We start from the raw sequence: 135,573 nt of genomic DNA on the forward strand, positions 1-135,573 counted from the left end.
AGACTGATCATTATACCGTCAACTGGTCATGGTTGATATAGTAGACTGATCATTATACCGTCAAGTGGTCATGGCTGATTAGTTACAGCTGATACAGTTGACTGATCACAGTTCATAAAGTTAACTGGTCATGGCCGACTGGTCAGGATAAACACAGTTGACTTGTCACGGTCTTGTTCATACAGTTGACTGATCACAGTTTATAAAGTTAACTGGTCATGGCCGACTGGTCAGGATAGACACAGTTGACTTGTCACGGTCTTGTTCATACAGTTGACTGATCACAGTTTATAAAGTTAACTGGTCATGGCCGACTGGCCAGGATAGACACAGTTGACTTGTCATGGTCTTGTTCATACAGTTGACTGATCACAGTTTATAAAGTTAACTGGTCACGGTCAACTGGTCAGGATCGAAACAGTTGACTCATCACAGTTTATACAGTCGAAAATTTATCTTAACTCGCCCCTAAACTAAACCTCATGAAAACATAGAATGTATGGGTTACTAAATGTCAGCAGTGTTTATACCACTGTCCAAAATAAGGTATTAGTAAGTATAGTATCAGTGTCAGATTTCTGGTCATTTCATTGTCAGATTTAGATATCTGTGTCAGAAGGTATGTTTCAGGTAGTGTATTGCTCATTTCACTGGCATTGTGATGAATGCTCATCATTTTTTATTCCATTGTTCCATCCCCACTCTAAGGTGCATGTAGAAAAACAAAATCATTTTTCATTTATTTACAAAATTCTTCTGGTGCAATTATATTTTTTTTTCTATTTTTCTACCTTTTATAACCTAGCTTTATGTCAATAGCATTTTCAAAATAAGTCTTGGTGCATTTGTTCGGCAAATTGTAGACTTTCCAATACAAATACGTTAACAGAAAGGGTCCACCAACTGACTCTAGATAATTGAGGAGAAACATGGGATCTTACAATCAGTAGGTAATCATTAGTGATAGCTCCTAGTAACTGCACTATAAGTGTAGTCAATCAGGTAGACCACTACCTTCCACTTGAAACCCTACCATCTGTAGGTAAATAGAATTTCCTGTAATGTTAGTGCAATCAGCAAAACACATGATTGGTCAATACCTAACTTAACATCAGACATCCTAATAAAATGTATGATTGGTAACAGACATATAACAAAATACTATAACAAAGCATATGATTGGTCAATACCAGACAACTCATAAACAGATTATAACAAGGCATATGATTGGTCAATACCAGAAAATTCATAAACAGATTATGACAAGGCAATAATGTGATAGGTCACTTCCAGAAAACTCCTAAAAATGTAAAGCAAAGCACTTGATTGGTGAGTAACTTACAACTCATCAACAGGCTTATCTGAATATTCCGCTTTTGTAAAGCTTGAATTTTTCTATTCATATTGCATGTGTGAATAGGGCACTCTTTTAAGGCTTCCTTCTCCTATTGCATGTGTGAATAGGGCACTCTTTTAAGGCTTCCTTCTCCTAATACATGTGTGAATAGGGCACTCTTTTAAGGCTTCCTTCTCCTAATACATGTGTGAATAGGGCACTCTTTTAAGGCTTCCTTCTCCTAATGCATTTGTGAAAACAACACTGTGGTATCCATTCCATTAGCTGTCTGTTTGCAGGTTGTTACAATATTTTGATTAAGAAAATAAGGTAATGAAGTGGTTTTACATGAATACCGGTTATAGCATGTTAGAGTGATCATCTGATAATAAGCTGTGTTTATTCGTTTGGTCACCTAATAATCAGCTGTGTTTGTTGTGAATTCAAACATATTAAGGAGTATGCTACCTTACCAAAATAAATCTCCTTGTCAGAAAAGATGTTCATAACCTGGTCAATTATTATTTAATCGTATTTTACAGACTGGTATGCATCATTGATTGCATTGGTTACACTTCTGAATTTTCAGATACAGTTAATGATAAGGGAGATAACTCTAACACAAAACGCAGGTAAAGTTTGTGAGGTAGCATATTTCCTTAGGTGTAATCGTACTAGTTGCATTAATTGTGTGGATGTGATTTTTATAGTTATACAGATATTCTTATCAGTAGTATCTATTGTTATTTTGTGCCGTATAATATTAAGTTTGTAAGTTCTATTTAATTTCTGTAAATATGTACATATGTTGTATACTCTTGTGACTTTATATATAAATATATATATACACCGAGTCCTTTACCAATCAGAAGCACATTGTAGTTTTAGTATCTATCTGTATATATTGGAGGTGTTTAACAAAATCCTTCTGATTGGAAATATGATTTAACTATTTCATGTTGGGCCTATTCCAGATAGAAATAAAGGAAAGGGACAGAGAGCCACATTTCGGTAACCCACCACCATGCACAGTAGTGTATTTCCTGGGGCTCACTAACAGTGATATTAGTGCCCCCCGTCCCACCCCAATCTTACCCCACCATTCAAATATTTATATCTGGATCAGCCTTTAGTGAATATCTTATGTGTGAGTCTGTGTTTATGCATAATTCGGTTTATGAAGTTAGTAAATTTCTGATCTCTGTGGGAGAGTGTGATCAACGTGTCAGTATGGCTGTGAACCTGAGGAATGTTTGAGGTCGTTAAGTAAGACTTGTGATTCTCTTTTAACTGTTACAATCTGTGTGGGAGAGTGTGATTAACGTGTCAGTATGGCTGTGAACATGAGGAATTTTTGATGTCGTTCAGTAAGACTTGTGATTCTCTTATAACTATTACAATCTCTGTGGGAGAGTGTGATTAACGTGTCAGTATGGCTGTGAACATGAGGAATTTTTGATGTCGTTCAGTAAGACTTGTGATTATCTTATAACTGTTACAATCTCTGTGGGAGAGTGGGATCAACGTGTCAGTATGGCTGTGAACCTGAGGAATCTTTGATGTCGTTAAGTAAAACTTGTGATTCTCTTTTAACTGTTACCAACTCTGTGGGAGAGTGTGATCAACGTGTCAGTATAGCTGTGAACATGAGGAATGTTTGATGTCGTTAAGTAAGACTGGTGATTCTCTTTTAACTGTTACAATCTGTGTGGGAGAGTGTGATTAACGTGTCAGTATGGCTGTGAACATGAGGAATTTTTGATGTCGTTCAGTAAGACTTGTGATTCTCTTATAACTGTTACAATCTCTGTGGGAGAGTATGATCAACGTGTCAGTATGGCTGTGAAACTGAGGAATGTTTGATGTCGTTAAGTAAGACTTGGGATTCTCTTTTAACTGTAACAATCTCTGTGGGAGAGGGTGATCAACGTGTCAGTATGGCTGTGAACCTGAGGAGTGTTTGATGTCGTTCAGTAAGACTTGTGATTCTCTTATAACTATTACAATCTCTGTGGGAGAGTGTGATTAACGTGTCAGTATGGCTGTGAACATGAGGAATTTTTGATGTCGTTCAGTAAGACTTGTGATTCACTTTTAACTGTTACAATCTCTGTGGGAGAGTGTCATCAACGTGTCAGTATGGCTGTGAAACTGAGGAATGTTTGATGTCGTTAAGTAAGACTTGTGATTCTCTGTTAACTGTTACAATCTCTGTGGGAGAGTGTGATTAACGTGTCAGTATGGCTGTGAACCTGAGGAGTGTTTGATGTCGTTCAGTAAGACTTGTGATTCACTTTTAACTGTTACAATCTCTGTGGGAGAGTGTGATTAACGTGTCAGTATGGCTGTGAACCTGAGGAATGTTTGATGTCGTTAAGTAAGACTGGTGATTCTCTTTTAACTGTTACAATCTGTGTGGGAGAGTGTGATTAACGTGTCAGTATGGCTGTGAACCTGAGGAATGTTTGATGTCGTTATGTAAGACTTGTGATTCTCTTTTAACTGTTACCAACTCTGTGGGAGAGTGTGATCAACGTGTCAGTATAGCTGTGAACATGAGGAATGTTTGATGTTGTTAAGTAAGACTTGTGATTCTCTTTTAACTGTAACAATCTCTAGTATATCTGTGTTTTATTGTGCTACAGTTGTTTTCTATATAAACCGTACACATGACAGTCACCGTGGTTCGGTTCCCTTCATTTGTTTTATCGTTTGTTGAAGTCGAGCTGTGTAATATGTTAAGGGGAGTCTAAGTCACAAGGGGGGATTTTTATCTATGTATTAATTTGCCAAACAAAAGCTGAAATATCTTTAAAAAAGATTTGTTTCTGAACGTAATTGTATAATTGATTGTTCACTATAGAAGTCTAAAAATAACTTTTTAGAACTTGCATTATAGACGATGAACATGACCTGACCTTTTTATTCTTGTCTTTTTATTTTTCCAATCTTAAAAAAAAGTACAGGAAAAAAGGTAACTACTTTCACCATCAAACAAATGCCTGCTTAGTTTCATTTGCAAAAAAAAAAAGTATGAAATAGATAACTGCTTTTCTGGGGTTCATTTTTTTCACAGATAATACTTTTTAGCTGTGTAATTATTTTTTACATAACAATGATGTACTTTTTGTACCAATCTGTAGGTCTAATATTTTAAGAACTTCCTATATGACTGTACAGGTTAAACGTAAGGGGTTCTCTAATAGAGATGTGTTCAGCACCATTTCTATTTTTGTCCTATTTACAATAGGACAAAAACCATGACCATGTACAAGAGGGGAAAAATTCAGCATGACTTAATTTATCATTTTAACATGCTTTTTACTTAGGAAAACGTAACGGTATATACAGAAGAGGACAGTTATATTGTGAAAGAAATAAGGGAGAAAAGTTAGTATATAAAATGTGATATTTAACTTAAGACCACCTTTACAAATGAAATTATGAAATTAAAAAAAAAAAAAGGTTGTCCAGATAAATGATTTACGAACACAATTTCATACAAAACCATACATATGTGATCAATTTGTGATAAAATACTACCATGACAATTATTACCTCATTCACCCCTGAAATTTCAAAATGAACTATTCCAACCTCTGAAATGGAAGAGTTCAATTGTGTCTTCAGTGGTGAATGAGTTAAAAAAAGTTTACTGATGCAGAATGTCAGAACGAAAAAGGGGAAAAATCTAGATACTGTACAATAATAAAACATATCACAGTGTGTTATTAACCACAAGTAAGACACGATTAAAGGTAACAAATAGTCATGTTTCCCTATTACAAGGACAAAATAGAACAATATTGGAATGGTAAAGAGCATCAGGGTGTTTTACCAAAAAGATATAAGAGAACTTGTTGGATAAAATGCAAGATGCTCCAAGAAGGATATTGACCAGGGAAAATTAATCCGAGAGAATCATTGTTCATTTAAGTCTCCACATCATATTTAGTGAAAAAGAACACTTTGATTTTAGATGAAGTCCCATCAAATATCAAGGTCATTATTACTAAACAATGATTTAACTAAACAAATAGTCTGTCTGGATGATAACTTCAGGATGAGTAATCGCACAAAGCTCTAATGTAGGATGTGGGTGCCCTAACTTCAGGATGAGTAATCGCACAAAGCTCTAATGTAGGATGTGGGTGCCCTAACTTCAGGATGAGTAATCGCACAAAGCTCTAATGTAGGATGTGGGTGCCCTAACTTCAGGATGAGTAATCGCACAAAGCTCTAATGTAGGATGTGGGTGCCCTAACTTCAGGATGAGTAATCGCACAAAGCTCTAATGTAGGATGTGGGTGCCCTAAGACACAGGCAGAACCATATGTTGATGATGGGCATGATTTGTCAAAGGTCAAGGTCACTAACGAAAGTAGAATTTCACGTAAGTAATAACCTGTATGGATGATAATTTTAAAACAAATCAATACACAAAGCTCAGACTTGGTATGTGGATCGTTGTAGGGAAGAGAAAGGACTCTGATTTAGGCGGGCTTCTCTAAAGGTCAAGGTCACATAGAATATGTTTGTCCAGATTCTACCTTCAAATCAAATGATCATATGAAGCTCTGACTTGGTCCGTATGTTGATCACCAAGGGAAGAGAAAAAATCCATTGATTCTGGCCATCGGCAACCAAAGGTCAAGGTCACTTTAAAATAGAAATTGGCCTATCCTAACTTAAGAACAAATAACTTAAACCCACAGCTTCCTCCCTAATGAAAATCATTCATGTATCAATATCAAATATTGCTCAGAGTTATTTTAATTTTTCGGGGGGGGGGGGGGGGGGGGGGTCCTTCTGCCCTTGCAGCTATCATGTTAAATCTTAGGAACTAATTTAATTTCAAGCCAGTTCTAGTCATACAAATCTTAATTGACGTACTACAACCATGTAAGGCATGGTTTATTTCAAAATTTTGATATAATATGAAATCAAGGAAAAAGGCTATCAGTATTTTTCAGCTCTTTGAATTTACTGTTGACTTATTTTTCTGTCTTTGGACAGATATTCTGAGGTAATTTATTTTGAATATGAATATCTAAGTGCAGAAATGTAGTACACAGAAAAAAGCCTTTGTTATTTAACTTATATTTACATATTATTGATATTAAAATCTATTGTAATTCTATTATATACTGCTCTGTATCTCAGTTAAGAATTGGATGCATTTTGGGAATAAATCATGTTGTAAACAGAAAGGGAGACAACTCTAATACCCACCAAATATATGTTAGTATTATTTCTAGTATTATTTCTGTGTTAAGATCACGTCTTGTATTTTGTACTAATTTTCAGCTGGTCTTTTCTTTTCTTCAACAGTCAAGTGATGATCTGAGCTCTTACAGAAAGGTTATATGTTACAAACTTAAGGTACTAATCGTTATGATGCATTTTAGAAGGTTTTTATGAAGGATCAATTTCTTGAAATTGGTTGACAGCAATCTAATTACAATCAAATCTCTCATTACACTACATTATAGAGTCCATAACGCAGTGTAATGAGAGATCTGATTGTAATTAGATTGGGTTGACAGAAGTCTATTTGTTAACAAGTACTTGATTTACAGACTTGAACATGTGGGTATAAGACAGTTACCCCCCGGGGGTATAAGACAGTTCCCCCCGGTGGGTATAAGACAGTTCCCCCCGTTTGGTATAAGACAGTTACCCCCCGTTTGGTATAAGACAGTTACCCCCCGTTTGGTATAAGACAGTTACCCCCGGGGATACAGAGTTATGTTTTTGATTTACAGACTTGAACATGTGGGTATAAGACAGTTCCCCCCGGTGGGTATAAGACAGTTATCCCCCGTTGGGTATAAGACAGTTACCCCCCGTTTGGTATAAGACAGTTACCCCCCGTTTGGTATAAGACAGTTACCCCCGGGGGTACAGAGTTAAGTTTTTGATTTACAGACTTGAACATGTGGGTATAAGACAGTTACCCCCCGTTGGGTATAAGACAGTAACCCCCGGGGATACAGAGTTAAGTTTTTGATTTACAGACTTAAACATGTGGGTATAAGACAGTTACCCCCCGGTGGGTATAAGACAGTTACCCCCTGTTTGGTATAAGACAGTTGACCCCCGGGGGTACAGAGTTATGTTTTTGATTTACAGACTTAAACATGTGGGTATAAGACAGTTACCCCCTGTTGGGTATAAGACAGTTACCCCACAGTGGGTATAAGACAGTTACCCCCCGGGGGTACAGAGTTATGTTTTTGTTTGTGTACTGTTTTAGATGTGCACGTTATCTACCTCAGAGGTCCCAACTGTACAGTAGAACATCAGTGTATTACACCGTTTACATAGCGAGATTCCAACTTAATACCAAGATTGGGCAGGCCCATCATATGTTCCCTCTCTTTGTGATGGAACATAGTTGGTGATCATTGTGATTTTAGGACAAACGATAGCCAGGTTTCTATGATAAGGGCATTGATAAGTTAATGTCACAATAGGATGATCAGCTGTTAACAGATATTCACTATGGAACAAGTTTAACTCATTCACCCCTGTAGACACATTTGAACTCCTCTAATTCAAAGGGTTGAATAGTTCATTATAAAATTTCAGGGGTCAATGAGTTAAATAATGAGACCAGAAATACGTCATATATATATATATATAAAATCTGAAGTGTGGAATCATTTATTATGATGTCTTGTGATTTTAATTTTTGAGAATTTGTTTTTTTGCCTCAGTGTATAAAGTACTAGGTGATTTGGTGTACCAGGCGTAGACTAATGGTACCTAACTAGAGACTGTGATACGTGTGTTCCCTTATATATACCCACTCATGGCTATACCACCGTCTATAGTGCTGAACAGGCACCATTCCTATCTATGTGAATAAATTCTTATAACACTATCGCTCATGTCTTCTCTTCTTATTGTCTAGCGCTGCTAAACCTTGTGTTATACATGCATCAGTGAAGTTGTGCAGGTAACATTTTGAATTGAAAATTACATAAATATAGGATCTTACATGAGTTTCCATTTCATATGAAATTTATGAAACAAGTCTTAGAATTTTTCAATTTAGCAAGCCTCTGGTGAGCTAAAATGAAAAATTTGTGACAGGTTTCATAAATTTCATATGAAATGAAAATGAGTTTAAGATCTTTTTTATCACATAATCAAGACTTGTGGCATTTATTCGTGTAAAACGACAATTTTCATGCAACCTTGAAATGTAAAAAGCCGCCATTTAGACTCCAGTGCACAAGTCTGTGAAGTCATGTACTTGTCCTAGGCTTGACGTCACAATTGAAACATATGAAACTTACAACCAATCACAGGACTGATGGGTCATATTACATGGGTTAATACACAAAAAAATATGACATGGGTATATTCACTGGATTATAACACAGTACATTATGTGATAAATATGGTTCTAGTACTTTGGGTATTAATTTACATCATAATGGTAATGGTTTCTGAATTTGACCCAAGATGAAATGCAGACTAAAAATGTTCCTGTAATCCGTGCATGCCGATCAACATTGCCAGTAATGAATTTTTGAGAAAGATGGTGCAACGACATTTGAACGCGAGAAGTGCATGTCGATATTAATAGATTACCAGGGTATACTAGCCTCATCTAACACATAAAGCAAGTGTATTAATGATCTGTCCATTCAGAGAAGACACTCTTCAGATAATAATTCTATATAATTTAGGAGATAACAATTTCTTAAGGTAACTTTCTTACAAATTGAGTTTATAAAGAACTGTTTCAGCCTCAAAATATTACATGGAAATTTGGTTAAAAAAAAATAATCATAACAGAACACTCTATATATTTGTTATGTTCAAGGGTTGATGAATGTTATTCATTACCCCATGAACACAATGACACATTCAACTCATGATTTACATCTTTCAAAAGATCATAGAATATCTATTTGGTAATTTCATGGTATGAACTAATATTATGCCACGTAATCACAACAAATACGACTTTCATGTCTTTCACAGAATTTTTTCTCCCCAATGGAGAATTCGAATTGTGCGTTTAGTTTAAAGAAAACCTAATTTTCTTCAACATGTAATATGGATTATGGATATAAGCACATTTCTATCTCATGACAATTGTTAATGATTTCCTTGGTTTGGTTTGTTTGTGTTTCATGTCCTATTAACAGCTTTGGTCATTTAAGGATTTGGTAGTGAAGGAAAGCCGGAGTTCCCATAGAACGAGGCCCAATGGGCCCGCATCGCTCACCTGGTATTAATCTCACACTTGTAATCTTAAAAGTGGACTAAAATACAGCTACAGGCAAAATATCAGTGTTTCATTCATAAGAACCTATTTAAAGATTTAAATATATGACACCTGTGACCTTGAATGTCGAACAAGGACATTATAATATTAGGTTGAACAGAGTTGATAGTCTTCCAACCCAGCATGCTTCTGGAAAAATATCATTACCCTGGACCTTTTGGTTATACAAAACAAATCATTTAAAGATTTAAACATATATTGACCACTGTGACCTTGAATATGGGTGAAGGTCATTCACTTGGTAGTCCTTCATCCAAGCATGTTCCTGGCATTATCCTAGGCCTCTTGGTTATTCAGAAGAAGTTGTTTAAAGGTTTAGAACATATTTGACCATGTGACCTTGAAAAAAGATGAAGGTCATTCATTTAAACAAACTTTATAGCCCTTCATCCCAGCATGCTACTAGCCAAATATCATCACCCTAGGCCTATTCGTTATTTAGAAGAAGTTGTTTAAATGTTTAAAACATATTTGCCTTCTGTGACCTTGGATATAAGTCAAGTTCATTTCTTTGAACAAACTTGGTAGGCCCTTCATCCCAGCATGTTACTGGCCAAATATTATCACCCTAGGCCTCTTGGTTATTCAGAAGAAGTTGTTTAAAAGATTTTAACATATTTGACCCCTGTGACCTTGAAAATTGATGAAGGTCATTCATTTGAACAAACTTGGTAGCCCTTCATCCAAGCATGCTTCTAGCCAAATATCATCACCCTAGGCCTTTTGGTTACTGAGAAGAAGTTGTTTAAAGTAAAAAGTTGACGCCGGATGGATGCCGGCCGCCGCACCATGCCATTAGCTCACTTGGCCCTTCGGGCCAGGTGAGCTAAAAACCACCGACTTAGGGTCAGTACCTGGCGACTGCCCCATGTCGGTCTTGAACCAGCAACCCAGTGGTGGAGGGCCAGTGGTAGCAGAATGTCAGACGCCTTAACCACTTGGCCACCGGGGCCCTCTTAATGATTTATATGCTATCTTAGAAATTTTCTTAGTTACAACATATTTTCTGATGCCTGTAAATTCTGTATCTGTATAATACTGGAAGAGAACTCGATATCAAGTATATTTCTCGGGCTGGAGGAGTGTACTTCGGATTTAATTTGTTGGCAGTAAAATTTTAAAAGTTCTTATGTCAGTTGTTTTGACCAGATCTTCTGGGAGGTTTGTTCCAGTCAGTGATTGTACATGTAAAGAATAAGATTATACTTCAAAATAAACTCACTCTATCGGATATCATTTATAAGATTGTCACTGGTTAGATATCCTCTAAAAATGTTGATATAAATTTCAATGAAGATGGACATGGTAATACGGCATCTCACCATCAGTTTTCTGTTGTGAGGATGGAGATAACGAGCACGACATGAGACCAGTCAGGGATTTGTTTTGTTTGTGATACCTTGTTCATTACAGGTTGTTTTCTGTTGTGAGGATGGAGATACTGAGCACGACATGAGACCAGTCAGGGATTTGTTTTGTTTGTGATACCTTGTTCATTACAGGTTGTTTTCTGTTGTGAGGATGGAGATACTGAGCACGACATGAGACCAGTCAGGGATTTGTTTTGTTTGTGATACCTTGTTCATTACAGGTTGTTTTCTGTTGTGAGGATGGAGATACTGAGCACGACATGAGACCAGTCAGGGATTTGTTTTGTTTGTGATACCTTGTTCATTACAGGTTGTTTTCTGTTGTGAGGATGGAGATACTGAGCACGACATGAGACCAGTCAGGGATTTGTTTTGTTTGTGATACCTTGTTCATTACAGGTTGTTTTCTGTTGTGAGGATGGAGATACTAGCACGACATGAGACCAGTCAGGGATTTGTTTTGTTTGTGATACCTTGTTCATTACAGGTTGTTTTCTGTTGTGAGGATGGAGATACTAGCACGACATGAGACCAGTCAGGGATTTGTTTTGTTTGTGATACCTTGTTCATTACAGGTTGTTTTCTGTTGTGAGGATGGAGATACTAGCACGACATGAGACCAGTCAGGGATTTGTTTTGTTTGTGATACCTTGTTCATTACAGGTTGTTTTCTGTTGTGAGGATGGAGATACTAGCACGACATGAGACCAGTCAGGGATTTGTTTTGTTTGTGATACCTTGTTCATTACAGGTTGTTTTCTGTTGTGAGGATGGAGATACTAGCACGACATTAGACCAGTCAGGGATTTGTTTTGTTTGTGATACCTTGTTCATTACAGGTCGTTTTCTGTTGTGAGGATGGAGATACTGAGCACGACATGAGACCAGTCCGGGATTTGTTTTGTTTGTGATACCTTGTTCATTACAGGTCGTTTTCTTTTGGCTGCCTTAAATTTAACCCCTATTTTGCCCCGTATCGGCTTATGGATCCATAAAGGCGTCCAGTCCCTTTATTCCATAGCAAATCCATATCGGTATCACCTAGGAATATTTCCTGCCACACTAAGATATAAATGACCTATTGCTTTTGGAAAAAAGGTCGTTGAAAAAAAGTTTACAGATGAATTGCAATTGATTGCAAAAGCTGTGTTTGGTCCAGGTCAGCAAGGTTTAGAAGAACAAGGCAGAGTATTGCAAGGCAATCCAGTCCCCCACCGGTAATGATTTCTATATCTAACAAACAGCACACCTATGTCAGGAAGCTTAGGTCACAGTGAGGATATAGTGACCTACTTATTGCACTCCGTCATTCTATGATGTCCTTGTACACCTAATCTGGTTACTCCAGGTGAAATAGTACAGAAGATATGCCCCAGACAAACTTTTTCAAAACGTCGGACGGAATGACGGACGGACGGAGTGCAAACCTATAATCTCCCCCCCCCCCCCCCCCGGGTACAGTACAGGTAGGGGACTAACAAAGCAACAGAGTATGAAATATGAAATTGAACCAGAACAACAATACAGTATGGTATTAAAATGTACGAGAACAACAATGCAATATGGTATTAAAATGTATTTATTTGGTACTCACAGTAATCACTTTCACCTGGTACTTTACAAACAACTTTTCACATTTACTAATATATATATTATATACAAATGGATTTATCAAGTAACAATTTCTCTATGTACATAGCACTATTAACATCTACCATGTACAAAGATCACTAGCTTGCCAATTGCACTTGACTATTTTGTTAAATAGAATGCATTCTAATAAATCATTCAATATTTACAAATAGATTAAATCAACACATACCAATAAAAATTCTGAACACATTCAGCAAATATAAAAAAGCGCTTAACATAAGTGAAAAACAGAGAAGCAATTGATTTTCTTTCACAAATAGGTGAGAACTTCTTTTTATTATACAAACCACAAAATCTGGCCTGTGTGAGTAGGGTCACTAGATAATGGGGGAAATCGAGGTGTAGAAGGTCATCACCGAGACCAGAGGTCACCAACCTGTGCGAGTAGGGTCACTAGATAATGGGGGAATCGAGGTGTAGAAGGTCATCACAGAGACCAGAGGTCACTAGATAATGCGGGAATCGAGGTGTAGAAGGTCATCACCGAGACCAGAGGTCACCAACCTGTCTGAGTAAGGTCACTAGATAATGGGGGAATCGAGGTGTAGAAGGTCATCGCCGAGACCAGAGGTCACCAACCTGTCTGAGGAATCCTGACATTAGACAAAAATCCTGGCCTAAGTGGAGACACCAGAATGAAGCTTCATTAAATATGTTTCAAGACATGAAATTGACCAAAGCAAGACTCAATCCTTAATTAATCAAACAATCTACATTGGGTCAACAGTTGGAGGAATCACTACATATATGTATCAATTGGTATATTAACCAATACTGTATACACAAATTTACTTCTTATCTGGTGTGGTAATGTGAAGGTCAATTTCATTGACAATTTAAGAAGGTGTGTTATGTTAATATTCAAATTTATGATCATGATTAACCAGATTTCTATTAAAAAGCAAGTATTACTGTCTAAACTAGTATGAAATAAATTCCTACACAAAGCAAAAGAGTTTCAGCACATCTACATTATTACGTAAACAAATCTGTCCCAACTTCCTCTATTTCTTTAAATAGAACATTAGTGTTGGTTAACGTTGATGTTGGTTAAGGTGTAATACCCCAATGCTTGGTGTTGTATCTCCCACACAGAAGAGTTCTAAATTATTCACACTTGGAGGTGCTTGCCAATATAGTAAGGCAAAATGAGTACTATATGTTCATTAGTATATATATAATTTCTTTTTTTCACAGAAACGTTTTCAATCTCTTCGGAGGTTTGGAATACCTGACCTGATAACATAGAAAGGTGCTTAACGAATGTGCTACCCTTCTGAGGTTTGGAATACCTGACCTGATAACATAGGTGTCTCTCCTGACCTGATAACATAGAAAGGTACCTAACGAATGTGTTACCCTTCACCATGTTAGTTACTTTCGTGATTTTTCTTCAATACAGAACATTATCACTCTCATGCAGGACATCTGAAACATAACTGTGGATAATTTCAAAATGTTTTAACTCCCTAAAAAGGCCTCCAACCAGAAACTTGGGTAGTCGGATAGCAGGGCGGACAGCTCACATGCCTTTCACAAAGACAGTTGGGATACAATTGCCCGATAGGATGTGGAAAGGTAAGAGATCACCTGTCTGACCACGCAAGTTTTCCCCATTCAGGTCAACCAGTGAGTGATTATTGATATAACTTGCTTCTTAATTGTTGTAAAATAAAGTTGATATAACTTGCTTCTTAATTGTTGTAAAATAAAGTTTATTTCACTTTGTGTTCACGCGTTTATCTCTAAAAGCACAATAACAAGCATTTCTGTGACACAGTTGAGCCCTAGTTACAAACATTTTCATGACAGAGTAGAGCCTTGGTTACAAACATTTTCATGACAGAGGAAAGCCCTGGTTACAAACATTTCCATGACAGAGTAGAGCCTTGGTTACAAATATTTCCATGACAGAGGAAAGCCCTGGTTACAAACATTTCCATGACAGAGTAGAGCCTTGGTTACAAACATTTCCATGACAGTAAAGCCCTGGTTACAAACATTTCCATGACAGAGTAGAGCCTTGGTTACAAACAATTCCATGACACATACCCAAATTACAAACACACCAATGACAGGGTTGACCTTACATTCCACACTCCATCAAACTTAATGAGCATTTACATATCAAAATCAAGAAAATAAAGAAGCACTACTATCTACAGTATTAATACTGTAGATAGTATTTACATCAAAATCACAATAACAAAACACTTCAGGTAAAAACCTCTTTGACATCAAACGTTAACATATTAGAACAAAATTTGATTTGTAGATGACATGGATTTCATATTCAACGCACAATCTGGTAGTAAGTTATGTATTCTCTTGTTGTAATTATACATTAGTATCCGTAACTTGATTAGAACACTTAAGCTTGGACCTTTTTATTGATGCAGCTGCAAAGCTACACTTCCTCTGTGCATTAAGGTAAAAAAAAGAAGAGGATTGGAGTTTCAGAAGAGAAACAACGAACTAACTTGTTTTGGTCTGTATCAGTATTTCCTTCATGTTTTTTAATTCGTCATAAAAAATATGTGAACAGATAACCTCATAAAACATGCTTATGTCATGTTACTCTTTCGTTGGATGATGAAGATTAGGAATAAATTTTGAAGGTTACAATAGTTCAAACTATACAGGGTTTTTTTATGATACGGAAATAGCACTAAGCTGTACTCATTATTATGCAACTATTGACAGCAAAATCATGAACTATACACACACACATACCCCCCTCTCTAACAACATTCGAGTGGAAAGAAAAATCTGATAGACATATGGTTCACATATAATCAGATGAAATGCAAAAACTGGCGTATATTTCTTACAGATACATGAACATATAAAATCTGCAGTCCAGCTGCTCCCTGAATGTTGAAGCCTGTCACCAGACCTGTTACCCTGTTGGTAACTTGAAGCCTGTCACCAGACCAGTTACCCTGTTGGTAACACTTGAGTTTATCTGGTACGACAACAATGGCTGTTGTGAGATCGTAGTTGAGTATAAGTCTATCAGGAAGGTCAACAATATCTGAAGGATATAGCACTTTTAATTATGTCAAGGTCATAAAACCTATAATTAAACATTCTGTAAAAAGAACTCAAGATCTTCTAACCCATGCAACTTCTTCCGTATTCTTCTGCATTTTGAAATAACTTCTTGAATAATTTAATGTCTCATTTATTATCATGCAGATTTTCTAATTTATAAATTGATTTTTTGAAGTACAATTGTTAATCAACCTCCAGACCTATTCGACACAGTATGGTTTGTAATGTCAGAGTGTAGGCTATTGTCTTTTCTATACATATTTGCATTGTCGTTTCAACTCATGTACAACAACCATGGTTACTCCTGACTTACATATCCCCTTGAAGTCTTCCTGAAAATATATATCCCCTCAACAAAATCTGCAAGGGAGTAGTTGCTATTACATTTGAAAAGGTCATCCTTTAGGACTAAGTATTACCAGGTAGATGCCGGTCTTGTAATGCACAACTGACTGACACACCTCTTCTTATGCATATTGACCTTTTGGTAACCTTTGGCAACAATTCTGGCGAATCATATTAACCTTTTCACCCCTATGTAACTTGAGTAAACTCTACCATGCATTGACTGGACAAGTCCATTACGGTCTTTGTGGTGATCCATGTTAAACTTTCTAGCGATCCATTGTGATGTATCCAGTGCCCCATGCAGACCTTCCTGGTGACAGGTGTTGACTTTTATTGCTGATCTTTGATGACAGTTCTGGTATCATGTTGACGTCTCTCATGATTACTGGGAAACCTCCTAATGACACATTGATTATTTTGATAATCTTCGATGACAATTCTGTTTACTTCTGTATACCTTGCTATAACCCATGGCGACATTTCTGTCCATCCTAGCTTGCTCACCTATTTGATTCAGAATATTTTTAACCCCCCTCAATTGAGCGTACCGCGACAAGACGACGCCCCACATAGACACGGAATCTTTTCATCCTCAATGGGGAATTTGTAGTCATATGTTATTTCCTCATTAACATCAATGTCTCTCTTGGAATAGATTACAATTTTCTTATGACTCTCCACTGTGATCACCTTAGCGTAACAGTTTGGCTACAAAAACAAAAGCATTAGGTAATCAGGGATGGATAATTGTTGGTTTTATTATCACCTCAATTTTATTTCTGTGCGTGAATGAAAGGTTGAACTAAAAATTTCAGTACGTTGTTTGTCAGCTTTGACATCACAAATCTGCTTAAAGATTATATCATTGCAATGTTACGTGAACATGATTCCTTTTTATATTTAAGGATTTTACTGTGACTAAAAGGATCATACCAAACAGTGAATTGAGAACACTATTCAGTTTTATCTGTACTAACATCTCAGTCACTAACAGGGGTACCTCAGCCACTATACTTACATTACAACAGTGGTTAATAAAGCGAGCCAGATTGCCACACTTCGTGGCGTCGATGATAGTTTCAGCGTCCACCCTGAACATGTAGCTACTGCCGATACCGTCAGCCTCGTACTTCTTCTCACGGAGGTCTGCTACTGACTGACGCACACCCTGCCCTACGTACTCTATCACCATCTCATCTGCCGCAATCGGCTCCAGTGCAAACAGGCCCCAGTCGTGGATATCTGAGCGGGCAAACCTCAGCTGCTTCTTACGGTACTGCGGTGGAAGGGGACAGTGTTACAACAACATTCTTAATGTGAACATAGTACATTAGTACTTTGAAAACTTGAGTTTAAAATATGATTTGGTTTATAAGAATTACCAATTCTAGTATAAATTGGTTTATAATCAAAAATCTAATATTAATTGGTTCATAATCCATTCTAGTATAAATTGGTTTATAATCATAAATCTAATATTAACTGGTTTATAAATACCAATTCTAGCATTAACTGATTTAAAAAAAAAAATATGACCTTTAAAAAGGTAAATACCTTGAGCTGATTGAAGCGCAGCAGGTCACCCACATCAAGGTCAGCAAATGTTGTTTGGAGTCTCCTGTTTTCATGTCGAGCTTCTCTGGAGGTGTGTGCTTTCTTTTTAAATAATAATCGAAAATTATCTCATTACCAAGAATCAATTAAAATATGTAAATTAATTCCATATATTTAAACAGTTGTGTGGCAAAAACACTAAGATCATTTGAATTTATTTAGTCATTCAAAATAATGCAATGCAATAAATCCTTGACAAGGGAGGTAACCCACATTAATCCACAAGATGTAGAGTTTGGCTGGGACATCTATTTTACGTTCTGGAAGGATGATTTATAATTATAATTTAAATGAACCTGTAAAAATGTTTACATTTGATCCCATTAATGATTCATCAAAGTTATCAACATAGATTTGGAATCTTGATTTAATCACAATCTTTGTTTGGTCTATACTCTATGAGCCAATTTGAAACAATGTGTACATTATGCATGGCACTCATTTTCATTACTGTATACCAGGAAATTTTAGCTGCAGTTGAATTTTTGCCTTTTTCGACATCCGTAATGAGGGCAAATTCATTATTACAGCGAACATTGGTAAACAACATAGTAAACATTGTAATTAAATGTGAAGGGCGATCTAATATAGGGTGAAAATGGATTTTACTGTTGAAGGGTGATCTAATATAGGGTGAAAATGGATTTTACTGTTGAAGGGCGATCTAATATAGGGTGAAAATGGATTTTACTGTTGAAGGGTGATCTAATATAGGGTGAAAATGGATTTTACTGTTGAAGGGCGATCTAATATAGGGTGAAAATGGATTTTACTGTTGAAGGGCGATCTAATATAGGGTGAAAATGGATTTTACTGTTGAAGGGCGATCTAATATAGGGTGAAAATGGATTTTACTGTTGAAGGGCGATCTAATATAGGGTGAAAATGGATTTTACTGTTGAAGGGCGATCTAATATAGGGTGAAAATGGATTTTACTGTTGAAGGGCGATCTAATATAGGGTGAAAATGGATTTTACTGTTGAAGGGCGATCTAATATAAGGTGAAAATGGATTTTACTGTTGAAGGGCGATCTAATATAAGGTGAAAATGGATTTTACTGTTGAAGGGCGATCTAATATAAGGTGAAAATGGATTTTACTGTTGAAGGGCGATCTAATATAAGGTGAAAATGGATTTTACTGTTGAAGGGCGATCTAATATAAGGTGAAAATGGATTTTACTGTTGAAGGGCGATCTAATATAAGGTGAAAATGGATTTTACTGTTGAAGGGCGATCTAATATAAGGTGAAAATGGATTTTACTGTTGAAGGGCGATCTAATATAAGGTGAAAATGGATTTTACTGTTGAAGGGCGATCTAATATAGGGTGAAAATGGATTTTACTGTTGAAGGGTGATCTTATATAGGGTGAAAATGGATTTTACTGTTGAAGGGCAATCTAATATAAGGTGAAAATAGATTTTACTGTTGAAGGGTGATCTAATATAGGGTGAAAATGGATTTTACTGTTGATGGGCGATCTAATATAGGGTGAAAATGGATTTTACTGTTGAAGGGCGATCTAAAATAGGGCGAAAATGGATTTTACTGTTGAAGGGCAAACATTTAACTGGCGAATTTTCCCTGTATACAATATCACAGAAAAGTAAAACAAATAGGAGACTAAATATGGCTCTGATATAAACTTCAGTTCATCACATCACTTTTACGGGTCAGATATTGTTTGTTGAGTAAAGCTGCTGTTAAAGGTTTATTATCCAGTATACTTACCAGTCTTGTGTCAGAATCCATGCCAGCCTTGAAGGCATCAAGTTTGTTTCCAGTCTTGTCTTTCACACTCAGCTTGTAGAAACCTTCTGTTCTGGCACTCCCTACAACATACACCATAGAAATAAAGTAAGTGTAAGCTTACCTATAGCTAGCTATACATGTTTACCTGTACTCCGGCTCAACATAAAAATTAACACCTCCAAAGACAAGAGATCCCAGAGGGATCCTGGCGCCCACCATTGTACCATCTTCATTAATATTAGTTCTTTGTCAGTTCGATCTTTTCTCTTCTTTTCTCTGATCTGTTTGATCGAGTCATGTTAACTGTAAATGCACCTTGAGGTTACTTTTGATCTTAACTTAATACTGCTGTGTATAAAAGACAACCTTCAAAGTGAGTTTGTCTTTTCACATATTTACTAGCACAGTATAACATACTTAATGTGAAAGGATTGGATCGATCATTGCAATATGAGAAAGATCTGTTTAGTTCCTCCTTAAGCCATTTTGTTTTTATGCTCAGTCTCAAAATATAACATGCACAATGAGGGATCTAGGGTAACCCACATATCAAATTTGAGAAAGATCCCTCAAGTTATTCTTGAGAATAACTTGAGGGATATACTAACAAATCCACTATGTCAAAATTCGAAGCCTGTCTGTCATTTTGTGTATATGATCAGTCTCAAAAGTAAATATGCACAACTAGGGACCTAGGGGAACCTACATGTAAGATTTGAGAAAGATCCACTACTTATTGAGAAACAGCGATAACAAACATTCATTTTCAAAATCCAAGATGGCTGCCTGTCGACCATTTTGTTTATCTGATCAGTACCAAAAGTTAACCTGCACAACAATTAAAAAAATCAAGGACCAAGGGGAACCTCCATATAAAATTTGAGAAAGATCCCTCTGGTACTTCCTGAGAAATAGCCATAACAAACCTTCACTGTCAAAATCAATGATGGCTGCCTGTCATCCATGTTGTTTATCCAATCAGTCTCAAAAGTTGCCCTGCACAACTAGGGACCAAGGCGAACCTACATATAAAATTTGAGGAAGACCCATCTCGTACTTCCTGAGAACATCTAGGTACTTTCTAAGAAATAGTGATAACAAACCTTCACTATCAAAATCCAAGATGGCTGCCTCTCGGCCATGTTGTTTATCATATCAGTCTCAATAGTTGCCCAGCACAACTAAGGACCAAGGGGAACCTACATATAAAATTTGAGAAAGATCCCTCTCGTACTTCCTGAGAAATAGTGATAACAAACCTTCACTATCAAAATCCAAGATGGCTGCCTGTCGGCCATGTTGTTTATCATATCAGTCTCAAAAGCTGCCCTGCACAATTAAGGATCAATTGCAAGCTGGGGGAACCTACTTATAAAATTTTAGAACGATCCCTCTGGTACTTTCTGAGAAATAGCGATAACAAGAATTGTTTAAGGACGGACCACGTCACCACGGACAACGGATGCAGGGCGATTTGAATAGCCCACCATCAGATGGTCATGATGATATATATGGTGGGCTAATATAATAAATATAACCTGATGTGTAGACGTAACACACTGTGCATCTATAGAAAACTGATAAATAATTGCATTACCCCTTAATTCTGTGACCGTTACTGTACAGCCTTGTGTATGAAACAGAACACACTATCTTCCAGGGGTCAGAAAGGCTGCACCATATGATAGACAATTTTCCTGTTTCTCTACTAGTTCTATATTAGCCATATACTCATGCGTGACCAATGTGTCTTTATTAAATTCTCTAATCTAAATGGAGCATTTTAAAGTTAACTGCATGAACCCAGCCTTTTCACTGGTATTAGTCTATAATTGAGGGAGGTTTTAACAGGACTATTTAGTGGTTCAACAGAAACCTTTTTTGTCATAAATTGATGAGAAAAAAAGAATTTTGTTGAATAACAAGAACAAATCTTACTCTAAGAGAAATTAAATTTCTTTGGAACTTGTATGCAGTATCTGGAACTCATTTTCAAAGACCATATTACTTTACCAATTACCAATTACATCTGCTTAAATTAACGGGAGGATTCTATTATTAAAATTAACCATATGATGTGTGATGTCTTGACCAAAAACACCATCCTAGATAAGTTGAATAATTTGATATAGTGGGTCTATATAACTTGTAATACCTTGGTTCTATGCAGTCTAGAAAGAGTTGAAATAATTTACATCCTGGATAAACACCTGAAAACATTAAGGATAAAATGAACAGCTCCACTAGAGCAGCACACTTGGACGATGACTACAAACCTGTTGAATGTATCTTTGGCAAGTCTTCTAGTTTCCGTCTCTTTCTGGGAGGAACAGGGTCGGGTATATTTGTAACCGGATGGTCCACCCACAGAATGTCATTAATCCAGTAACACGAGGGATCCTCAGATTGAAGTTGGTTCTCGTATGTCCTTTTAAGGAACATAATATCCTCGTTATCAAGACCACTTGTGTACATATCAAAGAAAACTTTCCGCTCATCGTCCAAATTCCTGGGATCAAACTTTGAAATAGGTTTGATGGGTTCAAGAAGATTTGCCAACTCTCTACTTCCTCGTTGTTTATTTAAATGAACTGTCTCTTCTGTAATGTCTGTTAATGTTGGTTGTTTCTGTTTTCTCGGCTTTCTCTTTGCCGGTGATTTTTTGTTTTCCTGAGGTACCTCGGTTTTCACTTCCTTGGGTTTAACTTCCTTCACAGGTTCTGGTTTCAGTTCCTCCACTGGCATTTCCAGTTTGGGAGGTATTTTAGGAGGAAGACAGTAATTGTGGTCCATGAACACTTCCACAGGCGACGTTTCCTCATCAGCTGACATGGTCCCATCGGAATCAATTTCATCAGCCTCTTTTTGTTCTGGAGGTAATACTGGTGGAGCAAAGTAATCATGCTCCGCGAGGAATCCAAACCTTTCCTCCTTGTCAGGCTCAGACTCCACAACATCTATAACCTCCTCCTTCACTTTCTCCTTCACTTTCTCCTTCACTTTATCTGTCTCTTTCAGAATGGATGGCTTTTGTACGAGTTCTCGTAAACTAAGAATTTCAGATGCATCTAGTAACGTCTGAAAGTTGGATTTAGTTAAATGTTTGGCTAATTCAAGATTTGCATCTAAGGAAGACCGTGTATTATTGATATTCACACTTTCACTCTCTGTTTGTGTGTCTTCCTTCTCAGCATTGTCTTTATCACAGATTTCTTCCTTTGTGGGCAACACCCGATCAGAGGGTTGGGGCGACTCGGGCTTCTCCTCCCTGTAAAATGCATGAAAAACATGAAAATAACAAGTCTTCAAATATTGTATCCCTGACATATAACAATTTCTCATATTTCAATTTTCATATTTCCTTTTTAAGACAATTAAATCCTCTTTACAACAATTTCATTATTCCTTCACAAAAAATGGGATTTTAATTAAACACCGTCTTACAACAATTAAGAAACATTTTTTTTCAATTAGTGTTGGTTGGGGTGGTAGTATTCAGAGGGTTTTGATGTGATAGGAGAATGGAACCAACATTATTAGAGAGGTGACGCCTACCTTTTCAACCATCAACTTGAGAATAAAATCCCTGTTGTCTCGGTGAAAGGTAAGTGCCAAGCACCAACCTATCATTTGGATGATCAGCTCTATGTATATATAGTTTCACTGTTACATTAACAAACTACCTAAAGTGCTTTCTATTTCTATCAAAATCAAACATCATGAACAAATTTGATTCTAGTTTTAAATCAAAAGTTGCTGGGCTTCAGTTTTAAGAGACGTTCTCTGCCAAAAACTCACTTTTCTTCAGTCTCTGAGAGAGACATATCAATTTCCTCATCTTCTTCATCTTCTTTGTCATCCTCCTCCTCCTCCTCTTCGTCCTCCTCCTCTTTCTCTACCTTAGCTGGCTCACCAACTGACAACTCCTCATCTTCATCCTCTCTGTAAAACCAAACAATCTCACTTAATGATTTGCTGTGTATAAAGAAAGGTGTAGCTATAAACCTAGAATTACAAAACAGTCTTCGAATTTCATGTTGATACTGTAATAATGCTCTTAGATATCAACCCCAATTATTGGAGTGAAATTATACATACAAACAACATGGTCCTATATCTCATTCTGATATGGCAATGAAACCCCAGGCAACACTTGCCTTAGTGTGTTCCAACTTTCTCGATCCAGCTGGAGCTTGATCTCTGTCTGATTTCAACTTTAAACCGTGGACAAATGTTTACTGGTCTATCCTTTTCCTATTTCTTACGATCTATCATGTGAAGATGTTATTACTGTCAAATTTTTACTATCCATGATGTGAAGACAGTTTACTGTTAGACAACAAAATAGTGAAGATATCTGTAAGTTAGCAATACAAGAGCAACTGTTAGCACTAATGAGGAGGTTGTGTTAGCACTAATGAGGGGGTTGTGTTAGCACTAATGAGGGGGTTGTGTTAGCACTAATGAGGAGGTTGTGTCGTTATCTACAAACCTATCATCTTTAGATATCACATCTATGATGGGATCCTCTTCATCTTCATCATCCTTCCCTTCTACATCTACTGTTGCGTCCTCTTCATCCTCCTCCTCTTCCTCATCATCCGAATCTGATGCTGATGCTTCGCTCTCATCTTCTTCTTCACTCTCTTCCTCACTACTCTCTGCGCTGGCCTCTTCATCTGTTGATATGAATAATTGTGTTGATTAATGAATGTGCTAATTGAATGAATTATATATCTGTGTACTGTAAAGTGCTTTAGAGTGGCTTATTCTAGCTAGATAGGGCGCTATATCAAATGTTGTATATTTCATTTCATTGTATATCTATGTACTGTAAAGCGCTTTAGAGTGGCTTATTCTAGCTAGATAGGGCGCTATATCAAATGTTGTATATTTTATTTTCTTATTTATTTATAATGAACAGAGACACAAGATCTACCAGAAATTAAACACTTGCATTAACTGGCTTTGTCACTATAATGTCACTGCCTGATTGTTGTTGATTTTCATTATGAGATGCAGCCAGAAAATGTGAAATATTCATATGCTCCAGCTGCCGTTTTGATGAAAATGGAGCTAAATGCAAAGTCTAACCAAAGTCAGTGAAGTGGAAAACATAGGTCAAAGTGACCTACATTTGAAATATTGGTGTTGTACTAATGAAGATATATGTACATGTGGAGTTTGAGGACAGGGACGTGAAGAATCAGTGAAATGGAGCTAATCACAGTTTAACCAAACTCAGTGAGTGGTGTAACTTGGGCCAAAATTGTGTACCCATTACAGCCTCAATAAATGATTTAATGCGCTAATTTTTTTCACAAAACATCTGCCGTAATGTTAGAAATACATAAGGAGAGCTGTGAAAACAAACTGCCAAATCTCGTAGATGGCTGCTTTGTTGGAACACAGATTACACTTCACAACTAAATAAAGTAGATCTATTACTTGCAAAACAAAATGCATTAATCAATCAAACATTTTCACAGATAAATTTAAGTATACCATCATCTTCATCTTCATCCTCATCTTCATCATCATCGTCATCATCACTGCTATCACTGACAACAGCCTTCCTCGACGCTCTCGTGGATGTGACTTCATCATCTAGAAAAGATTTGTTAAATCAAACTGAAAAATGTTTCTACGCGAATAGCAGTTCAGGTTTCCAATTTTGCCTGTTTGCTTGTGCTTGGCGATTCATGTACATTGAATTGCCACTAACCCTTTCACCACTTTAGACCATAATAGACTCAACCAGATCAATGCATGGTAGAGTTTTCTAAAGTTACATAGGGGTGAAAGGGTTAAGGTGATGTGTGGCAGTGCTTTATGACACTCGTGGTAGTCTACACTTGGTCCAGACACTATAGGGGTGTGTCTTGCATACTGTTGGTCTGATCGTAGATTACACCTCCCACTGAACACATATATTTCATAGCTATTAAACATATATCTTGTAGCCTTCTTGCAACATAATACCTATCTTTTTTGTCTCCTTGATATTATATGTGTTCTCAATTCTATCAGCATACTTTCAAACAAGATGTAAATGATTCAGTTCTATGTTTTATTCTGTACCACAATGCCACCTGACCACCACCAGGGGTTTGGCTGAGTGGAGGAGAGAGTAATTACCTGATCCAGCTTCATCCTCCCTCTTGGCCTCATCATCACCCTCCTCCTCCTCCTCGTGAGCACCCTTACTCTCCTCATCCTCGGGAGGTGGGGACGGTGGACGGAACTTCTTCTACAATAGTACCGAATATCAAATTAACATCATTTAATGGTACTTTTCCTACACAAGGTTTGGAAATCAAACCCAGGAAGTTGCATCTCGGACACAGTGTAAGAAATTTAACATCTTAAATTAGTAATTTTAAACATTTTTTTGTCTTTTTCTCGAATAAAAACAATTGATGCACAAGAAAAAGAAAGCACCAACTTTGGTAAAAATCATATCGGACACTTTCTACCGTAAATATTTGTGTACCTTAAATGAGGGGAGGCGCGGCATCCCTCCCCTGATGCCAAGAAATCCCCCGCCCATACCACTGGAGTAGCTGCCAAAGTTAATCTCGCCTTCCTTGGTCCAGGGGTGCTGTGGCTCAAACAAAGACGCAATGGTGGAGCTGACCTCCTTCTTACCTACTGTCACAGTCGGCTTGACAGAGGACGACTTCTCTGTCGGCTTTTCTTGTACAGTTTTTTGTGGCTGTTAAATAAGACACAAATATCACCATGATGACGTATCCAGTATAGAATCTTGTCCCTCCATATATGAAAATTTTATTCTCAAGATTATTTATAAATTTGAAGAAACTTTTCAGGAACACATCCTAGTATGTTTTCTTCAGTTACTCAAACAATAACATAACTTAAATGAAACACTTGAACTTTCAAGTTTTCCACATATAGTGAGATTTTAAGTAGAACATTGCATTAAATCATATTGACATTGTATAGCTTATGTGTTTTAAAAACAGTGAGATAAAATAGGCTTCTACACCATATAATATATATATATAATACCAACATTACCCAAACAAAAACTCAATATATGAAATTTTATTACTGAATTACTATATACAATTGCACTGTCGAATCTTTATCTGATGGAATTAATTTAAGCATCTGCTAGAACAGGAAATGTACATTTAATACTTTATATTTAATTACCTTAACCTTTGACAAAAAGATTTTTAACAAAAATAACAGACTTTTGACAAACCGACCCTGAAACTGTCTACTTTTTACTAAGTATGGAAACTTGATACAGTTTGGTGAGGATGACATGACTAATGTTGTAGAGCAAAACAATACTTCTGATTAACAGACACGTTAATACTTATACGACACATACTTACCAGAAGTTTGTGTCTCTGTTCCTCGTTGTTCCACCAACCATCAAAGGATTTAAAAGCCGAGTTTTCTACCATTTTCTTACACATATCTTTTTGCATTATCTGTTTTAATTCCTTAATACAACCATCCAGAACAGCTGCAAAAGTTTTCTCTATTTTCTCATCCTCCTCGGACTGATCTACGACCTGTCCTTGAGAGGCGACGACATTCAGAGAGTTATTGACATACTGGTTGTAATAGTTTTGGTTGTACACATTATAACCGGACATGTCTACATTTTGACCATAATTAAAACCGTAGTTGTACGAGCCCGTCTGCCAGGCCAGGGGCTGAGATGTGTTTGGTGACATGAAGTCAGTATTTACTAGGGGCGCCATTGTCTGACTGGGTACTTCACCAGAAGGATGAATTATGGGATTGACTTCTATATTCTGTTCACCACTTCCACCTGATGAGATACTCATCCTGTCGTCGTCGTCTGATGCACTTTTAGTGTCTTGAACAATTTCTTGTGACGTTGTTGGAGTCCCAACATCTAGAGATGATTGAAGTTTACTGTACATGTCTGGCATTGCAGGAATATTTGCAGGATGAAATGAGGGTGGGGGCAAACTCACATCGATGCTACCGTTCACACTGCTCTGAACACTGTTAACGTCCCTGAAGTCAGGCGTGCTGTGGGGCCCCGAGTCCCGTGGTGTACTGAAGTGTGACATGTGGTTAAAGGGGGTGCGGGGCTGGTCCACCACAGGAATGGGTGGTACACGTGGGGCCTCTGGTTCGGGAGTTCGGGGCCCAGACACAGGTTTCTCCCACCGACTTGGAGGGGGGGTGGGCTCCTTTTTCCTTGAATCACTAGTTGAGTCCGAAGAGGGGCTGCCAAACCCTTCACCCATTGAATTTTGCAGCAAGCTTTGAATACGAGACTCCAAACTCATGCTGCGGGGCTCCTCCTCTTGTACAGGTTCTGATTCTGGTGTTTTAGGTTTAGGGGGTTGGGGTGGAGGTTTCTCCCTTTCCATACTCCTTTCAGCAGATTCTTGTCTATGACGAAACCTGCCACCATCCCTTTCCCCTCTTCCATCCTTCCTGTCTTTCCCTCGCCCTGGTCCTGCCCTGACATCCGTTCTATCCTTTACTCCACCGCCTCTTTTGTTGTCCCTCACATCCCTGTTATACCTGTCGTGATGATTCCTATCCCTACTGTTGCTGCGGTCATTGTCACGGTCATTATTTCGTCGGTTAAACCTATCTCTCTGCGGTTCTCTGTTATATTCATCCCGATCGTCCCCTCGATCTCTGTGATCGCGTGAGTCGCGAGAATGTCTGTGTTCTCTGTCCCTCCGCCAGTCCCGGTTACGGTGATCACTTCGAGCACCACCTTCGCTATTTTGTCTGTTTCTGTGATGATTGCTTCCCCTCTGACGTGGTTCTGGCGGGAACCGATCCATGTCCTGGTTTGAGGAATACTGATTCTCACTATTATTGTACGACATGTGATGATGCTGGTTCTGATGTAGTGGCGATGGGTGAGGCGGGTGAGGTGGCAGATGAGGAGGATGAGAGGGAAGGTGAGGAGGAGGATGAGAAGGGAGATGAGGTGGTGGCTGATGAGGAGGTGGCTGATGAGGAGGTGGCTGATGAGGTGGCGGCTGTGGAGGAAGTGGAGGTGGCGGTTGCTGCTGCTGTTGCTGCTGGAAGCCATACCCACTATTAGCACCACCGTTACCATGACTTTGTGACATGCCAAATTGATTGTGATTGCCCCCAGGATAGAAGCTGCCACTGGGAGTGCTGGTCTGCGAGTCATAGGCCTTGTTATAGCTGTCATGAGTGTAGTTAGACATTGGCGTCCCTGTCCCATACCCAAGGTCTGACTGGCTGCTGCTAAAGCTCTTCTCAGATGAGGCATACATTGGCTGGGCAGGTAACGGAGGTGGCGGCTGAGTAGGAAGGTGTGGAGGGGGCTGGGTCAATGAATATTCAAATTCAGGGTCATATGCCTCGGGGTCATATGCATCAAAACTTGACTGTGATTGGATACTTGTAGAGAAATCTGATTGAATACTAGAGGCTGACTGAAGTGTTGGGAATGATGAAGATGAGGACAAGCGTCGGTTCCTGCGTGGATCAGTCAAAACAGGAGGAGGAGCACTAACAGGTGCTGCTGTCTTAGGCTTGTCCGACAACATGTCATCCACAATCTTCTGTCTCTCTTTACCTACAAAATAACATACATAGATTGGCAATTGGTCTTGTTTTTATACTTCAATGACTTATAAACATATTCCAGGAAACTGATGAACTAAAAGTTTTAAGTAGATTATCAACTAAATTGTGTCGCCTTAATGTTACTAAATACAATTTATTGCTGTGATTTAAATTTATGTTAGATTTATCACCCTTGAAACCTTATATGATATTTCTGAATTAAGAAAGATAATAGAAGTATTTTAGAAATACGCAGGTATTATTGATGCATGAATCTTGGGTATCTTTCAACTTTAAACATGATGCGTAATTAATAACTTGATCAAATCCAAATTTCTGGTCATAGCAGACACTTCAGAGGTAAGGAGAAGAACTTGTATCAAAGCAAGATAGACTTGCAAATCTTTAAAGAAATCATGTATCATATGCATGTACCAACACTATGGCAAAGTGCAATGACTAAATTATTCAAATTCTTACAGAAACATATAATAATTTTATTCAAACTATTAATATCTATCTTTCATCAAATTTAAACCAAATTTGTAACATTAGTTTCATACATACCCCCAGCATCAACAAACACAGTCATCACATTTCCCATCTTAGAGGACTGATTGAGTTTATCAGCACACATCTTCGCTGACTTTGAGGATAAGAACATGACCTGCAGGAAACAAAGTCAAACAAAATTATTTCAGAACACATATTTTACATACAGTCAACACTACAATGCAATCAACTGAATGTGGGGAACGGCCACCAAGAACTGTTCTAATTTACAGCATTTGTTTTGTTTTAGTGAACTGTACACTTGGACAAAAAATACTTAGTTTAAACCAACAGCTTTTAAATCTATGAATTATGAACACTTGGTCCTTGAATTAACAATGCTGTCATTGACAATATGGAAGCCCATTATCAGCTGTAGTTTGCCTACTGTAATCTGTAGCACAGTAAACATTCTACCTTCATTTGTTGTCATACAACTGGCTCAATCATTCTGTCTTTATTTTTGTCAGATACACAGAGATGTTTTCACACAGATACACAGCTATCATATTACCTAAAAGTAATTCTGTTTTTAAATGTTTTTATGATATTAAGGAGCCATACTTTTTTCTGTGTTTATATAATTTACAAACCTTTCCAACACCTAAATGTTTTTTGTTCTTTGGGTTGTAATAAATCTTGGCCTCTTCCACACTTCCATACACCTTCACCATGTTTTCAAGGAAATCTTGATTGATGTTATCGTTCAAGTTGGTAAATGTGACTTCATTTGGTGGTGGTTCTCCAACATAGTGTTCATCATACTGAAATTACAATTGAAATAAACTCATTAACAAACTCTTACACTTTTTAATGATTTTTTGTGTTTGCTTAGAAAAACAAACTATTGCAGCTACTCCCCTAATCTGTGATACTTTTTTTCTAATTAATTAAATTTCATAAAGTAACAAATTTCATAAAGTAAAAGTGAATCTGTTTTCAAGATGCTCTCTGGTTTTGTAAGGCTTACTTTTCTGTTACTATTACCTCATAAAACAACCAACATTATTATGAAATATTAAAACTGTGCACTTGCAAACTTTATAACATATGGCAGAGATTGTGTTTACCTTGTTTTTGGTAATAAAATGAGCAAAACACCTGCAAAGGACCCATATTACATGTATTTCATTTTTGTCTCCTTTTTCTTATGTATATTCAAATAGATCAATTATTTTAATTTTATGCATGAAGCATCATTTTTCAAATGTATCCACTTGATACACCAAAGGTTTATTTAAGAACCTTAAATCTGGGAATTGGTAAGTCTGCTGCTAATTTCTTTGACCAAAGTCTTGTTAATCGGGAGCGTGGATCTCGCACATGAATGGGTCGGTTATCCTGGAACAGAAAAACAAACATCCTTTACATACATGCCATAACTTTCCGGTGTAAAATAGTGAGATCAGTGAATATTTTTAGTGAGATTTGGTCAAAAATAGTGAGATTTTTTCTCTGAATTAGTGAGAAATTTGTGAAACATTTAAAACATAAATTATATAGCATATAACATAGTATTGAATCAGTTTTTGTTAAACTGAAGCCTCTAATTACTTTGTTAGAGCCAAAATTGAAGATTTATTGATATTTTAAAGGACTTTCGGAAGGTTTACACATGACATACGGTCCAGATAAAGCTATCAACATTTAAAAGTATATAAATCACATAAAAGGCAAAAAATAAGAGTAATTAAAAAAAAGAAGAAATTCTAGAGGGAAGTCCTCGTTAACCCAGGTTAGAAAAAAATATATCTCAAAACATTAGGAATATTTAATATTAATTTGTTGGGGAAAAATTAACCAATAACTAATATTTTTATATATCCAATTCTGAAGAAACTTGTTTTTTTCTTCTGTTTGTTATTTTCATTAACACTCAATCCCATCCCGACGGCAAAAGAATGAATTCCGGATTCGATGCCAGTGTTCGGTTTCAATTTTATAGGCACCTCTAACATTTCTGTTTCGGTAAACCATGTTTTTCGATTGTAATGAATTAACAGGTCTTATGTTGCTGTTTAATGTTAATATCAACTGTCATCACAAATTAATTAGCAACTAGCCCCCTCTGGATGTGGGATCACTGATTTAATTGCTTAACAGTTCACAAATCGGTGAGCAAGTCACCAAGCCATGCCCGCTTAATTGGACAGTTATATTTGTCTAAAATGTCAACTAGACAATGATTGCACTCAATTTAATCTATCAGTATATTTCTTTATAGAGTTCAGTTGATTAACTTACATCAGACAAGGATGAAAACTAACCCAGTCAGAATTAATGTTCTTATTCTAAGTAGTAACAGCAAGGATTTATCAATGTTTTAAACTCAAATATTCATAAGAAAACAACATCTTGATCCTGATGTCTACCTATTTTTCATTAAAACTCGACCTTAGTCCAACCAATCAATAGCACAACTATGGTCCCATCAATGATGAAACATAACACTAATGGATGCATTTTCGTGACATTTATTGCCTTCATAAAATCACTATAACCCATCTAAAATATATCAATCAACATTTCAGTTTAGATACCCAAGTTTCTGATTCACATACAAAATTCTGGATACAGATAATTCATTTCATCCATTTTTCTGAAAATTTCATTGAAATTCGGAAGAAAATTTGTGATTTATAGATGGATCACATCAAAATCTGCAAAAAATCTTGTTAAGACCCAAAATATCCCCGTCTTTCAATATGGTACCCTTGTGTTTAAACAAATTTACTTGAAGCAGGGACCTCCGACCTCTGTCGGACAAGGAGTTGAACCCTTGTCATACTTTAAACTCCAGAAGGATGATCTACCTTGTGGCCGGCGAACAACCCAATCCAGTTCCTTGACACTAGTATTATTACCTTTCTAAAATTATTATTATTATAACATGTCCTGACGCTGTAAAATTTCCATTAATAAAAATAGTTCCATTCTATGAACAAAAACATGATTAAGTAAAATATTAGAGCTAGCCTGGGATGTTGATTGTTATCTATGTAGTGAAACTGGACTGGGTCAACTGTCAGCGACCAATTCAATGCAAGTGGCTGAATTTGTAAACCATCTGTCTCGAGTCCAGTTTGAATCCCGGTCTGGCTGTAGCATTTCTCCTGTTATACTAGTCCGAATTATTCTGACGTTTTATCGACTTTTTTCATATCGGTCTGTCATCGATTAACGTCAGAACTCCGGCCCTCTATAATATGCGGGAAATATGCGACCCGCGCCCGGAGCCCACTTCAAACTGATATTTTAGAAACAAATCGTCACTTTCACACACATGTCGCACATGGATCGAAAGATCTTTTCATTATGCACAAGATGAACATACATAACATGCCTCAAACAACTAACACAATCACTAAAAACATATTTTTTCAAACTTACTCTGTTTTACTCTAGTTTTTTGATAGCCCGCCTTCTAATGCCACGTGACTAAAATCTCGCCGGCCTACGTCATAACGTTGGGAAATACCTTCGGTAACGCGAGATCTCGTCAAGTCATGTGACATTTCTCATGGCCTAATTTCCATAAAAAACATGGGTTGGTATAGAAAACGTTGGAAAATTCTTTTCGTAATGATCTTTGAAACATGTTATTGATACCACCTAGTGCATAAAGAATAGATCTTTCGATCCATGTGCGACATGTGTGTGAAAGTGACGATTTGTTTCTAAAATCTCAGTTTGAAGTGCGCTCCGGGCGCGGGTCGCATATTTCCCGCATATTATAGAGGGCCGGAGTTCTGACGTTAATCGACGACAGACCGATATGAAAAAAGTCGATAAAACGTCAGAATAATTCGGACTACTGTTATACTTAAGACAAATATCCAGTGGCTAATACCAAATTGATCGCTCATGGCATACGTCAGTCTGCCAATGATATATTTTTAGGTGTGCTGTTTCTCTGCTAGATTTTTTCCTTTCAAGTCCATTATTACCATAGGATCCAATCCTTCAAAGCGATACAACTTTTGTCCACCCCCTCTCAGCATTGGATCCACTATCAGCTTATAGTTCCTCCTCTTTTTCTCATTCTGGCTATCCACAGAGTGTCTGGACAATCCATTGAAACCTGAAATAAGTAAAAAACAGAGTATGAAAATATGCAAATGGTTGAGTTCTCGAAAAATACTGGAATCTAAATAAGTTTCACTTCAAAACATAAACATTGCTTTAGTGAATAAGGTCCTCACTTGTGTTTCCTTTCCTATCGTGTTCCATGGCTTTAGAAGCGTGATTGCAACAAATTCCATAAAAATAAAGCTAGATATAACATCGTATGTTAATACACATGGAGAAATCTACACGTTTCCCTCCCTATACACGGAGGGAGACAAAACTGTGAGAGCTTCACATTGCAACCACTATCAAAGCATCAAAATTTCTTTGCTATCCCACAATTCAACTTTACTGAAGCAAAGTCAACAATTACGTGTCTTTTTATTTTCGTATAAAATTCCGAAATTCTAAATTTGCACCTTATACTTTATTTTTTCATTATTTCAGATTTTATATGATCGGATATTTAATAAAAATTGCCGAAAGTTGCTTTATGATACGTGATAATAGGACAAATTAATGATTATGGAAGAGCATCCCTGATTATGTAAACGGATGGCTGATTGGCTCGATAGAAAAGGGTTTCCCCGTCCCATGAACCAATCAGATATTCTGTTTTATAATAGTTAGTCTAGCACGTGGAGCAGAACCTAATGCAAGGATGGAGACAGCGAAGCCTACGAAATTTATTAGATTGCTAGCAAAGCGTTTAGTATCTAATGGTATAAACTCTTTAGATTTAGATAGACAACATATTTAATATAATTTTGTGTCGACCACTGGCTATCTGTTCACCTGTTCACAGGGTGTTGTTGACACTGTCACTGAGTATGACTTGGTTAGAAGATAGTTCGGGTCCGGGGTCGATGGGAATTTTGTATTTAATAGCAATGTCAACAAGACCTTATGACATGACCGAAATTAACAGATTCAGAATCCCTTGTCTGCAGTATTGTTCCGAGACAAAATGTCATGGAAGCGGTAGTGGAAATTGTCCCAGAAAAGTTTGTGCTCATTGATTGACCCTTTCATTTTTCAAGAATTTTGTGATTTAAGTATACAAGAAGGTTTTTCTTGGTAGTAAATATATAACATGAAACATTAGCCCGGAAGAGCTTCTCTTATGATAGAATATATGAAAAATACCACAGTGGACAGGGAATAGATTTAACAAAAACGTGCAATAAGAAACAAAATGCACATCAAAGTTGAAACTAAAATATACATGTATATTGCTAGAAACATGCAGGAAATAACATGCTTCTAAGACTTAAGTTATAAAGTTCCATCAAATAAAATCACACTTAACTTCTTCAGTATTTGAATTGGAAGTTCAAGTTGAAATCAAAGGAATGGGCAATATCTGTCAAATCCAGGTTTAGTACTTTTACCTCCGCCTACTTCAGAACTGATGTCAAGTCTCCTATGAAAGTTTTGGTGGTATATTTGAATTGAGATGGGATTGAGGTTCAAAGGATGTTGTAAATTCTGGACATGGGGAGATTCCTAAGAGAATGTTATGAAGCTGTAGTTGTGTGATCTGTGATTAAACTTTTGTTAATGTTAATCGGTGGTCGGGTGGTGCAGTGGATAGATAGCACATTCACCTTTCACCAAGGTATGGGGTCACCTGCCCGACCACGTGGGTTTTCTCTGGGTACTCCGGTTTCCTCCCACATTTGGACCCTACGCACGTTTACATCTGGGCTAACAAGAATGATTAATATAAGTTGAAATAACATGATTGTTGTAAAATAAATATAGTTTTATTTAACTGTATTCTTTACATAATTTTAACCTGCATTGAATTAAAAACCATTTCTTTCCAGGCTGTGTGAAAGACACCCACAACCTTAAGCCAAGAAGACTACTGAAGGAAGCTGTAGCTAGCTTACCAGAAGGAACTATAAAAGATACTGTTAACAAAAGATTTGGATTTTATGTAAAGAAATTGAAATTGTAAGCTCTTTTGTAACATTGAATATACATATTACCTTGAATTTTAAGAAACAGTGGCTAAATTTACCGTGCCACAATCTTTCAGAAGAATTGTGATTAAAATTGAACTTTGAAGTCATAAAATTTCAAGTTTATTGATATGAAAAGATTTACACAATACTATGTATTTAACAGGGTCAAATGTAATGTCTACAAAAAATGTGTAATTAATTTACATCACATGGTTTGCTGAATGACCTAGCTTTTAATTCACTTATGAAGTAGCATAAACGGAAAATGATCGTAATAGCAGAAGGAGCATGCAAAACTTTGACAAGGAAAATTTTGTCATTTTAAAGGGGCCCATTGGGCATGATAGACATGCAAATCTTCATTTTTTTTTACAGAACGTAAGAAATAAACTTTTATTCCTTTTTGTTTTATATCTTTTACATGTTTCACACCCAAGTGTGGTGTAATGGAAAGAATACCTTTTGCTATGTAAGAAAAACAAGAAATGTAAGTTTTATCCTGCTGATAAGAAAAAAGAGCAAACATTAATGGCAAAATGCAAGGTATCTTTTTTGTATATTTGATCTAATAATTTGAAATTTGCTTCTAAGGCAATTTTTGGATGTTGTGTAAGCATGGTCTACATTTCTCTTGAAAAATGTACAACCAAGATATTTTGTAAATATTTTCACATCGTTAAATTTGATGTTCTATTAACACACTTTCACATCGTTGGTATTATGTTCTGAAATAAGAATGAGATCGTAATTTTTTTTTTTTTTTTTTTTTCAGATCTATTTTTGAGCAACATAAGAGAAAAGTTTCAGCAGAACCACATAAAAAAGACAAGTTCCCCTATAACCTGTATACAAAGAAAAAACATTGTGTCACTGGAACTATTGATGATGACCAGGTACAACAAACATGTAAGCGTTTACTCTCAAACATAAAAAAAAATCTATAGCAACTGTGGTGATAGTATCACGCTGTTTCCAGATTTGGATAATGGTGTCTTGTTTATGAATCTAGATTAATACCTTCACTTTTTAGCCCACTACATCAGATAGTGTGGGCTGATTAAATTGTCCTTTGTCCGTCATCCATCCTTAAACAATTCTTTTTGTTACTACTTCTCAGAAAGTACTTAAGAGATTTTGTTTTCAAATATAATACGTAGATTCCCCATCGTCCATAGTTGTGCTTGTTTCATTTTAGGACTGATTGGGAAGCAAAATGGCTACCAGGCATTCATCTTGTATTTTGGAAGTTTAAGTTAATCTGTTTGTTACTGCTATTTCTCAAGAAGTACTTGACTGACTTTTTCGAATTTCCCTATGGTCCATAGTTGTTGATGTTTCATTTTGGGACTGATTGGGAAGACAAAATTATTGCCAGTCAGCCATCTTGGATTTTGACAGTTCAAGTTTGTTATCGCTATTTCTCAAGAAAAAACAACAATGACCTTAATTTGAAAAAAAATAAAAGCCAGCTATATATGCACAGATAAAGAAAATAAGAGAAATGAAGGACAAAAATCATACTTACATAGAATGAATGAAGATTGTACAATGATTGGTGCCAACATCTCCAGGATCTCTTGTTGGGGAAATACTCAATTCTAGTTATCCTCTTCCAACTGCCAGTATAGGGATATTAGGAGATAATTAAGTTGCCCACTACATGATCATAAGAGATGACTAATGTGGGGCCCCATACAGGGTCTAGGGGTTTCTTAACTTAGTTTAATCTGAACGCAGGTATATCTGCCTCTATATTCCGATCATAGTCCATATTTACCTGTATTTAATCATAATAAATAACAATGTTTTTGATGTGACGTCACTCCGATGTTGTTGTGAATCTCCTTTCATCACTTTCCCAAAATTTATCAATGCTTATTAAGATTTTAAACACCAATGTCACCGATGTCTCCACTATTACCTCTATAGAATAAGATGTGAGTTAAAGACAACGCAATCTTTCCTCGTATAAAATTCATTAATTCCTGGCAGTACAGTAATTTAGTCGCTCTCCGTTAGACATTTCTAGTTGTTCAATATCCTGTTGTTTGTGTGGTTTCCATACACATGCTCCATACTCTAGATGGGGTCGAACTAAAGCTTTAAACAGTAGGCAGAATGATTATCCAAGTATGTATATGTTCTTCTGATGGCTCCAAGTATTCGGTTTAATCTGTGCCCTCATCATGGGTACACCAAGGGGACCAACTCATCCTGCTGCCTCGGTCATTGCAATATGTGGGACATTTTTCTATTCTCTCTTTTCTATCTTTGTGTAGTCTTCAAAGGGGTTGCTGTTCAGCAAAAAGTGATATTATTTATTTGTGACAGGATGGATGCTGTCATGTCCAGATAATGAAATTTCAGTGAAATGACACTTTAAAAATGGTCCTCAAACAGCATTATAATCTTTAGAAGCCATTATTCACATGACCTTAGCTGTTGTGAAGTTTGGAAACCTCAATCAGTCCATCACTCGATCAATTCTTTGAGTTCGATTGTTTCCCCATGGTAGAATTGGGATATATTAAACAGACTCAAGATCACTTCAAATTGTTACTGAAATTTTGTGAAGAAGACTTGCTAAGTATGTATGTATACAGTAGATCATTGTTTTGTACAGATGGAACCTTGCTGTGTAGGAAGCTAGAAGAGGATCCTGTGGAAAAATTGGTTGGATTGCTAGCTGTAAGTTTTGTGTTGTGACTGTAGATATACAGACAAACTACTGGTAACAGTAAGTTGTGACAACAACAGATACTAGATAATTGTTACATGTAATTTCAGGGAGACAGATTTTCCTGTTATTTTTCTTTGTGGCCATATTTTAGCCAGTTGTCACATTAATTTGTTAATGCGCCAGTATTATTGTGATTCCAATCCACAGTATCCAGATTCTTACTTATTACTGAACAGTGAAGCTCCTGTTAATATATCGTGGGAAATACAAGGTGGAGGTAACCTAATGATTGTACTGCTTTAATTACAGAAAATTGATGAGGAGAACCAGGACTCTGTGCTACTTAACCTGACATGTGGGACCACTTCTTATCTTGGTCTTCTCAAAACGATGCATCTATACTATCTGTAAGTAGAGTTCACTCCCGTCTCCATTCTTCTTTTACCCATTTAAAAATACATACTGTATACTGGGAATTTCAGCCACAGTTTTACATTCACCTTTTTACCCAAGGTCAAATGAGTGCAAAAGTTCAGTGAAATGGTGTACAGGCGTAACTTTTAAATTGTTGAAGACATCTTGATAAAACATGTAGTATACCTAGGTATAACTTCTGGGTTAAGCAAACTGAAACTCTTTTTGTTGAAAATACAACACCTTTGGATTGCACAAATATACATGTAATTCAACACATGATCATGAGGTGATAACATTAGCGTTGTTTTAGCTGTTTCACATGGCAATGTTAAAAAATGTTCAGCCTAAAGTTTATAGCTGTCTATGCATACATGAATTTGGAAAATATAGTATGAATTTCATAAAAATTTAGAAAATATTCCTGGCTTTTTCCTATTCCTTGGTAGTACGAGGAATTCCAATGGAGAAGTATGTTAAATATTAAACCATCATTGACCATACATGGAAAGAAGTAATACTTTAGCTGATATATTAGTAAATTGTTATTTTGTACTACATGTGTTTAACTCTCTTCTTCAGTATTGTTCAACCAAAGTCGGAGAACACTATAAGAGATTATGGAGAGACGGGAAATGCAGAAGAGAGAAAAACAGATAAAAATGCCATGTAAGTAAATGTATTACAGATATGACTTTGACCTAAAACAAATTCAGTCAAATGGATAAAAATTCCTCAAAGCTGCATGTGCATTTAAATTTTGGAGGTTGAATTTCTATCCAAAATATATAAGCAGGAGAAACTGGTATTTTGTGAACAGACTGAAGGTCAGTGCCATCTTTTTATGCAAATATTCATTACACTTTTACTCTGAAATCTGACCAAGATTTATGCATAGAAAAACACTATTTTCAACAAAAACAGGTAGTCAGATTGTGCCTGGCTTTTCACTTAGACGATCCTGGTTCAATTCCCACTCTATCTGGTCCAAAAAAACTGATTAGTTCATGACTTGTTATATAAAAGTTTAACTCACAAATTTGTTTTCATCAGGCAATATCTTCATCCTTCAGAATCAAATATTGTTTATCAAGTAAATGAAAATAAAAAATGATTACACTGAGAGTTCTATGCAGTTTTATTTACGAGATATTCTTTGCACATGCTGTCTTTGTGAAAAGTGTTATGTATTCCCTTGTTGTCCTATAAATGTCTTACCACAGTGACTGATTATGCATAACTTCCACATCTGAGGTATGTACATGGTTTATGCTCTTATGATTAAGGCATTCTTGCCTATTGCCAAAAAAAAAATGGAAGGGAGATCATATTTGGTGAAAAATACCAAATTTTAGTAACCCCTGATTACACTATCTGTTTTACTGAACTTGGTTTGATGTTAAGTTATTTGTTTCTTTGCAGGTGTCGTACATTATGTGATAAAGTGAAACATTTCCTGTCTGTGTGCCATCTTCGATATTCTGCCATACAAAAGGTATTATGTTACACCTATTCTGTAGTAACACATTGCTAAGTACAAAGTCTACATCTATTTATCCAGTCTCGGTCCCCATCGAACCATGAAACATTGCTTCTCTAATTCTGTTTGTCCTCGGTTCCAGAGTCTAGTGTACCATAAAACATTGCCTCTGTAAAATTGTTTGTCCTCAGCCCCAGATTCAAATTATAATTTATTAGTCCATGACCCAAGGATCCAATATAAACAGGAAAGCATTGCCACCTACAAAAGTAACCTTGTTTAACCTACTACAGCCTCAGACTCCAGTACACAACAACACAGTAAGTACAAACAATTACTTTACAATCTATCTGTCCACAGCCCGAGGCTCCAGTGTACCCGTACAGCTATTCGGATCTTCTGTCCACCATTATGGCCGTGTTTTTTGACCTGTTTCTTTTATCCAACAGGTAAGTTCTCCATCATCGAATTTCCTTTGAACAATCTAGTTTTCTTAAATTGTCTCTAAATTTGATTTAAGTACCTGTTAATTAATTTCCCTTGAAATATGTCAGTTAGAATTTTGTGATAATTCCTAATTACTAAAGTATTATCAAGATGTAATTCTTTTTAACATTAAATTATGAGTTGTATACCTGTTTACCGCCATAAGAATATGAACAGGAATGTTTCTTTGATCTTTCATAGAAAGTCAAAGAAACAGGAGCAGGCATCCAGGCGATTATGTAATTTGGCTTGTTATCTGACGGAGGATAATCCCAGCTACCGACTGGACGTTCTAATACAGATGTCGAAGGTTCACACCGACACTGCCCTACTACTGCCCTATGTCAGGTATGTACCCTTGTCTGACGTAAGTTCTGGAGTAAAACCTTGTGTGCTGTTAGGGGTGGGCTCAACTCCTGGTGTCAGAGATTACCCGTGTTAGATCCCAAGGTTTTACGGTAGTTGGATAGAAAATGTTTATAAAGAATCATCCCAATTTGAAAGCATCCGTTGTCTGTGTCAAATTAAATGTAATATGTTTGTATGTGAAATAAAACAACAATACAGAGCAGTCGGAGAAATACCTTTGGGAATTGTCGAAGAAACTTTTGTGTTTAAAAAAGGGTAAATGAAAGACATAGTGACCTAATCAAAATTGGTCCTGCGAGTATACCCAAGGATTCATGTATAATATGATATACATATGTAGTATTATTGATCCAGTAATTATTTGAGTTATTGCTCTTTGTGTATTTAGTAAAACTGGAGTCTTGGCCCTTGAAACTTTAAATTTCTGCTCTGTGACTCTAACTTAACCGTTTGTTGGATATTTTGTAATCTGGCGTAGTGAAAGTACGTCATATGTAGATATGCATGAAGAAAGGAATTTGCGATTCAACTATCTTTCACTGAGTTATGGCCCTTGAAACTTAATTTCTGTTCCAGAAACTTTGCAAGTGCATCTCCTCCTTAACTGTTGGTTGCATAAAGGAAGGGATTTGTGATTTGAATATTATATCCCCTGCAAACAAAGTTTGAGGTGGTGTACTATATACAAATCACCTTGTCCATCCGTCTGTCTGTCTGTCTGTCTGTCTGTCTTAGTAGGGATATTTCTTTGTAAGTGTTCAAATTTTCTATAGTTGTATTTAGTTTAAATAAGTTTTCATCAGCAGGTGCTACTTGTTTTAGTGGTACCCTAATTTACCTTTGTATCAGTTTATAATGTAGTTCCAGAAGATGCTTTTACCAGCTTTTAGCAATGATGACAGGGTTTGTCATTTCTTGTTCTGATCAGCTAGATATAATTATATGTCAGTTTTCCCCCTACCTCTTTCATGATTAGTTCTGGTTAAGTGATTTTACAGTATTCCGTGTTGGTGGGCAACTCATGATCACTACTACTAAAATACTTGTGTTATTTGTGTGTTTTGAGGAAGCTCTCTACAATTGAACTGTTTGTGTGATATTGTGTGGGTTAGTTAGATTATTCAGTACCTGTGCAGTATTGTGTTTAGATAGTTTACCTGGTACTAAGTATCATGATGAGCTTATATGGTGTTGCTTTTTCCATCATCCATCAACATTTGCTGCAAACAACCTCTTCTCTCTACTGAGCTGATTTCAGCTGAACTGTACTAGTATCATGCTAGCCCATATGGATCAGAACTTAACAAATAAAGCAGCTGACTCTCCTAGGATCTGAATGTTGGGGTCAAAGGATGTCAGACCAACATATTTACATGCAATGACGTCTCCTCCCGACTTACTGGGCAGGTTTTAACCATCAATTATTCCTATTAGGAGTCTCTTTACTGTGTGTTGGTAGGAGAAGCTTTGAGAAGAAGCCAGATACTGGTGACTTCCACCACTACCTGAAATATGTGTTGGCCCTGCGCACTGTCTGTGACATCACTGATGAAAAGGACGAATCTGGTGAAATCAACACTCTGAAGCGACAGGCAAGTTTTTGTCATATCTGGCAATGATATCTGTTCTTATAGCTTGTAAATTTGTTAAATTCTTCATAGTGTAATAATCAAAATACCAGTCCTCAAGAGTAACAAAATATCTTATCGTTCTACAGACCAGTAAGACTGTACCCGCCCCCAAACATTTCCTGGATTGGTTGGAGGAGATTAATGAGGACATCCTTGATGAAATGCCGGTGGAAGACAGGCGCTTCAAGAGATCACAGGTCACCAAGTTCATCCTGGAGGAGGCAGATGATAAGCTGTTGTCTCTGCTGGCTGATGTAAGTACATATTACACGTCCTTCTCGTTTTCAGGCAACCAAGTATCCATTCTTGATTTGTCACTTTCATTTTTTGTAGCTGTTGGGCTAGAATTAAATTAGAAAAAACTGTGTTCTCAACACTGACACATAGATAATCTGTTATCCTGTACGATAATAAAGTATCCTGAATGGTTTGGTATCTCGTATGATATTCAGGTATTCTGGTGTCCTACACAATAAGTCGGTACTCCATGTGATGATTTGGTAACCTGCTCGGTAATCTGGTAACCTGTACACTAATCTGGTTACCTGTACACTAATCTGATAACCTGTACACTAATCTGGTAACCTGCTCTGTAATCTGGTAACCTGTACACTAATCTGGTAACCTGTACACTAATCTGGTAACCTAAATGACAATCTGGTATCCTATGAGATTGTCTGGTACCTGTTCGGTGATCTGACATTATTAACATTCATTAGTATTATAAAAAATGAAATAAAATAAATCATCTCTAACTTCTATTTCAGCTGATGTTGTTTTCAATATAGATTTTTATTCACAAAGAGACTAGTTGAAAACCCGAGGGGTCAGAATCGAATGATCCAGCAGAATATCCTGTATTCCTATTTAGCAGAAACACCATTCAATTTCAGCTGTCTTAATTAACCTGACCTCAGGGCTCAACGTTAAGTTCAGAGTGTTGTTTCTTGATGTGCTGTGAAACTCCAACAATGAAACATGTACTGGAGAGAATAACTTGAAAGATATTTTGCTACCTTGTTTCATCTATTCTGAAATTACTCATAACATGTTTCAGACGTTGACAAATGGCAATGAGGAGACGGAGGATCAAGTTTCAAAAAAGAAAAAGAAGGCCACAAAGAAGAACAAAAAAACAGATGAAGAATCCAAAGAGGTAAAAAAATGACAGAAATTTATGTCAGAAAGGCTGCTATTCCGTCTTTTCATATTGCAGAGTTATCCGCTCTTGTGAGAAGGTATTGATTGTTACGTCATTTGTTTGTGAGAGTAACGTCATCAATTTTTGAGAAAACAACGTAATTTTCTTACACAAACCAATGACATAACAATCAATACCTGCTCACAAGAGAAGATATCTCTGCAATACGCAAAGACGGAATATATAATACACTGTAGTAGGTCACCAGTCAGATGTCAAATACTACTGTATATTGGGAACACCAGTCATATGTCAAATACATGTACTACTGTATATCGGGAAAGTTTCACCTTTTTCGTCCTCCTTAATTAGGGCGAATTTATCATTACAGCAAACTTTCGTATGAGTAGCAATTAAATGTGAAGGGTGAATACAATATTGGGCGAAAATAGATTTTACAGTTGAAGGGCAAAAATTTGACTGGGCGAAAATTTACATGGTATACAGTATAACTGTAGCACTAGCGTATTAATGTTTCCTAAACAGCCCTTGATATGACATAGTGTCGCATAATTAAACTGTTGGTAGACCCAAGTGTAGCGATATTGGTTATTTATTTGTATTGATTGTGTTTAAAAAGCCAATCATGTTAATCTCATTGCCACAATGCAAAATGTTTTACAGGTCTTTGAGGGTAAATCTGAGGGTAATATCTAAATCTACAAATCTTAAAAGTAACAAGAATCAGGATAAAAGTAAAGATATTAACTTATGGTTTAAAGAAACAAATGTGAAATACTTACTAAAAATGGACACTAACTAGTCAGTCAAAAGTAAGAAAGAAGAAAGAATTTCGACTTTAGTAAAAATAGAAAATCAGCCATGTAAAACTGGTGATAATGTTGGCAAGCCCTACAGATCCAGTGTACCTCATGTTGATATCAATCTTCAGAAATGACACAAGCACTCTATGGTTGTTTTATAGATGGCAGAGGAAGATGGCACACCAGACTCTGAGCTGTTCTTCTTAGACACTGGTGGCAATAACGAGGTAAGGTTACTCTGACTGATAAACCTACAGAATTAACATTAGTGTCCGTCACCATGACTGACGATCTAAACACGGATGTTGTCATTATATATGAAGTGTATATCACTGTATTCTGTTCACTACAGTTTGGATCAGGTCAATGTATGGTACCCTCAAAGCACGCTCCTAGTCTTGATCTAAAACAGTGAATAGATTAGGTAATAGATGCTGGCCCCAAGCACCTGTTGTTAAGATTGGTCTTTGTAAATGACACAAGGTCTGTGTGGTTATTTTGTAGATGACTGAGCAAGAAAACCTTTCGGACTCTGAGCTATTCTTCCTAGACACAGGTCGCAGTAAGAAGGTAAGGATTGTTTCCCTAACTGAGAATCTTTAACTTCAATTATTGTTAGTTTCGGTCAACATCAAGGCAAATTATAGTTGTTATTGAGCAAACACAACAAGTCGTAGAGGGTATATAGGGATCTGCTAATACATACATTATGTGTCCTTAATGATGCTATCTCTCTATAGACTTTTCCTATCCAATTGCCATGAAATTTCTTGAACAAAGGTTCGATTTGGCACTTTGGGGTCAAAAACAAGGTCACTGTTGCTATAAATAGAATTTTGGTGCCATTGCTCTACAGACTTAATTTCATTTCTGCTTGTCATGGAACTTTGATGTAATGTTCACGAAAGTCTTTTCTTATACATGTTTCATGTTAACAACATAAGGTGATCAACAAGGTCACTGTTACTTTAAATAGAATCTTGGCATCTTGGCATATTTGTGAAATAGCACAGTGGATAGCACACCCGCCTTTCACCAAGACAGCCGGGGCTTTATTCTCCAATCAGACATGAAATTGGATCATCTGCCCGACCCCGTGGGTTTTCTGGGGCTATGCTGGTTTCCTCCCACATTAAGACCCTCTGTGTACTTCCATCTGGGCCTACAAGAGTGAATAATATAAGTTATAGAAACTTGTTTCATAACTGTTGTAAAATATATACAGTTTATATTATTGCGAAATGTAGGAACAAGTCAATTGTAGAAAGTGTGTCTCTCAACACATCCTTTCCAGGTCATTGTTATTGAAATGTCAAATCTTCATTTGTTTCATTACTTAAGGATCGAGATACAAAAATGGAGAATCAAGTTCTGCAAAAGAAGGTTAAGGCATCAAAAACGAAAAAGAAAGAACCCAAGGAGGTAAATACATGACCTTAAGTATGAACCGTTATAATGTAAAATATTAACGGTACTAATATTTGCATAATTTCAATGTGTTGCTTTATTTATACAACTGATTTTGTCTTTAGTAATGACTTATATCAAACTGTTCAAAATGATTTGATGATAATAACCATATTGACAGATATCAAATGATGAACTATTACTAAATTTACTGTCGCACAACACATTTAATACCCTCATTTCAAAGGTCAAATCACTATTATTTCTTTATTGATGCTATCAGGCTCCTGCTACAGAAACAGAGGATCAAGTTGTAAAGAAGAAGAAGAAAAAGGCAAAGAAGGAAAAGAAAGAATTAAAAGAGGTAAAACCCTGGCATAGAGATAATATCAGGAGGGCTGTCACAGTTCAGTATTACCACACTTGTTATCTCCTTGCATCAAAGTCGTGGAGGGATGTAGAGTTCTGTTTATACCGTGAGGCACGGTAGTCTAGTGGTAGGACGCTGGGCTCATGACTGAAGGGTTGTGGGTTCGAGTCATGTCATGGCACTGTGTTGTATACTTGGACAAGATACTTTACTCCGCTTGTTCCAGTCTACTCAGCTGTACGTGGTTGGGCAGTGCTAGAATTGTAGAATGCTAGCTGTGAGCGCCGAAATGGCAGCACCGGCTGTATGCTCCCCATGGAGTTGAGAAAGATATTGGCTGGTTGCAAAGCCCCTAGAAACACGGATAATAATTTTTAAACCGCTTTGAGACGACCTACGAACTAGGTTGTGATAAAGCGGTATATAAGAACCACCAATTATACATTAATACCTGTAGTCACTTATTGTGATAAAGCGATACATAAGAACCTCCAATTATACATTAATACCTGTTTTCACTTGTTGTGATAAAGCGGTACCTAAGAACCTCCAATTATACATTAATACCTGTAGCCACTCATTGTGATAAAGCGGTACATAAGAACCTCCAATTATACATTAATACCTGTTTTCACTTATTGTGATAAAGCGGTATATAAGAACCACCAATTATACATTAATGCCTGTAGTCACTTATTGTGATAAAGCGGTACATAAGAACCTCCAATTATACATTAATACCTGTTTTCACTTATTGTGATAAAGCGGTATATAAGAACCACCAATTACACATTAATATCTGTATTCACTTGTTGTGATAAAGCGGTATATAAGAACCTCCAATTATACATTAATACCTGTTTTCACTTATTGTGATAAAGCGGTACATAAGAACCTCCAATTATACATTAATACCTGTTTTCACTTATTGTGATAAAGCGGTACATAAGAACCTCCAATTATACATTAATACCTGTAGTCACTTATTGTGATAAAGCGGTATATAAGAACCTCCAATTATACATTAATACCTGTAGTCACTTATTGTGATAAAGCAGTACATAACCTCGAATTATACATTAATACCTGTAGTCACTTATTGTGATAAAGCGGTATATAAGAACCACCAATTATACATTAATACCTGTAGTCACTTGTTGTGATAAAGCGGTACCTAAGAACCTCCAATTACACATTAATACCTGTAGTCACTTATTGTGATAAAGCGGTACATAAGAACCTCCAATTATACATTAATACCTGTAGTCACTTATTGTCTTCACTCCAGGGACTTTATTCGATTAAATCCAAAGATGCAAGCCAATGATTTTTTCTGAAGCCCAAGTTGAGGCAAATGTAAATGTGTTAGGAATTTGTTAAAGAAAATAGAAATGTGTACATATGCAATTATATTTATACACGTCTTTGTAATAACTTCTAGTAGCTAAATAGTGTCACTAGAACTGTCATTACCTTCACTTCACAGCTAAATAGTGTCACTAGAACTGTCATTACCTTCACTTTACAGCTAAATAGTGTCACTAGAGCTGTCATTACCTTCACTTCACAGCTAAATAGTGTCACTAGAACTGTCATTACCTTCACTTCACAGCTAAATAGTGTCACTAGAACTGTCATTACCTTCACTTCACAGCTAAATAGTGTCACTAGAACTGTCATTACCTTCACTTCACAGCTAAATAGTGTCACTAGAACTGTCATTACCTTCACTTCACAGCTAAATAGTGTCACTAGAACTGTCATTACCTTCACTTCACAGCTAAATAGTGTCACTAGAACTGTCATTACCTTCACTTCACAGCTAAATAGTGTCACTAGAACTGTCATTACCTTCACTTCACAGCTAAATAGTGTCACTAGAACTGTCATTACCTTCACTTCACAGCTAAATAGTGTCACTAGAACTGTCATTACCTTCACTTCACAGCTAAATAGTGTCACTAGAACTGTCATTACCTTCACTTCAATGTTATTACAAAGTCAAACCACTACACTGTATTTTCACTACTTCAGGATCAAGTTACAAAAACAGAGGATCAAGATACAAAAACAGAGGATCCAGTTTCAAAAACAGAGGATCCAGTTTCAAAAAAGAAAAAGAAGAAGAAGAAACAAAAAGAGTCAAAAGAGGTAAATACATGAGATTGCATTCATATTAACCCCAAATTGATGTGAAATGACTTGTTTAGGGGGTCTATTTGAATAGTATCTGTACTGTCAACTTCAATACCAGGTGAAATGGCCTACTATAAACTCAACAATACCTTGTCAGGGTCAAAGTTTAACTGTATTACAATGAAGAATTTGTACTGAGGTAAAAACAGTCTCAACAGTGTTGTGTAGACAGGCCCTATGGAACTGTCTGTGAAAATGACTCCTCCTAAATAGTTGTCTTTGGAACCGACACAAACTGCATGGTTATTTTGTAGGCAATTGAGCTAGAAGAAAGACAAGACTCTCAGCTGTTCTTCCTAGACACTGTTGGCGGTAAACAGAAACAGGTAGGCATGGTTACCATCTAATCTGAACCCAGAGTATATTAGTATTGATTGTTACCATGACTTGTACTCTTAATCAGATATTTTTATCATTAGCTCACCTGGTATGTCTGTCCATCTAGCTTGATATCCTGAGTAAAATCAACTGATCACCTTGGCTCACATTCAAAGTCACATGTCAAATATGTAAAGCAATTCAAATAATTTCTTTAAGAACCACAAGGCATGGGGACATTCTGAAGAACAAAATAGTCAGTGAGTCCATATTTGTGCTGTAGCTTGATGGGGAGAATTTTTGATCTGATAAATGACCTTGACCCAATTAAAATTTATAATTATCAAATATGAGAGAAAATTGAGTAAGTCATCTTAAGAACCACAAGGCCTGATGAAATGACATTTCGTCTCTAGCTTCCTGGATTAAACCGCTTTCAAGTTCAAGTTTATTCAAATAAACCTCCAGTTCTTTGACTCACTTTCAAGGTCATAGTGATCAAATGTGTGAGATATTTCTAATGACATCTTCTGAAAGTTAATAGGCCTTTTGTGTATGGTTACACTAGCTAACAATATACAGATAAAGTATTGTCATGTTATGTGTTGTTTGGTGTTTAATCTACTGCTTAACAGTCAATGACCTAATGTAGACCTTAGCTACCAAAACTATCCGAAGATAATCTGATGTTTAGGTAATATTTTACTGACATAAATTTATGAACAGTTACTAGACATTGTGTCACACAGAACATTCAGTACCATCACTTAAAGTCATTGTTACTTAAGAATGTTTTCTTTTTCAGGATCAAGATACAAAACCAGAGGGTCAAGTTCCTAAAAAGAAAGATAAATCTGCAAAGAAGAAAAAGAAGGAATCCAAAGAGGTAAATTTGAGATCAATGATGAAAACTTTGTTTCACTTTGTCCAAACCATGTTCTTATTGCTTGAAACACTGTAATACAACATCCATAAATGTTACATCTAATTTTGTTGTTGTGAAGATATTCAAAACTCTCAAAAACATTAAGTAGTTACCATGTTTTACCAGAGCTAATCCCATGCTTTGATTTTGACTCCTGAAACTATCTGCTGCAAAACATTGTTAAGTCATCATTAGAAATGACGCAAAAAATGTTATTGTTTTATAGGCAACAAACATAGCAGATGAGAATCAGGAGACTGAGGTGTTCTTCATAGACACAGGTGGGAGCTGGCATAAACAGGTAGGATTCTATCTCGCATGACACTGCACTGCATTAGTGTCTGATATATTAAGTAGTTATTTCCTATCCCATCCTATCAACCAGAGACCTCCAAATCAATTCCAGGCCAGATCCTACACACATGACCAGTTCTTCAAAACTCATGCAGATTTGTTATAAATAAATATCCATTTCTTATAATAGCCTGTAGGGTGAATTTCCTATTTTTTGAAGGACCCATTAATAAAGAGTTATTTGATAAATGAATATTTGAAATGCTGTTTATATGTTTTGTAATTTATTAACATTAAAATATATTGTATTGGTCACCATGATTTTTTTTCTTTAGCTAAGGTGTACATTTTAAAGCCAGCACTAACTAAAACATGGCAGAAAACCTTGTCTCCAAACTATTAACTCATTCACCCCTGAAGACACATTTGAACTCTTCCAATTCAAAGGTTGGAATAGTTCATTATGAAATTTCAGGGGTGAATGAGTTAAAGACGTTTCAACTTTTATTTTGTTGACTTAAAACAAATAATGATTGCCTTCTATGATGATTAACATGTTAACCCTCACAGAAGTCCATACTTGTATTGTGTACTATAGACTGGTCAGTCACCTTTTATTATGGACTTCCATTATCAAATATTCATTTTATGTGATCTTTCAGGATGACATTGACATTGAAGATAAAGAAGAGAGTGATGACTCCATAACAATAACCGATGTCACATTCGTCGAACAGACAGTAATATCCAGTGATAACGAGGTAAATTTAAATTCAAGTCTTGATATATGGTGGGTTAAGAGAGGGGAACTTTGTGCTGAATGAATGTTGATGCATGTTTAGTAGCTCAAGAGAGGAAACACTTTATGTTGTAGGGTCGAAGCTCATGAGAGATAAACTTATTGTTAAAAATTGATGTAGGTGGCTCAGGGGTTAAATTTAGGTTGAAGTGTAGAAACAAGAAATGAAAGCCAACATACCATTGTATGACATAGAACATAGGTCTGTGTATCAATTTTAGTATTATTTTCTTTATGGTGGTATTCTACTCCCATAACATGAGAGGCCGCTGGTCGGCCTTTTTTCAATCGGATGTGATTTTGCCGACTGCGACCTCTCATTTCCGAAGCACTAATTCTTTGATGCAGTTTCCACCCGAAATCCGGGCGGAACAAAATCGGCTTGAAAAACTCACATAAGTGGTTAACAGTTCATGACAACGATGTCTACTCACGGTTTATATAATATAGATCTCATATATATGTCACAGACACAAATATATAGTATATTACGGAATAGAACACTCAAAATACATGTCCATGTCGTTGTAGCACATCTCTGACCTACATTTAAAACATGGCTTCTGGATTAATACAAAATATCAGGGGGGATTTCAAACGGAACGAAATGATACGGAGTTTGTTTGTATTCCGCTTGTGAAACATTACATGTAATCCATTTTTGTATTAACCGGAAAAATCATGGCAAATGCTGTCTGCTTCGCTTCGAGTGAGGAAAAACTCATTATTTATGTCTTTGACATGAAATTTTTCTCATATAATCATGGATTTATGGAAAGGAATATTTATTGGACCCTTTTGACCATTTAAATGTATGTAAACACGATATAATCTTTCTTAATCCGAACTTTGAAAATGTGATAGTCAGCATCGGGAAAATCAGCTATGGGCAGTTAGAGGTTACGCGGCGCCTGTCAAAAGTTTTTCGCCGTGTAAAACCTCAACATTGTTGGAGTAGATGGTATTCCAACATTTTCACAACATAATGCAATAAAAGACATTGTTGAAAGCACAAATTGTTCATTCTTTTTTGGGATTTTGTGTGCCTTTGAGATTCTCCATACTTCTTTCTTTTTCTTCTATAAAAACGAAAAAGAAACTTTTTTGTTCAATAATGAGAACTAAGAAATAATAATGGTACAGATATGAACACATTTTCAATTGTCATAAGCATTTGTTAATGGTGTTTTTTGTCTAATGTTACATTGAATGTCTTAATATCTCTCTATAGGTTTTGTGTCTTCATATTTTTGGGCCAGAACTTGTTTATCATTAACAAAGAATTAACGATTATAAATACTTCACCTAAGGATCAATCTAATGCTAATAGTATTATAAATACTTCACCTAAGGATCAATCTAATGCTAAAAGTATCATAAATACTTCACCTAAGGATCAATCTAATGCTAAAAGTATCGTCGACCCGTGATTTCTAGTTATCCTGTACAATGACTTGTTTATACTTACTTTGATCAGTGATAGATACCTCTGTAAAATTCAAAGGCTTGCTTACAATTCTTGAGAAGCAAGAAGTGGTGAAGAGTATTATTAATGTAATATACAGTAAACAAAATTGTATCATATTCCTGTTACTCTTCAGGAAATTATGGCTGATGAAATGGACATACGAGACATGGAGGAGGAGGAAGACGAAGAGGAGGAGGAAGGCGAAGAGGAGGAGAAGGACATGGACGTCAAAAATGAGGATAGTGACAAGGAAAACATAGAGGAGAAAATGACAGTGAAGGAAAATCTGGAAGAAACCACCATAAGACCAATGGACAAAGATTCTGAGGAAAAAGTTATGAACCTCAGTGAAGAAAACGGGTCGGACATTGAGGCAGATACAGAGGAAGATGTTGATGTTAACACCGAGGATGCTGAGGATATAGATGAAGATCAAGAGGAAAATATCGAGGGATTTGATTCCGATGATTTAGTGAAACCAGATGAAACAGATGATGATGAGTCAGACGAAGTGATTGCTGAAAGTGATGCTGAAGACAATGATGAAGTGGATAGTTTTGAAGTAAAATCTGATCATGGGCAAACAGAAGAAATGCTAGCATGTTTCGTAAATAAAAGTCCTAGAAGGGAAGATTCAGATGAAATGGAAGTTACCTTATCAACGCCTGACAAGATAGCGGAAAGCGTACCTTTACCAGAGATACCAGTATCTGGTAAGTCTACACGGCGAAGAAAGGCCGCTACAAACAGTCGGGATACATCAGATCACTCAAGTGGTGAACAACAGATGTTTACTCCTACTAGAAAACCATCTGCCAATACACCTAGGAACAGATCACCTGGGAAACAGTCCTCTGTCAATACACCTAGGAACAGAGCACCTGAGAAACAGTCCTCTGTCAAAACACCTAGGAACAGATCACCTGAGAAACAGTCCTCTGTCAATACACCTAGGAATAGATCACCTGAGAAACAGTCATCAGTCAATACACCTAGGAACAGATCAGCTGAGAAACAGTCTTCTGTCAATACACCTAGGAACAGATCACCTGAGAAACAGTCCTCTGTCAATGCACCTAGGAACAGATCACCTGAGAAACAGTCCTCTGTCCAAACACCTAGGAACAGATCACCTGAGAAACAGTCCTCTGTCAATACACCTAGGAACAGATCAACTGAGAAACAGTCATCAGTTGTCAAACCTAAAAACACCTCTCCGGAGAAACGATCATCAGCTATGACGCCTCGTAGTATCTCCCCCAAGAAACGATCGTCTGTTGCCACACCTACCAATATCGCACCTGAGAAAAGATTGTTCGAGGATGTGATCGGTACCTCAGACGACCCAGACGACTATGTATTTTCACCAAGGAAACTGGGAAAAACTGATGTGCATCAGATGATTCAAGGAACTACACCTGAGAAAAAAAGAAAGATGAGAAATGGGGAAGTAACAGAGGGAGCGTCATCAGAAACAGCACCAAGGAAAAGCAGGGCAGCAACTATCAAGTCTCCTGAGAAAAGTCAGCTGAAAGATGGAGCCAACTCCCCAGGAAATTCTGAACTCAAATATGAAATTTTTGAGTTTGAATCCGATGAGGAAATGATTATGAAAAAAATCGAAAATAGGCAGAATGCTGAATCTGATCGACAGAAGTCTCCCAATACTAAATCTAACAGGCTGAATTCTCCCAAAACTGAACCTAATAGACTGAAATCACCTAAAACTGAAGACAGATTGAAGACTCCGAAAAGTATGAAGGAAGAGAATAAGTCCACTCTGTCTGCTAAAAAATTGCAAACACCAAGGAACCAAATACAGTACAAGGACGAGGAAGAGATAGCTTCCTCATCAGATAAAGAGGAAGAAATATCGCTACATTTAAGGAGATCCACGAGGACACCAAAGAAAAGACAGATGGAGGTGTCATCATCTAGTAAACGGATCAAGACAAGAACTGTCACAAGTAACAATGTCTCCTCTTCAATGAAACAGCCAGAAGAAAGTGTAAATAATTTTGATATAACAGATGTACTATCAGGTGAAATAGGAAACGAAGTGATTCCAGATTCAAATGACTCTGAAAATGAAAGTCCATGTGAAGAGGACTTTCCCTTGTTGAGTTCCCCTGTTAAAGAAAGTCACCAGGTGCCTTCAAGTTTTAATAAAACCCTTCATACAAAACAGACTGAACGGACAGAAGTATATATTGACACTCAAAGTCCAGCAAAATCCAAGAAGACTTTATCTAAGACCCCTACTGAGAAATTCACGTCTGTTAAATCTCTCAATTTACAACCTTCTCCTGGAATCGTTGATCAGCCTTCTCCTACTAAAGGTCAGTCCAACAGGAGGAAGGCTCGCTCCAGTACTAGTGTTGTCTCCAATTCAGTAAGCAATGGGGTTGATTCTGCAGTGTTGGCGCTTACCACAGAAAACCTAGCAGCAATGGCATCTCCAGGAAAACGATACTCCTTGAGGGCTACCAGGAAACGCAGGGAATCGGGGACTTCAGATGTTAGTGACCTTTCCTTAGTGACACGGTCGAGGAAAAGTGTTTCTGGATATGTGGACTCTACGTTGGAAAGTTCAAAAAAATATTCAATGACAGGAAATGATGAGTCCAACTCTGTCAGTGGCTCACCTGACAGAACTCAAGGTCGCTCAAGGTTGCAGACATTGGACGAGAACTCTTCTAATTTGATGATGGTCACAGACAAAAACTTCATCTTCTCAGAGAAGGTAAGGACATGGTGTGGGATGTTTTGTTTTATTTTGGTTATTAAACCTGTAACCTGTTTAATATCTTGTAATTTCCCAATATATGTTATACACACATTATATGAAGATGTCACAGTTTATTTACATAGTTGTTGCCTTTTGTAAGAATACAGACTTGTTTAGAAAGGTAGCAAGTTCCTTTTAACTTTTTTGTTCGGGCATTTTGAAGAATTTTTTTCGGGGGGGGGGGGGGGGGGGGGGGGGGGGGCACATGTACTTGTATGTGTAGATGGTTGAAGGCACCAGAGTTGACCTTTGACTTACAATTCTTGTTTAAAGTGTAGAAATGATAAACCTGTATAAACCAACATACATTGTACCATATCAATGTGTCATTAATTATACTTGCAGGAAACACAGACTCCATCTTCAAGGAGGTAAGTAAGACGAGTTCATTTTAAACGAGTATATGATTAATATTCAGAATGAAATTCATCAGTTTGTTACAAATAATAAATGCTAAGTTTATTTTGAACACAAACAGTATTTGAAAACTGACTTCGCGAGCTTTTGAAAACGTCTGTTTCCTTTGTCAAGCAAAGAGAGCAAATAGCCAGTATAACAACTCTAACAGCTGACAAAGGAAGTCGACCTTTCAAATAGTCAGTATAACAACTGTAACAGCTGACAAAGGATGTCAACCTTTCAAATAGTCAGTATAACAACTCTAACAGCTGACAAAGGATGTCAACCTTTCAAATAGCCAGTATAACAACTCTAACAGCTGACAAGGATGTCAACCTTTCAAATAGCCAGTATAACAACTCTAACAGCTGACAAAGGATGTCAACCTTTCAAATAGTCAGTATAACAACTCTAACAGCTGACAAAGGAAGTCAACCTTTCAAATAGTCAGTATAACAACTCTAACAGCTGACAAAGGATGTCAACCTTTCAAATAGTCAGTATAACAACTCTAACAGCTGACAAAGGAAGTCAACCTTTCAAATAGTCAGTATAACAACTCTAACAGCTGACAAAGGATGTCAACCTTTCAAATAGTCAGTATAACAACTCTAACAGCTGACAAAGGAAGTCAACCTTTCAAATAGTCAGTATAACAACTCTAACAGCTGACAAAGGATGTCAACCTTTCAAATAGTCAGTATAACAACTCTAACAGCTGACAAAGGAAGTCAACCTTTCAAATAGTCAGTATAACAACTCTAACAGCTGACAAAGGATGTCAACCTTTCAAATAGTCAGTATAACAACTCTAACAGCTGACAAAGGAAGTCAACCTTTCAAATAGTCAGTATAACAACTCTAACAGCTGACAAAGGATGTCAACCTTTCAAATAGTCAGTATAACAACTCTAACAGCTGACAAAGGAAGTCAACCTTTCAAATAGTCAGTATAACAACTCTAACAGCTGACAAAGGATGTCAACCTTTCAAATAGTCAGTATAACAACTCTAACAGCTGACAAAGGAAGTCAACCTTTCAAATAGTCAGTATAACAACTCTAACAGCTGACAAAGGATGTCAACCTTTCAAATAGTCAGTATAACAACTCTAACAGCTGACAAAGGAAGTCAACCTTTCAAATAGTCAGTATAACAACTCTAACAGCTGACAAAGGATGTCAACCTTTCAAATAGTCAGTATAACAACTCTAACAGCTGACAAAGGAAGTCAACCTTTCAAATAGTCAGTATAACAACTCTAACAGCTGACAAAGGATGTCAACCTTTCAAATAGTCAGTATAACAACTCTAACAGCTGACAAAGGAAGTCAACCTTTCAAATAGTCAGTATAACAACTCTAACAGCTGACAAAGGATGTCAACCTTTCAAATAGTCAGTATAACAACTCTAACAGCTGACAAAGGAAGTCAACCTTTCAAATAGTCAGTATAACAACTCTAACAGCTGACAAAGGATGTCAACCTTTCAAATAGTCAGTATAACAACTCTAACAGCTGACAAAGGAAGTCAACCTTTCAAATAGTCAGTATAACAACTCTAACAGCTGACAAAGGATGTCAACCTTTCAAATAGTCAGTATAACAACTCTAACAGCTGACAAAGGAAGTCAACCTTTCAAATAGTCAGTATAACAACTCTAACAGCTGACAAAGGATGTCAACCTTTCAAATAGTCAGTATAACAACTCTAACAGCTGACAAAGGAAGTCAACCTTTCAAATAGTCAGTATAACAACTCTAACAGCTGACAAAGGATGTCAACCTTTCAAATAGTCAGTATAACAACTCTAACAGCTGACAAAGGAAGTCAACCTTTCAAATAGTCAGTATAACAACTCTAACAGCTGACAAAGGATGTCAACCTTTCAAATAGTCAGTATAACAACTCTAACAGCTGACAAAGGAAGTCAACCTTTCAAATAGTCAGTATAACAACTCTAACAGCTGACAAAGGATGTCAACCTTTCAAATAGTCAGTATAACAACTCTAACAGCTGACAAAGGAAGTCAACCTTTCAAATAGTCAGTATAACAACTCTAACAGCTGACAAAGGATGTCAACCTTTCAAATAGTCAGTATAACAACTCTAACAGCTGACAAAGGAAGTCAACCTTTCAAATAGTCAGTATAACAACTCTAACAGCTGACAAAGGATGTCAACCTTTCAAATAGTCAGTATAACAACTCTAACAGCTGACAAAGGAAGTCAACCTTTCAAATAGTCAGTATAACAACTCTAACAGCTGACAAAGGATGTCAACCTTTCAAATAGTCAGTATAACAACTCTAACAGCTGACAAAGGAAGTCAACCTTTCAAATAGTCAGTATAACAACTCTAACAGCTGACAAAGGATGTCAACCTTTCAAATAGTCAGTATAACAACTCTAACAGCTGACAAAGGAAGTCAACCTTTCAAATAGTCAGTATAACAACTCTAACAGCTGACAAAGGATGTCAACCTTTCAAATAGTCAGTATAACAACTCTAACAGCTGACAAAGGAAGTCAACCTTTCAAATAGTCAGTATAACAACTCTAACAGCTGACAAAGGATGTCAACCTTTCAAATAGTCAGTATAACAACTCTAACAGCTGACAAAGGAAGTCAACCTTTCAAATAGTCAGTATAACAACTCTAACAGCTGACAAAGGATGTCAACCTTTCAAATAGTCAGTATAACAACTCTAACAGCTGACAAAGGAAGTCAACCTTTCAAATAGTCAGTATAACAACTCTAACAGCTGACAAAGGATGTCAACCTTTCAAATAGTCAGTATAACAACTCTAACAGCTGACAAAGGAAGTCAACCTTTCAAATAGCCAGTATAACAACTCTAACAGCTGACAAAGGATGTCAACCTTTCAAATAGTCAGTATAACAACTCTAACTGCTGACAAAGGATGTCAACCTTTCAAATAGCCAGTATAACAACTCTAACTGCTGACAAGGAAGTCAACCTTTCAAAAGCTTGAATAATTAGTTTTCAATTACAGTTTGTGTTCAAAATAAACTTGAAGTTGATACATGGTTAAATTTGCTAAGTGGTAAAAGACAAAATAAATGTATTTAAATTGCATGAAATTAAAATTTGAATCTTTGTTGCTGCTAGTTACTTTCAGAAATTACATTTACACGGTAGTTTTAAAATATGTTCAGTCAATGTTTTAATTTCCAAGTTTTTTAGGTTTCATTCTTAGTTTGTAAGTATATTATATAAGTTTTTTGTAATAATTGATTTACTCGACACTTTCTTGTTTTTGCCCTTTTCTTGTTATTATTGTGTAAACTCCGACAAAGTTTGGGTGACCTATTGTTATTGTTCTGTTTCTTTGTTTTGAAGTCACGCTTGAGTAATTTTGCTCCAAGTTTTTGTCCATGGCTAATCTCAGAACGTACCAGTCAGATCCCAGTAAATCTTCTCACTGGTATAGGTGGGCATGTGTAGATGTACAGTCAACTGTTTCTTTCACTGTCCAAGATGGCTGCCACAGCCTCGGCAGAGACATATAGGGCTAAATTGTTTGTTCCATTTGATGGTATTTAATGAAACTTTGCGATAGGTATGTGTTCACAATTATCTCTAAGTGCGGGTTACAAAGTTGTCATTTAAACAGGCTTATTGTCATAATGTAACACAAATTGGTATACATGTTCATTCATGGGTGCTTCTTCCATAGTTGGTCTTCTTTTTTTTATCAACCAACAAACTGGCTGCCCTGCCACTAATTGGTAAAAATTGAGATATTTTCTGATTTCACTAAAATTTGGTATGTAGGTGTAGAAATGGTGCTGGGAACGCTACTGCAGTTTCTGTTTTCTGATTGGACAAAATGGCCACCATTTCCTGGCATATAATTGGTCAAAATTTAGGTATTTTCTGAATTCACTCAAATTTGCTTTCTAGGTGTATGATGGTACTGTGAATACTACTGCAACTTCCTTTAGCATCAATTCTGACTGCAGGGGTAGTTTAAGGGGACTTTTGTAATGGCCACCATTACAATCAGTACTTGTTTCACTTTGTTTTCCTTAGTTTCAGTATTTGTATACCCAGGTCCCTTCTTCATGCTTGAGCAATGAAATTTACAAATATTTAATCAGAAGTTTTTGTGATCAAATAAATACAACACCAGCAAATACATATGTATTGCCTTTTATTCATTTATCCTACCTGGTAGTTAAAATGCCCATGGACAGAGACAGGAGTTCACGTCCAAAACTTACCACAACGTTTTAAGACAGGAGCCTAGGGGGCTAGCTCTACACACAAATACAAATCGCTCACTCAGTCATAACTTGACAAAGGGACCAGTCGGTCTTGAAATGTTGCAACACGTTTAATATGTACATTGTGTAGAAAGTATTACTTTGTATCACATATTTCCAAACTGATGAATTTTATTGAAGATACTTATCACAATAGCTTCCTAATGATCTGTTATATAAAATCAGCTGTTCATCTGTTATATCAAATCAGCTGTTCATCTGTTATATCAAATCAGCTGTTCATATGTTATATCAAATCAGCTGTTCATCTGTTTATATCAAATCAGCAATTCGGCCTTCTGATAGTACAGCATGCTATGTCATCAGCACACTTATATTGAAATACCAAATCTGTATTTTGAAGGAGACGTGTTTATACCAGATCTTTGTTTATTGTAGGAAATCAACTTCGACCACTTCAGTCGAGTCACCACGTAAATCAGAAAGAAGAAGTAAGTGTAGATAGAAACTGTCTTTTCTTCCAATTTTAAAAACTTCTCTTTTGTTATCATTTGATAGCTGCAAAAAAATAATCAAATGGGACATCTTTGCTGTATATGTATATTAAATTTGAAACATAGTTATTTCTAACTCTACAAGAAATAAGTCTTCGAGTTCTACATATATAGCAAAAATAATTAATGGATAATTAATTTTAAATATAAGCTTTCTCTTTGGGTGTTAAATTTCATACCATTTATAGAATGTGGTAATTGTTTTATAATTTCTAATTGTAGGGTATTCGTTAAGAGGGAAAGACTAGGTTGTGGAGGACTCTCTCTGTGGCAGCTGACCTCCCGTGTCATGAAGATCAATGACAGGTTTTAATGAACCAACCATTCAGATTTTCATGGAATATCAGCAATCTTCTTTCCAACACTTATTGGTTGTGTGGAAACTCTTCATAATATTCTGTCTTGAATTTATTATTTTCCAAGCATTTTTAGCTCATCTGGCCCAAGTGTAAGGTAGCTTATGTCGTGGTGTGGCATCAATAACCATGGATCCACTTTTCCTTAAAAAGCTACTTATAACAGCTTAAAGGGTCTTAACCAAATTTAATCTGGAGCATTGTTGGGCCAAAGGGATGCAACAAGTTTAAGCTATGGCTGATGGAGAGGCCCAGTTCAGTAGGAGTACACACTAGGACTCATTGACTCAAAAGTTTTGTCTGGTCTCAATTCATATTTGTTGTACTCTTTTGAAATACGTTACCATGCTTCATATATTTTGAAACAAAAACAATTGAGCTATTAACGCCCATGGGCCTATTTATATTTTCTCCTTCATAAAGTAGATTATACATATTTTCTGTAAGTATAAACCTACAAAGAATTTTGCTTCAGTATAAAGATAACTCCTCCACTCTTAGGATATTAATCACAAAGGGAGGTAAATCTTACTTCTTACTTGAAGATAAATCCTATCAAAGCTATTTGATAAAGGCTGGGACAACTCGCTGTCATATGTTAATGAATGCAAAGGTCCCATAGAAATACATAATCTAGTGGCAGAAATTAGGATAACCTCTAAATGATTCCTACATGTTATAAATAATTGAATTCCTAGCCTAAATCGTGATGCATGCATAATACATGTATATTGTCACTGATGTGTGGGAATAGGAGTTATAATATAAGTATCCTGTTAGCAAGTTCATGCCATGTTTATTTGTATACAATCGAAAAGTTGATGTTTACGCTGAATTTATCATTTTGGTTTTAAAAAAGGGGGACATGAAGTATTTGCCTTTTCTGTTGTTATAGCAAATAACAGTATCTTGATACAACTTGGCGTTTATCTTCATTGCTCACATACTAGAAGCTCAATAATTATTAAAAATCAAATGTGGAAACGTATGTAAGAGTATTACCCCAATTCAAATGTAGGTCACTGTGACCTTTATTTTCTGCTTCACTGGCTTTGTACAGATTTTGTATTTAGCTTCATTTCAATCAGAGCAGGGACATATTTGTATTTTTTACAAACAATTGCTAGTATTTTTATTATTTCTTTTTTTATTTTATTACCATTGTTAAAGTGAATATTTTTCAGCTGTTCTTGTCAAAGAAAACAATCCTTAAAGGGGATTAGTGTCGCTGCTGGGTGATCAGTTGTTATAGTCAGCTATGTGGGGAGTGTTAAGCAATACATTGAATAGGAATTTGGTGCTCACTGTGAAATACAATAAGATTTGGGGGTTTTATCCTTGTTAATTTTACCAAAAGAAAGTCTTCAAAATCTGTTCATTTTCATGTAACTGTGACTGTTCTTTGAAAATAGTTGTGTGTCCATATATAAAATATGATTGACTTCTCACCCACAAAAGATTTACTGTATGATTCGTTGACGTTGCTTATGATTGAATAATTATTAAACATTGTTTATCATTAAATAAATATCAAATTTTGACCATAGAAAACGCCTGTGTTTTATTTGTAACAGTCTCGCTAGTGTGATTCACCTGTTTATAAACAGTACAAAAGACATTTTTATTTGATCACATTTTAACCAAACTTGGCCAGAAGCATTACTAGGTCAAGGGACCTTTATTTTGTATTTAGGAAAGCCAGCATTATATCCGGGTACACATTCCATTGGTCATGAATCAGAAAGAGTTAAGATCCCAACCCCATAACTGTATATGCAGTTGCATTTTTGTTGGGCATAAAGAAATGACCATATTCATGCTTCCAATAGTGGCCCTGGGGTTTAGTACCCAAGACCCAATATGGAAACGGATCAATCGCTGCCCTATAACCAGACATACGCTAAGCATACGGGTATGAACACGCTCCTTCAACCAAGACTGTTCTCTAGGTACAAACTCCCTGATTCATAACATGGACATATTTGACATTCACACTCCATAACCGTATATGCTAGGCATGGAGACAGGAATGCATTGATGTTACCGCGATTAACTTTGGGGTCTGGCAACACCTGACATTAATAGGTCAAAATGGAATTAGTTGAGATCCCCATTTCCCATCCAATAATAAACGTTAAGAAATATTTGGCAAGGGGTTATACCCTGTTCCTGGGGATTGAGTACTGGGACGTAACTCAGAAATTGTTGAGATCCTCGCCCTACTGCTTTATAAGCAATTGCTGCACGTAAAGAGACAAAATCACTACCATGATTGCCTGCTGCTGACCGTCGGGCAGGTGACGCATTGCCTTTTCACGTCCGATTGGAGAGTCGCTTCCACAGCTGAAACAAAGAACATATTGTGAGCATCAGGCATATCATATATTCTGAAACCTACTGTATATTTCACAAAGTGTCCAAATGTCGGACTTCCCATAATTGACATGTACATTAAATATATTATAGAAATCGATTAATATATTAGTATTATCAAATTCCTCCTGCGAGGGACGGAGTTTTAAAAAAACAACTTGTTTTTCTCGTTCTTGATTCTGTCAGCAAGAGAAACGTTAACGGCGTAGTAACGACGTCACACTCCACATGTCATTGTAGTTGAAAACCATTATATTTCCAACGGTTCATTGTTCAATTGTGTTTCTACCTAAAAACGTCACACTCCACGTGTCATTGTAGTTTAAAACCATTAACAAGTTATAAAAAAATCCTATATCGAGACACACCCGATAACCCGGAAGTCATATTTGTTAGCTTACGATAATTACCTACGGGTATATCTAATGCGTCTTCAATGTTTACCTGTCACTACGCCAGGGTCTATCTATAGATCAACACGACTCCTAAATAACATCGAACGCTGTTCCTTCTTACTTTAAAGTAAAATAAGGAAGCCTTATACGATTTAAAGAGTTAGCGATTACTTAGGCGTTTGAACTACAAAATAACAATTAAAGTTTAGATTGCATCTCAAACAGACCACTTGATTATAACCCGATAGCCGAGTATGCCTAGAGAAAGCATTGCAGCGTTGCATTACGTTAAATAAAGGGAAACGTGTATAATGCAGCGCTAACAAACTATGACAAACTGAGTATCGAAGACCACAGCAGAACCCAGTAGAACGAAAATGAAGGGCGCCTTAACCCCCAGAGTTAACCACAAGGATTAACGCAATGGCACTAAATCAAAAGGAAAGACAACATATACAAACTGGACATACATTCAAGTCCCTTGAGTTGGTGGTGAGTTTCATCGAGTTTTGAAATAAGATGTCCGTTATCGTCATTCTCCAGTTATAGTATAGCTTGGTAGTTAGTTCAGCATTGTCGTCATTACGCTTACGTAAATGTCAAAGAATTTGGCGATGGGATTAACAATCTTGCATATAAAGTAATCCAACAAACCAAGAAGCTTTTCTTGAACCACAAGTGACACGCCTCACGAGTTCTTCCTTGTCAAATCTAGTCAAATATGCACACAGAATAAAAAGGATGCCAGGACTGGTCGTCCATTGAAGAAACACGAAGAAACATCGGAGTAAACCCACTTTAGATACCACTTGCCTCTAAATATAGAAAACCTGCAACTTACAGACACTCCTGGTCTACGAGGTCTGTGGGCATTGCAATGTCACTATTTGTAAATGGTAGGAATTTGGCATTGTGCTTGGAATCCCTGGCAATATGATAATAGCAAAAAATACCCACATATTCTACATAGAAACAAGAAAGAACCAAAGAGAAAGTCCCGAGTGTTTTATCTAATATGTGGACGTGTTTGTTGATCGGTTAATTACATTGAAATCACGCAGTCAACGGAACAGTCCTTGCGAACACGGTAGAACCATGTGTTTCTATTTAACGAATCTTACGAAACATTGTCGGATACTCACAATCGACTCTGTTTCCTAAACCGCATGTAGCACCAGGAATAAAAAGTATACTGCTCGAAAATTCCTATCTTCGATATGGATATTGTTTATGAGGGGAAAAGACACACAGGGATCGAATTTGGACGCAAAGACATCACGACGAGACAAAAAAAGGAACGAAGGAGCCGCCCAAAGTAAAGATGTGAACGACAATATGGTATGTGAAAGCTGGTGCTTCAGAAGGACGAAGTGTTTCCTGAACCACCTGTGGTACCTGTCTTGGTGTCTCCTATCATGTCTGGTAGGGATCGAATTTGGACGCAAAGACATCACGACGAGACAAAAAAAGGAACGAAGGAGCCGCCCAAAGTAAAGATGTGAACGACAATATGGTATGTGAAAGCTGGTGCTTCAGAAGGACGAAGGGTTTCCTGAACCACCTGTGGTACCTGCCTTTCTGTCTCCTATCATGTCTGGTGCTTCAGAAAGACGAGGTGTTTCCTGAACCACCTGAGGTACCTGTCTTGGTGTCGCCTATCATGTCTGGTGCTTCAGAAGGACGAATTGTTTCCTGAACCACCTGTGGTACCTGTCTTGCTGTCTCCTATCATGTCTGGTGCTTCAGAAGGGAGAAGTGTTTCCTGAACCACCTGTGGTACCTGCCTTTCTGTCTCCTATCATGTCTGGTGCTTCAGAAAGACGAGGTGTTTCCTGAACCACCTGAGGTACCTGTCTTGGTGTCGCCTATCATGTCTGGTGCTTCAGAAGGACGAATTGTTTCCTGAACCACCTGTGGTACCTGTCTTGTGCCTCCTATCATGTCTGGTGCTTCAGAAGGACGAATTGTTTCCTGAACCACCTGTGGTACCTGTCTTGCTGTCTCCTATCATGTCTGGTGCTTCAGAAGGGAGAAGTGTTTCCTGAACCACCTGTGGTACCTGTCTTGCTGTCTCCTATCATGTCTGGTGCTTCAGAAGGGAGAAGTGTTTCCTGAACCACCTGTGGTACCTGCCTTTCTGTCTCCTATCATGTCTGGTGCTTCAGAAAGACGAGGTGTTTCCTGAACCACCTGAGGTACCTGTCTTGGTGTCGCCTATCATGTCTGGTGCTTCAGAAGGACGAATTGTTTCCTGAACCACCTGTGGTACCTGTCTTGCTGTCTCCTATCATGTCTGGTGCTTCAGAAGGGGGAAGTGTTTCCTGAACCACCTGTGGTACCTGTCTTGGTGTCTCCTATCATGTCTGGTAGGGATCGAATTTGGACGCAAAGACATCACGACGAGACAAAAAAAGGAACGAAGGAGCCGCGCAAAGTAAAGATGTGAACGACAATATGGTATGTGAAAGCTGGTGCTTCAGAAGGACGAAGTGTTTCCTGAATCACATGTGGTACCTGTCTTGATGTCTCCTATCAATTCTGGTGCTTCAGAAAGACGAAGTGTTTCCTGAACCACCTGTGGTACCTGTTTTGTGTCTCCTATCATGTCTGGTGCTTCAGAAGGGTGAAGTGTTTCCTGAACCACCTGTGGTACCTGTTTTGTGTCTCCTATCATGTCTGGTGCTTCAGAAGGTTGAAGTGTTTCCTGAACCACCTGTGGTACCTGTCTTTGTGTCTCCTATGGTGTCTGGTGCTTCAGATTGACCAAGTGTTTCCTGAACCACCTGTGGTATCTGTCTTGTGTCTCCTATCATGTCTGGTGCTTCAGAAGGACGAAGTTTTTCCTGAACCATCTGTGGTACCTGTCTTGTGTCTCCTATCATGTCTGGTGCTTCAGAAGGACGATGTTTTTCATGAACCATCTGTGGTACCTGTCTTGTGTCGCCTATCATGTCTGGTGCTTCAGAAGGACGAAGAGATACCTGAACCACTTGTGTTACCTGTCTTGTGTCTACTATCATGTCTGGTGCTTCAGAAGGACGAAGTGTTACCTGAACCACTTGTGTTACCTGTCTTGTGTCTACTATCATGTCTGGTGCTTCAGAAGGACGAAGAGATACCTGAACCACTTGTGTTACCTGTCTTGTGTCTACTATCATGTCTGGTGCTTCAGAAGGACGAAGTGGTTCCTGAACCACCTGTGGTACCTGTCTTGTGTCCTATCATGTCTGGTGCTTCAGAAGGACGAAGTTTTACCTGAACCATCTGTGGTACCTGTCTTGTGTCGCCTATCATGTCTGGTGCTTCAGAAGGACGAAGTTTTTGCTGAACCATCTGTGGTACCTGTCTTGTGTCGCCTATCATGTCTGGTGCTTCAGAAGGACGAAGAGATACCTGAACCACTTGTGTTACCTGTCTTGTGTCTACTATCATGTCTGGTGCTTCAGAAGGACGAAGAGATACCTGAACCACTTGTGTTACCTGTCTTGTGTCTACTATCATGTCTGGTGCTTCAGAAGGACGAAGTTTTCCCTGAACCATCTGTGGTACCTGTCTTGTGCCTCCTATCATGTCTGGTGCTTCAGAAGGAAGAAGTTTTTCATGAACCATCTGTGGTACCTGTCTTGTGTCCCCTATCATGTCTGGTGCTTCAGAAGGACGAAGTGTTACCTGAACCACTTGTGTTACCTGTCTTGTGTCTACTATCATGTCTGGTGCTTCAGAAGGACGAAGAGATACCTGAACCACTTGTGTTACCTGTCTTGTGTCTACTATCATGTCTGGTGCTTCAGAAGGACGAAGGTTTTCCTGAACCATCTGTGGTACCTGTCTTGCGTCTCCTATCATGTCTGGTGCTTCAGAAGGACAAAGTTTTTCCTGAACCATCTGTGGTTCCTGGCTTGTGTCTCCTATCATGTCTGGTGCTTCACAATGGTGAAGTGTTTCCTGAACCACCTGTGGTACCTGCCTTTCTGTCTCCTATCATGTCTGGTGCTTCAGAAGGGCGAAGTGTTTCCTGAACCACCTGTGGTAACTGTCTTGGTGTCTCCTATCATGTCTGGTGCTTCAGGAGGACGAAGTTTTTCCTGAACCATCTGTGTTGCCTGTCTTGTGTCTCCTATCATGTCTGGGGCTTCAGAAGGACGAAGTTTTTCCTGAACCTCCTGTGGTACCTGTCTTGGTGTCTCCTATCATGCCTGGTGCTTCAGAAGGACGAAGTTTGTCCTGAACCATCTGTGGTACCTGTCTTGTTTCTCCTATCATGTCTGGTGCTTCAGAAGGGTGAAGTGGTTCCTGAACCACCTGTGGGATCTGTCTTGGTGTCTCCTATCATGTCTGGTGCTTTAGAAGGACGAAGTGTTTCCTGAACCACCTGTGGTACCTGTTTTGTGTCTCCTATCATGTCTGGTGCTTCAGAGGGACGAAGTTTTTCCTGAACCATCTGTGGTTCCTGGCTTGTGTCTCCTATCATGTCTGGTGCTTCGGAAGGTCGAAGTTTTTCCTGAACCATCTGTGGTACCAGTCTTGTGTCTCCTATCATGTCTGGTGCTCCAGAAGGACGAAGTTTTTCCTGAACCATCGGTGGTACCTGTCTTGTGTCTCCTATCATGCCTGGTGCTTCAGAAGGACGAAGTTTGTCCTGAACCATCTGTGGTACCTGTCTTGTTTCTCCTATCATGTCTGGTGCTTCAGAAGGACGAAGTGTTACCTGAACCACTTGTGTTACCTGTCTTGTGTCTACTATCATGTCTGGTGCTTCAGAAGGACGAAGCTTTTCCTGAACCATCTGTGGTACCTGTCTTGTTTCTCCTATCATGTCTGGTGCTTCAGAAGGGTGAAGTGTTTCCTGAACCACCTGTGGTATCTGTCTTGGTGTCTCCTATCATGTCTGGTGCTTTAGAAGGACGAAGTGCTTCCTGAACCACCTGTGGTACCTGTCTTGTGTCTCCTATCATGTCTGGTGTTTCAGAAAGACGAAGTGTTTCTATCATGTCTGGTGCTTCAGAAGGGTGAAGTGGTTCCTGAACCACCTGTGGGATCTGTCTTGGTGTCTCCTATCATGTCTGGTGCTTCAGAAGGGCGAAGTGTTTCCTGAACCACCTGTGGTATCTGTCTTGGTGTCTCCTATCATGTCTGGTGCTTCAGAAGGACTAAGTGTTTCCTGAACCACCTGTGGTAACTGTCTTGTGTCTTCTATTTTGTCTGGTGCTTCAGAAGGGTGAAGTGTTTCCTGAACCACCTGTGGTACCTGTTTTGCTGTCTCCTATCATGTCTGGAAATGTGTGTGTTGTACACCAGCATAACAAGAGACTTAAGTGTGGGAGATATTCGTAACAGAAAAAAATAAGTTTTAAGTGACTGTTTATCTGTAGATTGTTATCGAGACAAGATGGATAATGAATACCACCCTTTGATCTGAGGTAAGTAGGTCGTGATTTCTTTCTTTTATATATATAAGTATCGCCTGTTTTGTTATTGAATGCCGATAACTATTACTGTATATGGAATGCATCATGTTTTCCGCTTTATACTTGTTGAATAATTAGAATGCAATTATGTACTTAATTTTGTGCATCTGACATGCATGTTTGGAGCTCAAATGTTTTTAGTTTTAAAGTTGTGAAATGAAAGCCAACAATTGTTTACAGACCATGTGTCAAGACACAAACCAATTCATAGGGCTTGATAGGAATCAATTAATTATTTCCATTAAACGCTGAGAAAATGAATATCTGCGTTTAATTTCTTTCCTCTTTATATCAATTTTAAAAAGTTACAGAAGAAAAATCAACAATTTTGATTATTTCTTTTTCTTCATTAGATCAGCGACGTGATCGTTAATACGTAAGTCAATTCACAATCACGATAATTGACATTTTACGCGTAACCAGGTAATCAATAAAGACATATCTAAAACATGTCGCTGAGCTTTCGTCTATGTCATTGGGGTTGATTAAAACAAATCAACGTGATATTTTGACATTTTTTTAATTCTAAAAAGACGTTATTCAACGTCACCAACTATCGACTTCATTTAAACGTTGAACAAACGTCGTGTGTTTGCTGAGAAGTCATTCTGTATTCTTTTTATTTTGATTTCTGAACATTTTGTCTTCACTACCATTCGTTTTTGTTATACCATCAGTTCTAATTAGAAATTACTTTCATGATCATTTCAGTTTCGTTCTTTGACCATTTATCTGTTGTTACTAGTGCTTTGGTTATGGTCTGTATTAACACGATTCAAATTACCAGGTATCGTTCATCTCCGAAAGTCAATTGTTTTGATCTCAATATACATTTGTTCCCTACACTATAGGAAGCTGCAATGACATACTTAAAGGATATGCGCGCGCAACCTTGCGGTGATACCAGACGAATTGTTACGGAATCCTTTTTTACCATTGACTTTTTCATATTATATAAGGTTCAAGGAATCGGGCAGCAGCACAACGGTAACATTGATCGCCTTGGCATTTGGTGTAGCTTCTCTGAAGTCTGATGAAAGAGACAGAGTAAATACCGCAGTAGTCATGGAAACATCATGCATAAACACTTTACTGGTTGTGCTATAGTAATCTCTATAAAAGTGATATTGAGTTGTGATTCTGAGTCTTTATATTATAAATTACTCGCAAGTCTGAACTTCTATAAAAGTGATATTGAGTTGTGATTCTGAGTCGTTATATATGTTATAAATTACTCGCAAGTCTGAACCTCTATAAAAGTGATATTGAGTTGTGATTCTGAGTCGTTATGTTATAAATTACTCGCAAGTCTGAACCTCTATAAAAGTGATATTGAGTTGTGATTCTAAGTCATTATGTTATAAATTACTCGCAAGTCTGCAAAGCTCGGCGTACTCTGGCCACCAGACAGGCTGAGTCCGTTATACTTTTAGTGTTATTATAATCATGTTAAATGATGGTTTTACAAAATATAAATATTTCATTTCAGTTTACACCATACCTGTGTAGTCATTAATTCACAGACTTAACATGCAGACGACTATCGATTTAAAAATCCTGAATCAGGGTTTCAATTAAATGGATATTTGAGGGACTTTGAGAAAAATATAGATTTGGCGCTAAATAGTATTTACATAGTTCGCTATATTTACATAAATCTTTTTATATCTAATATATTCCTTGGCCCATGTCTGTTAATATTGATGTAACCATTCGGGTTGTTTGTTCAACACTCCCTGAATGTATACAGAGATTTGCCAACTGCTTTGTTCTAAAGTGTCATCATCCTCGTATCTACAGAGCCGAAATATTTCCCGATACCGTGTGAAGTAGCCATTTTCTTTTGTTGCGGTATGGCCGTTATATATTAGACAGATAAAACTTGTATAGTGTATAAGTGTACTTTAACATGACCATGGATCAGGAGGTAGCTACTACAATGACTTGTATGCATGGTGCTATTTCTTTTGAATTAAAAACCCATTTTTGTTTTGCAAAGTTTACACAAGGCAACCAGCCCCCCTTAAAACATGCGCATTAAAATTAGATCAGACTTTAAAAGGAACCTATAAGGGGAGATGTTCGGCAGATATTGCAATGGGTGTGGGCAGTGGAGCGGGTTGTTTGTAATAAGCGCGTACACTACAATAAATTGGTGGGGATTGATTGCTATGACGCGTCATTAACCAGTTAACACTGTAACAAGATAATGGTGTACCGCCGTATATAAATATATCACAAACAAAATGTTTAAAACCCAATACCCAAAGCTTCGTCAGCATGCAAAGGCATGTCATCTCTATCTACTGTATTTCAAACGCATACTTTGAGTATTCTTGTCTTACTTTGATAATTTCTAATCCCATACAGGCATTTTATGCTATGATTTTATGAATGAACAAATTAAGTATAATATAGAAGTTTGCTTTTGTTCTTCAGATTAAACTAACCAAACTTTTGTTATTGTGACTACACCTTAGGTACCACTAACTACTCTGAGGTATTACAAGGACGTTAGGCCACGCATTGTCAGTGTCATAGGACTTGTATTTCGGCGAAGATCGTATATTTGATCTCTGGCCGTTTGTATTTTATTTACCGACCCATGTTTGTACATATATCTATGAGACAGTCGAGTGCCAGTATATCTACCTGAGTGTGTGTCTCGGTATACATCACCTTCTCACCTGTACACAGACAGGAACTACACTTAATACTTATACAGGTAAGTCCGTAACAAAAAGCCATTTTACTTAACATCTTTTTTCATGATGATGAAAGATACTTTATATGTTTTAAGTAGTACATCAGGAAATCAGATAGCTAGCTATCGTATCTACTTAACCGTGATAAAAGAAGTGTTTCAAACTAAAACAACCTCGTTGATCATGTTACTTTTTTGACACGTGCTTTCCCTTTTTCTTAAGACGCTTACTCTTTCGGAACTCTTGTTCTTGGTCTCCAATATTTTAATGATCTCCTTGTAAACCTTTCGTTTGTTCATGTTTTGTTGGTTTCATCGATTTCTGTTGACGGTTTTGTTGACACTCCAGCATTATTTTTCTAATCGAGATTTAAAGTAATTTTAAAATCGAGTCAATGTCTGATCATTTCAATAGTCAAAGTGAATATAAGTATATAAAGAAAAACAATATAAACAAAATGTATTTAATTTTTGTAATCAGAAATGCTTTGAGGGTATGACATGAACTCCTCCGTAGCACTTTGATCTGCCTCTAGTTGTTTGGATGAGGTCTATGTTGTCCCCCCTGTTTTGTGGTCTCCTTCCTAATAGTTTGACTTGGTCCTCATGTGTTAACACTTTGATCTGCCTCTGGTTGGTTGGATGAGGTCTATGGTGTCCCTCCTGTTTTGTGGTCTCCTTCCTACTTCGTTTGACTTGGTCCTCATGTGTTAGCACTGTGGTATCATTTTTAATCTTACTCATCTACGTCGTGGGGTTTCGTATGATTTGGTGTATCAGAATTCCTGTTGTTGTCTCTTTGTACAGGAATTGAGTGAGGATTTCGTCCTAGATTCCTGACAATAGTTTTATATTTTTGTTTTCGTTTATACCCGAATGTGCTGATTCTGGTTTATTTTATCGTTTGGTTGTGAAGCTGTGGTATATTTAATCCTTGTCCGTTGGCGCTGTAGTATTTGTTTGAATAAGCAGTTTTTATAGTTACGATATCCTCATGCGTTGTAGTTACTCTATATGTGTGACCTTTTAAACGTACACGTGGTTGTACTTTAAACTGAAGAGTCATTATTAAACCGAGGCTCTAAGGAAATGTTAACGCAATCGGTAAAACAGGTTAATTCCTCCACTAAAGTACATACTGATATTCTCAGGCATTCCTCATTCAACTGTAACGTTTTCCAATATAAAACTTTTTAAAATGTACAGTTGCTTGTAAAATGTTATGTTTTCTTTGGAACTTATTCATGAAATACTCTAATGACATTTAAATCATTTTTATAATTAAATTGCCGGCTTTTCGATTTGATTATAGATTTCGGTGATTTTTCGAGGACATGCTAATAAGTTCAGGTATTCACGTATTCACAGTTTTGGTGTATAAGGTATAACTCATCTAAATACTTTCCATTCAGTCACGCGAGCGTCGATTCCTCTGTCGTGTTTTTACATTTAAGTGTGATTTCATTGATTTTCATTAGTCTACCTCAATAGGTAATGCCAAGGTATACTTTTAATTCTTCTGTTAAATATAAGCTTTATTTATTTTACAATTATTATGAAACACGTTATTTCAACTTATACTTATATCAATCACTCTTGTTGGCCCGGATGTCAGCGCGCGGGGGTCTTAGTGTGGGAGGAAACCGGTGTACCCGGAGAAAACCCACGTAATCGGGCAGGTGGTCCAATACCTTTTCACGTCCGATCGGGGAATCGAACCCCGGTCGCCTTGTTGAATTTGTGTAGTAAATTTTACTATTTTATTTCTCTCTCAACGACTTTCAAAATATTGTTCGTTAGAGCACTGAGTCAGTGACACATCTTTTTGGTTTGATTTGTGTTCGTCGCATCAGGATAATGATATATGAGCATACAAATCAAGATGGTAAAACGTTTCGCGAATTCTGAAATTACATTCAATTTTCACGAAATGTGCCGCCATAATAGATTTCATAGCTATGCTAGAAACGTCCTCTTCAAATATGCCCGTAGTCGGTCTATCAAGACTACCATTTAAGATAAAAAGATCTTCTGTTTCATTTGGTATTCAATAACGGTTTGATGATTACACACGTAATCGTTTTCAACATGTCATCATCTCATTTATGATAGTCTTGTATTACTGGCTGTTTTAGCTCCACATGTGTAGAGGATTGTTGTTTATCGTAACGTTAACTGTATGAAGTAAAACAATCGAACCAATAAATGTAATTAAACAAAACTCATAATGACAAAGAACGGTGTCAACTTTTTCCTATAAGAGATTTTTCATCCTCGCAGGGATTTTACTTTGATAGTATCTGATTAAAAAGTACTTTTATGACAACATTAATATTCACTAATATAATAGCTTTATGCTCCTACGGAATGACAATATTCAATTCATGTCAATTATCAATTATAATTGTACACTTTAAAACTACCCCTATATTATAATACACTGTGGTGGTATATGACGAAGGGTATACTATGTATATTGTATTAAGGCAGTGAGACAGATGACACCAAATATGACACCGGACAGGTGTGTTTTACAGGTAAAGTACATCGCACCTGTCCTAATAGTTAAATGATCACTAAACGAGTCGCCATTACACCAGCTGGTGTTAATCTCCAACTACTGATACCTACACTATCTAACCAGTGAACATTACTAATACCAACCGGTGAACATTACTTATATCAACCGGCGAGCATTATCTATCCTCCAATACACAGGGCAGCTAGTTTTATGTCGAAAGGGTAGTCCCAGTCTCGGGTAAGTTACTCGTAGCTTTTGCAGCTTTTTATTTGACATATTTTATGGTGATTATGATTATATATATACATATGATATACATCCAACGTACAACGCCAATTTCATTTCAAATATATTTTATTGATTAAACAAAAGTATTGAGCAACAGGCTTTGCCTATATAAGCTCTCTCCATGGCTTCCAGCATACTTTTGATATTTGTAGACATTGAATACAATATTTACATACATACATTTTATTTCAACTCATCTCATGACACTTGGGTACATTTATTGCTAGGTAATATACATTTAATTAGGCTGGAATAATATTTTCATGTTTTTACAAACAAACAAAATCATGCGATACTTGGACTTAAGATAAAAAAAATCCTTAAAAAAAATAGTAATTAGAAAAAGAAAAAAAAAATTGCGATATTGATATTTAATATAGTTGTAAAATTTGTGTCAAGAAAAGTAAATATACCGTTATGAATATACACAGTATTCCAAATCGAATTAAATATATGGATAAACGTCTTGAACTTGAGCAACTAAAATTTGCTACGGCAACATGAAATAAAGCAAAACTGATACATGCATGTATGCTGATAAAGAAATGTACCAGGACTTATTTGAAGTAGACATGTCTTGAGATGAATCAAATAGAAAATTAACTAAAAGAAAACAGAAAAAAATACAAAAAAATGAATATATAAGAACACAAAATAATCTCGAACACTCACTCATACACTCTAACACCACATTTGTATCTACCTGGCATGGGCCAATGACCGTCTATCCCTAACAGTGCTGGACAAAATACAGATTTCATGCACAGTATGGGATATTTTAATGATGCATCAAAAAACGTTTGTAAGTGTATTTGATATTTTATTATAGACGTTTTCATAAATATGTAGTGAAAAATCTTAAAACAGCTAGATAAAATCATCTATAAAAGGCAATTAAGGCATACGTATTTGATACGTGAAATTATACATAAAAGTAAGTAGGCTTCATAACAAATCAATGCTGTAATCATAGTGATATTATAACTAGTATCAGGTGAAAAACGATAAACGGATACGTATTTTCCAGAATTTATCTGATGAAATATTTGAGTAAATTTGAAAGGAATTATTGTAACAATATTTGAGGGTTTAAAAGCATCAGTTTAGATTATCGAGCTCACATTTTGATGGTAGGTCGTTCCCCCGGAGCTGGACGCTTCTTTATCTGGGGGTTCATAATGTTTTCATTTCGTTCTTCGTCAGTTCCTGTTGATGTCTGTTGTGTCAGCTTGGAGTTTTGCTTTATATTATAAACGGGAATGAAACCAATAATTATAAACAAGTGTACAAGATTAAATTTCTATATAGATGTGTTCTCACATGTATGTCATTGCTTTAGTATAACATATATATTTACTCATATACAAATATATAATTTAAAATATTGTCTCAGATAATTTATATAAACTCTATAACACAAAATTAGTATTTAGTTTACTGATATTTCATTTTAAAACTTTCATCTGAGTTCTCCCGTTCTCTTTTTATCACGAATATCACTACTTGTTACACTTCCATATTTTCAGACTTCATACTACATAAATACTCTAGATTACTAGACCTTATCGTGATATGTGTTCTTTGTGAATGATGCTTTCAGCATCATTCACATTTTTTAGTATCACTAGAATAATTACACATATAAATTAAGGCATACAGACTGAAAAAAGAGGAATTAATACTGGATAATCAGTTAATTTTTCATTCTATCTGGGGAATTTTGTGTTATTGTGTGTGACAACAACTCATTGCTCGGCTCTTATTTGTGGTACCTTAAACGCGATATGCTTCCACAGGTAGATTCTATCATAAAAGTAATTATGTATATCTTAAACGATTCATGACTAGTACTAAGAAAGCTGGTTTGAATTAAATCGCATATTATTCCAATTGCTATAATTAACTACAATTATATATTCATATTCAAATAAGGTCGAGAATAAACCTACATAGGTTCCTGGCGTGATTTGAAATGGAAAGGGAACAAACACCCGAATTTAATATCTTTAAATGAACAGCTTATTTCAGTTAATCTAAATTACGCTCCCCTAGTGCCACCTATATAGTGTCATTAGATTACGCCCATCTTGATGATTTTTTTCTATGGAAATAAAAAATACATAACACACTTTGTCAGGAGATAATATCTGTCTTAAATAAAAATGTCAAACAAATAAAAAAATGTAATATAACCTTGCGTTTGGTAATGGTTGACCGCAAAATAAGAAATCGGAGCTGCATTCTATTTAAAAAATAATCAGACAAAAACAGAGAAAGTGGTATAATTTTAATTTTGACCCTGAATCTCAATAAAAAGCGAAACTAGATCTGTTATTGAATCCTACAATAAATGGTTATCTAATGTCCTTAACCCTGGCGTAGTTGAATGGCAAAATTATAAAAACAAAATGGGACACATACATGTACTTGATTTATTACTTTATTCCTAATAAAGGTGGTTAAGAAATGCTTTATATTTTTTACTCCGTGGTATCAATAAGTTACTTACATCCAGTTTACATCTATCGGATACAGTGTAGACTATTTGTTAACGTGTTTCCTACCGGCGAAACTTATGAAAGCATTGGAATTAAATGGAGTGGCCTTGTGAGGAAAGTGTTTAAATGTCTACCGTCACTCCATTATCAGTAAATGTAGACTGCAGAACTGGAATAGTCGTGTATTTAGCTATATACAATGGAAATATTTCAAAGTTCTTGAGTTATTAAAGAAAGCGGTTTCTGCTGCATTCTATATCCATAGAAAAATGCCTAAAATGAAATATCGAATCAATGAAGCCTCTATCATCGATTGTAGCTTGTTATTATAGATGACTAAATTACTCGCTACGTTAAAGGACACCAGACGACTCTAGGTGGGGGAATAGTGCAGGTATTCACTTTAACAATTCTTTAGAAAATATCAAATTATGCCTTTATTATGATTTCCATTGTATATTTGATAAGTTATTTTCTTATTTAAATGATCACGACATCTGAGTCCAACATTCTGTCTACGTAAATGAATTCCTCAGCTTTCTGTGATTAGCTGCTTTTATTCTTTGAGATACATGTTAGGAAATGACTGTGATCTCTTTGTCATCAACAATTTTAAGCAGTGTTGGTTTATGTTATTTTCTCTCAGTATATCACCAATCTATACTTGTACAATAGGCTTTTAAAACAAGGCTTGATAGCAAAAACAATAACAGAACAATATTTCTTAAATATTTTTTTGTATAAGGATAATATGTTTTGTTGAAGCTAAAACATTTTAAGACAAAAATATAAAATTTACGATATTATTGTTTTAGGTCACCTGAGATTTACTCAAGTGACCTATTCTGTTCGCATTTCGTCCGTTGTCGTGCGTCGTGCGTAAACTTTTTACATTTTCGACTTCTTCTCAAGGACCAGAATATCATTTTTTTTCAAACTTGGTCAGAATCATCCTTGCTAGATGAGGCTACAAAATTGTAAAATCGGGATTCCTACCCCAACCCCAGGAGCCAGGGTGGAACCCCATAGAAAAAAATAATCAATATTTCAAAAATCTTCCTCTCCAGACTCAGAGGTACTACAGTCAATTTCTCTGCATGGATGGAAAGATCATCAAAGGCTCTATGTAAATTGTAAGTTTCAGTACGCCCGGGCTATCCGTTCTCTATTGGAGAGAAGGTCAAGTTAACTATAGTTAATATAGGGAAATAACACTTTTGGGTATATTTTGTCAATTTTCAGTAGGAAATTATTCTTACTTGGTTAAAATCATTCTTGGAGGAAGATGATATCAAATTATAAAATTGGGAGTCCTGCCTTAACCCCAGGGGCCAGTGTGGGCTCCAAAGGGGAAATTAACCAATATTCAAAAATCTACTTCTTGAGACCCAGAGGTACAACAGTTAGCTTCTCTACATGGTTGGAAAGATCATCAGGGGCTTTATGTAAATTACATAAATTGTAAATTTCAGTTCCCCCCGGCTATTCGTTCTCCCTTGGGGAGGGGGTAAATTTTACTATAGTTTATTTAGGGAAATAACCCTTTTTGGCATATTTTGTTAATTTTTAGCTGGAAATTAATAATACTTGGTTAGAATGATTATGATGCCAGATGGCAATTAGATGGTATGAGAAACTCAGATGCTGCCCCATCCCCAGGGGTTGGAGGGGTGGGGCCCGAATTGGGTAAATGGTTAAAAGTTCAAAAAGCTTCTTCATCAGACTCAGTGTGTTACAAACTTCATGGATAGAAAGGTCCTTAGGTGCATTATCGATTTGAAAAAATAAGATCCGTCCTTGCCCAAGGGGCTGGAGGGGTGGGGCCAAAAAGGGGGAAATGGCTGATATTTAAAAAAACACACTCTGCACTCAGATGGTAGAACATTCAAATTTCTGTTTTTTGGTGTAAATGCCCTTAGGTGTATTATAAAAACTGTTAGTTATATTACCCTTTGGTCATCAGTTCTCCTTGGTTTATATAGGGAAATAACACTTCTGACTATATCTTGTCCATTTTCAGCTAGAAATAATTCAAACTTGGTTTGGAATAGTTATAATGAAATTAAAATATAATAGTATCAGAAACTAAGATCCTGTCCTATCCCAGGGGTTGACCAGAGAGGAAAATTGGCTAACTAATAATAATAGATATTATATTTCTCAATAGCAAAATAATGTATTTAGAGTTCTTATCCTATGGTGACATGACGAGTATTGTATTTCACTTTGTTTACATGTTGATTTCCACATCACATCTCAATAATGAAATTGAGCTACCCTATGATATAACTCAGGTGACCGCTAAGGCCCTTGGGCATCTTGGTTATATCGCAGGTGAAGTTTCTTTAATCGGGTCGGATGATCAGATTAAGGTTTTTGTAGCTATGTATCACCAACAGATCCAAACTGTATGATTTATTAATAGTCAATAAAATAAAATTTTGAACTGCTAGTCAAACATATTATTTAGTCATTTAATTTTCATACGAATATTCCGGGTTTCGTGTAAATAAATTTCGAATTGAAAAACAAATTGCATTCTTTGACTTTCATTAAAGGTCGCAAGAATCGAATGTGTTAAAATACGGTTTGTCATAGGTGACCAGTCAGAGAAGGTTAGCTGTAATTGTTTTACTTAGTGAAGACTTCAATATACAAATGGTGATTCTCACTGGTTCTCTTGCATTTGGACTCAAGAATGCTTACCTTTGGAGTAAAATGTAGAATGAAAAAAGGAAATGTATGTATTATGAATTTTTAACTAAAATAACAATATTGTTTTTGAAACTTATGAACTATTTTATTCCATTCTCGAACTAAAAAGTACGTCAACGGTACTCACATCAAATAGGAAAGATGATATAAATAGAATATGAATTAAGTTTTATAAAGAGTATGAACTATTGTTTTAACTACCCGAGTTCTCGAGATTTACATGGCGGGTGTCACCGATGACGCAGAAGATGCTTCCCCTTCCGGAACACCTGGTCTTATTATGCTTGTACTTTTTTCAAAAGTCTCCTTGTAATTGTTTATCCTTTGTTCATATTTTGCCCTCGTTTTATCGATTTCGAGTACGAATTGTGGTTGTGTTGATACTTGCTACTTGTTTTATATAAACTCCCGTTGTCACTCTTTTTATGTAAATTGACAATTTGTCTTATTTTTCATTTTCATGTCAATAATGAATGTTTATCTAATTAGAATATCAATTAACTTGCATCAATAAACTTGCTTCATATATCAACATGATTAAACGGTTTTAAAAATAATTATCTTAAAATCCATACCCTCAATAAATTATTTAACAAATAAGTTTTTGAGTGACATTTAGCTGCCATTTGGTAAGGGTTCCCACTCACCTTAGTATAATGTAAGGAGGTATACTTTGTCCGTAGAAAAGTATATTGTTTATGTATATTTGTTCAGATTATACAAATTATTTTCAGTCAGCTACAACATGTTAGATGTTCAGTAAATAATCTGATAGTTAAAAGTGGCGTTGGTCTTGTATGTTAAGAAGTTCGTTACTTCTTGAAAATAGAATAATAACGATACTAAATTTCTACATCGATTCATGTTCCTTCAGCTTGAGCCTCATTCCTGATTGCCTTGTATCATTTAACAAAATCTCCACAATCGTCAAAATATTTCTACATGCATTGAAAGAACGTCTCCGACAATTACGTCCCCAAGATAAAATCGCTTGTGTTAATAAAAAAGGCAGATGAAAGAAAACCGATAAGAGAGGGTTTCGTATTTCGTGACTGATAGCAACTGGTAAGAAAAGCATAAAAAAAACCCTAAAAGTACATCGGTAGCTCCACATATAGCACACCTCATTATCAGATTAACACTGAAAAATCTCAAAATCTCACCAATTGTTTCTAGATCAAGTCATTGGTTATCCACTCACAGTACCGGGGTAGTGTCAACAAGTCCTCGTAATTAATTTGATAATTGATTTAGTTCCGGACACAATGACTCGTGGAAACGTGTACAAGCATGTACCAACGCCCCCTGGCTCTATATGTATGTTAGGGATGTTATCCACTAGCCACGGCGGTACTTATAAATGTAATACAGTGTGGGGTTTGTCGTTCAATCAGATTATCTCAGATCAAACAATTCTATATTCATAAACAAGGTACCATCTTATCTTTGACTGAGACTCGTAACCGTGACGCTAGGGGGCGCTCATCTTGATGACATTTGTGGAGAGGTCAAAGTGCCATTTTGTTAGAGAATTAGATATGTGTATTGAACCCTTACGTGACGCACTAGCCTATTTCATTGAAACTGATGTTATTTTCGAAACGTTTTTGTTAAATGTCTTTGCATGTTATAAACGAGTAATTTTATAATATTTCAATTAAAGTTTGGCCTACCACTGCGTTAAAGGTTTTTGCAGTCTGACGTGTGTTTACTAGCCGCTTTACTAAAAATTAATGGTTGTAAAGGAAAATTACTAGAGAGAAACGAGTAACAATAATAAAAGTAGTAAAATATGATAACCAAGGTTAGTATCATATAGTTATATACTGTTAATAGATAACCAAGGTTAGTATCATATAGTTATATACTGTTAACAGAAAACCAAGGTTAGTATCATATAGTTATATACTGTTACCAGATAACCAAGGTTAATATCATATAGTTATATAATGTTAACAGATAACCAAGGTTAGTATCATATAGTTATATACTGTTAATAGATAACCAAGGTTAGTATCATATAGTTATATACTGTTAACAGATAACCAAGGTTAGTATCATATAGTTATATACTGTTGACAGAAAACCAAGGTTAGTATCATATAGTTATATACTGTTAACAGATAACCAAGGTTAGTATCATATAGTTATATACTGTTAACATCCTTTTTTGAGCGCATTAAAATTTTAGTGCATTAACGAATTTACACAGAAAAGCGCATTGATGAATACGCGCAACCTCAAAATATTCAATAGAGAGCAGTCAACAAGAAGTTAAGTTGCCGCATTCATTATACACTACAGCAGCGCACTTCCCACATCGCGAAAATTTCTAAAAATAAAGTACCGTTGCAATATGCAAGTTCACATTGGGTAGTAAAGGGAAGAGATGTAAGGGGCAATGATACAGGTAATCATGGATACTATAGTTATATTGTTTACAAGGAGATCAGATGACTGTCACATACAGTGGTATTTAATTTAGTAGTAAATGGACGATAATTAAGTGACAATAATACAGGTAATCATGGATACTATAGTTATATAGTTTATATAGAGATAATCAAAATACTGTCACATAAAATGATATTCAATTTTGTAGTAAATGGACGATAATTAAGTGGCAATAATACAGGTAATCATGGATACTATAGTTATATAGTTTACAGGGAGATCAGCTGACTGTCACGTACAGTGGTATTCAATTTAGTAGTAAATGGACGATAATTGATGTTATCGCTCATCATACAGTAATTAAGTCACACATGGAAGATATTCGGGCTTCAATCATACAGTTATATTAAAAATAAAGGAAAGATAACCCAGTTTACCATTAATAACACAACACAATTTTAGTAGGAGGGCGATAATACAGTTACAGTTGACCTGTAGAAAAAGATCATAGTCACTGGATTGGTAACAAGTGACCATAGTAGTAAAGAGATAAACCACTTTAAAAATCTCCCTGCAGTAATACTAATTGTAAGGGAGAGATAACCAAAGGTCATATATATACTGTAATACAAATATATAGGGGAGATAACTAGTGACTGTACAGTAATAAAACATGTAGGGGAGATAACTTGTGACTGTAGAGTAATAAAACATGTAGGGGAGATAACTTGTGACTGTACAGTAATAAAACATGTAGGGGAGATAACTAGTGACTGTACAGTAATAAAATATCTAGTGGAGATAACTAGTTACTGTACAGTAATAAAACATCTAGGGGAGATAACTAGTGAATGTACAGTAATAAAACATGTAGGGGAGATAACTAGTGTCTGTACAGTAATAAAACATGTAGGGGGGATAACTAGTTATTGTACAGTAATAAAACATCTAGTGGAGATAACTAGTTACTGTACAGTAATAACACATCTAGGGGAGATAACTAGTGAACGTACAGTAATAAAACATGTAGGTGAGATAACTAGTGTCTGTACAGTAATAAAACGTGTAGGGGAGATTCCTAGTGACTGTACAGTAATAAAACATGTAGGGGAGATAACTAGTTATTGTACAGTAATAAAACATGTAGGGGAGATACCTAGTGACTGTACAGGAATAAAACATGTAGGGGAGATAACTAGTGTCTGTACAGTAATAAAACATGTAGGGGAGATAACTAGTGACTGTACAATAATAAAAAGATGTAGGGAAGATAACTAGTTACTGTACAGTAATGAAAACATATGTAAGGAGAAAACAAGTGACCGTATAGACACACACAGTGATATTAGTAATAAGGGGCATGTGCAACCAGGTAACCATTTATTATGTAGTTGTACCATTTATACAAGTAGGAAGGAAACCATACCAGAAACCAGTGACCGTCATATCATAGGATTTTCGCGATAACTTTACAGCAAATGCCTATTTTAGTCAAAATAATATAGGATTCCCGTGACAATATTGTATTACTAAAACGCTTAGTCACATCACATGATTTTTTTATTCATATGACCAGGTTGTGTTGTATAACTGATATACACTATCCATTACCAAACTGTCTAGGTGGAATCACATGTGATTGTGGGATACGTTCATCTTTCTAGATAAACGGTGTAAACTCCGTGGTGGATTTCATAGTCGCCGAGGTTTGCCATAACCTTGATGGTCATGGTATCTCTTTTGTGCTGTGGCACGGATTTAAAACACACTCTTTACCCATTAATATGAAATTTACCTGTACTCCTCTGACGTTTGATATTTACCTGTACTCCTCTGATGGTTGATATTTACCTGTACTCCTCTGACGTTTGATATTTACCTGTACTCCTCTGATGATTGATATTTACCTGTACTTCTCTGATGTTTGAAATTTACCTCTACTCCTATGATGTTTGATATTTACCTGTTCTCCTCTGATGTTTGAAATTTACCTGTACTCCTCTGATGTTTGATATTTACCTGTACTCCTCTGATGTTTGATATTTACCTCTACTCTTCTGATGTTTGATGTTTACCTGTTCTCCTCTGATGTTTGATATTTACCTCTACTCCTCTGATGTTTGATATTTACCTGTACTCCTCTGATGTTTGATATTTACCTGTACTCCTCTGATGTTTGATATTTACCTGTACTCCTCTGATGTTTGATATTAACTGTTATGAAGAGGTTTAACGCACCTTGATCCAACAGTAGTAATAAATGTTATAGTAGCAATCAAATATGTGTTTCTTGCATTCATCTCTTTGATCTGCTGTCCCTATTGCGTTTCCGCACGCATACATCTTCGTGAGTCCTTACCTGCTGTAAGGACGTTAACCCCAAAACAAACAAACAAACATTCATCTTTCGGTATTATTTCTTTTATTATTAAACGTTTTAATTGTGAAACTGTGGTACAGTTCTCATTCAAAAGAATATTTATATAAAGCGTCATCATCACAACAATAACCGGCGTCAATACTGCACTACGCTTTACCTTAAAAACACGCCTTATATTAACCGTTAAGCTACAGGTAAACCTATCTTTAACTGTTTCTGATAGCTGATCATAGAACGGCAATGTGACTAACACCGAAAGTTCTGTAACCATGTAAACGAATCCGTCCCGGTGCAAGCTAGATGATTGGTCATTATATGTCAATACAAGTTACCGACTTTAATCGTTCTCGAGGGACGTTTTATCATTTTCATGTCACAGACATCAAAAATAATTGTTCCTATCAGTTTTAAATCGAAAGTCGTTTAAGCCAGATGAGTTTACGCCAATACATAGAAAAGTTCAGACTCACAGGGTTTAAGGTGATAGATGTATCGAACGTTGTGAGTTATTGTTTAACCGTGTGAGCCATGAAGACATTAAAGAGATTTAGGATCGATCAGTACTGTCAAATCATTGATATGTATGGATAAATAAAACGGACCAAATTATAAAAAACAAACATGATCAGGTGTATGATAAAGCTTAAATCGCCTAGTGTCTATAGTTTCCCTACATTGGTCTAAATTGTATTCACAAATTCCAGGTGAAAATGGACGAAATAGCGAGCAGATCAATTTTCTACATTAAGGGGTCATCGAGTCCAGTGCATCTGTTGCCCCCTGAACATGTTTCTGTAGCGCCGACCAGTACTGAGAGTAATATATTTTTGTTTTCAAAATGTTTTTATTTATTCTATTTATGAAGTATATATGCCCGAATAATTTCCGAAATATTAACATGGAATAAGTATCGGTGCTAATTTCAATAAATAAGTTGAATTAGTGTTGGTGTTAATTAGGTATATTGCACCACAGAAATGTACACTCACGTACGTACTTTACCAAGCTATTGGAACACAGTGTTGGCACGACGCCTGGCTGTTTGTTTCATAAATACTAGAATATGCGGGTATGCTTAGGTTCACCTGATGTGACACGCGCAGGTGTTTCGGATATCAATCAATTTATGACAGAAATGTTATCTATATCAATCTGTTTCCTTACTGCATGTATGAGGTGCAGACTTGATGAACGTAGAATACAAGTGCGATCAACTCCTCTAGGATGGATTGTATTACATACCTCGTAGTGTTATTTAGTACAACAGAAAACCACGTGATAATATTCTAAAATAAAATATATGAATGTGTTTGTTGAATATATGCACAAATGTGTTTAATCTTCATGGTAATGGGCGAAATGACGATATCTGTCGATACTGCACAGTGTACTTTCCAAGCATTAGTTAGTACTAGTAGTATACTTCCTATTGTAGTAAGTGTTTTTCTGTCATTTGCAACAGTTGGCTGAGATGATGAATTTACAATTTTACAATAAATTCCAATAAGTTCATCTTTCCTGTTTTAACAAAGACATGTTAACCATACTACACCCAGTGGCGGGAACGCTAACCCTTCCGAGGTGCCTGGTTTCGCCTGATTGTTTGTGGGAGTTTGGATATCTTTCCTTTTGATTTTGTGTCCCCTCGACCCCTGTTGGTGTCTTTTTGAATCTAATTTGTGTTATCTTACAACTTGCAAAGTTTACAGAATAAACAACTTAGTTTGACTGAAGGTCTTATTTTGTCGATGTGTGTTGACTCTGCGTTATTTGGTTTGGTTTGGTTTAATTTTGTTTAACGTCTTATTAACAGCTAAGGTCATTTAATGACATGCCTCCATGTGTGTAGTGTATGCGTACTTGCGTGTGTGTAACTCTGCGTTATATATTTCTCTATTTCTCTATTTGAAAAAGATATTTTTGAGGGTCAAGCTACCTTAAAACTGAACCTAATTATTGGTTCACAGAATCCATTCCCCAGATACTTTATGGTAGACTTATATGTCTGTAAATAGCTACGTTCAATGACAATACCACTGCCGATACATTTAAAATTACCTGTATAGATATAAATTTAGCTTTCAGAACTAGGTCAATAACAATGCGATAAAAGACGATATCATTTGTAGGGCCCTGTAACGAGATAGACCTTACTTTGTATTGATTTTTTAAACGTTAAATTCGAATTCGTGTTGCTGAGTTGAACATATTATTACAAACAAGATGAATAGAAGTAACTACATAGAGTAATATTAGTTAATTATTGTATAAATATGTGCTTGCCCTTTGATAAGACTGTAACAGTCAATAAACACAATACGTCTAGGCTGGAATTATACTATCGGACACAACCATGGGACCTGAACGAGACACCGCGGATAATGAACACCCATAAAAACAAAGAATGACTCATATATTTAATATAATGTTATGACGTGAAGTAAAACAAAGATAAAACAAGAATATTAGCCATTTACAATCCAGCCGTTTTGGCAATTTTCGTGACTTTAAATCAGGTCTCCAGGATTTCGATAACTTATAACAGGTTACGCCACTTTAATGCTATACCATTCCCTGGCTTTGTGTGCGAGTATATATTGTAATGATTAGGCTGGTCTTTGTCAGGTGTTTAAACCATAGCGAAATGAGGCGACTAGTCTGTGCGGATCCAATCAATATACAATACATTAAGATACATAATGTAGCTCACAAAGAACCAGAAATTTCACGTTTAAACGCATAATGACAACTGAACTTGATCTACCGGAAGTCATTGATGAGGAATAATGGCACGTGAGTTAGCAGACGACTCGAATAAGATGGCACAACCGACCAGTGAAGGTATGTAATGGCGGAATACTGTAAACATAGAATATCGACTGACTGTGAAAGGAAAACCATTTAGTGAATATGGAAACACAAACTTGTGTCAATTTCTCAAACAACGGTAAGTTATGACGAACATCAGTATATAGAGGTATACGTGACAAACCCCTCTTAAAGACAAGCTAAAGAGATATAATTATTGAGGGTTATTTAGTAGCCAATACACGATGTGGTCACCCTCACACACCCTAGGTAAAACCGTAAAGAGATCGATAAGCTTATCAGCATTGATATATGTATTACTCTTATTTATTTTAACGGGTTCGAAGGATTTACCAGCGACGTTAACAATGCATCATTCAAAATAACTAAATATTTTTCTGAAATATTAACTCTCAAGAAAGGTGATGTAAAATAGTGTAAACACATATAGAAAGAACAATTGGAGATCATAAACATAGTTATAGAAATCGTGTATCAGGAATGTGATTAATGAACAGGTTTCTGTGGGGTTGCTCTGAGAAAGAACCCAGAATTTACTGGCAGCTTAAGATATATACTAATAATAGGCTTTCCGTCATTCCAAATTTAAATATTATAGAACTTAATTCGCATTTAGTTAAATTTTCTATTTTTTAACATATTTTATAGGCAAATATGTTATATTGTCAAAGGGATTGGTCAACAGGTACAGTTCACGTAAGCTGTGGTGGTACAGTGCAAATGACATTGGTTTATATCATCTTTATATTTATCTCATTTTCATGGTTACCTTATTACCTTATTTACAGGATAGTTTATGAATGTTTGTATCTCACCAAACAAATAGAACATAAATCGGGTGAACACAAATAAGGATGGTCTTTAACTTGGCACGCTGACGTAAATTATTCTTTGTCTTGTTTGGGAATGACCAGCTCTGATATGCCTCAACATAGCTAGACGCAATTGTCTTTGTATTAAAATGTAATTATATCTTTGCTGTGTCATCGTGAATTTCCTCTGGATTTTTGCCCCTACAACTCATTAGGTACGCATATGCCTGTCCAAGAAGGAGAGTTAGGTCAGCTTAAACTGTATTTTATTTTGTAATATAAATATGTAGATGTGTTTATTATTTGGTGAGCGAATTTTGTTATCTCTTAAACTATTTTACTGGCTATTAGATATCATAGTTACTAAAAATCTGTATACAGAGTAGGAACCAAATTCATACCTTGCGGTAAAACACAACTGATTCTGTCTAATCCTTTTTTATATATTTTACACGGTGTAGTGCTGCTGCAGTTATGCTGTAAAGATAATTGGATAATTGCATTTTTTCAGCTCTTTTTCAGCAGTTTAAAGATGTATAATATTAAATTGTTATCGTCTTTTACTATATATGATTAATATTGACACGTGCATTGGAACAGGTTTCTACAAATACAATGTATATAATTACCTTCCTTCTTGTGTTATTTTAGAGGCGGAACCAGATATGGCGATACCTTATGACTGGCAAGTGGGGAAATCTTTGGCTGAGACTAACAGGCACATGCTGAACAATGAAGTTGGCTGTGACGTCGCCTTTCTGTTGGGAGATGACCGCAGTGAGGTGTATGCGCACAAGTATGTTCTCATCAGCCGCAGCTGCGTATTTTGTGCAATGTTACATGGACCAATGGCAGAGCGAACATCCGAATACATCCACATTCCTGACATTAAGAGAGAAACGTTCAAACAATTACTGGAGTAAGTTTGTATACACATCTAATGTCAATGATAAAATTGGGCTTACTTGAATAATTTAGTAAAACAAGTATCTGTTTCTTACTAGACACTTTTGTTGCACAAACCAGTATGTTTCCTTCAAATTATCCGTCTATATGAAATACTGTTGTTCTTTTAACGTGTTTTATTTATTTACTCTCCTATGAGGCATACGTATAAGGCTTATGTATTCAAAAGGAACAAGGTTTGGTCTGTCAAAGCCTCGAAATAACAAATTCATTTTAATTGAAAACAAAATCAAAACGAATGCAATGTTATTCCATTTTACTCCACCGTATCAACGCAAAATAAATAAATAAATCTCACAATTGATCTACGAAAGGAAATAATGTCAATACGATCTATGTTTTTTAAATGTCAAAGATGTGTTTTTCCTACTCAAATAAATCCACTATTGTATTACATCGTCACGACTTCAAAAGTAACTTGGTGGTATAGAACGTGCACATGATGTTAAGGTACTTGTACGAGTACAGCGTCATAGAACCTGCACATGATATGTTAAGGTACTTGTACGAGCACAGCGTCAGTTCTGTGGAGGAATTGTTTCATGCAAAAATAATGGCGCTGATGAATTATTCAGTATATTGCCTGGTCGTAATGTTGCTGTAGGCTATTGACCAGCTGTATTGATTACACCGAGCTTTCAGCAGTAGTCTTACAACCACTCACCTCTCTCCACAGGTACATGTACTGTGAAGACACAAAGGTCGACACCAAGAACGCTCCATACCTACTCTACGCCGCCCGGAAGTACGGTATCGACGCGCTCGAGGAGAAGTGCGTGCGCATCCTTGAGCACGGCATCGCGGTGGAGAACGTTTGTGAGGTTATTCGACAAGCCTACCAATTTGATGAACATGAACTGAAGAAAAAATGTCTGGATTTTATATTTCATCACCCGAAAGACATTTTACGGTCAAATAACTTCTCCGATTTACCAGACCCAGTGGTGAGAGAGATCATCCAGGCAGACGAACTCGCTGTGAAAGAGGAAGTTGTCTTTGATGCGTTATTGCGGTGGTCGGAAATGGAGTGTATGCGACAAGAATTACCTGTTTCAGGTAGGAATCAACGGAGAATTATTGGCGGTATGCTGAAATACATCCGGTTTCCGTTAATGGGGGCTAATTACCTCAATAACATCGTGTTGCGCTCAGACATATTGAACAACGAGGAGGTCAGGGACATTGGGGATTTCTTCTCGGGTAAAAGTGAGGGTGAGACAAAATTCAAACGTGATCAACGGTCTTTAGGTGACAACCAGGTCCTCCATTGGCGGTTTGGGCCAGTTAGCTGTATCCACAACGAGGAGACCGCCATTTCGTTCTCAGCCTCTCGACAGGTGCTCGTACAAGGTGTGCAGGTGGACGGCAGTGTGTACTCTGACGAAATCTACGACGTAGATCTTTCTATCTTTGACACCAGTAACAAAGAACTTGGAAAAGTGAAAACAAAACTCGATATCAAGAAAAACAATTTATACGACGTTTTGTTTCATGCGGCGCCAAAAATCGACAAAGGCTACAAATATACTGTGATACTGAAGATACAGGGTACCCATGGTTACTACGGCACGAGCGGAAAGTCAAGTCTTCCCCTCCGGGACTCAAGTCCCACAGTAGTCAACCCAGACGGCGAGTTCACGCGTATTATCACAAACAAAAACCAAGTACCCGCCATTTTGGTGAAGCCCTTCATCCCAGCTTCCTGATTCTTACCTGTCCCATAACATTTGAAATGCCTCTCTTGTCCATCTAAGAAAATCTAATTAAAAGATATCCATGTTGTGACAGGGTAATCAATAGCTGGTTACACAATGCACCGAGCCAGACTACGGGCACGTACCTGATAGAATGACTCGTCCGGTAGGGGGTCATTAACAGGTGGACGTCTAACAGGACAGGATGATTGTCTGTGGGCTGCAGAAGGAAGCAATGTGAATGTTTTAACTCAAAAGCAGTCACGCGATTTGTTCCCTAATTTTTATTTATTTAACACGTATCATCGGTATATTGTATTCGCCATGACTGGCATTCAGCGATTCGAGATGAAAATATCTTAAAACTAATGATACTCATCGAGATCAGAACTAATCATAGGACTTTAAATTGTTATCGAACATTTCTGTAACTGACATATAGAGAACACATTCTAGTTGTGTCAATACCACGTAGAATTGTACGATGTCTTGGACTACTTACACATTGCTAACACTAGTTATATATTAATGTCAGAATGCGTTTTATCTTGTGTCTACTACATTCTCCTTTAACTGACTTCAAGTCGTTACCTGCTAACTGTCTATTCAATGTGTAGACGGTTTAGGTAATAGTATTAAGAGGTCGTTCGTGGGGTGAAGCTGATGTGACCTTTTATGGTCATAAGTAAATAATACTATTTTATACATTACCAACCACTGTAATATATAATACCATATAAGTGTGATTACAAACCACTGTAATATACAGTACCATATATACAATACCATATAAGTGTGATTACAAACCACTGTAATATACAATACCATATAAGTGTGATTACAAACCACTGTAATATACAATACCATATATACAATACCATATAAGTGTGATTACAAACCACTGTAATATACAATACCATATAAGTGTGATTACAAACCACTGTAATATACAATACCATATATACAATACCATATAAGTGTGATTACAAACCACTGTAATATACAATACCATATAAGTGTGATTACAAACCACTGTAATATACAATACCATATATACAATACCATATAAGTGTGATTACAAACCACTGTAATATACAATACCATATAAACAATACCATATAAGTGTGATTACAAACCACTGTAATATACAATACCATATAAGTGTGATTACAAACCACTGTAATATACAATACCATATAAGTGTGATTACAAACCACTGTAATATACAATACCATATATACAATACCATATAAGTGTGATTACAAACCACTGTAATATACAATACCATATAAGTGTGATTACAAACCACTGTAATATACAATACCATATATACAATACCATATAAGTGTGATTACAAACCACTGTAATATACAATACCATATAAGTGTGATTACAAACCACTGTAATATACAATACCATATATACAATACCATATAAGTGTGATTACAAACCACTGTAATATACAATACCATATAAGTGTGATTACAAACCACTGTAATATACAATACCATATAAGTGTGCAGATCAGTTTCTTTGAATGATACAATGTTCAGTTTCTGCTATATTTGAACAAGATGAAAGAGACAGTGTTAGAATAGCTACAAATAAGCGTCAACTGTTTATCGAATGTAAGTAATCCCTAACAGTATTTTAGTTTCATAAACAATTGTAATAACATTTTGTCATTATAAATCGTAAAATTGACTTTATTTATTGTAAAACTGAAATATCATTTTTTTTGGCACTTAGATTGTGTACGATGTCGTATTGACTACCTCTTCTTTACATATATAGAGAATGTGGATTGCTGATATGTCTACTGATATATATAGATAATGTGGATTGGTGATATATATACTGTTATATATATAGGATGTGGATTGTGGATATATCTACTGTTGTATATATGGGGCAAAGAAGCAATTCCAACAGTGTGGACAAGTTTAGGTTGTCAAATTTTCGGAAAACACAGTGAAACAGAACAGTTACATGTACATCATATTACAAGAAGATAGAATTGATATACTATAATTGAAAATATAGCTATCATATAAAACCAATATTCCACTTGGCTAAAGACAGCCGAAGGCAGCAATTAAGCTGAGAGCATCGCGGACAAGGAACGCTGATGTAGAGGACCTATTCTTGCGCAAGATGCACTATCATATAAAGTGAGTCAACGAGAGATATCAAAAACGTGGAACATGTGCATGTGGAAATCTGGCCCGGTAAATGTGAAAAATCTCCAATTTGCTACGGAATGTCTCATTAGTCGCCTCTCAATACAGCGATGGATCTAACAATCACAGCAGGGGGTCCACACTTAGTCGCCTCTTTTTAAGTAATTCGTATCCTACGGACATACCTCCATTAGGATCCAGTGTTATATGGGAATTTACCGTCCATATTACTTCTTTGACCCATACTGTTGTATATATATATATATGATGTGGATTGTTGATATATCTACTGTTATATAAATAGAATGTGGATTGTTGATATATCTACTGTTATATATATATAGAATGTGGATTAAAGGATGTGGATTGTTTATATAACTTCTGTTGTATATAAAGGATGTGGATTGTTGATATATCTACTGATATATATATAGGATGTGGATTATAGGATGTTGATTATTGATATATCTACTGTAATTTATATATAGGATGTGGATTGTTGATATATCTACTGTTATATATATAGGATGTGGATTGTTGATATATCTACTGTTATATATATAGGATGTGGATTGTTAACATATCTACTGTTATTTATATAGGATGTGGATTGTTGATATATCTACTGTAATTTATATATATAGGATATGGATTGTTGATATATCTACTGTTATATATATAGGATGTGGATTGTTGATATATCTACTGTTATATATATAGGATGTGGATTGTTGATATATCTACTGTTATAAATGTATATTGGATGTGGAGTTTTGATATATATACTGTTATATATATATAGGATGTGGATTGTTGATATATCTACTGTTATATACATAGGATGTGGATCGTTGATATTTCTACTGTTATATATATATAGAATGTGGATTGTTGATATATCTACACTGATGTATTATAGGATGTGGATTATTGATATATCTACTGTTATATAATTTGTAGATTGTCTATATGTCTATATCTTGCCTATGAAAATCTCCCTTTTCACTAGATAACCCCCACCACACACCCACGCCCGAATTCACATATTTCTGTCACCCCTAGGGTATGACAGATAGCACGTGGACTGAATCAATAACATGACGTCACGGGAACAATCAGAAATGACATCACAATTGACCGTCGCTCTCTATGAATCAGGAAGAGATTAAAATTTAAATCCTATTGTTTTCAAACATGGTATTTGAATGTTTGGGGAACAATTATGACCATTCCTATCTTAGGGGTGTTACAAAGACACCTCCAACCCTCGGGCTGATTCTTAGGTCATCTAACCCTCGAGTTAGACAACCAAATAAATCGTCCCTCGGGGTGGAAGTTTCTCTGTGACGACCTTAAAGTAGAGAAATATTGTATTAGTCTTCATTTTTTAAAATTCTTGATAGAGGAAATCGACACATTTTTGTAACATTTGTTATCGATGGAAGTTATCTTTTTTATTTGTGTATTTATGATGGATGAAGTCGTCAGCACTATTTCTGATTGAAGATATCGTCATTATCATTATTTATATATTTGTGACAGGAGAAAACGTCATCATTATCTGTGATATTTGAGGGAATAAGGCGTTGTTTGTGAGATGTATGAAAGGACATCGTCATCATCATATGTGACGAATTTCATTGTTATATTAACCAACGTCATTTATTCCATTGTGGTCGAAGTCATCAGTTTAAAAAGGAATCGATGCTCTGTATCTTCATCAATAGACATTTTTAAAATACTCTTAAATATAATCTGGCGTCGGGTATGGCATTAACCATCATTTTTTACATTTTAAATCAAACAAGTGTTTTAGTACCGTATAGGCGTTGGAAAATCAGCATTGTAGGAGTAACTAAAATTGTAAGTTGTATCGTACATTCAGATTTGTTGCAATATTTAAAATAACATCATTAATCGTCTAACCTTGCGCATCATTGCATAATGTTGTTATTGTTATTATTATAAATGAAAACTACGCATTTGGAAAATAAATGTTTTAACACAGAAAGGTGTGTTTTGTTGTTGTACATTATGCTGTTACTCCACGAACAGCGTTACATATAAAATGCACGTATAACGGTTAAATATAAAATGGCATGCAGATATACCAGATTATGTAAAAAGCCATGTACATATACCAGTTACATATAAAAAGGCTTGCACGTATACCAATTCCATATAAATGCATGTACGTATACCAGTTACATATAAAAAAAAAAGTATGTATACCAGTAATATATAAAAATGAATTATGCACATATACCAGTAACTCATAACAAGAGATCACAGAAGGATCTTGGCGCCCACCATTGTACCATCTTCATTAGTTCTATGTCAGTTCGATTTTTTTTTCTCTCTTTTATCTGTTTGATCAGTTTGCCTGTTCGCCATCTTAATCAATCTTTTTATCAACCTCAAAAGTTAACATGCACAACTCAGGACCAAAGGGAACCTCCAGTAAATTCTGAGAAATCGCGAGAACAAACTTAAAATGTAACAAGATGACTGGCCAATATGATTTAATATGCATAACTAAGAACAAGAGGAACCCTTATGTGAAATTTGAGAAAGATCCCTCCAATAATTTTTGAGCAATAGGGCTAAAATACTTTTACTCACAAATTCAATATGACCACCTGGCAGACATCTTGGTTTTCCAATCATCACCAAAATTAGAAATGCGGAACTAGGAACATTGGGAACCTTCATGTGAAATTTGAGAAAGACCCCTACTGAACAATCTGAAAAATAACGCTAACAAACTTTCATTTTCCAATTCAAGGTGGCCGTCTGTTGGCCGTCTTGGTTTTTTCTTTTGTCCCGAAATTTGTTTAACTAGGGACCATGGGGAACGTTCATGTTAAATTTGAGAAAGAACCCTCCAATACTTTCTGAGAAATAGCGCTAACAAACTATCAATCTCAAAATTCAAGATGACTGCCTGCACATATACCATTAATATTTCAAAAACACGTGTACGTATACCAGTAATATATAAAACACATGTACGTACTATACCAGTAATATATATAATACATGTACGTATACCTGTAATATATAAAAACACATGTACGTATACCAGTAATATATAAAACACATGTACGTATACCAGTAATATATACAACACATGTACGTATACCATTAATATTTCAAAAACACGGGGACGTATACCAGTAATATATACAACACATGTACGTATACCAGTTATATATAAAACACATGTACGTCTACCAGTAATATATGAACCACATGTACGTATACCAGTAATATATAAAACCACATGTACGTATAGCAGTAATATATAAAACACATGTACGTACTAAAACAGTAATAAATAAAACGTCATGTACGTATACCAGTAATATATAAAACACATGTACTATACCAGTAATATATAAAACACATGTACTATACCAGTAATATATAAAACACATGTACGTATACCAGTAATATATGAAACACATGTACGTATACCAGTAATATATAAAACCACATGTACGTATACCAGTAATATATGAAACACATGTACGTATATCAGTAATATATAAAACACATGTACGTATAGCAGTAATATATGAAACACATGTACGTTACCAGTAATATATAAAACACATGTACGTATACCAGTAATATATGAAACACATGTACGTATATCAGTAATATATAAAACACATGTACGTATAGCAGTAATATATGAAACACATGTACGTTAACAGTAATATATAAAACACATGTACGTATACCAGTAATATATACAACACATGTACGTATATGAGTAATATATAAAACACATGTACGTATACCAGTTATATATAAAACACATGTACGTATATCAGTAATATATAAAACACATGTACGTATAATATATGAAACACATGTACGTTACCAGTAATATATAGAACACATGTACGTATATCAGTAATATCTAAAACACATGTACGTATACCAGTTATATATACAACACATGTACGTATATGAGTAACATATAAAACACATGTACGTATATCAGTATTATATAAAACACATGTACGTATACCAGTCATATATATAACCACATGTAAAATATATAAAACACATGTACGTAAACCAGTAATATATACAACCCATGTACGTATACCAGTAATATATTAAACACATGTACGTATATCAGTATTATATAAAACACATGTACGTATACCAGTAATATATGAAACACATGTACGTTACCAGTAATATATAAAACACATGTACGTATATCAGTAATATATGAAACACATGTACGTATACCAGTAATATATAAAACCACATGTACGCATACTAGTAATATATAAAACGCCATGTACTATACCAGTAATATATAAAAACACATGTACGTATAATATATGAAACACATGTACGTATACCAGTAATATATTAAACACATGTACGTATACCAGTAATATATAAAACCACATGTACGTATACCAGTAATATATAAAACGTCATGTACTGTACCAGTAATATATAAAAACACATGCACGTATACCAGTAATACATAAAACCACATGTACGTATACCAGTAATATATACAACACATGTACGTATACCAGTAATATATAAAACGTCATGTACTGTACCAGTAATATATAAAAACACATGCACGTATACCAGTAATATATAAAACCACATGTACGTATACCAGTAATATATAAAAACACATGTACGTATACCAGCAATATATAAAACCACATGTATGTATACCAGTAGTAAGTAAAACGTCATGTACTATACCAGTAATATATAAAAACACATGTATGTAAACCAGTAATATATAAAACACATGTACGTAAACCAGTAATATATACAACACATGTACGTATATCAGTAATATATAAAACGCATGTACGTATACCAGTAATATATGAAACACATGTTACCAGTAATATATAAAACACATGTACGTACTATACCAGTAATATATGAAACGTCATGAACGTATACCAGGAATATATAAAACACATGTACGTATACCAGTCATATATATAACCACATGTAAAATATATAAAACACATGTACGTATACCAGCAATATATAAAACCACATGTATGTATACCAGTAATATATAAAACGTCATGTATGTATACCAGTAATATATAAAACGACATGTACTATACCAGTAATATATAAAAACACATGTATGTAAACCAGTAATATATAAAACACATGTACGTACTATACCAGTAATATATGAAACACAATGTACGTATACCAGTAATATATTAAACACATGTACGTATACCAGTAATATATAAAAACACATGTATGTAAACCAGTAATATATAAAACACATGTACGTACTATACCAGTAATATATGAAACACATGTACGGATACCAGTAATATATAAAACCACATGTACGTATACCAGTAATATATACAACACATGTACGTATATCAGTAATATATAAAAACACATGTACGTATACCAGCAATATATAAAACCACGTGTATGTATACCAGTAATATATAAAACGTCATGTACTGTACCAGTAATATATAAAAACACATGCACGTATACCAGTAATACATAAAACCACATGTACGTATACCAGTAATATATACAACACATGTACGTATATCAGTAATATATAAAAACACATGTACGTATACCAGCAATATATAAAACCACATGTATGTATACCAGTAGTAAGTAAAACGTCATGTACTATACCAGTAATATATAAAAACACATGCACGTATACCAGTAATACATAAAACCACATGTACGTATACCAGTAATATATAAAACACATGTACGTACTAAAACAGTAATAAATAAAACGTCATGTATGTATACCAGTAATATATAAAACACATGTACTATACCAGTAATATATAAAACACATGTACGTACTATACCAGTAATATATGAAACGTCATGAACGTATACCAGTAATATATAAAACACATGTACGTATACCAGTCATATATATAACCACATGTAAGAATATCAGTAATATATAAAACATATGTACGTATACCAGTAATATATAAAACACATGTACGTATACCAGTAATATATAAAAACACATGTACGTATACCAGTAATATATAAAACACATGTACGTATACCAGTAATATATAAAACACATGTACGTATACCAGTAATATAAAAAACACATGTACGTATACCAGTAATATATAAAACACATGTACGTATACCAGTAATATATAAAACACATGTACGTATACCAGTAATATATAAAACACATGTACGTATACCAGTAATATATAAAACACATGTACGTATACCAGTAATATATAAAACACATGTACGTATACCAGTAATATATAAAACACATGTACGTATACCAGTAATATATAAAACACATGTACGTATACCAGTAATATATAAAACACATGTACGTATACCAGTAATATATAAAACACATGTACGTATACCAGTAATATATAAAACACATGTACGTATACCAGTAATATATAAAAACACATGTACGTATACCAGTAATATAAAAAACACATGTACGTATACCAGTAATATATAAAACACATGTACGTATACCAGTAATATATAAAACACATGTACGTATACCAGTAATATATAAAACACATGTACGTATACCAGTAATATATAAAACACATGTACGTATACCAGTAATATATAAAACACATGTACGTATACCAGTAATATATAAAACACATGTACGTATACCAGTAATATATAAAACACATGTACGTATACCAGTAATATATAAAACACATGTACGTATACCAGTAATATATAAAACACATGTACGTATACCAGTAATATATAAAACACATGTACGTATACCAGTAATATATAAAACACATGTACGTATACCAGTAATATATAAAACACATGTACGTATACCAGTAATATATAAAACACATGTACGTATACCAGTAATATATAAAACACATGTACGTATACCAGTAATATATAAAACACATGTACGTATACCAGTAATATATAAAACACATGTACGTATACCAGTAATATATAAAACACATGTACGTATACCAGTAATATATAAAACACATGTACGTATACCAGTAATATATAAAACACATGTACGTATACCAGTAATATATAAAACACATGTACGTATACCAGTAATATATAAAACACATGTACGTATACCAGTAATATATTAAAACACATGTACGTATACCAGTAATATATAAAACACATGTACGTATACCAGTAATATAAAAAACACATGTACGTATACCAGTAATATATAAAACACATGTACGTATACCAGTAATATATAAAACACATGTACGTATACCAGTAATATATAAAACACATGTACGTATACCAGTAATATATAAAACACATGTACGTATACCAGTAATATATAAAACACATGTACGTATACCAGTAATATATAAAACACATGTACGTATACCAGTAATATATAAAACACATGTACGTATACCAGTAATATATAAAACACATGTACGTATACCAGTAATATATAAAACACATGTACGTATACCAGTAATATATAAAACACATGTACGTATACCAGTAATATATAAAACACATGTACGTATACCAGTAATATATAAAACACATGTACGTATACCAGTAATATATAAAACACATGTACGTATACCAGTAATATATAAAACACATGTACGTATACCAGTAATATATAAAACACATGTACGTATACCAGTAATATATAAAACACATGTACGTATACCAGTAATATATAAAAACACATGTACGTATACCAGTAATATATAAAACACATGTACGTATACCAGTAATATATAAAACACATGTACGTATACCAGTAATATATAAAACACATGTACGTATACCAGTAATATATAAAACACATGTACGTATACCAGTAATATATAAAACACATGTACGTATACCAGTAATATATAAAACACATGTACGTATACCAGTAATATATAAAACACATGTACGTATACCAGTAATATATAAAACACATGTACGTATACCAGTAATATATAAAACACATGTACGTATACCAGTAATATATAAAACACATGTACGTATACCAGTAATATATAAAACACATGTACGTATACCAGTAATATATAAAACACATGTACGTATACCAGTAATATATAAAACCACATGTACGTATACCAGTAATATATGAAACACATGTACGTATACCAGTAATATATAAAACCACATGTACGTATACCAGTAATATATGAAACACATGTACGTATACCAGTAATATATAAAACCACATGTACGTATACCAGTAATATATGAAACACATGTACGTATACCAGTAATATATAAAACCACATGTACGTATACCAGTAATATATGAAACACATGTACGTATACCAGTAATATATAAAACCACATGTACGTATACCAGTAATATATGAAACACATGTACGTATACCAGTAATATATAAAACCACATGTACGTATACCAGTAATATATGAAACACATGTACGTATACCAGTAATATATAAAACCACATGTACGCATACTAGTAATATATAAAACGGCATGTACTATACCAGTAATATATAAAAAAACACATGTATGTATACCAGTAATATATAAAACACATGTACGTATACCAGTAATATATAAAACACGTACGTATACCAGTAATATATGAAACACATGTACGTATACCAGTAATATATAAAACCACATGTACGCATACTAGTAATATATAAAACGGCATGTACTATACCAGTAATATATAAAAAACACATGTATGTATACCAGTAATATATAAAACACATGTACGTATACCAGTAAGATATAAAAACACATGTACGTATACCAGTAATATATAAAACCACACGTATGTATACCAGTAATATATGAAACACNGATATAAAAACACATGTACGTATACCAGCAATATATAAAACCACACGTATGTGTACCAGTAATATATGAAACACATGTACGTATACCAGTAATATATGAAACACATGTACGTATACCAGTAATATATACAAAACATGTACGTATACCAGTAAGATATAAAAACACATGTACGTATACCAGTAATATATACAACACATGTACGTATACCAGTAAGATATAAAAAAACATGTACGTATACCAGCAATATATAAAACCACACGTATGTGTACCAGTAATATATGAAACACATGTACGTATACCAGTAATATATACAAAACATGTACGTATACCAGTAAGATATAAAAAAACATGTACGTATACCAGCAATATATAAAACCACACGTATGTGTACCAGTAATATATGAAACACATGTACGTATACCAGTAATATATGAAACACATGTACGTATACCAGTAATATATGGTACACATGTACGTATACCAGTAATATATACAACACATGTAGGTATACCAGTAAGATATAAAAACACATGTACATATACCAGTAATATATAAAACCACATGTGCGTATACCAGTAATATATAAAACACATGTATGTATATCAGTAATATATAAAACACATGTACGTATACCAGAAATATATAAAACACATGTACGTATACCAGTAACATATAAAACACATGTACGTATACCAGTAATATATAAGAACACATGTACGTATACCAGTAATATATACAAAACATGTACGTATACCAGTAAGATATAAAAACACATGTACATATACCAGTAATATATAAAACCACACGTATGTATACCAGTAATATATGATACACATGTACGTATACCAGTAATATATAAAACAACATGTACGTATACCAGTAATATATAAAACGTCATGTACTATCCCAGTAATATATAAAACGTCATGAACGTATGCCAGTAATATATAAAACACATGTACGTATACCAGCAATATATAAAACCACACGTATGTATGCCAGTAATATATGAAACACATGTACGTATACCAGTAATATATGAAACACATGTACGTATACCAGTAATATATACAACACATGTACGTATACCAGTGAGATATAAAAACACATGTACGTATACCAGTAATATATGGTACACATGTACGTATACCAGCAATATATAAACCCACACGTATGTATACCAGTAATATATGAAACATATGTACGTATACCAGTAATATATAAAACCACACGTATGTATACCAGTAATATATGATACACATGTACGTATACCAGTAATATATACAAAACATGTACGTATACCAGTAAGATATAAAAACACATGTACGTATACCAGTAATATATGAAACACATGTACGTATACCAGTAATATATAAGAACACATGTACGTATACCAGTAATATATACAACACACGTACGTATACCAGTAATATATAAAACACATGGACGTATACCAGTAATATATAAAAACACATCTACGTATACCAGTAATATATAAAACACATGAACGTATACCAGTAATATATAAAAACACATGTACGTCTACCAGTCATATATAAAAACACATGTACGTATACCAGTAATATATAAAAACACATGTACGTATATCAGTAATATATAAAACACATGTACGTATACCAGTAATATATGGTACACATGTACGTATACCAGTAATATATAAAAACACATGTACGTATACCAGTAATATATAAAAACACATGTACGTATACCAGTAATATATAAAACGTCATGTACTATACCAGTAATATATAAAACGTCATGAACGTATACCAGTAATATATAAAAACAACACATGTACGTATACCAGTAATACATAAAACCACATGTACGTATATCAGTAATATATAATGCACGAATACCTATTACTTATAGATACCGAGCAGGTCTACCACTTACATGTAGAAAAAAACGTGCATATATACCAAAAATATATATAAAGTTATATGTTATCTAAGTAACATATAAAAATGACACGTATGTATACCAGTAATATATATATATTAATGCACGTATCAACGTATACCAATGAAATATATCCAATAATATACCAGTAATTTAGAAATAGAAATGGCCTGCGCGTTTAAAAGTAAAAAGAACTGCATATGAAATGGTATGCGTGTATACCAGTAATATGTAAAAGACATCTATGAATATCAATACACCATATCAGATACAACAACAGTGTTAAATATCTGCCATCTGTGACACGTATGCTGGTTTCCCTTCTGTTTCGGTGTTGTATGGTAAATGTCTGGATAGTGGTTCAAACAGTTTATCAGTATGTCCGGTACTATCTTTTTGTTAAAGTAAATTGAGCTTATTGAATATAACATTGTTTAAACTATAAACCAAAATAGGGTATTTCTGACTATCTCGTCTGTACGGATCCCATCTTTGAACTGTCCCTCACACTTGACATTTTATACACAGACTGAATGTGTCTCTGTGTAAACTCACGCCGTAGTTCTATGTCTACAGTAATGTCTCTCCACGGTGTACCAGCAAATGTACGTGCTTTGTCTGATTCCATCCATCCGGGACGCGACATATGTTTCACACGGTAAACTCAATCAATGAATTGGCCCATGAAAGAGATCCGTTAGTGGCCCAATCATCAGAAGACATCTGTCCCATATGACTTCAGAGCCCAGTTGTTCAAACGGTGATTAGCTTATTGTCAAAGTGAGTATGTTAGTCCTTGTGATGCTACTTTACTTAGTTACTTATTTCATCAATCGCGCCCCTTTAGGTCTACATTCACATTTCTCACCCATAATGTATATGTCAATCCTCGAACCATTCTGTACTGAAGATCCCTTTGTGTCCCTTGCAACCTTTAATGCAACCCATTAAAAATATCACATCTGATGCAAACAAATCACGAGATGGTTCTTAGAAAGCAATTTAAGGTAAATTCACCTCGCATCAAAGAATAGTATACAAGACCAGTATAAGACCAAAGTACAAAAAATAGCACGTTACATCACAAACAGATACCATAACACAAGCTCAGTAACAGACATTGTACACACTCCTCAAAGTCAACACGATACCAACAACATAAACCAAAGAGCAGCACATTACGTCACAAACAAATACCATAACACAAGCTCAGTAACAGACATGGTACACACTCCTCAAAGTCAACACGATACCAACAACATAAACCAAAGAGCAGCACGTTACGTCACAAACAGATACCATAACACAAGCTCAGTAACAGACATGGTACACACTCCTCAAAGTCAACACGATACCAACAACATAAACCAAAGAGCAGCACGTTACGTCACAAACAGATACCATAACACAAGCTCAGTAACAGACATGGTACACACTCCTCAAAGTCAACACGATACCAACAACATAAACCAAAGAGCAGCACGTTACGTCACAAACAGATACCATAACACAAGCTCAGTAACAGACATGGTACACACTCCTCAAAGTCAACACGATACCAACAACATAAACCAAAGAGCAGCACGTTACGTCACAAACAGATACCATAACACAAGCTCAGTAACAGACATGGTACACACTCCTCAAAGTCAACACGATACCAACAACATAAACCAAAGAGCAGCACGTTACGTCACAAACAGATACCATAACACAAGCTCAGTAACAGACATGGTACACACTCCTCAAAGTCAACACGATACCAACAACATAAACCAAAGAGCAGCACGTTACGTCACAAACAGATACCATAACACAAGCTCAGTAACAGACATGGTACACACTCCTCAAAGTCAACACGATACCAACAACATAAACCAAAGAGCAGCACGTTACGTCACAAACAGATACCATAACACAAGCTCAGTAACAGACATGGTACACACTCCTCAAAGTCAACACGATACCAACAACATAAACCAAAGAGCAGCACGTTACGTCACAAACAGATACCATAACACAAGCTCAGTAACAGACATGGTACACACTCCTCAAAGTCAACACGATACCAACAACATAAACCAAAGAGCAGCACGTTACGTCACAAACAGATACCATAACACAAGCTCAGTAACAGACATGGTACACACTCCTCAAAGTCAACACGATACCAACAACATAAACCAAAGAGCAGCACGTTACGTCACAAACAGATACCATAACACAAGCTCAGTAACAGACATGGAACACAATATTCAATGTCAACACGCTACAACAAAACATAAACCAAAGAGCAGCACGCTACGTCACAAACAGGTACCATAACACAAGCTCAGTAACAGACATAGTACACAATATTCAATGTCAACACGCTACAAACAACATAAACTAAAGAGCAGCACGTTACATCACATTGTTTTATTATATACTGCGTAAATCTAATAGCGCACGTATCTCATTTGACCCCGAGTACCGACAGAGGAGAGAACAGAATACGCCGTGACCATCACAACATTTATCCCTTGGAGGGCCTCATGGCAAATCAAACTAACTCACAAGCGGGGATGGAGCTTGCGACTATACCCAGCTCTACTATTGGCAAACCATATCAAAACAAGGAACAACTCGTCCCTTTCACACAAATCGAGGAACAGCCTAACTTCACTGATAGCGACAGCAAAACCGACCCTAAGGTACTCATAGCTGCAGGCAATACCTCGATCAAGAATGCAACCTGTCCACACTGTAATGAATCCTGCACAGAACTTTCACTGATGTGCGAGGACTGTCTCCAATGGTTCCACTATAGTTGTGAAGGGCTATCACCAAAAGAAATTAGAGAATGGGAAAACACTAGTCGACAATATACTTGCAAGAGCTGCCACCACTCGGTATTTTCACGAATCAAGATCTCTTGAAACTACTGTCCACAGCGATGACGATAACGATCCACCGACGATCACTACCGACAATAACGACAGCACTGCCGCTACAACTTATGATGACCACGTCACACTCGTTGACCAAGCGACAAACACAGACAATCCATTACACTGTGACATTGAGGAGCTGCGCACCAAAAATCCATCAAGGAAAAGGAAGCCAGACTCAAAGTAAAAGAGAGTAAGATAGCAGACCTGTCAAAACAGTTGGCATCATCTAAGGCATACACCATTAGTCTGGAGGAGCAGATTGCTGAACTGAGGACATCCTTGAAACTGAAAATCACTACAGGAGCCCAGGCACTTCCTGGAGTACTATCTATGAGAGTGGACATGCTTGAAAACAGAATGAATAGTATGATGGGGATGTTAGATACATCAATGGAAATGAAAACTAAACAGCTGCATAACACCAATGCTGGACTCCAGGACAGCACAACCAAGGACAGCACAACCCAGTCAACTAATATAAAATCACACAACTCTAATAAGAATCTAAATAACCAACCTGTGCAAGAACGTAAAAGGACAGCACCACCTGAAATAGCACCACAAGTGGAATCAAGGGACAGTCCCCAGATCAGCCATGTGGTTATTGAAGATCACCGTAATCCCCACACGGGAGACTGCTCTCCACCGAAACTAAGAGCTCGACAGAACCAGAATGACTCCCCTATGCATTACTCTATTCCAGAACAACAAAACCACTCTGGAACCACTAATAATGAACAGAACCATTTTTTAGGATGGGGCCAAAGGAAAGTTGGCAAGAAGAAGAAACAGAGGCACCACCCAAAACCTACAACCATACCACTCAAACATCCAGCTGTGACCAACCAAACATCATTAATGATGTCACATTACCCTCTGGCAATACCACTGACCATACAAAACCCAACTCCTCTGCAGCCTCGACAAATAGGTCATCCAGTGTACTACGCAACATCAAACTGGCCACATTTAATGTCGAAAACGTCATTACAAACCAGATATTTCTAGAATTACTTCTGAAGACGTCTTACATGGTTGGGCTGCAGGAGCACTGGCTATTCACATTCGAACAGGAGAAGCTAACAAGACTTGCTGATGAAAATGGATTCTCGTGCACTATCAAATGCAGTGACGGCGAAGACCCAAAGCGAGGCCGAGGGGCATGGGCGGTGTGGCACTCTTATGGAAAAAAGACTTAGACCCTCATATCACAACTCTGATGGAAGGGGGTACGCGCATCTGCGCAATACAGCTGTCAGGGATCAACAGAAATTTGATCATAATTAACTCTTATCTCCCATGTCGAGGACGCAGCGCGGAAGACAACTTTCAAGACTCCATGACTCAGCTGCACGAGATGATACAAAAATATTCACCTGTCTCAGATATTATAAGTATGGGAGACTTCAATGCTTCTCTACATAGGCAACCTCCAAACTCACGGGATAGGAAATTTAGAGACATGATCCAGAACATGGGATTGATAACTCAACCAACATACCCAACAACTAAGACGTTCCTTCACTACACAGGTCATTCATCGTTGATTGACTATATACTACGGACACCATCAGCACTCGGGCTCGAAATCCAAGTCTGGGACAGAGACTCATTGAATCTCTCAACCCATAGTTCGGTTACTGGAGCAACAGCAATCAATCTACCTGTAATTTCAAAGAGCCGATCGAATCCATCAGATCATCCGACCTCCCATATAGCACGAGTCAACTGGAAGAAGGTCAACACACACAACTATCAACAGTCTATCTCGGAAAAACCGAACCGTCTTGACACCAATGGAATGGACACACAGGAGCTCCTGAATACAATAACAACAACCTTGCAATCATGTGTTAAAACAGCCTGTCCTACCAGGAAAGGCAGAACAAAGAATACCCATAAACGGCAATGGAGTGATCAACTCAAATCATTGTGCTCCGACAGCACAAAGGCATACTGGCTCTGGAAACAATCTGGAAAACCATCTGGTCCATACAACCACCTGCTCATTAAGTGTAAGGTAGCTAAGAAGGCGCTAAGGAAACACCAGAGACAAACCAATGCTGAAAATAGGAAGCAAACATACAACGATATAATGGAGGCCCAACCATCGGACTTGAAACTGTTCCATCACTTTATTAACAAACAGAGAGGAAAAAATGGCACCCGTAAACTCTCACATCTCGTCGTTGACGACCGATATCTTCAGGATAACGATGAGATCTGTGCTGGATGGGCTCGCTACTTTGAACACCTTAGCCAACCAGACACCAGCAATATTTATGACAACAAATACCAGGAACTAAGTCAATAGTGACATCAAAAATATAACTTACCTCTGTAGACAAGCTACCAAAGCAACTTATACACAGGAGGAAATCGGAAAGATCATCACCACCTTGCACAACGGGAAAGCAGCTGATGGGGATGGAATAACAGCAGAACATCTCAAGTATGCTGGTACTAGTCTCCACACCGTCCTGACGGAACTGTTCACCAAATTCCCAACGACCAAACAATCCCAGAAACCTTCAAGTCAGGAATAATCACCCCTATTTACAAGAAGCAGGGCAAACCAATAGATGACCCAAACTCATACCGCAGGATCACTATCTCCAGCATCATCAGAAAAACCTTTGAAAAATTACATCTGCAAAGGAACAGCAATGTCATAGAAGGCCACCTCAATAAAATGCAAAAGGGCTTCACTAAAGGAACGTCTCCCACTAATGCGGCACTACTACTGACGGAATGCATTGCGGAGTGTACGGACACAGGCAGTACCCTCTACGCAGCCTTCCTCGATGCCTCTAAGGCCTTTGATGTAGTATGACACAATTCTATGTTGCGACGTCTCCACCAATACGGCCTCCAGTCTACTGACTGGCTTCTTATGAAAGAGTGGTACAACAACCCTAAATCCTGCGTCAAATGGCAATGCAGCATCTCAGAATGCTTCTCAGAACAGCAAAGAGTCCGTCAGCGTGGATGCTGGTCGCCAACAGCATACAAGATGTTCATAAACCCATTCCTGGACCTCCTGGAGAAATAAGATCTGGGCCTTAAAATAGGGACGACACATGTAAGCAGCCCTACTTGTGCAGACGACATAGTTCTGCTGTCAAAGGATCCATGTGAGCTACAAGTGATGCTCCATCTTCAAGGACACTTTGCGTCAAAAGAACGATACTCTCTTAGTGCCACTAAAAGCAAGATCATGGTCTTCAATCGTCCGAAACTCCTTGAAGTGGACCAAGTCAGCCTGGACCTCATCAACAAGAGTCTAGAAGTAGTATCAAAATATAAACACCGGGGGATAAACAGGTCATCATCTAGTAAAAATTCTGTTATGAACATCTCAGAAGAAAGGGTCCAGCTCGCCAGGAGGACAGCCTATTCACTAATGGGAGCCGGCTTACACGGGTACAGTGGAGTGAACCCCAAGGTTATAATTCAACTGTGGAATACTTATGTAAGGCCAAGGATGCTGTATGGGCTCGAAGCGGCCATCCTGAGCAAAAAGGACATGTCCAACATCAACCGCTACCATAAACAAGCCCTAAAGCATATCATGGGACTACCGTCATCTACCGCCGACTCTATACTGCAGTATACATCCTATCTGGAGAACTCCCAGTTGAGGCCTATCTAAACAAGCAAGCCCTAATGCTCTTCGGTAATGTAATTAGAACAGACTCCCCCTGAGAGGAAAATCGCCCGAAGACAACTGAGTATCAAAAGCTCAACATCAAGCAGTTGTTATACATATACAACAACTGACAGAAAGGTATGGACTCCCGTCAGCCCTCCATCTGTTGGACACCGCCTATACAGAGGGAAAGTGGCGAAACCTCGTCAAAACTGCCATCAATGTCTTCTGGAAAAAGCATGTGGAACACCTACGCCAAGGCAAATCCTTGCTGTCATACCTACACCATAACACCGTGCACATTGCATCAGTTCACAATGTTTTTGATTCGGTGCCCATGGACACCCTGGCAGTGAGGAAAGCCACCATCAAAGCAAAGCTTCTTGCTGGGTCATACACGCTTCAAAGCACCAGAGCGAAATACCTCAAAAACTGCAAGCCATTATGTCTCATGTGCCAAGCCAGTAGTGAGGATAGCCGACACTTTGTACTTATATGCCGAGCACTGGAACCTGTCAGAAGTCGGTACATACCGCTCATACATCAAGAAATCATTAAAAACTGCGACCATATAGTTGGCTAAATTCCTGTATATACATATCTCCATTCACTCGATGCACATAGGTACATATACTGGTAGTTAGATCTAATTAACCCTGTACATAATAACTGAGATATAGGTTGTTTAAACTGTCTCTCTCTTTCTCCTCACATTATAAGTTCACCCAAACTTAGTCCACAAAGATCATTGATTAAGCTCTACTTTCCCATATACTACTCAGCAAATATTGCAATACAGACTTGTATAGGGTACATACATATGTCTCCCGCTTCAGCTATGCAGCTTCAAACCGCCAGTCAAATATAGTGTATCTGGCTTCAGAATCAACATACAGCCTCACGAGCTGGTTCTCCTACAAGAGGAGGGAATTACTACTACTACTACTACTACTTTAACCAGTCGCTTATCCCTTCCTTTCGCAGAAGCACAAAGTAAACTCTCTCCGATAAATGTCCATTAACATATTAAACTAAGTTCATCTGTGTTCAAACTCAGACATAGATACTAGCGAGGTTAATAGTTTTAGATATTTATTCATAACATAAACAGCGCTAGCATTTCTGTCGATTCCATTTCAGCTAAACCGGCTATCCGGAAGAATACATGCACCGTACTAACTGCTAGGGCAGTTATTTTCTCCTTTGAATACTTCCCACCTGCAATAATGATTCCGTAACGTACTCCTTGCGGTATCTTTTTACCGTTTGGCAACTTTTCGCTTCGTAGCTGACACGGGTCAACACTTTTCGTTCGCTTTCGTTCACGGCCAGTCATTTTGTTTACAAAGAAATGGTGTGGTATGCGCATGGGCTAGTAGAGGGAAATCCCTGAACAAAACGTTGGTCAGACAGGTAGAAGTACCGATGATTATCTTTGATTTAATAATATTATATATATATGTATACATGAACACATACAAATGAATACATATATATGTACCGTCGGGGGGCGATGTACAATCTGAAGCAGTTCGCCGTTTTTAGACTGTACAAAGCTTAAACGGTGGATATAAATTAGGATAGAAATGTATTACCACTATAAACTGTATAATACAACTCTTAAAATAGGTCCTCTCGCTCATTCGGCGTAAAACCCTACAAGGTTAGCGCGGGTGAAGGAGGGAGGCCGACGGTTCTATATGGACCTATTAGTTAGGTAGAAATCACGGGATAAGTGAATACTGAACTAATAATCAATATTTGTTTATCTGACACAGCTAATAGGGTAACAATAACATTCTATCCAATCAATTACATTAGAAACAAAACGCAGTAAAAACCGTTCATAACCAAAAAACCTGTAAGTCCCAAGGATACCCAGGGAGGCTATACCAGGGTGGACTGCTACTCGTCCGCCCATACATTGGTATATACTGAGACTCCAGGAGGTCGGGGGTCTCCTCCTCTGTGCCCCACCCCCATATACAGTTAAAAACCAATCAATCCACTCTTCACATAAATAAAACTAAATCATGTTAAATAAGTATATCTGCTATAGGAAACAAGATAGATCGATGAAATCGGCAAAAAGCATCTATTTGGCGGTTGCGCCTCCGGGGGAGGCCTGGTCGTATACCTTCGGTTTTATTCTATCTGCTTGTATACTCATAATTACATAATATTCCTATTTCTATGAAACATATAACACAGCGATGTTATAACAAAATAAAACATAATATATACACAACGTATGTAGACATGAGCACATACACATAAAAGTAAACACAACAACCACTTAGTAACCTCCCACAACCTACCCCTCCCCCCTCCCACAAATCATCCCCAACACCACTCCGCGGTCCATACAACTAGCATTTGATAAAGCCCATAAATCCATCTGCACATTTCTCAATAGTTTGACACCCAGCACTTCTTTCAACCTCCAACCCCTCCAGCTCCCATCCATGTTGTAACCAAACTATAACACTAATCACCCACCTTCTTCGTTTTTTCTTCTTTCCCCATACTAATAATCACACTATACACTAAAAAAAACCCATAAATGTCGGAACGATGAGCAGAACTAAGTGAAAGACAAGTCGAGGTTTTTAAGAAAGATGATATTGGTACAAGTACAGTCAGGTATATTCTCAGTGACGAATGATGAAAAGAGGAATACATTGAACGGACAACAAAAACAAGGCACATACTAGACACTAACCATTATAATTAACATACAGTCCGTCGGATGGGACTATAAATGGTGGCCCGTGTGAGAACTGTCCAATCTCGCACGAAAACAATCCCTCTGTGTTTTTCCAAAAAGAGTAGGCGCGTAAACGCCCACACAGAGGATAGTGATAGCTTTATTCAAAATTTTAGGCCGTTAGAACAAGGGTCTCTTTATTAAGACATTTAGAAGGACTTCCAAATTTTATATACAAGCCAAATTCATAGAATAGGCAGGTGCTGGTGTGGCTGGCGGCGGCACAGTACCTCACTTCCGGTCCAGACTTGGTGATGCTGTACGACAAGTGTTAGATTAAGGCATTATTAGGCATAGGAGCCATCTTACAAAAACTAGACTTATACAGTTAATATATATAGGATAGACGGCTACTTCTCTAACCTATCCCCCTCCTCTACTCTTTACTCCATTCTTTATCCCTTCTACTCATTTTCCTTTCTGTTCTTCGTCTGCTGGATAACCGAACTATTCGGTAGTGAAGCGGACGTAAAACCTATCAATCAATCAATCATTAGATTTAATCATTGCTTTAAATCTATTTCAGTCAAATCCGATCGTTATTTTCCACAATGAGTCTCACTTGATATGTTTATGTAGTATTTAAAAAAAATTAACCGTGATGCCCCTTTAACTGGTCTGTTAAGACTGGACATTTGTTTTTGTAATTTTTTTTTTATGTCTATCAGGCTTATTTCCGTTGTAAATAGAATCAAGCTGTCCAAACATGAAAAGTTAATATGAAATACATATTTTAAATAAACATTAATTAACAGTTTGATATAAGAAAATTAATACAATTAAAAAAATAATTAATTTATAATGACTGAAAAAAGAATTGGTTCAATGATGCAAACTTATAAATTTAACGATTGTGTACCCTTCAACCAGTATAATACATAATTTCTCTCGCAATTACCGCGTATACGTGTAACAATCGTCAGTCTGCACCACATTGTGAATTATTCATTGAAATTCCCGAGTTACCTATGGGCGATAACTCCTCACGGAACAATTACAGTCACGTGACCTAAGAAAAATAAGATGGCTGCGACCAGGAGACTTGGGAAGGTAAACACAAAAAATAATATTCCTACTTAAAACAAAAAAAGAATTCTGTATTTTATAAACTGATGTTAGTCTTTTCCTTCTTCCCGTCGACTCCGTTCATTTAGAGATTTTTCCACGTGCAATTTTATGGTACTTTCGAGTTCAATGTTGAGGATATCGAAGGAGCGACTTGCCACTAACGTTATAATGCTATGGCTACAAATAGAAAACAAAAGTATCGGTTTTTTCCTGAAACGTAAGACTCGAATTCATCTGCAAAATATTGTCTATGGACAAAAAAGAAGTAAGAAAATTGATAGAGAAAAGGATAGAACACATCGCATACAATGATATCGTATACCACATACATTGCTTTTAACCAGGTCCGGTTTCCCCGAACTATAAAATGGGGCTTAATCTAATTTCGTGAACATCGTTACTTGGCGGCTGGCCGCTTTTTATTAAAATATACTGAAATACATCCTCGCGTATTTATACACATAGATTTGGCCGAAATTAGATGACAACTTTTCAAGTACATTGTTAATACTTGGCTGGTCTTGTTCGGTCAGTTAGATTTAAGATTGCTGCAACAAAGCACACTGAAACCGAGAATGGAATGGCACTTCCGGATTAACCTCTCGCCTTAATAAAATACCGGGGAAAATATTAAGTATTGTTTAATGTTCCTTTTACAAATGAATAAGGATACCTGTGGCAAAAACACCCCTAATGACAAGAAAATATAAACTGACATGAGCCTGTGGCTAGTAAGGTACATCTACGCAAACAAGGCAGGAACATCTGTGCCAAATCATATACTGACTTTGATACCACCAACATTGTTGACCGTTCAGCCCGTTTAAACAACAGAGGTTTCATCGTTATATCAAGTAGTTCTTAACAGTACAGGAACTTGTTCCTAGTTAGAACAACCACACGCTGCACATAATACTCGGAAGAGGATGTTGCAGAATATTTAGATAGATAGACTGGAACCACCTTTGTGACACTATCGAGGCGTTTATTACATCAGTCCTCGAATCGTGAGATTAATTACATCTGTGCTCTCTCACCCGCTGCAATATTTCCTTAATTGGGATCTAGCAGTGTATTCCATACAGATATGCTGAAAATCTTAAAAAAAGCCAATCAAATTCCAGAGAGAGAATTCTTTACTCTTCTACAGGATACTGATTAACTTCAACAATTTGAAAATTAATGTCAGAGAAGGGTTAGATGAAAAGAAGAAAGTTTTCATGATCGATAGAATTTAGTTTGTGTTAGAAAATTACTCTCTTCAAAATATAGCATTCAAAAAGACCATCTGGTCAAATTTTAAAATTCTTCCCATAACCTTTAAATATATAATTCACCATTCAACTAAGAACCTAGGGGCAGACCAGGATTTGATTCCATAACCTCTGAACTCTACAAGGATGCTCTAACCAGATTGAGCTATCTGCAGCTAGTGCATGGCCATTTGTGGCCCACTCCTGCCATCTACCAGTACATACTTTTTAGCTCACCTGGTCCGAAGGACATGTTGAGCTCATGCCATACCGCAGCGTCCGTCGTCCGTCCGTCAACTTTTCCTTTAAAACGCTACTAGTCCTGAACGGCCAGGTAGATTTTGACTAAATTTGGTATAGAGCATCCTTAGGCCAAGTGGACTCAATATTGTATAAATGGTGGGTGTGGCCCCCTTGGGGGCAGAGGGGCGGGGCCCAATAGGGGAAATAGAGGTAAAACCTTAAAATCCTTCTTCAACCGTAGGGATTAAGGGATTTTATCCTTATTTAGTCTGGAGCATCCTTGGGCCAAGGGACTCTATTTTGTATAAACGGTGGGTGTAGTCCCCCTGGGGGCTGAGTCCAATAGGGAAACATAGCAAATTCTTTAAAATCTTTCTTCTTCTGTAGGAATGAAAGGATTTGTTCCATATTTGGTATGAAGCATCCTTGCGTGAAGGGGAACCAATTTTGTATAAACCGTGGGTCTGGCCCCCCAGGGGCCTGAGGGGTGAGGCCCAATAGAGGAAACATAGCAAATTATTTTTTAAAATCCTTCTTCTTCTGTAGGAATGAAATAGTCAGGTCCATATTTGGTGTGAAGCATCCTTGGGTGAAGGGGAATCAATTTTGTATAAACGGTGGGTGTGGCCCCCTGGGGGCTGAGGGACAGGGCCCAATAGGGGAAATATAGCAAATTCTTTAATATCCTTTTTCTTTAGTAGGAATGAAAGGATTTGTTCCATATTTGGTCTGAAGCATCATTGGGCCAAGGGGACTCAATTTTGTATAAACCGTGGGTCTCGCCCCCCCAGGGGCCTGAGGGGCGGGGCCCAATAGGGGAAACAGCAAATTATTCTTTAAAATCCTTCTTATTCTGTAGGAATGAAAGGATTTGGTCCATATTTGGTGTGGAGCATCCTTGGGTAAAGGGGAACCAATTTTGTATAAACGGTGGGACCTGAGGGGTGGGGCCCAATTGGGGAAATAGAAGTAAAACCTTTATAATCCTTCTTCTACCATAGGGATTAAGAGATTTTATCCTAAATTAGTCTGGAGCATCCTTGGGCAAAAGGGACTCGATTTCGTAAAAACAATGAGTGTGGCCCCCCCTGGGGGCAGAAAGGAGGGGCCCAATAGGGGAAACATAGCAAATTCTTCAAATACCTTCTTCTTCTGTACAAATGGCAGGATTTTGTCCAAATTTGGTATGAAGCATCTTCGGGTGAAGGGGACCCAATATTGTATAAACTGTGTGTCTAACCTCCCTGGAGGCCGAGAGGCGGGGTCCTATAGGGGAAATAGAGGTAAAACCTTTAAAATCCTTCTTCGACCATCGGGATTAAGGTATTTTATCCTTATTTAGTCTGGAGCATCTTTTGGCCAAGGGGACTTAATTTTGTATAAACAGTGGGTATGACCCCCCTAGGGGTGGGGCTCTGTTTGAAGTTTGTTCTCGCTGTATCTCAAGTACTGGATGGATCTTTCTGAAATTTCATATGTACTTGCAGCACCTACCATTAAGTGCTATATCTTTACTTCATACCAATTATTTTAAAAACATTCAGGTGAACGATACAGGCCCTCTGGGCCTCTTGTTTTGAACTCCTATAGAATTGGTCTGCACTGTCATTTCTTGGCATATGCATATATAGAAAAAAGTGCAATGAAATGAATTGAATCTTATTTTTTACAAACTGTCCAGAAATGACGTCATCTTTTAGGGCTTTCAGAATATATAGGAAAAAATGGTATATTGCAATACACAGGCATATTGTATCGTATTACAAAAGTTGAAAGATTGGTGTACTTTACAATATTTTTTCATTTTTTTTTATGTATATATGTTATATGCCAGCTACATTGTAGCTATAGGTGTTTCAGCTTCACAAGTTACTACATACATGTATTCTAACAAATATGACATACAATAACCATGCAAAGTGGTGGGAAGCAGCTTTAATGTCACAATCTTCGGTTGAGCAAAAAATCGTAAATTTGTGTAATCCATATGATGGATAACGCAGTTTGATAATATAACCTTCTGAAAACAATTTCTCCTTAAACTGTACATGGTTTTCCTAATATAAAAATATGTATCGGGACATGTAACATACTAAATATATTATATATTGGCGCGCCTACATTGGGACCGGGGTAATATCGACAAATATACTCAGCGATACGTTCACAAGAATGGCTATAACCCTGTAAAACTCAGGAGAGTTCTTTCCTTGAGGGGGAGGGAGTATGTCACTCTGGTAAAAATACTAGGGAGAATTTCTCTTTAGCTCATTCGGTAGAGTGTAAGGCTAGTTAACCAGGGGTCCCGGGTTTGACTCCTAGCGGAGGCATTGAAAAAATAATGACCTCTGTTACATATACTTAGTGTATTACTGTATATCGTGGTACACTCCAGGCATATTTTATCACCTTGTTATATATTCCTTGAAATATTAGTAGAACTGATTGATTTTTGTGTTTTCTTTTTCAGGAATTACAAGATATAAAAAACAAAGAAACCGCAGGTGTTTTCAAAATTATAATAGCAGATGAGTCCAATATATTAAACTGGTCAGGACTTATACTTCCGGTAAGTTGTTTTAGAACACAAAGCCTTCATTACACCCTTAAGGTATGTTTATTCCAAAAATGAAATTTGATGCTTTGGTTTTAAAAGACATGTGTAAATGTTTAGACCCTTAAAATTTCATGGATCTTCCTCGACAGGTGGCCATGACCATCTTTGATTTTGACAGTAAATGTTTGTTATCGTTTTTAGGTCACCTGAGCTCTGCTCAAGTGACCTATTCCAATCACTTTCCGCCCGTTGTGCATAAACTTTTTACATTTTCAACTTCTTCTCATGGACCAGTGGATGGAATTTTTTCAAACTTGGTCAGAATCATCCTTGGTAGATGAGACTACAAAATTGTAAAATTGAGATTCCTACCCCGACCCATGGGGCCAGGGTGGTGCCCCAAAGGGAAAATTAACCAATATTTCAAAAATCTTCTTCTCCAGACTCCGAGGTACCGGTACTACAGTCATTTTCTCTACATGGATGGAAAGATCATCAGGGGCTTTATTTAAATTGTAAATTTCAGGACCCCCAAGCTATCCTTTCTCCCTTGGGAAGGGGGTAAAGTTTACTATAGTTTATATAGGGAAATAACACTTTTGGGTATATTTAATCCATTTTCAGCAGGAAATTATTCAAACTTGGTCAGAATCATCTTTGGTGGATGAGGGTATTACATTGTAAAATTGGAATTCCTGCCCCATCCCCAGGGCCTAGGGTGGGGTCCCAAAGGGAACATTTACCAATATTTTAAAATTCTTATCCTTTGATGACATGACAAGTATTGTATTTCACTTAGTTTACATGCTGATTTCCACATCACATCTAAACAATAAAATAAAACTACCAGTACCTATGATATAACTCAGGTGACCGCTAAGGCACTTGGGCCTCTTATTTTTCTGAGGAAGTACTCAGAGGATCTTTCTCAAATCTCATATGTAGGTTCCTGTTAGTCTCTTAGTTAACATGTCCAATTTGGAGATGGTTTGCATAAATAAGATGGCAGATAAGGGGCTATCTTGGATATTTGACAGTGAAAGTTCATTTTCGTTATTTCTCAGGAAATAATTAATATTGGAAAGATCGTTCTCAATTTTGTTCCATGTTATCGTTGGTCCTTAATTGTGTGTTTACTTTTGAGATTTGATGGAACATTAATTTACTGTTTAATTTACACGACTATCAAATTTTACTCATATTTTTCAGCAAAAAAGTCCATACAACAAAGGAGCGTTTAAGATAGAAATATTGTTTCCAGCAGAATATCCGTTCAAACCCCCTAAAATTACATTTAAGACAAAAATCTACCATCCAAATGTTGATGAAAAGGGGCAAGTCTGTTTACCGATCATCAGTGCAGATAACTGGAAACCAGCAACAAAGACTGAACAAGGTAGGTCCAGTGGTGCGATATATATATATAGTTTGTATTAAAGGTAAGTATAGACAAGGAACTAAACATGTCAGGGCTGATGGTATGACAGCTGTATATATACAGGTATATATGTTTATTAGCTCACCGGGTCCGAAGGACTAAGGTGAGCTTATAATTATGCCATACCGTGGCGTCCATCTGTACGTCAACAACGACTTAGTCTTTAAACGACTTCTTCTTCTTAACCACTGATTAGAAAATAACTAAATTTGACTGGAAACATTCCTAGGTAGTAGAGATTCAAAATTGTACAAATGGTGTGGCTGACTCCCCAGGGGGCTGAGAGGTGGAGGCAATTTGGCTATATTGCTTTAAGCGACTTCTTCTCTGGAACTAAGGGATGGATATCAGCCATTTTTGACTGGAAGCATCCCTAGGTTGTGGAGATTTAAAATTGTACAAATGGCGGGGCAGACCCCCCAGGGGGCTGAGGGGCGGGCCAAAAGGGGGCAATTTGGCTATATTGCTATAAACGACTTCTTCTGTAGAACTATGCCATGGATATCGATCATATTTGGTGGGAAGTATTTATGGGTGGCAGGGATTCAAAATTGTACAAATGGCGGGGCTGAAAAGGTTTATTTCTTTGAAATGGTTGAGATCCCCACTGTATAACCATATATACAATTGCTGATCAGTATAAAGAAAAGAATGAACATTTGCTTCCAGGATGGCTCTAGGGTCTGGCCCCACCCTTGGAGGCATAGTCCCTGGGTCATTACTTTGAAACGGTTGAGATCCCCACCCCAAAACTATAAATACAAATGCTGGGTATAAAGAGACGAATACAGTCATGACATTAGAATGGACCCTGGGGTCTGACCGAACGCCTAGGGACCTAGTTTCTTAGTCACAGCTTGGAAATAATTGAGATCCACACCCTATAACCATGTATACAATTGCTGAGTATAAAGAGATGCATGCACATATGCTTCCAGGATGGCCTTGGGGTCTGCCCCACCTTTGGAGACTTAATCCCTGGGTCATAACTTCGAAATGGTTGAGATCCCCACGCCAAAACTATATATACAATTGTTAGGCTAAAGAGACGAATGCAGTCATGATATTATAAATGACCCCAGGGCCTGCCCCACCCTTGCAGACTTAACCCCTGAGTCATAACTTTGAAACGGTTGAGATCCCAACCCCAAAACTATGAATAAAAATGCTGGGCAAAAAGAGACAAATACAGTCATGATATAAGAATTGATTCTGGGGTCTGGTCACAACCCTAGGGACCTAGTTTCTGAGTCACAGCTTGGAAGCAGTTGAAATCCCCACCCCTTAACCATTCATAAAACTGCTGGGCATGAAAAAATCTAATACAGATATGCTACAAGGATTGGCCTTGGGGTCTGGCATATTCCCCTGGATCTCATTTGGAGAATATTTTGCTGTGATTGCTTAGATATCCAGGTGAGCGATACAGGCCCTCTTGGCCTCTTGTTTAAGGAGTGAAATGCGTCTTTTTAGCATCAGATGGTGTGATATTCAAATCATCCCTCAGTTGTCCGTTGTCCGTCCTTACACAATTCTTGTTATCGCTATTTCTCGGAAATGAAAGGGATCCCTAGTTTGTGTCTGTTTACTTTTCAGACTGATTGGATAAACAAAATGGCCTACAGGCATTCATCTTGAATTTTGACAGTGATTGTTTGTTATTGCTATTCCTCAGAAAGTACTTGAGAGATCTTATATGTATAAATTACTTAAATTTGATATGTAGGTTCCCCTTGGTCTCTTGTTGAGATACACAAAATGGCAGACATGCAGCAGTCTTGGATTTTGACAATGAATGTTTGTTATCGTTATTCCTCAGGAAGTACTAGAGGAATCTTAAATTTGATATGAAGGCTTCCCTTGATCTGTAGTTGTGCATGAACAAAATGGCTGCCAGACAGCCATCTTGGATTGCGACAGTAAATGTTTGTTATTGCTATTTCTCAGGAAGTAGTTGAGGGATTTTCTCAGATTTGATATGTAGGTTTTCCTTGGTGTTTTAGTTGTGCACATTTATTTTGAGAGTGATCATAAAACAAGATGGCCGAAGGAAGATCTTAATGTTCTTTCTCATATTGTAATGACCAGTTCTATTTCTTTCACATTAAGTACTAACTAAATATGTAAAATGAAAATTCACCTTGAAGATAGTCTTTATAAACAGCAGTATTAAGTTTAGATCAAAAGTTACCTCAAGATGCATTTACTGTTAACATGACACGATCAAACAGACAAGAGAAAAGATCTAATTGACAAAGAATCAATGAAGATGCATGGTACAATGGTGGGCGCCAAGATCCCTATGGGATCTCTTGTTCACATTTATGATGGTATGCAGCACTGTTCTGTTATAACATATTCCATGATGTGTTGTAGTGCATTTTGGAAAATATCTCGGAAAGACTCAAACAGTTTCCGATTGGAAAACCTGATATTGCAATGTTTTTGCTGTTATTGGATTATAACAACATTTTTGGTTGTTAGGTTTATCTAAGGACTGCATAAAGGAAATGTAAATATACTTTGACATGCAACTGGATGTAATATACCTGTATAGTTTAAGGCCTAAAGGATAATTTCAAAGACATAATGGTCAAAAGACCAAGTCACTAAATCATGTTTGGTTTAAGATACGTTCTCTCGGTGAGTAAATAATATATTTCACATGTTTTACATGTGTCCATGTTAGCTGACTGGTCTCTGGAGCTTATCTCAGCCACTGTTCTATGGATGGGCCTCAAACTTTGATATATATACATCCTGGGAAAGCAGCCTAAAATGAAATCACTGTGATCACATTTTGACCTTGACCTAAAGAACTAAAAGAATGGTTTCCAGAGCATATTTCAGCTGTTGTTTCATGAATGGGCATCAAACATATGCATCAGGGAAAAGAGGTATGCTGCATCTTAAATTGATGTCACTGTGGTCTAGAATTAACCTTGTCGCAAAACGCTGTCACTCTGACCTTTGACCTTGACTTTAAGTGCTAAAATACAGCACAATACGGGTAACTGCAACATATCTCGGCCACTGTTTCATGAATCGTCTTCAAACTTTGTAGATATTCAAGGAGTTTGGGTATCCGGTATCCATGAAGCCCATGCTTGAATTAAAATCAAATTAAAAAATCTATGCATGTACGTTGGTATATGACATATTATGTACTAGCTTTAGTTAATGTGGTTCTTGTGTTTCAGTGATCGAGTCACTAGTTGCATTAATCGATGAACCAGAACCTGAACATCCACTCAGAGCTGATCTAGCAGAGGAGTTGACCAAAGATAAGAAGAAGTTTCTAAAAAATGCAGAGGATCACACAAAAAAACATGCTGAAAAACGGGATTATACTTTGCCATAATATGATGATGTGACTTGGTGACTTGCAAACATTTGTGTTTGTGATTTGTCATCATTTAGCTGTCACCGTGGAAATATCATGGCACTTTTCTGTCCATATGTCTGTTTATTTCATCATTAACAATTTTTGGCCTTGGTTTTGAATTACAGCAGATCACTGTGGCCTTTTTTTTTCAAGAATAAATAATCTGTAGAGGAAGCTTGTAATTGGACTTGTTTGGAACTGATTTTTACTAGAATGTTCTTAATATTTAACTTTTCTAGATAGAACTGTCATAATTAAGTGAGGATTTGTAAGATCATCAGATTGTTGAACAAAATATTAAAAAAAGTTGCAAATCATTACTGCTATCTTTTATTTCCCATTAGGAGGTTGAAGTAATGTTTCATCTGGAAAACCTTATTGGATATACAATACTATTATATGCAATATCGGTTCAATTGTGTTCCTACATTTACTTGAGCAAGTAATGGACCTCTGATATTAACCCATTCACCCCTATGTTACTTAAGTAGACTCTACCATGCATTTAACTTGCTGAGTCCATTATGGTTTACAGTGGTGAAAGGGTTAAATAAGTAAAGGTTACTTACTTGAGCCCTGGTATAATTAATCTAAACAAGAACATTTGGTGATATATTTTCTTCATTAAGATCGATCCAATACAGGTGAAAAATGGATTCATCCATTCAATGTTAAATTCTTTTCTCTCCAAAAATCTAATACTATTTGGCAAAAAAATGAAAAGTAAAAGTAAATGCACAAAATTGTTTTTACCTATCCTTTTGTGATGTTTTGTTGTTCCTGAATGTATAACACTCCATTGGCCCTTTGCACCAAATGTTTTGCATCTGTTGACGCTGTAATTTCAATATATCTACGATCATAATTTTAAAAGATTGGCTGTTAACACTTCAAAACTGAAAAACAAACTTACGACAAGACAACTTACCACTACTACTAAGAATGATGGATTTGTCTGTGTAAAACATTTGAGAACCTCAAATCTTTCCTTAGGAACAAACCACTGGAATATGGTACGATGGCAAGTTCAAACGTTATTGGCACACACTACCAATAGAGACTGATTTGTATTAAAGCATACATGTTTTTATTTTGAGGAGTTTTGTTTTTACTGTGAAGTGAAGAATCTAGATTAGTGCAATGTTTTTTTTGAATTGAACACCGGTCACAATCACTATGGCAGTATTAGAAGCTGAGGAGGGACAGCTTGTAGGAGATACTTTGGTGTAAAACATGTACTCCGTGTGTCGCAGGTATTACAACAGGACACTCCGCATTTTGTGATTAATAATAATTCCATTGATACTTGATTTCGTAGAGGATTTATATGTTAATTGTGTTTTTGTTTATGAGCTTGATTGACTCTGATCCTACTTCAGATTCTACAGTAGTGAATGATGATCTCGCTGACTGTAGAACATGTAGAATGAACCAGTATACTTTCCTGTCCTGAGATTGGTCTGAAGATTGGTGTGCGCTTGAAATTGAGTTGTATGTTGTTTGTACATAGCCTAAATATAACTAGTATGCTGTGAGAAAGAGCAAATCATTTTGTTAAAATAAATAGAAAATCCAAGACAATATATTCGATAAAAACAATTTCAGCATATTTAAAGTACTGTGATCATATGGACACGTTTGTTGTATTTGATAACTAACCTTTTCTAAAAACGAAGCACACTCAATATCTATCCTGAATTTAATAGGTCTACTATATAGCATATGACTGTTAAAGGTTATAACAGGTAGATCCCATTAGCAAGTGAGTACGGAATGACTTCTATCCAATAGCTCAGCTACAACATACGACTGTTAAATGTTACAACAGGTAGATCCCATTAGCAAGTGAGAACGGAAGGACTTCTATCCAATAGCTCAGCTACAACATACGACTGTTAAATATTACAACAGGTAGATCCCATTAGCAAGTGAGTACAGAAGGACTCCTATCAAATAGCTCGGCTACAACATACGAATGTTAAATGTAACAACAGGTAGATCCCATTAGCAAGTGAGTACAGAAGGACTCCTATGAAATAGCTCGGCTACAACATACGAATGTTAAATGTAACAACAGGTAGATCCCATTAGCAAGTGAGTACGGAAGGACTCCTATCAAATAGCTCGGCTACAACATACGAATCTTAAATGTAACAACAGGTAGATCCCATTAGCAAGTGAGTACGGAAGGACTCCTATCAAATAGCTCGGCTACAACATATGACTGTTACATGTTACAACAGGTAGATCCTATTAGCAAGTGAGTACGGAAGGACTTCTATCCAATAGCTCGGTTACAACATATGACTGTTAAATGTTACAACAGGTAGATCCTATTAGCAAGTGAGTACGGAAGGACTCCTATCAAATAGCTCAGCTACAACATACGACTGTTACATGTTACAACAGGTAGATCCCATTAGCAAGTGAGTACGGAAGGACTACTATCAAATAGCTCGGCTACAACATATGACTGTTAAATGTTACAACAGGTAGATCCTATTAGCAAGTGAGTACGGAAGGACTCCTATCAAATAGCTCAGCTACAACATACGACTGTTAAATGTAACAACAGGTAGATCCCATTAGCAAGTGATCACGGTATTGATTTTACGATCATCAATTCGGTTAAAAGTTAATTTTTTCTACTGATATGGAACTTAAGGATTTTAGTCCACTTGAACTGATTATTTATTTAAAAATTTGAGTAAAGAGATGTAATTTCTAAATAAATATTAAAAATAATTTGTCAATACCATTGTAAGCAAGTAAGATTTCGCCTGACTATGTTGACTTTTCAAGTTGATATTATTATGGGTAGGGAAAACATGTAAAATTTCTGTAAAAATCATGCTGGCTTAGGCTGCTTCTTATTTTATTCTAATTTTTTTTTTGCGAAAATTCAATCAAGAATTATTTTAGTACGTCTTGTGATCCACTTAGTAATTATTTCATTTCACTTGAATTATAACTAATTGCTTTGGAAAAAAATATGCAATAGGCTTATAATACAGATATATAACATAATTTCTAAATTGATCCTCTGAATCAAACAAGGTTGAGAAGTGTGTATATCAGATGTTAACTGTTTTATATACTAACTATATATGTTGGTTTATATGCCACTTCATGTTGTATCCACTATCTGTTGTTCATAGAAAGAATTTTAGATAAAACTTTGAACAACGTTTTTGTTTTCAGGGATCCCAGTTTACACATTACATCAGACGAAACTATTGGGCAGTTTGTGTAACACAGCTTTGAGAACAATATTAAAAGAAAATGTGGTATGTTTTGTGTCGTTGTTTTTTATCCACCGTGCAAGACTGAAAAATATACAAAATTTGTCCTTAGCTTGTTTGGTGTGAATGGCTAAGGGAGTTTACCCAGAACGGCGGTGTCAATTGGTTCTTCGTCTTTAAACATTTTTCTTCTTTGTGTCGCAAATAATGAGTAAAATACTGAAATTTGTTTTGTTGAAAAAACGTGTCAATTTTGGTTTATATCCCTAACTGTAAGGCCTAGAGTTGTGAGTTTCTGCAGCTAGAAGAGACGGAGGACTACTGTTATTTTGGTTTATATCCATGACTGTAAGGCCTAGAGTTGTGAGTTTTTTTGTTATCTGGTATGATTGTATAAAGCCTATATGGGCCACCTTTTTATGGTGTTTTTTTGGGGGGAGGTGGGGGAGTGTTAAGTGCAATATACCTTCTTTTGAACATGCATTTGACCAGCAGCATGTTGAAATTAAGGACTACACAGTTTGGTCATATGAATGTACAGGGGTCAAATAAGTTTAACCTTTCAACATCTTTGAATATCGAAGAGGAGATATGATCTTGGGTATGTGAAGGCCTCTCAAATTTTGTAAAAGAACCATCTAAGCCAAATAGGTCAAATGTGTCAAAAACTTAAAAACAACTTCCGTATAGCCAGAGGGTAATGATATTTGACATGTATCCTGCATGGCAAAAGGTATTTAAACTTGATTTACTTTCAAGGTCATGGGTGTCAAATTGAAGTTGTTAAAATCTTTTTATGACTTCTAAAGATCTATAAGGTCTTAGAAGTAGTATTTGGCCCACAGCTTGCTGATGTGTAGGGTTATGCAATTTGTTTATATGACCTTGACGAACTGTCTTGATTAAAGGGTTCAAGTGTATGAAATAATTGAAATTACCCCCTCTAAAGGTCCTTAAGGCCTGTAGCTAGAGTGGTGAAGTTTGACCTGTAGCTTGCTGGGAAAACGGATAACTTTCTCAAATAAATGAGGTTGACAAACTTTGTGTGTCCAACAAGTAAAATATGTTTAAATCCTAAAGATCCTTACAGTGCATGTTAATGATATTCACACAGTAGTGTTAGCTTGCTTGCTGTCAATTTTGTTAGTTCGTCCGGCACAAAGTTCTTGTGAACTTACGATATAGTGGAGCATCTGTCTGTAAACTTTTGTCTTTGAACAGTTCCTTGAGAACTGAAAAACTCGGGGTCCTGATTTTGGCCAGTAAGTACTGTACCTTAGATAGAATGATGTAGGGCCTAGACAGATAACTGGTTGCTAAAATCCCATCTGGATGAATGTAAAACAATGTGTTTGGGAAAGAAGAAAAGTTGAAATGATCTGCATTTATACCAAGATGTTGTTTTTTTGGTCTGAGAACAACAGTAACGCTAACTGAGGAAATGGAAGAGAAAGACCTGAGGATAACTGTGGACAGTAAATTAAGTTTGAGAAATCATATATAAGCCACAGTAAACAAAGCAAACCATACTTGGAGCCATCAGAAGAACGGAGCATATGTATGGGAACCATACAAACAACAGGATATTGAACTACTCGAAAGTGTCCAACGGAGAACTACTAAATTACTGTCTGTGGGTATCTGATGTAAGGTTTGTTATATATAGGCTGTGGGGATCTGATGTAAGGTCTCTTATATATAGGCTGAGGGTATCTGATGTAAGGATTGTTATATATTGTCTGTGGGTATCTGATGTAAGGTTTGTTATATATAGGCTGTGGGGATCTGATGTAAGGTTTGTTATGTATAGGCTGTGGGTATCTGATGTAAGGTTTCTTATATATAGGCTGTGGGTATCTGATGGAAGGTTTGTTATATATAGTCTGTGGGTATCTGGGGGGAGGTTTGTTATATATAGGCTGTGGGTATCAGATGTAAGGTTTGTTATATATAGGCTGTGGTTATCTGATGTAAGGTTTGTTATATATAGGCTGTGGTTATCTGATGTAAGGTTTGTTATATATAGGCTGTGGTTATCTGATGTAAGGTTTGTTATATATAGGCTGGGGGTATCTGATGTAAGGTTTGTTATATATGGTCTGTGGGTATCTTGTGTAAGGTTGGTTATATATATAGTCTGTGGGTATCTGGTGTAAGGTTTGTTAAATATAGTCTGTGGGTATCTGGTGTAAGGTTTGTTATATATAGGCTGTGGGGATCTGATGTAAGGTCTCTTATATATAGGCTGAGGGTATCTGATGTAAGGATTGTTATATATAGTCTGTGGGTATCTGATATAAGGTTTGTTATATATAGGCTGTGGGTATCTGATGTAAGGATTGTTATATATAGTCTGTGGGTATCTGATATAAGGTTTGTTATATATAGGCTGTGGGTATCTGATGTAAGGATTGTTATATATTGTCTGTGGGTATCTGATGTAAGGTTTGTTATATATTGTCTGTGGGTATCTGATGTAAGGTTTGTTATATATTGTCTGTGGGTATCTGATGTAAGGTTTGTTATATATGGTCTGTTGGTATCTGATGTAAGGTTTGTTATATATTGTCTGTGGGTATCTGATGTAAGGTTTGTTATGTATAGTCTGTGGGTATCTGATGTAAGGGCTCTTATATATAGGCTGTGGGTATCTGATGGAAGGTTTGTTATATATAGTCTGTGGGTATCTGATGTAAAGTTGGTTATATATAGTCTGTGGGTATCTGGTATAAGGTTTGTTATATATAGTCTGTGGGTATCTGATGGAAGGTTTGTTATATATAGTCTGTGGGTATCTGGGGGGAGGTTTGTTATATATAGGCTGTGGGTATCAGATGTAAGGTTTGTTATATATAGGCTGTGGGTATCTGATGTAAGGTCTGTTATATATAGGCTGTGGGTATCTGATGTAAGGTCTCTTATATATAGGCTGTGGGTATCTGATGTAAGGTTTGTTATGTATAGTCTGTGGGTATCTGATGTAAGGTCTCTTATATATAGGCTGTGGGTATCTGATGTAAGGTTTGTTATATATAGTCTGTGGGTATCTGATGTAAGGTTTGTTATATATAGGCTGTGGGTATCTGATGTAAGGTTGGTTATATATATGGTCTGTGGGTATCTGATATAAGGTTTGTTATATATAGGCTGTGGGTATCTGATATAAGGTTTGTTATATTTAGGCTGTGGGTATCTGATGTAAGGTTGGTTATATATAGTCTGTGGGTATCTGGTATAAGGTTTGTTATATATAGTCTGTGGGTATCTGATGTAAGGTTTGTTATATATAGGCTGTGGGTATCTGATGTAAGGTTGGTTATATATATAGTCTGTGGGTATCTGGTGTAAGGTTTGTTATATATGGTCTGGGTATCTGGTGTAAGGTTTGTTATAAATGGTCTGTGGGTATCTGGTGTAAGGTTGGTTATATATAGGCTGTGGGTATCTGATGTAAGGTTTGTTATATATGGTCTGTGGGTATTTGATATAAGGTTTGTTATATGTAGGCTGTAGGTATCTGGTGTAAGATTTGTTATATATAGGCTGGGGATATCTAATGTAAGACGGTATCTGATGTAAGATTTGTCATATATAGGCTGTGGCTATCTAATGTAAGACGGTATCTGATGTAAGATTTGTTATATATAGGCTGTAGGTATCTGATGTAAGATTTGTTATATATAGGCTGTGGATATCTAATGTAAGACTTGTTCGGTTAGAGCGAAGTCAAGGCTTCAAGAGGCATGGTAGCTAGTGGTAGGTTGCCGGACTCTTGACTGAAGGGTTGCAGGTTGGAGTCACACCATGGCACTGGGTTGTATTTTTGAGCAAGATACTTAACTCTGCTTCTTCCAGTCTACTCAGCTGTAAAATGACTACATGGTTAGACAGTGCTAGAATGTTTAAATGCTAGCTGTGACCGCCGAAATGGCAGCACAGGCTGTATGCTCCCCAGGGAGTTAAAAAGATGTTGGCTGGTTGCAAAGGCCCTCATAATAACCACAGATAATAATTTGTGAACCGCTTTAAGATGACCTACGAGCTAAGTTGTGATAAAGCGGTAAATATAAAGAACCTCAAATTATTCAAATCACAGTCTAGTTTCACTAAACTTTTACAATCAGAAAACCATTGATGATTGTTTTTTTGTTTATTTCTTCTCTATTTTTATATGACCGCCAAAGTTGACGGTAGTATTATGGTATGGCGTTGTCCGTCTGTCCGGCGTAAACTTTGTTTCTCCGGCAATCCCCTGCTACATTTTTCGACTGATCTCTTTGAAACTTGGTATACATTATAATTATGATATGAAGTTGTGTCTCCCTTAAAAGAATTTTGACTCGACGATTTTTGCAAAATTTATTGCCTTTTGTTCATTTCAGTATTTGATTTTTTGTCAGAAGATTTTCTACTACATTTTTTATAGCATATCAGCTAACCACTCTTAGAATGATGCAGATCTTATTTCAATGTAAGAAAGTATATAACACTATATGGCATTCGACGGGCATATTTTGTTCCGCCCTGCGGTACTCTTGTTGCCATATATATATGAGTGCCGCAAGATAATTTTTTATCATAATTGATCTACCAAACCCATAGCTATGCCGGCTAAATTTCTAGTGCATAGTTACAATGTTTGTGGTACAGGGATCCCGAGACAACACGTCAGTGATACCCACTATCTGTGTCCTAAAAGGTTAATCCTTTCACCCCTTTGTAACTTTAGAAGACTCTATCATGCACTGATCTGGATGAGTGTAGTAGGACAAGGAATAGTGATAAAAATAGCTCCGTCGCTGGGGCTCGGACCCGCGACCCTTGGCTCTCCAGCCCGATGCTTTAACACTGAGCTAAAGGGAAATTCCCTACATCCAACACTTGTAAGGCAACCTAAACAATGTGCATCTTTAACACCAGTCCATTATCGTGTACAGTGGTGAAAGGGTTGAGGCAAGGGGTCCATATCTAAATGCTCATGGCTGAACATAGAATCACAGGGTCAAAGATAGATTCATCGTAATGTTTGTCTGGTAAGTACTATGTGAATGGCTACATATGAATATGATGTAGACAATCTCATGTATGGGAACAAACCTCAATACGTTTGTCTGGGTGTGTAATCACAAGAAACACATATTCTCGGTCATCAAACTTTATTATATTTTCATAAAATATTGCAATAAAAACATTATTACACACAATTTCTTACAGACATGAAATAGGACTATTTGATTTTCAATCTTTTCAATCAATTCTCGAATGTTTTAGCATTGTATGACGTTTGAAGAAAATCCTTATATATTGTACGTATATACAGATGCTATCAAACTTTCGTGTTCTATGCTTACTTCAAATACTTTTTAGATGACAATAGAGGACAAATGTGTAAAAACCAACATCTAATATATGTTTATTGTAGCTGGCTGGAGTGAAATTCATGTGTAGTCTTGTAGTCACATAAATATCTATAGAATCACCCAGCAGGATAAATTGTAAGTTGACTGGCTTTGAATTTGGATGTATCGCCTTTGTAAGCTTCAAAGGACAGCATCAGCATTGTGCTTGGTCATGTTTTTACAAATGAAACCAATCAAATCACTAACTTTGTGCCTTCAATTTTGTCATGACATATTCGAGGGGTGTAGAGAATGTAAGTGAGCGGTACCACTGGAATTTCAAGGATCCCGACAGAATGGTGTTCTGTAACCTAAAAGACAGGCACTTTCAGATTAATAGACTTCATTATCAGGATATTGAAATTTACGACTAGTGTACTAGTAGATGATACTGAATATTCAATTCATTTCCAGTAATCAAACAACCTGTTTACAACATTTTAAATGAAGATATATGAGACCGAACACAAAGCATATGGTGATCAACCAGTGAGTGAAAACCATAACCCGTCCATTGTGTAACAAGTACTTTTAAAACATCAAAAAGTGGCAGGAATATAACTAGTGTTAATATGTGCTTAAATACTTTCTAGCTATGCCAATATCAAAATGATTTCTTACGAAACTAGAAAAATGACTTAAACACATGTATGGCCCTTTGCCCTTGAAGTTAATGACAATGAATCTGTTACAAATTAGCGGTGATTAACCTATAAATAGTATCAGTGACCTTGGTATTGACCTAATCTCTAAATGACCATATCTGTTGCTAAGACAAACTGGGGGTAAATTAACATAATCACATGAGTGTTGACGACCGTAACCATGATTACCTAACTGCAATTGCTTGACAATAAGGTGAAGCTAAGAAATGTAAAGGATTTGTTATATACAATGTAGAAATAAAAATATTGAACAATGAGCACGAATACATTCACTTCCTACTTAGTATCGGCATATCATTATCCTGATAAGATGAATGACAACAAAACATTTGGAAATGACAACTGCAGTATTTCTCTATTTCCTTCGTAAATGTGCGAGGCGACCAATTAATTCAAATATATAAAACAAGAAATCTGAAAAATTGAAGACACCATTGACAACTTGACAACAATAAAAGAAAGTGGAAATTTTGTTTTTTCGACACCACACACTTGTGAATCAAAAACTGAAAACCCATTTTCTAATCTTATTGCACAAAATACAATATAAGGAAACCACAAACACCTTTATATTTGAAGACACTTTAAACAAATATCGCATTCCGATATAAAAGATCTGAATAAACCAAAACAAACAGCCATGAATTCACATACTGTCCAGATTTATATCCATTCTACACCATTTCTATGGCTTTTTTGATTTACTGGAAAAATTTTAAGATCTGAGTTGTTGTCATGTCAATGGATTTTTCAGTAGTGAAAGTTGACAATAGTACTGCCAAATATATCCTCCATAGTAACACATATAAGACACTGGAAAAAAATATAACATAGACACATTAAAGACATAATGATGTTTAGTTAATTACAGCTGTGAATCAATTAACTTATTCACCCCTACATATCTAATCTGGACTTACCCAGTCATTGATTTGGAATGGTTCAAATTTGACATTAGGGGTGAATGAGTTAAGCAACCACTGAAATTCCCAAACGTATTTCACAACAGCAACTGCTATAGGATAATTTTTTGACAAAATATTTCAACATGCTCATAAAACACTTTAAAGTCATAAAAAGTTATTAAAATTTTGAAATGATTAACAGTTCACAAAGTTAAAGCAAGAACATTTCTGAACAATATCCATAACGACAAACAATTCCCACATAAACACTTAATGAGAATCACAAATAAATCAGGACCGTTCCTTAGTTCAGCTGTATAGGAGGGAAATGTGGCAGACAAAATGGTGTAGGGATGTTGATGAAACAGATTTTTTCATTATATACAACCGATACCTTTGTGACTGTTTTCCCCTCCAATCTGAAGTAGCCTCTAAATAGAACAGCCACTACTCCCATTCAATACTGAAGTAGCCTCTAAATAGAACAGCCACTACTCCCATTCAATACTGAAGTAGCCCCTAAATAGAACAGCCACTACTCCCATTCAATACTGAAGTAGCCCCTAAATAGAACAGCCACTACTCCCATTCAATACTGAAGTAGCCCCTAAATAGAACAGCCACTACTCCCATTCAATACTGAAGTAGCCCCTAAATAGAACAGCCACTACTCCCATTCAATACTGAAGTAGCCCCTAAATAGAACAGCCACTACTCCCATTCAATACTGAAGTAGCCCCTAAATAGAACAGCCACTACTCCCATTCAATACTGAAGTAGCCCCTAAATAGAACAGCCACTACTCCCATTCAATACTGAAGTAGCCCCTAAATAGAACAGCCACTACTCCCATTCAATACTGAAGTAGCCCCTAAATAGAACAGCCACTACTCCCATTCAATACTGAAGTAGCCCCTAAATAGAACAGCCACTACTCCCATTCAATACTGAAGTAGCCCCTAAATAGAACAGCCACTACTCCCATTCAATACTGAAGTAGCCCCTAAATAGAACAGCCACTACTCCCATTCAACAGTTACTGAACTCCTCTAAGAATATGACAAACATATATATCATGAGGAGGAGACGGCTTAGTAAGTTGTGAGGACTTGGGCCTAATCCCTTTGATAGATATTTATAAAATATGTTTGAGTAAATAAATATAGAATTATTGGGTAATTGGTACATGGTATACATGGGGAGGACAAGTTTGAAGCTTTATAGGATCAATTCTCCCCAGGTATTTCATAACCCTGCTTATATTGTCAAAAACTCTGGAGAATACATACCTTAAATCATAGTTATCTCCTATTACCTTCAACCATTCTGTTATAACAATAAGTGCAACAGCAGATTTTCTGTGTTTATTCAGACAAAATATCTACCCGTAGTTCACAGTCACGGACTGATCCTCGGTAAAACAGCCTGGTTACTGTGACGAGTTTGCGGAATAAGACCAATAGATTTATAGATAAATAGGTGTTCGTTAGCCCTGGTTAGGCTGGTCTCTGTTCCCTGCAGCCTGACCCTCTCCCCAGTTAAATCCTCCAGGTCGGTCTTCTGGGAGTGGGTTGTAATTTGGGTCATCAGCTGCTCCTTCCAAAATATATTTCCTGTAAAAGAAATATTTGTTGGAAAAATCAAAATGGATTTTCAATAAAAAAAATAGTTTTTGGTTTGTAACCACTACATACCAATATTTTCTGTACCGGGTATCAGACATGTATGTCTTTGTAACTGAATTCTTTTTAGAAAATTGTATGTCCTTTTTGGTAATCAAGAAATACATGAAATATTCTATATCCGAATTTTAAGATAATAAATTGATTTGTTATGCAAACAATCTCAAAGTTTGGGACTATCAAAATTTTCAATTTTTATCCAGAGTCTGTATCCTCAGGAACATGCCTGACATCAGAAAGTAGGTGTATCATTTGAAAGATGAGCATTACTTTACACATAAATAGTTCACTCAAGCTGGATATATATCCAAGGTACAAAAACAACATTGCTAAACCAACATATATGTCTGGTGTTTACTTACAAAAATCCTGGTGTTTTTAATAATTTAAATCCTCCTTTCTGTTTAGGAAATACATCTTCCAAAAAGTAATACACATGTCCGACAGCAATACCTGTAAAGAAAGAGACCAATAGGAATGTAACAACACCATCCACAATCAGCTGACACATATATACATTACCTAACACCNGTAGAATAAATGTTGATATGTTTCCTGATTAACTCATACCCATTTCGGAATGTCGAAATCAACTGAGCAATCCAACGAAGGACCCGGCTCCACCGGGGGGATAC

At 36.4% G+C, this 135,573-nt stretch overlaps 5 protein-coding genes across 8 annotated transcripts in view; 3 read left to right on the forward strand and 2 right to left on the reverse strand.

The window, feature by feature from the left end:
- Nucleotides 1-12,578: 12,578 nt before the first annotated feature.
- Nucleotides 12,579-33,951, reverse strand: LOC110448131 (histone-lysine N-methyltransferase SETD1B-A-like). Its single transcript, XM_021494198.1, has 16 exons — nucleotides 33,766-33,951; nucleotides 33,511-33,644; nucleotides 30,809-30,904; nucleotides 30,157-30,327; nucleotides 29,579-29,678; nucleotides 26,803-29,021; nucleotides 25,929-26,150; nucleotides 25,574-25,685; nucleotides 24,941-25,042; nucleotides 23,928-24,114; nucleotides 23,234-23,377; nucleotides 21,712-22,703; nucleotides 19,415-19,515; nucleotides 17,621-17,722; nucleotides 17,085-17,342; nucleotides 12,579-16,774 (listed from the first exon to the last, which is right to left on the reverse strand). Exons 1-16 carry the CDS (start codon nucleotides 33,791-33,793, stop codon nucleotides 16,601-16,603), a joined length of 5,142 nt encoding a protein of 1,713 aa, XP_021349873.1. The 5' UTR covers nucleotides 33,794-33,951; the 3' UTR covers nucleotides 12,579-16,600.
- A 317-nt stretch (nucleotides 33,952-34,268) lies between these two features.
- LOC110448132 (probable serine/threonine-protein kinase kinX) lies at nucleotides 34,269-62,297 on the forward strand. Of its 2 annotated transcripts, XM_021494199.1 has the most exons (25): nucleotides 34,269-34,353; nucleotides 35,461-35,590; nucleotides 36,374-36,507; nucleotides 38,225-38,289; nucleotides 38,591-38,688; nucleotides 39,278-39,364; nucleotides 40,118-40,190; nucleotides 40,536-40,624; nucleotides 40,863-41,009; nucleotides 42,490-42,622; nucleotides 42,748-42,915; nucleotides 43,719-43,817; nucleotides 44,788-44,853; nucleotides 45,131-45,196; nucleotides 45,968-46,048; nucleotides 46,317-46,397; nucleotides 48,438-48,554; nucleotides 48,854-48,925; nucleotides 49,723-49,803; nucleotides 50,069-50,143; nucleotides 50,799-50,897; nucleotides 52,537-55,146; nucleotides 55,537-55,562; nucleotides 60,284-60,336; nucleotides 60,622-62,297. In XM_021494199.1, exons 1-25 carry the CDS (start codon nucleotides 34,293-34,295, stop codon nucleotides 60,645-60,647), a joined length of 4,737 nt encoding a protein of 1,578 aa, XP_021349874.1. In that variant the 5' UTR covers nucleotides 34,269-34,292; the 3' UTR covers nucleotides 60,648-62,297. The 2 variants fall into 2 exon arrangements, with proteins under 2 accessions (XP_021349874.1, XP_021349875.1); XM_021494200.1 differs by lacking the exon at nucleotides 50,069-50,143.
- A 24,478-nt stretch (nucleotides 62,298-86,775) lies between these two features.
- On the forward strand, nucleotides 86,776-92,769 carry LOC110448134 (BTB/POZ domain-containing protein 2-like). 2 transcript variants are annotated; one of them, XM_021494202.1, is made up of 3 exons: nucleotides 86,776-87,438; nucleotides 88,784-89,051; nucleotides 89,775-92,769. In XM_021494202.1, the coding sequence occupies exons 1-3, from the start codon at nucleotides 87,402-87,404 to the stop codon at nucleotides 90,802-90,804; spliced, it is 1,335 nt and encodes a 444-aa protein (XP_021349877.1). In that variant the 5' UTR covers nucleotides 86,776-87,401; the 3' UTR covers nucleotides 90,805-92,769. The 2 variants fall into 2 exon arrangements, with proteins under 2 accessions (XP_021349877.1, XP_021349876.1); XM_021494201.1 differs by having other exon boundaries at nucleotides 86,776-87,332.
- Nucleotides 92,770-114,124: 21,355 nt separating this feature from the next.
- LOC110448135 (ubiquitin-conjugating enzyme E2 L3-like) lies at nucleotides 114,125-126,335 on the forward strand. Its single transcript, XM_021494204.1, has 4 exons — nucleotides 114,125-114,151; nucleotides 118,136-118,234; nucleotides 119,432-119,618; nucleotides 122,861-126,335. The coding sequence occupies exons 1-4, from the start codon at nucleotides 114,125-114,127 to the stop codon at nucleotides 123,019-123,021; spliced, it is 474 nt and encodes a 157-aa protein (XP_021349879.1). The 3' UTR covers nucleotides 123,022-126,335.
- Nucleotides 126,336-131,426: 5,091 nt separating this feature from the next.
- The window catches only part of LOC110448137 (derlin-2-like), a 22,395-nt gene continuing 18,248 nt past the window's right edge, over nucleotides 131,427-135,573 (reverse strand). The window contains exons 6-8 of one of the 2 annotated variants that reach the window (XR_002462684.1): nucleotides 135,301-135,391; nucleotides 134,546-134,869; nucleotides 131,427-133,164 (exon numbers count right to left, since the gene is read on the reverse strand). Coding sequence is in view for 1 of the 2 variants with exons in the window: in XM_021494209.1 (XP_021349884.1) it covers nucleotides 134,743-134,869; nucleotides 135,301-135,391 (218 nt within the window). In the remaining variant the exon portion in view is untranslated. Of the gene's footprint in view, nucleotides 134,870-135,300; nucleotides 135,392-135,573 lie in introns of both variants that reach the window. The other variant, XM_021494209.1, reaches the window with a different exon arrangement.

This window comes from Mizuhopecten yessoensis, unplaced genomic scaffold (assembly GCF_002113885.1).
Source record: "Mizuhopecten yessoensis strain PY_sf001 unplaced genomic scaffold, ASM211388v2 scaffold3853, whole genome shotgun sequence".
Lineage (NCBI taxonomy): Eukaryota > Metazoa > Mollusca > Bivalvia > Pectinida > Pectinidae > Mizuhopecten > Mizuhopecten yessoensis.

Bases quoted from the DNA above. Each gene is read 5' to 3' on its own strand.
- LOC110448132 (XM_021494199.1), top strand. From the start codon at position 34,293: ATGGAGACAGCGAAGCCTACGAAATTTATTAGATTGCTAGCAAAGCGT. The intron at 50,898-52,536 runs GTAAATTTAAAT...GTTACTCTTCAG, and splicing joins TAATATCCAGTGATAACGAG to GAAATTATGGCTGATGAAAT. The intron at 55,147-55,536 runs GTAAGGACATGG...TTATACTTGCAG, and splicing joins ACTTCATCTTCTCAGAGAAG to GAAACACAGACTCCATCTTC.
- LOC110448131 (XM_021494198.1), bottom strand. From the start codon at position 33,793: ATGGAACACGATAGGAAAGGAAACACAA. The intron at 30,328-30,808 runs GTTCTTAAATAA...TTGTAATTTCAG, and splicing joins TACCAATTCCCAGATTTAAG to TATGATGAACACTATGTTGG. The intron at 19,516-21,711 runs GTTTGTAGTCAT...TGTATGTTGTAG, and splicing joins GCCAAAGATACATTCAACAG to GGAGTGCCAGAACAGAAGGT.
- LOC110448135 (XM_021494204.1), top strand. From the start codon at position 114,125: ATGGCTGCGACCAGGAGACTTGGGAAG. The intron at 114,152-118,135 runs GTAAACACAAAA...TTTCTTTTTCAG, and splicing joins CGACCAGGAGACTTGGGAAG to GAATTACAAGATATAAAAAA. The intron at 119,619-122,860 runs GTAGGTCCAGTG...CTTGTGTTTCAG, and splicing joins AGCAACAAAGACTGAACAAG to TGATCGAGTCACTAGTTGCA.
- LOC110448134 (XM_021494201.1), top strand. From the start codon at position 87,278: ATGGCACGTGAGTTAGCAGACGACTCGAATAAGATGGCACAACCGACC. The intron at 87,333-88,783 runs GTATGTAATGGC...GTGTTATTTTAG, and splicing joins GGCACAACCGACCAGTGAAG to AGGCGGAACCAGATATGGCG. The intron at 89,052-89,774 runs GTAAGTTTGTAT...CTCTCTCCACAG, and splicing joins ACGTTCAAACAATTACTGGA to GTACATGTACTGTGAAGACA.